The sequence below is a fragment of the Nomascus leucogenys genome, chromosome 9 (genome assembly GCF_006542625.1).
Source record: "Nomascus leucogenys isolate Asia chromosome 9, Asia_NLE_v1, whole genome shotgun sequence".
NCBI lineage: Eukaryota > Metazoa > Chordata > Mammalia > Primates > Hylobatidae > Nomascus > Nomascus leucogenys.
This window is the reverse complement of record NC_044389.1, coordinates 51,165,728-51,309,906: the sequence shown is the minus strand read 5'-3', so window position 1 is coordinate 51,309,906 and position 144,179 is coordinate 51,165,728. Positions and strand designations below refer to the sequence as shown.

At 39.1% G+C, this 144,179-nt stretch overlaps 1 protein-coding gene and 1 pseudogene across 1 annotated transcript; one reads left to right on the top strand and one right to left on the bottom strand.

Moving 5' to 3' along the window:
• The first annotated feature begins 63,531 nt into the window (after window positions 1-63,531).
• DCUN1D4 (defective in cullin neddylation 1 domain containing 4) lies at window positions 63,532-136,826 on the top strand. The gene is given in 13 exon segments (XM_030818947.1): window positions 63,532-63,575; window positions 63,577-63,610; window positions 63,612-63,690; window positions 83,367-83,437; window positions 83,600-83,639; window positions 94,215-94,329; window positions 97,727-97,818; window positions 106,681-106,751; window positions 111,840-111,931; window positions 119,268-119,376; window positions 131,092-131,196; window positions 133,295-133,397; window positions 133,536-136,826. Coding segments are annotated over 13 exon segments (1,011 nt in total). The 3' UTR covers window positions 133,592-136,826.
• On the bottom strand, window positions 85,022-85,521 carry LOC105738268 (annotated as a pseudogene).
• Window positions 136,827-144,179: the final 7,353 nt, after the last annotated feature.

Here is a 144,179-nt window from a genome sequence, read left to right as displayed (position 1 = left end):
GGTGGGGGGAGGGGGGAGGGACAGCATTAGGAGATATACCTAATGCTAAAGGACGAGTTAATGGGTGCAGTAAACCAACACAGCACATGGATACATATGTAATAAACCTGCACATTGTGCACTTGTACCCTATAACCTAAAGTATAATAATAATAAAAAAAACTTGACATAATCTATCTGTGAATATGCTTTGTTATGTGTGGATTCATCTCACAAAATTGAAGAGTTAATTTTTTCTTTTGATTTGGCAGTTGGAAACACTCTATTTGTGGAATCTGCACAGGGACATTTTCGAGCCCATTGAGGCCTATAGTGATAAACCAAATATTCCATGATAAAAACTAAAAAGAATCTATTTGTGAAAATGCTTTTTGCTTTGTAAATTCATCACACAGAGTTAAATTTTTTATTTTTGATTCAGCAGGTTAAAAACACACATTTTCTAGAATCTGTGCAGGGACATTTCAGAGCCCTTTGAGGACTGTAGTGAAAAACTGATATACCATGATAAAAATGAGAAAGAAGTTGTTTGTGAAACTGCTTTGTGATGTGTGGATTCATCTCACAGAGTTACACTCTTTTTTTGATATAGCAGGTTGAGAACACTCTTTTTGTAGTATCTGCACAGGGACATTTGGGAGTCCTTTAAGGCATATAGTGAAAAACAAAACCCACGATAAAATCTAAAAAGAAAGTATTTGTGAAAAAGCTTTGTGATAGATGGATTCATTTACAAAGTTAAACCTTTCTTCTGATTCAGCATGATCGAAATGCTTTTCTTGTAGAATCTGTGAAGGGACATTTGGGAGCCCATTGAGGGCTAGAGTTCAATACAAATTATCACACAATAAAAAGTAGAAAGAAGCTATCTGTGAAAATGCTTTGAGATGTGTGGATTCATCTCACAGATTTAAACCTTTCTTTTGATTCTGCATGTTGGAAACCCCTTTGGGTAGAATCTGCCAAGGGACATTTTTGTGCCCATTGAAGACTATACTGACAAATCAATTATCCCACAATTAGAAATGGAAAGAAGCTATCTGGAAAATGCTTTTCAATGTGTGGATTCATCACACAGAGTTACACTTTTCTTTTGATTCAGCATGTTGAGAACACTCTTTTTGTATAATCTGCAGAGGAATATTTGGGAGCCAATTAAGACACATACTGAAAAACTAAATACCCACAATAAAAGCTGAAAAGAAGCTGTCTGTGAAAATGGTTTGCAATAGGTGGATTCACCTCACAGACTTAAAACTTTCTTCTGATTCTGCACGTTGGAAACACTTTTCTTGTAGAATTTGTGAAGGGACATATGGGAGTTCATTGAGGGCTACAGTTTAAAACTGATTATCATACAATTAAAAAAACTAGAAAGAAGCTACCTGTGAAAATGCTTTTTGATGTGTGGATTCATCTCACAGAGTTCAAGCTTTCTTTTATTCATCAGGTTGGAAACACTGTTTTTGAAGAATCTGCATAGGAATATTTGGGAGCCCATTGAAGCCTATAGTGATAAACAGAATATCCTGTGATAAATAAAGTGAAGCTATCTGTGAAAATGCTTTGTGATGGGTGGATTCAGCTCACAGAGTTAAATTTTTCTGTTTATTCAGCAGGTTGGAAACACTCTTTTTGTCCAATCTGTGAAGGGCTGTTTGGGGGCTCACTGATGCCTGTAGTGAAAAACCAATATCCCACCATAAAAATAGAAAGAATGCATCTGTAAAAACACTTTGAAATGTGTGGATCCATCTCACAGAGTTAAAACTTTCTCTTGATTCAGCAGGTTTAAACACTCTTTTTGTAGAAGTGGCACAGGGACATTTGTAAGCTGTTTGAGACTTACAGTGAAAAACAGATATTCCATGATAAAAACAAGAAAGAAGCTTTCTGTGAAAATGTTTTGCAATGTGTGAATTCATCTCACAGAGTTAAAGCTTTCTTTTGTTTCAGTGAAGTTGGGAACAATCCTTTTGTAGAAACAAGGCAGGGACATTTGTGTACCCATTAATGAATATAGTAAAAAACATAATATCCCTGATAGAAACTAGATAGAAGCTCTCTGTGAAAACACTTCATGATATGTAGATTCATCTCACAGAGTTAAACCTTTCTTTTGTTTCTGCAGGTTGGAAACACCTTTTTTTAGAATCTGTTAAGGGACATTTGGGAACCCATAGAGGCCTGTAGTGAAAAACTGAATATCCCATGATAAAAACTACAAAGAATCTATCTGTGAAAATGCTTTGCAATGTCTGGATTCTTCTCAGAGTTAAACCTTTCTTTTCATTCAGAAGGTTGGAAACACTCTTTTTACAGAATCTGTGCGGGGACATTTGGGAGCTGATTGATGCCTGCAATGTAAACTGATATCTCACATTAAAAACTAGAAAGAAGATATTTGTTAGAATGCTTTGTGATTTGTGAGTTTATCTCATCGAGTTAAATTTTTCTTTTTTGATTCAGCAGATTGGAAGCTATCTTTGTGTAGAATCTGCATAGAAACATTTGGGAGCCTGTAGTGAAAAAGTGATATCCTATGATTAAAAACTAGGAAGAAGATATCTGTGAAAATGCTTTGTGACGTGTGCATTCAACTCACAGAGTTAAACATTTCCTTTGATTCAGCAGGTTGGAAACACTCTGTTTGAAACAGCTGCACAGTGACATTTGAGAGCCTATTGAGCCATAGTGAAAAACCAACATCACATGATAAAAAAGCAGAAATAAGCTATCTGTGAAACTCATTGCAATGTGTAGATTCATCTAACAGATTTAAATATTTCTTTTGATTCTGAAGTTTGGAAACACTCTTTTTGTAGAATCTGCACAGAAACATTTCAGAGCAAATTGAAGCCTTTGTAAAAATATGAATGTCTTGTGATTAATAACTAGAAAGAAGTTATCTGTGAAAATGATTTGTGATGTGTGTATTCATCTCACTGATTTAAACCTTTCTTTTGATTCAGCAGGTTGGATAATTTTTTTTAGAATATGCAACATTTGAGAGCTCATTGAAGCCTATTGTGAAAATCAGAATATTGCATGATAAAAACTAGAAAGAATGTATCTGTGAAAATGCTTTATGATGTGTGGATTTATCTCACAGAGTTAAACCTTTCTTTTGATTCTGCAGGTTGGAAACACTCTTTTTGTAGAATATGCACAGGGAGAATTGGGAGCCCAGTGAAGCCTATAGTGAAAAAATGGAATATCCTGTGAAAAAAAACTTAAAAGAAGCATCTGTAAAAACACTTTGCAATGTGCGGATTCATCTCACAATGTTAAACTTTTCTTTAGTTCAACAGGTTGGAAACACTTTTTCTGTAGAATCTGAGAAGGAACATTTGGGAGCCTAATGAGGCCTTTAGTGAAAAATCGAATATCCTGTGATAAAAGTCAGAAAGAATCAATTTGTGAAAACACTTGAAGATGTATGAATTCAACTCACAGAGTTAAATCTTTCTTTAAATTCAGCAGTTTGAAAACACTCATTTTGTAGAGACTGCACAGAGACATTTCAGAGCCCATTGATGCGTGTTGTATAACTTCTATATCTCAAAATAAAAACTACAAAGAATCTATCTGAGCACACACTTTGTCTTGTGGGGATTCATCTCACACGGTTAAACCTTTCTTTTGTTTTAGCAGGTTGGAAACACTTTTTTGTAGAATCTGTGCAGGGACATTTGGGAGCCCTTTGATGCCTATAATGAAAAACCAATATTCTGCGATAAAAACTGGAAATAAGTTGTCTATGAAAACGCATTGCAATGTGTGGATTCATCTCAGAGAGTTAAACCTTTCTTTTCATTCAGCAGGTTGGAAACACTCTTTCTGTTGAATCTGAGTAGCAACATTTTTTAGCCCATTGAGGTCTACAGTGAAAAGCCAAATATTCTGCGATAGAAACTAGAAAAGAGAAGCTACCCATGAAAATGCCTTGCCATGTGTTGATTCATCTCACAGAGTTAAAATTTTATTTTGATTCAGCAGGTTGGAAACACTCTTTTCATATAATCTGTGCAGGGAAACTTGGGAGCCCATTGAGGCCAATAGTGAAAAACTAAATATCCCATCATTAAAACTAAAAGGAAGCTACCTGTGAAAACACTTTTCAAACTGTGGATTCATCTCACAGAGTTAAACCTTTCTTTTGATTCAGCAGGTTGGAAATATGTTTTTTGTAGAATCTGCAAAGGATAATTTGTAAGACAATTGTTGCCTATAAAAAAAATTAGTATCTCATGAAAAAAAATGAAAGAAACTATTGGTGAAAATGCTGTGCAATGTGTGAATTCTTCTTCCAGTGCTAAACATTTCTTTCCATTCAGCAGGTTGGAACATCTTTTTTATAGAATCTGCACAGGGACATTTTGAAGCCCATTGAGGCCCACAGTAAAATATTGATTATTCTGTGGTAAAGATTGAAAAGCGGCTCTCTATGAAAATGCTTTGAGATGTGTGGATTCAGCTCACAGAGTTAAACCTTTCTTTTGATTCAGCAGGCTGGAAACACTTTATTGGTAGAATCTGTGAAGGGACATTTGGAAGCCGATTCTGACTTATAGCAAGCAACCGAATATCACGTAATAAAAATTAGAAAGAAGCTATCTGTGAAAACCCTTTGTGGCATATGGATTCCTGTCACAGAGTTAAACTTTTCTTTTGTTTCAACAGGTTGGAAGCACTGTTTGTTTAAAATCTGCACAGTGATGTTTGGGAGTCTATAGAGGCCTATAGTGAAAAAAACAAATATCCCATGATAAAAACAAACAAACAAAAAAAGCTATCTGTGAAAAGGCTTTGAGATGTGGGGATTCAACTCACACAGTTAACATTTCTTTTGATTCCACAAGTTGCAAACACTTCCTTTCTAGAATCTGCGAAGGGACATGTCAGATCCCATTGAGGCCTATAATGCAAACTGATATCTTGCAATTAAAACTAGAAAGAAGCTATCTTTGAAAATGCTTTGCAATGTGTACATTCAACTCACAGAGTTAAAAGTTTTCTTTGATTCAGCAGGTCAGAAACACTCTTTGTAGAAACTGCACAAGGACATTTGGGAGCCCATTGATATCTCTAGAGCAAAACTGATATCCCACGATTAAAAGCAGCAATAATATGTCTATGAAAATCCTATGTAATGTGTGCATTCATCACACAGAATTAAACCTTCCTTTTGACTGAGCAGGTTGAAACACTCTTTTTGTAAAATCATCACAGGGAATTATCAAGCCCAATAATGCATATAGGGAAAAATTGAAATCCTGTCATAAAAACTACAAAGAAGCTATCCGTGAAAACAATATGCAATGTGTGGATTCATCTTACATAGTTAAACCATTCTTCCAATTCACCAGGTTGAAACACTCTTACCGTAGAATCTGTGCAGGGACATTAGGGAGTCCATTGAAGCCTATTGTGCAAAATCAAATATCCTGCAATAAAAACTAAAAAGAAGATATTTGTGAAAAGACTTTGAGATGTGTGGATTCATCTCACAGAGTTAAACTTTTCTTTTGATTCACCAGGATGTAAACACTCTTCTTTCAAAATCTGCACAAGAATATTTGGGAGCCCATTGAGGCCTCTAGGAAAAAAATTAATATCCTGAGAAAACAACTAGAAAGAAGCAATAAGTGAAAATGCTTTGAGATGTGCAGATTCATCTGGCAGAGTTAATTTTTTTTATTCAGCTGATTGGAGACACTTTTTTGGTAGAGTCTGTGAAGAGACATTTGGAAGCCCATTGAGGCCTATAGTGAAAAACCAAATATCCCATGATAAAAATTAGAAAGAATGTATCTCTGAAAACAAGGGCAAAGAGTGGATTCATTTCACAGAGTTCAACCTTTCTTTTGATTCAGCAGGTTTGACTCTATACTCTTCATGTAGAATCTGAACAGGGACATTTTGGAGCCTATTGAGGCCTATAGTGAAAAACCAAATAGCCCATGCTAAAAACTAGAAAGAAGTTATCTGTGAAAGTGCTTTGTAATGTGTGGATTCATCTCACAGAGTTAAACCTTTCTTTTAATTCAGCAGATTCCAAACACTTTTTGTAGAATCTGTGACATCTGGGAGCCCATTGGACCATACATTGAAAAACCAAAAAATCCGTGATGTAAACTAAAAAGAAACTATCTATGAAAACACTTTGTGATGTGCAGATTCTCTTCACTGAGGTAAACTTTCTTGATTCGTCAGTTTGGAAACACTCTTTTTGTAGTATCTGCTCAAGGACATTTGAAAGCACATTTAGGCCTATAGTGAAAAGCAGAACAACCCCAGATGAAAACTAGAAAGAAGCTATTTGTGAAAACACTTTGCAATGTGTGGATTCATCTCACAAAGTTAAACGTTTCTTTTAATTCAGCCAGTTGGAAACTCTTTTTTTTTTTTTTTGCAGAATCTGCAAAGAGATATTTAGATCATATTAGTCCTAGAGTGAAGAATTGAATATCCAAAGATAAAAACTACAGAGAAATTATGTGTGAAAACACTTTGTGATGTGTGGATTCATCTGACAGAGTAAAACGTTTCTTTTGATTTATCAGGTTGGAAACACTCTTTTTGTAGAACACAGGCAGGGACATTTGTGAGCCCTTTGAGGACTATAGTGAAAAACTGATATCTAGCAATGAAAATTGTAAGGAATCTATCTGGGAAAATGCTTTGTGATGTGTGGATTAAACTCACAGAGTGAATCTTTATTCTGATTTAGCAGGTTGGAAAAACTTTTTTTGTAGTATCTGCAGAGATATATTGGGAGCCTATTAAGCCAGTAGTGAAAAACTGAATATTCCGCCATAAAAACTTGAAAGAAGCTGTCTGTGAAAACATTTTGAGATGTGTGGATTCATCTCACAGAGTAAAACATTTCTTTTGATTCATTGGGGGGGAACACTTTTTTTAATAGAATCTACAAAGGGACATTTGGGAGCCCATACAGACCTATATTGGAAAACTGAATATCCCATGATTAAAACGAAAAAAGAAGCTATCTGTGAAAATGCTTTGTGATTTGTGGATTCATCCCACAGAGTTAAACCATTCTTTTTTTTCAGCAGCATGGAAACAATTTTTTTTTTGGAGAATCTGTGAAGGGACATTTTGGAGCTCATTAAGGCCAATAGTGAAATACTGAATATCCCTTAAAAAAAAACCAGCAACAAGCTATCAATCAGTTAAAATGCTTTGTGATGTGTGCATCCATCTCACAGAAGTAAAAGTTTCTTTTGATTCAGCAGGTTTGAAGCACTCTCTTTGGAGAATCTATGAAGGACATTTTGTAGCCCATTGAAACCTGTATTGAAAAACCAAACATCTCAGGATAAAAACTGGAAAGAAGCTATCTGTGAAAATGCTTTGCAATGTGTGGATTCACCTCACAAAGGTAAACCTTTTTTGATTCAGTTGTTTGGAAACACTCCTTTTGTATGATCTGCACAGGGACATTTGTGAGCCTGTTGAAACCTGTAGTGAAAAACTGACATCCCACAACAAAAACTAGATAGAAGCTATCTGTGAAAATGCTTGTGATGTGTGGATTCATCTTACAGAGTTAACCCTTTCTTTTGACACATCAGGTTGTAAGCACTATTTTGTAGTATCTGTGCAGGGACATTTGGGAGCCCATTGAGGCTTATAGTGGAAAAAAAACGAATATCCTGTAATAAAAATTAGAAAGAAGCTATCTATGAATACGCTTTGCACTTTGTGTTTTCATCTTACAGAGTTAAATCTATGTTTTGATTCAAGAGGTTGGAATCACTTTTTTAAAATCAACAAGTGGATATTTTGGGGCCAATTGACCTCTACAGCGAAAAACTCAATGTTCAACAATAAAAACTTCAAATAATCTATCTGTGAAAATGTTTTGAGATGTGTGTATTCACCTCACAGAATTAAATCTTTTTTATTAGGCAAGTTGGAAACATTCTTTTTGTAGAATCTATGACGGAATATTTGGGGGCCCATGAGGCCTATAGCGAAAAACTGAATATTCCTTGAAAAACTACTAGAGAGAAGCTATCTGTGAAAACACTTTTTGATATGTGGATTCATCTCACAAAGTTAAAACTTTTCATTTGATTCAGCAGGTTGGAAACACTCTCTTTGTAGAATCTACAAAGCACATTTGGTAGCTCATTGAGGCCTATACTAAAAAACAGAATTTCCCACAATAGAAATTAGAAAGAAGCTATCTGTGAAAACATTTTATGATGTGTGCATTCATCTCACAGAGTTAAAACTTTCTTTTGACTCAGCATGTTGGAAACACACTTTTTGTAGAATCTGCTAAGGAATATTTAAGATTTTATGATGGCCTGCTGTGAAAAAAAAATATTACCCAGAAAACTAAAATGAAGCTATCTGTGGAAATGATTTTTGATGTGTGAATTATCCTCACAGAGTTATACCTTTCTATTGAGGCTTACTGTTTGAGACATTCTTTTCATAGAATTTGTGCAAGGACATTTGGAAGCCCATTTAGTCCTATAATAACAAACCCAATATCCCATGATATAAACAACAAAGAAGATAACTGTGAAAAAGTATTACAATGTGAACACTTATCTCACAGAGTTAAACCTTTCTTTTGACATGGCAGGTAAGAAACACTCTTTTTGTAGAATATGTGAAGGTATATATGGGAGCCTACTGAGGCATATAGTGAAAAAAATATACTGCCTGATAAAAACTAGAAAGGAGCTACCTGGGAAATCACTTTATGATGTGTGGATTCATCTCACAGAGTTAAACCTTTATTTTTATTCAGTAGTTTGGAAACACTCACTTTGTGGAATCTATGAAGGACATTCGAGATCCCATTGAGGACTATAGTGAAAAACCTAATATCTCATCATAAAAAGTAGAAAGAATCTATCTGTGAAAAAACTTTGTGATGTGTGGGTTCATCTCATAGTGATAAACTTTTCCTTTGATTTAGCAAGTGGGAAACACTCTTTTTGTAGAATCTGCAAAGGGACTTTGAAAACCCATTGAGGCCTATAGTAAAAACTGAAAAATTTTTGAAAAAAATTTAAAAAACTATCTGTAGAAACGTTTTGCAATGGGTGGATTCATCTCACAGGGTTAAACTTTTGTTTTTATTCAGCTATTCAGCAAGTTAGAGACACTTATTTTGTAGAATCTGCAAAGAGACATTTGGAAGCCTATTGAGGCCTACAGTGAAAAACTGAATATTCTCTGAAAAAATAAACAGAAGCTATTTTTGTAAATGCTTTGTGATGTGGGGATTCATCTCACAGAATTAAACCTTTCTTTTCATTCAGTAGGTTGGAAACCCTCTTTTTGTAGAATCAGCGCAGTGACATTTGGGAGCAGATTGAGGCCTATAGTGAAGAACTGAATATTGCACCATAAAAACTAGAAAGAAGCTATCTGTGAAAATGCTTTGTGATGTGTGGATTCATCTCACAGAGTTAAACCTTTCTTTTGATACCTCAGGTTGGAAACACTCTCTTTGGAGTATCTACCAAGGACGTTTTAGAGCCTATATTGGCCTATAGTGAAAAAACGAATATTCCACAATTAAAAACTAGATGGAAGCTCTCTTTGAAAATGCTATGTGATGTGTCAATTCATCTCACAGAGTTAAACCTTTCTTTTGATTCACCAGGTTGGAAACACTTTCTTTGAAGAATCAACCTAGGATATCTTGTGATATAACCAAATATCTTGTGATAAAAACTAGAAAGAATCTATCTGTGACAACACTTTGCAATGTATGAATGCATCTCAAAATGGTAAACCTTTTTTGTGATTCAGGAAGTTGGAAACCCTCTTTTTGTAGAATGTGCATGGGGACATTTTTTATTTTGGGGGGGTCTATGGTAAAAAATAGAATATTCCCTGATAAATATTAAAAAGAAGCTATCTGTGAAAATGCTTCCTATGTGTGGATTCATCTCTTGGAAGTAAACCATTCTTTTGATTCAGAGGGTTGAAAACACTGTCTTTGTAGAATCAGTGAAGGGACATTTGGGAGCCCATTGAGGCCTGTAGTGAAAAACCAAACATTCCCCCCAACAAACTAGAAAGAAGCCATCTGTGGAAATGCCTTGTGTTTAAGTCACACAGACTTAAACTTTTCTTTTGATTCAGCAGGTTGGAAACACTCTTTTTTTATAATCTGTGAAGGGACATTGGGAGCACATTGAAGCCTATGGTTAAAACTGAATATCTCTCAACAAAAACAATGAAGAAGCTATCTGTGGAAACACTTTGCAATGTGTGGATTCATCTCAAAACGTTTAACCTATGTTTTGATTCAGCAGGTTGGAAATACTCTTTTTGTAGAATCTACAAAGGGACATTTGGGAGCCCATTGAAGCCTACAGTGAAAATCTGAATATTTTGTGATAAAACCTAAAAGAATCTATCTGTGAAAACAATTTGTGATGTGTGGCTTAATCTTTCTTACAGAGTTAAACCATTCTTTTGATTCAACAGGTCGGAAACACTCTCTTTGGAGTATCTATGAAGGACAATTTGGAGCCCATTGAGGCTTGTAGGCTGAATATCCTGCAATAAAAACTAGAAAGAAGCTATTTGTGAAAATTCTTTGTGATGTATGAATTTATCTCACTGAGTTAAGGCTTTCTTTTGATTCAGCCTGTTTGAAACAATTTTTTGTAGAATCTGTGCAGGGACATTTGGAAACTCATTTACACCTATAGTGAAAAATCAAATATCCCATGATAAAAGCAAGAAGGAAGCAAACTGTGAAAAATCTTTTCAATGTGTGCATTCATATCAGAGAGTTAAAACTTTCTTTTGATTCAGCATGTTGGAAACACTCTTTTTGTAGAATCTATGAAGGAATATTTGGAAGCCCATTGAGGCCTATAGTAAAAAACCAAATATCCCATGATAAAGCCTAGAAGGAAGCTATCTGTGAAAATGCCTTGTGATGTGTGGATTCATCTCACAGAGGTAAACTATTCTTGTGATTCAGTAGTGTGGAAACACTCTTTTTGTAGAATCTGCAAAGGGACATTTAGAAGCCTATTGTGACCATTCATGAAAAACAAAATATCCAGTGATAAAACCTGAAAAGAATCTACCTGTAGAAATGCCTTGTCATGTGTGGATTCACCACACAGATTTAAACCTTTCTATTGATTCAGCAGGTAAAAACATTCTTTTTGTAGAACCTGTGCAGAGACATTTAAGAAGCCATGGATTCCTACAGTGAAAAACCTAAGATTCCATGATAAAAGCTAGAAAGAAGCTATCTGTGAAAACACTTTTCAATGTTTGGATTCATCTCACAGAGATAAACCTTTCTTTTGATTCAGAGGCAGGAAACAATCTTTGTAGAATCTGCGAAGGACATTTTAGAGCCCCTTTACACCTGCCATGAAAAACTGAATATCCCATGATAAAAGCTAGAAAGAAGCTATTTGTGAAAATGCTTTGCAATCTGTGGATCCATCTTGCAATGGCAAATCTTTATTTTGATTAAATAGCTTGGAAACACTCTCTTTGGAGAATCTATGAAAAACATTTGGGGGCACACTTAGGCCTATAGTGAGAAACTGAATACCCCAAGATAAAAACTAGAAAGCAGCTATCCATGAAACTGCTTTGTAATGGGTGGATTCAGCTCACAGAGTTAAGCCTTTTTTTTTTGTTTCCACAGGTTGGAAATACTCTTTTTGTAGAAACTGTGAAGGGACATTTGAATGCCAATTGAGGACTATGTTGGAAAAGTGAATATCCTGTGATAGAAAATATAAAGAAGCTATCTGTGAAAATGCTTTGTGATGTGTGGATTCATCCCGCAAAGTTAAACCTTTCTTTTTATTCAGCATGTCTTTATCACTTTTTTGGAGAATCTATGAAAGACATTTGAGAGTCCATTGAGGCCTATATTGAAAAACTGAATATCCCAAGATAAAAACTAGAAAAAAGCTATCTGTAAAATGCTTTATGATGTGTATATTCATATTACAATGGTAAATCTTTCTTTTGATTCAATAGTTTTGAATCACTCTATTTGTAGAATCTGTGTAGAAACCTTTTGAAGACTCTTCAGGCCTATAGTGAATAAATGAATATCCCACAAGAAAAATTAGAAAGAAGTTATTTGTGAAAACTATTTGCAATGTGTGGATTCATCTCATGGAGGTAAACTTTTTTTTTGATTCAGTAAGTTGGAAACACTCTCTTTGTAGAATCTGCAAAGGGATATTTTGGAGCCTAATGAGGCCTATGGTGAAAAACTGAATATTCCATAATATATGCTAAGGTGAAGCTATCTGTGAAGGTGCTTAGTGATGTGTGGATTCATCTCACAGAGATAAATCTTTCTTTTGATTCAGCAGGTTGGATACACTCTTTTTATAGAACTGGCAAAGGGACTTTTGGGAGCTGATTAAGGCCTATAGTGAACAAAATATTCCTTCCAAAAAACTGAAAAGAATCTATTGCAGAAATGCTTTGCAATATGTGGATTCACCTCATAGAGTTAAAACTTTCTATTGATTTAGCATATTGGTAACACTCTCTTTGGAGACTCTGCTGAGGACATTTTGGGGCCCATTTAGGGCTGTAGTGAAAAACCGAAATGCTGTGATAAAAACTAGCAAGAAGCTTTCTGTGAAAACCCATGATGATGTGTAGATTCATGTTTCAGAACTAAACTTTCTTTTGATTTGGAAGGTTGTTTACACTCTTTTTGTAGTGTCTATATAGGGACATTTTGGAGCCCATTGAGGCGTATAGTAAAAAGCTGTATATCCGGCAACAATAACTAGAAAGATGATAGCTGTGAAAACACTTTGTGATGTCTAGATTCATCTCACAGAGTTAAACTTCTTTTTGCTTCAGCAGGTTGGAAACAATGTCTTTGGAGGATCTACAAAAGACATTTGGGAGTCCACTGAGGCCTATAGCAAAAAACCAAATATCTCTCAACAAAAATTTGAAAGAAGCTGTTTGTGAAAATGCTTTGCAATGTGTGGATTCATCTCACAATGGTAAATTTTTCTTTTGATTTAGTATTTTGGAAAAACTCTTTTTGTAGAATCTGCAAAGGAACGTTTGGGAGCTTCCTGAAGACTATATTAAAAAAAACAAAAATTCCAAGATACAAGCTAGAAAGAAGCTATCAGTACAAATGCTTTGTAGTGTGTGGATTCATCTCACGGAGTTAAACCTTTGTTTTGATTCAGCAGTTTGAAAATACTCTTTCTGGAGAATGTATGAAGGACATTTGGGAGCCTATTGAGGCCTATAGTGAAAAACAGAATATCCTGTGAAATAAACTAGAAAGAATCTGCCTGTGAAAATGCTTTGTGATGTATGGATTCATCCCACAGAGTTAAACCTTTCTTTTGATTCAGCAGGTTAGACACATGGTTTTTGGAGAATCTGCAAAGCGACATTTGGCAGCCCTTTGAGACCTATAGTGAAAAACTGAATATTCCCTATAAAAAAAAGAAAACTAAAAAGAAGTTGTCTTGGAAACACTTTGTGAGGTGTGGATTTATCTCATAGTGTTAAACCTTTTTTTTGATTCAGCAGGTTGGACACACTCTTTTTATAGAATTGGCAGAGAGACATTTGAGAGCCGATTGAGGCCTATAGTGAAAAACTAAATATTTCTGCCGAAAAACTAAAAAGAATCTATTGTGAAAACATTTTGCAATATGTGGATTCATCTCATACAGCTAAACATTTCTATTAATTCAGCATGTTGGTAACACTCTTTTTGGAGCTTCTGCAAAGGACATTTTGAAGCCTATTTCAGGCTGTAGTGAACAACAAAATATGCCATGATAAAAACTAGAAAGAAGCTTCCTATGAAAATGCATGGCGATATGTGGATTCATATTTCAGAGTTAAATTTTCTTTTGATTCAGGAGGTTGGATATACTCTTTCTGTAGCATCTGTAAAGGGACATTTTTGAACCTATTGAAGCCTATGGTAAAAAACCGAATATCTCATGATAATATCTAGATAATAACTAGAAATGAAAATTATTTTTAGTCAACACTTTTTGTAGAGTCTTCACAGAGATATTTGGAAGCTCACTTAGGATTATAGTGAAAAGCTGAATATCTCACTATTAAAACTAGAAAGAAGCTATCTGTGAAACAATGTGTGATGTGTGGATTCATCTCACTGAGTTAATCCTTTCTTTGACTCAGCAGGTGGAAACATGATTTTTGTAGAATCTACGAAGGACATTTGGGAGCTCATTGAGACCTATAGTGAAAAACCAACTATACCGCACTAAAAACTAGAAAGAAGCTATCTGTTAAAAATACTTTGTGATGTGTGGATTCATCTCACAGTGTTAAACCTTTCTTTTGATTAGCTGGTTACAAACACTCTTTTTAGAGAATCTACGAAGGATATTTTGGATTCCATAGAGGCCATTAGTGAAAAACCAAATATCCAATGGTAAAAACTAGAATGAAGCTCAGTGAAAATGCTTTGTGATATATGGATTCATGTCACAATGGTAAACCTCTCTTTCAAAAGAAACTGCAAAGGGACATTTGGAAGTCCCTTGAGGCCTATAGTGAGAAATCAAATATCTCATGATAAAAACCAGAAAGAACATATTTGTGAAAATGCTTCACTACGTGTGATTCATCTCATGATCATAAATTTTTCTTTGTATTCAGCAGGTTGGAAACATTCTTTTTGTAGAATCTGCAAAGGAATATTTGGAAGCCCCTTAAGGCCTATAGTGAAAAATCAAATATCCCATGATAAAAATTAGAAAGAAGCTGTCTGTGAAAATGCTTTGTGATGTGTGGATTCATCTCATGGAGGCAAACCATTCTTTTTATTCTGCATGTTGGAAACACTTATTTAATAGAATCTGCAAAGGGACATTTGGAAGCCTCTTCAGGCCTATAGTGAAAAACCAAATATCCCTTGATGAAAACTAGAAAAAATATATCTGTTAAAAGACTTTGTGATGTACGGATTCATCTCACAGAAGTAAACCATTCTTCTGATTAAATAGGTTGGAAATACTCTTTTTGTAGAATCTGTGATGGGACATTTTGGAGCCCATTGAGGCAGATAGTGAAAAACTGAATATTACATGATATAAACTATGAAGAAGTTATCCATGAAAATGCTTTGTGAGTGTGGATTCATCTCACAGAGTTAAATCTTTCCTTTGATTCAGTAGATTGGAAACACTCTTTTTGTGGAATATGTGATGGGACATTTTGGAGCCCATTGAGGCCTATAGTGACAAACAGAATATTCCTTCTGGCCATCAGAGAAATGCAAATCAAAACCACAATGAGATACCATCTCACACCAGTTAGAATGGCCATCATTAAAAAGTCAGGAAACAACAAGTGCTGGAGAGGATGTGGAGAAATAGGAACACTTTTACACTGTTGGTGGGACTGTAAACTTGTTCAACCATTGTGGAAGTCAGTGTGGCGATTCCTCAGGGATCTAGAACTAGAAATACCATTTGACCCAGCCATCCCATTACTGGGTATATACCCAAAGGACTATAAATCATGCTTCTATAAAGACACATGCACATGTATGTTTATTGTGGCACTATTCACAATAGCAAAGACTTGGAACCAACTCAAATGTCCATCAACAATAGACTGGATTAAGAAAATGTGGCACATATACACCATGGAATACTATGCAGCCATAAAAAATGATGAGTTCATGTCCTTTGTAGGGACATGGATGAAACTGGAAAACATCATTCTCAGTAAACTATCACAAGGACAAAAAACCAAACACCACATGTTCTCACTCATAGGTGGGAATTGAACAATGAGAACTCATGGACACAAGAAGGGGAACATCACACTCTGGGGACTGTTGTGGGGTGGGGGGAAGGGGGAGGGACAGCATTTGGAGATATACCTAATGTTAAATGACCAGTTAATGGGTGCAGCAAAACAACATGGCACATGGATACATATGTAACAAACCTGCACATTGTGCACATGTACCCTAAAACCTAAAGTATAATAATAATTTTAAAAAAAGAAAAGAAAAAAACTAAAAAGAAGCTATCTGTGGAAACACTTCACATTGTGTGGATTCATCCCACATAGTTAAACCTTGGTATTGATTCAGCAGGTTGGAAACATTCTTTTTGTAAAATCTGCAAAGGGATATTTAGGAGCCCATTGAGGCTTATAGTGAAAAACTTAATATACTGTGATAAAAACTAGAAAGAAACTATCTGTGAAAACTATTTGTAATGTGTGGATTCATCTCACAGAGTTAAACCTTTGTTTTTATTCAGTAGTTTGGAAACACTCTCTTTCAAGAACCTACAAGCATATTTGGGAGCCTATTGAGGCCTATATTGAAAAACTGTATATTCTGTGATAAATACAAAAAAGAAGTTATCTGTAAAACTGCTTTGCAATGTGTGGATTCTTCTAACAGAGTTAAACTTTCTTTCAATTTGATAGGTTGGAAACACTCTTTTCATGGAATCTTTGAAGGGATATTTGGGAGCCCTTTGACGTCTATAGTGAAAACTCAAATATCCCGTGATGAAAACCAAAAAGAAGATTTCCGTGAAAATGCTTTTTGATGTGTGGATTCATCTCACAGAGTTAAAACTTTCTTTTGATTTGGCAAGTTAGAAACACTCTTTTTTAAGAATCTGTTAAGGGATATTTGGGAGCCCATTGAGGCCCATAGTGAAAAACAGAATAATCCCCCCGAAAAAACTAAAGAGAAGCTATCTGTGGAAACACTTGAAGTTGCGTGAATGCATCTCATAGAGTTAAATTTTTCTTTTGATTCAGCAGGTTGGAACCACTCTTTTTGTAGCATCTACACAGAAACATTTGAAAGCTCCTTGAGGGCTATAGTGAAATACTGAATATCCTGTGATAAAAAAATAGAAAGATGCTATCTGTGAAAATGATTTGTGATAGTTGAATTCATCTCACTGAATTAAACCTCTTTTTTCTTTCAGCAGTTTGGAAACACTATTATTGTAGAAGGATATTTGGGAGATGATTTAAGTCTATAGTTAAAAATCCAATATCTTGTGATAAAAACTAAAAAGAAGCTATCTGTGAAAATGCTTTGTGATGTGTGGATTTATCTCATGGAGGGAAACCTTTCTTTTGATTCATTAGGTTGGAAAACTCTTTTTGTAATATTTGTGTAGAGACACTTGGGAGCCTATTGTGAGGACCATAGTAAAAATCTCAATATTCTGTGATAAAAACTAGCAGCTATCTGTGAAAATAATTTGTGATGTGTGGATTCATCTACTAAGTTAAACCCTTCTGTTGATTCAGTAGGTTGGGAACACTATTTTTGTAGAATCTGTGAAGGGACATTTGGGAGTCCATTGAAGCATATAGTTAAAAACTGAACATTCTGTGATAAAAACTAAAAAGAAGCTATTTGGAAAAATGCTTTGAAATGTGTGGATTCATCTTACAGAGGTAAACTTTTCTTTTGACTCAGCAGGTAGGAAACACTCTCTTTGGAGAATCTACGAAGAACATTTATTAGCCTATAGTGAAAAACGGAATATCTAGCAATAAAAACTAGAAGGAAGCTATCTGAAAATGCTTTGTGATGTGTGGTTTCATCTCAGAGATGTAAATCTTTCTTTTAATTCAGTAGGTTGAAAACATTCTTTGTGTAGATTCTGTGAAGGGATATTTGGAAGCCCATTGAGGCCTGTACTGAAAAAAAATTCCCAGACATAAAAACTTAAAGAAAACAATCTGTGAAAATACTTTGCAATGTGTGGATCCATCTCATAAAGGTAATCCTTTCTTTTGATTCAGCAGGTTGGCAACACTCTACCTGTAGCATCTGTGCAGGGACATTTGGGACTCCACTGAGGTCTATAGTTAAAAACTGAGTATCCCACAATAAAAACTAGAATGAAGCTATCTGTGAAAAAGCATTGTGAGATGTGAATTTACTTCACAGAGTTAAAACTTTCTGTTGCTTTAGCAGGATGGAAACACTCTCTTTGGAGAATCCATTGAGGCTTATAATGAGAAAAAGAATATCCCATGATAAAAACTACAAGAAAGCAAGCTATCTGTGAAAAAAACTTTGCAATGTGTCAATTCATCACACAATGATCAACTTTTTTTTGATTTGGTAGATTGGAAACAGCTTTTGTAGAATCTGTGAAGGGATATTTTGGTGCTCCTTGAGGCCTATAGTGAAAAATTGAATATCTTGAAATAAAAACTAGGAAGAGGATATCTGAGAAAATGCTTTGCAAGGTGTGGATTCATCTCACAGAGTTAAAACTTTCTTTTGATTCAGCAAGTTTTTAATACTCTTTTTGTAGAATCTGTGATGGGACATTTGGGAGCCTGTTGAGGCCTATAGTGAAAAACATGAATTTTTTTAAAAAAAGCTAAAACAAACAGCCTTTGGAAATACATTGTGATGTATCGATTCATCTCACAGAGTTAACTCTTTCTTTTGATTCACCAGGATGGCAACACTCTTTTCATAGAATCTTTGAAGGGACATTTGAGAACCCCTTGATGCCAAGAGTAAAAAACCTAATATCTTGCAATAAAAACTCGAAAGAAGCTAGCTTTGAAAATCCTTTGCAATGTGTGAATAAACCAAACAGGGTTAAATCTTCTTTTTATTCTGCAAGTTGAAAACAGCCTTTTTGTACAGTCTGTGAAAAACATTTGGGAGCCCATTGAGGCCTGCAGAGAAAAAGGAATATCCTGCAATAAAAACTATAAAGAAGCTACATGTGAAATTGCTGTTCGATATGTGGATTTATCTCAGAGAGTTAAACAATTCTTTTGATTCAGCAGGTTGGAAACGCTCTTTTTGTAGAATCTGTGCAAGGACATCTGGGAGCCCATTGAGGGCTATAGTGGAGAAATGAATATCCCGCAACAAAAACTAAAAAGAAGCAATCTGTGAAATTGCCTTGTGATATGTGGATCCATTTCACAGAATTAAACTTTTCTTTTGATTCAACAGATTGGAAACACTCTGTGTGGAATCGTCAAAGGGAAATTTGGGAGCCCATTGAATCCTGTAGTGAAAAACCAAATATCCCCCATAAAAACTATAAAGAAGCTGTGTGTGAAAATGCTTTGAGATGTGTGAATTCATCTCAGAGTTAAACCTTTCTTTTGATTCAGCACGTTGGAAATGTTCTTTTTGTAGAATCGGCGAGGGGACATTTGGGGAGCTTATTGAAGCCTATAGTAAAAAACCAAATATCCGGCAATAAAACTAGAAAGAAGCTATCCATGAAAACTGTTTGTGATGAGTAGATTTATCTCACAGAGTTAAATTTTCTGTTGACTCAACAGGTTGGAAACACTCTTTTTGTCACATATGTGAATGGACATTTTGGAGCCCATAGAGGCCTATAGCCAAAACCAGAATATCCTGTGATAAAAACTAGAAAGAAGCTATCTGTAAAAATGCTTTGATATGTGTGGATAAATCAAAGAGTTAAACCTGTCATTTGATTTAGCAGGTTGAAATCACACTTTTTATAGAATCTGTGAAGAAACTTTTGAGATCCCATTTAGGTCTAGAGTGAAAAACCTAATATCCCACAATAAATAATAGAAAGAAGCTATCTGTGAAAATGCTTTTCACTGTGTAGATCCTTCTCAGAGTGTTAAACCCTTTTTTTGGATTCAGCAGGTTTGAAACACTGTTTTTTAGAATCTATGAATGGACATTTAGGAGTCCATTGAGGCCTACAGTGAAAAACTGAATATGCCATGATAGAGACTAGAAAGAAGGTATCTGTGAAAACACCTTATGATGTGTGGATTCATCTCAGAAACTGAGACTTCTTTTCTGATTTAACACGTTTGAAACACTCTTTTTGTAGAATCTGTGATGGGACCTTTTGGAGACTATTGAGGCCTAAAGAGAAAAACCAACTATCCTGTGATAAAAACTAGATGTGTGAAAATGTTTTGCAATGTTTGGATTCAACTCACAGAGTAAAACATTTCCATTGATTCAGCTGGTTGAAAACACTCCTTTTCTTGAATACTCAAAGGGACATTTGGGAGCCTATTGATGTTTAGAGTGAAAAATCAACATCCAGCGATAAAACATAGAAAGAAACTATTTATGAAAACGTTTTGCAATGTGTGTATTTATTTCACAGAATTAAGGCTTTCTTTTGATTCAGCATGTTGCAAACACTTTCTTTGGAGAATCTATGAAGGACATTTTTGAGCCCATTGAGGCCTATAGTGAAAAACTGAATATCCCATGACAAAATCTAGAAAGAAGCTGCCTGTGAAAATGATTTGCAATATGTGGATTCATCTGACAGAGTTTAATTTTTATTTTGATTCAGCAGGTTGGAAACACTTTTTGTAGAATCTGCAAAGAAAAACTTGGGAGTCCATTGAGGCCTATAGTTAAAAACTGAATATCCTGAGATAAAAACTAGAAATAAGCTGTCCGTGAAAATGGTGTGTGATGTGTAGATTCATCTCACAGAGGTAAAATATTATTTTGATTCAGCAGGTTGGAAACTCTCTTTTTGTAGAATCTGTGAAGAGGTATTTGAGAGCCCGTTGAGGCCTATAGTGAAAAATAACACGCAATTAAAAATACAAAGAATATACCTGTGAAAATGCTTTGCAAACTGTGTATTCATCTCACAGAGTAAACCTTTCTTGTGTTTCAGCAGTTTGGAAACACTCTTTTTGTAGAATCTACAAAGAAACATTTGGAAGCCCATTGATGTCTATAGTGAAAAATTGAATATCCCATGATAAAAATTAGAAAGATGATATCTGTGAAAATGCATTGCAATGTGTGGATTCATCTCACAGATATAAAAGTTTCTTTTCATTCAGCATGTTGGATAGACTATTTTCATAGAGCCAGTGCACAGATATTTAGGAGCACATAGAGGCCAATAGAGAAAAACTGAATATGCCACAATAAAAACTTAAAGAAGCTGTCGGTGAAAATGCTTTGTGATGTGTGGATTCATCTCACAGAGTTAAAACTATCTCTTGATTCATCTGGTTACAAACACTCTTTTTTTAGAATCTGTGAAGGGACTTTCGAGAGACCACTGAAGCCTGTAGAGAAAAACTGACTATCCCACAATAAAAACTAGAAAGAAGCTATATGAGAAAATGCTTTGCAATGTGTAGATTCATCTCACAGAGTTAAACCATTCTTTTGATTCAGCAGGTTTGAAACACTCTCATCCAAGGATCTATGAAGGACATTGTGTACCCACTGGGGCCTATAGTGAAAAACCATTTATTTTGCGATAAAAACTTTAAAGAAGCTTTATTTGAAATCCCTTTGTGATGTATGGATTCACCTCACAGTGTTAAACTTTTCTTTTGATTTGGCAGCTTAGAAACACTGTTTTTGTAGAATCTATGAAGGGACTTTTGGGAGCCCATTGCAGCCTATAGAGGAAAAACTGAATCTACTGAGATAAAAACTAGAAAGAAGCCGTCTGTGAAAATGCTTAGTGACATGTGGATTCATCTCACAGAGTTAAACTATTCTTTTGATTCAGAATGTTGGAAACTTTCTTTGGAGAATCTATGAAGGACATTTGGGAGCCCATTTAGGCCTATAGTGAAAAACTAAATGTCCCCTGATAAAAACTAGAAAGAAGCTGTCTGTGAAATTGTTTTGCAATGTGTGGATTCATCTCACAGAGTTAAATCTTTTGATTCAGCAGGTTGGAAACACTGTTTTTGTAGAATCTGTGCAGGGACGTTTGGGAGCCCTTTGAGGCCTGTAGTTAAAAAGAGAATATCCCATGATAAAAACTTCAAAGAAGCTATCTGTGAAAATGCTTTGCAATGTATGGATTCATGTCACAGAGTTAAAACATTCCTTTGATTCAGCAGGTTGTAAACACTCTTTTCATAGAATCTATGAAGGGACATTTGGGAACACATTGAGGCCTATAGTGAAAATCTGAATATCCGGCAATAAAAACTAGAAAGAAGATATTTGTGAAAAAGCTTTGTGCTTGTAGATTCATCACACAGAGTTGAATGTTTTCTTGGTTTAGCAGGTTGGAAACATTCTTTTTCAGAATCTACAAGAAACATTTGGGAGCCCATTGAAGCCTATAGTGAAAAACCAAATATCCCATGATAAAAAATACAATGAAGCTATCTGTGAAAACACTTTGGGATATGTGGATTCATCTCACAGAGTTAAACCTTTCTTTTGATTCAGCAGGTTGGAAACACTCTTTTTGTAACATCTATGCAGGACATTTGAGAGCCCATTGAGGCCTATGGTGAAAAACCGAATATTTTGTGATAAAAACTAGAAAGAAGCATCTGTGAAACTGCTTTGTGATTGTGCATTCATCTCACAAAGGCAAAACTTTCTTTTGATTCAACAGGTTGGAAATTCTTTTTGTAGGATCTGTGAAGGAACAGTTGGGAGACCATTGAGGCCTATACTGAGAAACGAATTATCCCACCATAGAAACTAGAAAGAAGATATCTGTGAAACTGCTTTGTGATGTGTGCATTCATCTCACAGAATTAAACTTTATTTTGACTCATCAGGTTGGAATTTCTCTTCTTGTAGAATCTGTGAAGGAACATTTGGGAGTCCATTGAGGCCTACAGTGAAAAACTGATTATCTCCAGATAAAAACTGGAAAGAAGCTATCTGTGAAACTGCTTTGCAATGTGTGCATTCATCTTACAGAGTTAACCCTTTCTTTTGATTCAGCAGGTTGGAAGCATTCTTTTGTTAGAATCTGTGAAATGACATTTGGGAGCCCATTGAGGCCTCTGGTGAAAAATTGAATATTCCTTGCAAAATACTAAAAAGAAGCTGTCTGTAGAAATGCTTTGTGATGTGTCAATTCATCTCGCAGTGTTAAACCTTTGTTTTGAATCAGCAGGTTTAAAGCACTGTTTTTGTAGACTCTGTGAAGAGATATTTTGGAGCATTTTAACACCTATAGTGAAAAACTAAACAATATGTGATAAAAACTAGAAATATGCTATCTGTGAAAATGCTTTATGATGTGTGGATTCATCTCACACATGTAAATCTTTGTTTTGATTAAGTAGGTTGGAAACACTCTTTTTGTAACATCTATGAAGGACAATTGAGAGCCCACCAAGACCTATAGTGAAAAACCAAATATTTTGTGATTGAAAACTAGAAAGAAGCTATCTGTGAAAACACCTTAAGATGTGTGGATTCATCTCATAGGGTTAAACCCATCTTTTGATTCCACAGGTTGGAAACACTCTTTTTGTAGAATCTTCACAGAGACATTTGGGAGCCTACTGGGTGCTATAGTAAAAATCCGAATATCTTGTGATAAAAACTTAAAGAAGCTATCTGTGAAAATGCATTGTGATCTTTAGATTCATCTCATAGTGTAAAACCATTCCTTTTATTATGGAGGTTGGAAACACTCTCTTTGTAAATCTATGAAGGATATTTTGGAGCCTACTGAGGCCTACAGTGAACAACAGAATATTTTGTAATAAAACCTACAATAAAGCTATCTGTGAAAACACTCTGTGATGCCTGGATTCATCTCACAAAGTTAAAATTTTCTTATTATTCAGCATGTTGGAAACACTCTTTTGTTAGAGTCTGCAAAGGGGCATTTGGGAGCCCATTGAGGCCTCTGGTGAAAAACAGAATATTTTCCCCAAAATATTAAACAGAAGATATCTGTGGAAATGCTTTGCAATGTATGGATTCATGTCACAGAGTTAAAACATTCCTTTGATTCAGCAGGTTGTAAACACTCTTTTCATAGAATCTATGAAGGGACATTTGGGAACACATTGAGGCCTATAGTGAAAAAATGAAGAATGTGCAATAAAAACTAGAAAGAAGCAATCTGTGAAAATGTTTTGTGATGTGTGGATTCACCTCACATAAATAAACGTCTCCTTTAATTCTGTAGTTGGAAACACTCTTTTCACAGAATCTGTGAAGGGACATTTCAGAGCCCATAGAGGCCTATAATGAAAAACAGAATAGCCTGTGATAAAAACTAGAATGAAGCTATATGTGAAAATGCTGTGTAATGCATGGATTCATCTCACAGAGTTAAACCTTTATTTTAATTCAGCAGTTTTGAAGCACTGATTTGTAGAATCTGTGACGGGATATATGGGAGCCCACCGAGCCCTATAGTGAAAAACCAAATATTCCCAGAAAAAAAACTAAGAAGAAGCAATCTGTAAAAATGCTTTGCTATGTGCAGATCTAAGTCAGAGAATTAAAGCTTTTCTGTGATTCAGCAGGTTGGAAACACTCTTTTTGTAGAATCTGTGAAGGGACTTTTGGGAGCTCATTGAGGCCTATAGTGTAAAACAAAATGTTCCACAATACAAAGTAGAAAGAAGCTATGTGTGAAAACACTTTGCAATCTGTGGATCCACCTCACAATGGTGAACCATTCTTTTTATTCAGTTGCTTTGAAACACTCTTTTTGTATAATATGTGAAGAAACATTTGGGAGCCCCTTGAGGTCTATAGCATAAAACCAAATATCCTGTAATAAAAACTAGAAAGAAGCTATCTGTGAAAATGCTTTATGAGGTGTGTATTCATTTTACAGAGTTAAACTTTTCTGTTCATTCAACATATTGAAAAAACTCTTTGTATAGAATCCATGAAAGGACATTTAGGAGTTCATTAGGGCCTATAATGAAAAATGGAATATCCCGAGATAAAAACTAGAAAGAAGCCATCTAGGTAATGCTTTGTGATGTGTGGATTCATCTCACTGAGTTAAAACTTCTTTTGACTCAGCAAGTTTTGAACACTCTATTTGTAGAATATGCAAAGGGACATTTGGGACATAGTTAAAAACCGAATATTCAGCAGATTGGAAACACTCTTTTTGTAGCATCTGTGAATAGACATTTGGGAGCTCTTTGAGAGCTATAGTGAAAAAAAAAATTCCATGAAACAAACTAAAATGAATCTACAGTGGAAATATTTTGCCATTTGTGGATTTATCTTACAGAGTTAAACCTTTCTTTTGTTTCAGCAGTTTGGAAACACTTGTATTGTAGGATCTGTGAAGGAATATTTGGGAGCCCATTGCAGCGTACAGTGAAAAATGAATGTCCTGTGATAAAAACCAGAAAGAATCACTCTGTGAAAACAGTTTTCAAAGTGTGAATTCATCTCAGAGTTAAACCTTTCTTTTGTTTCAGCAGGTTGGAAACACTCTTTTTGTAAAATCTACAAAGGGCATTTGGGAGACTATTAAGGCCAATACTGAAAAACTGAATATCCTGTGATGAAAACTAGAAAAAACCTACCTGTGAAAATGCTTTGCAATGTGTAGATTCATCTCACAGAAGTAACTCTTTCTTTTGATTGAGGAGGCTGGAACCACTCTTTTTGTTGAATGTTCAAAGAGACATTTTGAAGCCCATTGAGGCATGTAATGAAAAGCAAAATATCCCATGATAACAACTAGAAAGAAGCAATCTGGGAAAACGCTTTGTGATGTGTGGATTCATCTCACAAAGTTAAAACTTTCTTTTGATTCAGCAGGTTGAAAACATTTTTCTGTAGAATCAGTGAAGGGACATTTGAGATTTCATTGAGGCCTATCATGAGAAACTAATATACTGCCATAAAAACTAGAAAGAAGCTATGTGTTAAAACGTTCTGCAATGTGTAGATTCATCTCCCAATGGTAAACCTTTCTATTGATTCAGTAGGTTGGAAACACTATTTCTGTAGGATCTGCCAAGGGACATTTGGCAGCCCCTTGAAGCTTATAGTGAAAAATCGAATATCTGGTGATAAAAACTAAAAGAAGTTATCTGTGAAAATGCTTTGTGATGTGTGGATTCATCTCACAGAGTTAAACCTTTATTTTTATTCAATAGGTTGCAAACACTGTTTTTGTACAATCTGCAAAGGGACATCTTGGAGCCCCTTGAGGCCTATTGTGAAAAACTGAATATCCTGCGATAAAAACTAGAAAAAGCTATGGGTGAAAATGCTTTGCAATATGTGGATTCAACTCACAGATTTAAAGCTTTCTTTTAGTTCAGCAGTTTCAAAAGCCTCTCTTTGTAGAATCTGCAAAGAGACATTTGGGTGCCCATGAAAGCCTATAGTGAAAAACAAAATATCCTGAGATAAAAACTAGAAAAAAACTATCTGTGAAAACGCATTACCATGTGTGGATTCATCTCACAAATTTAAATATTTCTTTGATTCAGCAGGTTGGAAACACTTTTTTTTTTTTTTTTTTAGAATCTGTGGAAGGTCATTTGGGAGCCCATTGAGGTTTGTAGTGAAAAACTGAATATCCTGTAATAAAAACTAGAAAGAAGCTATCTGTGGAAATGCTTTGTGATGTGTGGATTCATCTTACAGAGTTAAACCTTTGTTTTGATTCAGCAGGTTGAAAAGACTTGTTTTGTAAAATCTGTGAAGGGACATTTAGAAGCCCATTGAGGCCTACTGTGAAAAAAATGAATATCCCTAGATGAAAACTAGACAGAAGCTATCTGTGAAAATGCTTTGTGTTTGTGAAAATGTGTAAGTTCACCTCACAGAGTTAAACCTTTCTTTTGATTCAGCAGGTTAGAAAACTCTTTTTGTAGAATCTACAAAGGGACATTTTGGATCCTATTGAAGACAACAGAGAAAAATGGAATATCCCAAGATAAAAACTAGAAAGAAGTTATCTGCCAAATGCTTTGTGAAGTTTGGATTCATCTCAGAGTTAAACCATTCTTTTGATTCAGCAGGTTGGAAACACTCCTTTTGGTGAATCTACAAAGGACATTTGGGAGCTCATTAAGGCCTATAGTGAAAAAGTGAATATACCAAGATAAAAACTAGAAAGAAGCTGTCTGTGAAATCACTTTATGATGTGTGGATATATCTCACGGAGTTAAATCTTTCTTTTGATTTAGCAGATTGGAAACACTCTTTCTGTAGAATCTATGAAGGGAGATTTGGGAGCCCATTGAGCTCTATAGAGAAAAATGAAATATCTCGTGATAAAAACCAAAAAGAAAATATCTGTGGAAGGTTTGCAATGTGTGGATTAATCTCACAGTGTGAAACCCATATTTTGATTCAGCAGTTGGAAATAGTTTTCTTGTAGAAACTGAAAAGTTATATTTGGGAGCACATTGTGGCCTACAGTGAAAAACTAAATATCTCGTGATAAACACTAAGAAGAAACTATCTTTGAAAATCATTTGTCATGTGTGGATTCATCACACAGAGTTAAACCTTTTCTTTGATACAGCAGATTGAAAATACCCTTTTTGTGGAAACTGCAAAGGGACATTTTGGAGGCCATTGAGGCCTATAGTGAACAATGAAATATCCCATGATAAAAATTATAAAGAAGATATCTGTGAAAATACTTTGGAATATGGGGATTCATCTCATAGAGTTAAACTTTTCTATTGATTCAGCAGGCTGAAAACACTCTGTAGAATCTGTGAAGGGAAATTTAGAAGCCCATTTTGTCCTATAGTGAAAAACTGAATATTCTGCAATGAAAACTAGAAAGAAGTTATCTCTGAAAATGCTTTGTGATGTGTGGATAAATCAGTTAAACCTTTCTTTATGTGAAGCAGGTTGGAAACAGCCGTGTTATAGAATCTGTGAAGGGACATTTGGGAGCACATTGAGGCCAATAGTGAAAAACCAAATGTCCCACAATAGAAAATAGAAAGAAGCTATCTGTGAAAATGCATAGCAACTTGTGTATTCACCTCACAGAGTGAAACATTTATTTTGACTCAGCAGGTTGGAAACACTCTCTTTGTAACATCTACTAAGGACATTGGGGACCCTATTGACACCTACAGTGAAAACTTGATATCCCATGATTAAAACTAGAAAGAAGCTATCTGAGAAAACACTTTGCAATGTCTAAATTTATCTCACAAAGTTAAACCTTTCTTTTCCTTCAGCAGTTTGGAAACACTCTTTTTGTAGAATCTGTGAAGGGACATTTTGTAGCCCATTCAGGCCTATAATGAAAAACTAAATATCCTGCAATAAAAACTAGAAAGAAGCTATCTGAGAAAACACTTTCTGATATGTGGATTCATCTGAAACTTAAAAATTTCTTTTGATTCAGTAAACAGTCTTTTTGTAGAAACTGTGAAGGGACATTTGGGAGGACATTGAGGCCTATAGTGAAAAACTGATTATCCCATGAGAAAAACTAAGAAGCTATCTGTGAAAACCCTTTGTCAGGTGTGGATTCATCTCACAGAGTTAAACCATTCTTTTGATTTGGCACGTTGAAAACACTCTTTTTGTAGAATTTGTGAAGGGATATTTGGGAGCCCTTTGAGGCCTATAGTGAAAAAGCAAATATGCTGTGATAAAAACTAGAAAGAAGCTATCTGTGAAAATGTTTTGCAACGTGTGAATTCACCTCACAGAGCCAAGCCTTTCTTTTAATTCATCAGGATAGAAACACTCTTTTTCTAGAATCTACAAAGGGATATTCAAGAGCCCATTGAAGCCTATGGGGAAAAACAAAATATCCCGTGATAAAAACTAGAAAGAAGCTATCTGTGAAAACGCTTTGCCATGTGTGGATTCATCCCACAGAGTTAAACTATTCTTTTGTTCAGGAGGTTAAAAACACTTTCCTTGGAGAATCTACAAAGGACATTTGGAAGCCCATTGAGGCCTATAATGAAAAACTGAATATCCTGCAATGAAAACTAGAAAGAATCAATGTGTGAAAATACTTTCTGATGTGTGAATTCGTCTGAAAGAGCTACACTTTTTTTGATTCAGCAGGTTGGATACAGTTTTCTTGTAGAACTGCAAAGTGACATTTGGGAGCACATTGAGGCCTATAGTAAAAACAACCTATTCTGTGAAAAAACTAGAAAGAAGCTATCTTTGAAAACCCTTTGTCATGTGTGGATTCATCTCACAGAATTAAACCTTTCTTTTGTTTCAGCAGTTTGGAATGACTCTTTTTGTAGAATCTGCGAAGGGACATTTGGGACCACATTGAGGCCTATAGTTAAAAACTGAATATCCCACAATATTCAGAAGACATCTGTGAAAATGCTTTGAAATGTGTGGATTCATCACACAGAGATAAACCTTTTTTTGATTCAGCAGGTTGGAAACACTTTTTTTGCAGAATCTGCAAGAAACATTTAGTAGCCCTTTGAAGCCTATAGTGAAAAACCCAATATCCCATGATAAAAGCTAGAAAGAAGTTATCTGTGAAAATGCTTTGTGATGTGTGGCTTCAGCTCACAGAGTTAAACCATTCTTTTGTCTCAGGAGGTTGAAAATACTTTCTTTGGAGAATCTACAAAGGGCATTTAGAAACCCATTGAGGCTTATACTGAAAAACAAAATATCCCATGATAAAATCTTGAAAGAACTTTCTATGAAAGCAATTTGCAATGTGTGGTTTCAACTCACAGAGTTAAACCTTTCTTTTGATTCAGCAGGTTAGAAACACTCTTTTTGTAGAGTCTACAAATGGATATTCGAGAGCCTATTGAAGCCTATAGAGAAAAACTGAATATCCCACAACAAAAGCTAGAATGAAGCTATCTGTGAAAATGCTTTGTGATGTGTGTATTCATATCACAGAATTAAACCATTCTTTTGATTCAGCAGGTTGGAAACACTCTCTTCGGAGAATCTATGAAGGACATTTTGGAGAACATTTGGGAGCCCATTGAGGCCTATAGTAAAAAAACAAATATCTCGTGATAAAAACTAGAAAGAAGCTTTCTCTAAAATTTCTTTGTGATGTGTGGATTCTTCTCACAGAATTAAACATTACTTTTGTTTCTGCAGTTTGGAAACACTCTTTTTGTACAACCTGTGAAGGGACATTTGGGATCACATTGAGGCCTATAGTTAAAAACTGAATATCCCGTAATGAAACTAGAAAGAAGATATCTGTGAAAACGCTTTGCAATGTGTGGATTCATCACACAGAGTTAAACTATTTTTTGCTTCAGCAGGTTGAAAACACTCTTTTTGCAGAATCTACAAGAAACATTAAGTGCCCTTTGAAGCTTATAGTGAAAAACCCAATATCCCATGATAAAAACTAGAAAGAAGCTGTCTGTGAAAATGCTTTGTGATGTGTGGACTTATCTCACAGAGTTAAACCTTTCTTTTGATTCAGCAGGTCAGAAACATTGTTTTTGCAGAATCTGCATAGGTATATTTGGGAGCCCATTGATGCCTATGGTGAAAAACCGAGTATCTCCAGATAAAAACTAGAAAGAATCTATCTATGAAACCGCTTTGTGATGTGTGAATGTGACACAACAAAAATGCTTTGTGATTTGTGGATTCATCTCACAGAGTTAAACCATTCTTTTGATTCAGCAGGTCAGAAAAACTCTTTTTGGAGAATCTATGAAGGAAATTTGGGAGCCCATTGAGTCATATAGGGAAAAACCATTTTTCCCATGTTAAAAATGTGAAGGAAGCTCTCTTTGAAATTGCTTTGCAATGTGTGGATTCACCTCACAAAATTAAACCTTTGTTTTGATTCAACAGATTAGAAACACTCTTTTTGTAGCATTCACGAGGGCACATTGGGGAAAACTGAATATCCCATGATAAAAACAAGAAAGAAGCTATCTGTGAAAATGCTTTGTGATGTGTGGATTCTTTTCACAGATTTAAATCATTCTTTTGATTCAGCAGTTTGGAAACTCTTTTGGTGAATCTACAATGCACATTTGGGAATCCATTGAGGTCTTTAGTGAAAATCTGAATATAATGTGATAAAAACTAGAAAGAAGCTATATGTGAAAACGGTTTGTGATGTGTGGATTCACCAAACATAGTTAAACCTGTTTTTGCTTCAGCATGTTGGAAACATGCTTTTTGCAGAATCTACAGAAACATTTCAGAGCCCATTGAAATGTATAGTGAGAAATCGAATATCCCACCATAAAAACTAGAAAGAAGCTCACTGTGAAAATGCTTTGTTGTATGTGGATTCCTCCCACAGAGTTTAACCTTTCTTTACACTCTTTTTTTTAGCATCTACAAAGGACGTTTCAGAGCCCACTGTGGCTTATACTAAGAAAGCTAATATTATGCAATAAAAACTAGAAAGAAGCTATCTGTGAAAACTTGTTGTGATGTGTGGATTTATCTCAAAGAGTTAAATCTTTATTTTGATTCAGCATGTTGGAAACACTATTTATGTAGGATCTCAGAGTGATATTTGGGAGCCTACCAAGGTCTGTAGTGAAAAAAACAAATATTCACCAAAAAAAAAACCACCTAGAAAGAAGCTATCTATGAAAATGCTTTGTGATGTGTGGATTCATCTCACAGAGGTAAATCTTTCTTTTGATTCTGCAGGTTGGAAACACCCTTTTTGTAGAATGTGTGCAGGGAAATTTCAGAGCCCACTGTGGCCTAGAGTGAAAAACTGATATCCTGTGATAAAAACTAGAAATAATTTATCTGTGAAAATGCTTTGTGATGTGTGGATTCATCTCTTAGAGTTAAACCTTCCTTTTGATTCAGCATGTTGGAAACATTCTTTTTCTAGAATCTGTGCAGGGACATTTCAGAGCCCTTTGAGGGCTATAGTGAAAAAGTGATATCCCATGATAAAAACTATATCTGTGAGAACACTTTGCAATGTGTGGATTCATCTCACAGAGTTAAACCTTTCTTTTGTTTCAGCAGGTTGGACACACTTTTTTGTAGAATCTGCGAAGGGACTTTTGGGAACTCTTTGATGCCTATAGTGAAAAACCAAATATCTCATGATAAAACCTACATAAAAGCTATCTGTAGAAACACTGCAAGGTTTAGATGCATCTCACAGAGCCAAACCTTTCTTGTGATTCATCAGGTTGGAAACATTCATTTTTTAGAATCTGAGAAGGGAGATTTGGGAGCCTTTTGAGACCTATAGTGAAAAACTGAATATCCTCTGACAAAAACTAGAAAGAAGTTATCTGTGAATACACTTTCTAACGTGTGGATTCATCTCACGGAGGTAAACCAGTTTTTTTTTTATTCAGACAGTTTGAAACACTGTTTGTAGAATCTGCAAAGGGAGGTTTGAGAGCCAGAATATTCCACAATGAAAACGAGAAAGTAGCTACCTGTGAAAACCCTTTGCTATGTGTCAATTTATTTTGTTGGGAATAACGTTCAAAATCCTAAGGAGATTGAAAACTCAAAATATTCTTAGCAAAGCAATTTTACTTTTGTGCAGAGGGGTGCTTTTCCTTGGTCATTTGCCACGGATCACACCTGAACATTAAAGAATAAAGGATTGATCAGGCTATTTGAAGAGAGACCTCATCATATCCCACAAATTTCCCCTTCTTTTTTTTTGTATAACTGTTTCTCTTCAAATCTTCAAATCTTTTTAGCATAATTTGGTTCCGTTGTTCTACTTGATCTTCTAGAAGGAAAAGGTCATTTGAATGAGGGGTAGGAGGATCATAAGAGGTTTTAGTGATAACTGTTTTAATAAATTTTTGTATTAATCCTCAAACACAAGGTATAATACAGCATCCTACAAGAATAAGCAACCCTATTCCGATGGCCAGAAAGATGAGGATTGAGGACATAAGTCCCTTCCATATACTGAATCAACTTCCCATTAAATTTCGGAAGGGATAGTTTAGTCCAGAATTTTTGGCTAGCTCATTTGATAAGGAAGTAAGACCTTGTAATGCTTTAGTTATGGTCCCACCAGGAGCAGTATTATTAGGGATGTAAGTACAGCATTGGGTCCCAATCATCACAAACTCCACTCTTCTTTGCTAGTATCATGTCTAATGCTATCTTATTTTCCCAGGCCATTTGACTGGTGGGTCCTAACTGTTTAGCTATCCCTTTAATAGCATCTCCAGTATAATTAATAAATCATTGCTGACTGTAGTAAATGTAATATATCCAATTCACATTTTTATTTACAGTTAACCACCAGAAGAACATAGATTCAAATCTGGCTGTTATTTGATTTGGGGCTCTAAATTCATTTGGCCCTCCTCTTGGGACCCCAATGGCATCTATACAAACATGAGAATCAAAGGACCCATGGGGGGCTTCTTTTGTTTGACGATGTTCGGTTCCTATCTTTTCTGGTTGATGAAATGTCAGAGTGAAAGAAATGGCCAATTGAATTAGAGGACAAATTTTGCTCCAGTTACTTGGCAGAGTGCCCAGTATTGGTCCACCACAATACCACCACACATTCACTTGAGGATGGCTAAGGGCAGACTGATATGTAAGCTCTTGGAAGAGCTTAAGCTCACTACATCCCATTAAGGTTCCTAGGAATGCCAAGTTTTCTCCATGTCATGAGAGACACGAAGTAAAATTGGCATTGGGAGATGGACACTGAATGGCCTTTGGGGGCTGACCCACAGAGTTTCAAACCTCAGGGAAGAGCAGAGAAAGAGCTTGGCATGATTTGTTGCCCCAGGCTGAGGGGTTTTGGAAGAGAGCTACCATACAGCTCATGCCTGGTCAGCTGGAAGACCATCCAAGTGGAAAGGGGACAATCTGGGCCTCTCATCTATCTTGCATACAAGTGTAATATTCACTTTTGTTTAAAGTGCAGACGGGATATTTAATCCATTCCAGCCAAGTATTTGCATTTTGATATGCTGTCTCTAGAGCTATAGTTTGCCTTAAGTTTTCTACCTCCACAACTGTTGCCTTGGTTGGGTCATTTTGGAGATGGCAGGAAGACGTTGGGCTCACTATACTTGGTGAGAGAGTTGGGTTTCACGTGTCTCCTGGACTCCGGGTCTGAATTCCCTTATTATTATTAACCAGTGGTTTAACTAACCCTAGAGAGAAGATTCCTATAGGGTCCTGTCCTTCAATGTCTGCTCCTAACCCATACCGCTTGAATACAGAGGGTTCTTGGGCCATTGTCTGGGGATTATTTATAATCAGCAACAAGGAGTTACAGTGTAATGGCTTACAATTTGGTGGGGTGGCACCATGGACTAGCTGGAGTTTGTTTTTGTCCCCATAACCTGTTTGAAACAGGAGGCTTGGCTGTCCACCCTTTTACTTAGTGGTCCATCAAACATCTGCCCAGTCACTACAGGGACCTTTTGAAGTTCCATACTTCTACTTGATTGACTCTTTGCAGTATGGACATAGATACTTATCAACATGGGATAGCTTCCTTTGAGCTTTTGAGCTTGCTTGTCTCCACATGGGATGACTGAACAGGCATCAAACTGAAACATTAAAGGATGACTAGCCTGAGTTACATTGATGACAAGATGACCTTCTGTTGAAAAGGAAAAAGAAAATAAACAAGTGATTATGAAGCTCCTTTTGGAGTTAGTTTGGTGGGGGTAAGCCCTGGAGTGACAGTCCATGATTCTGGAGGTTGTGGCACCTTTTTGACTCAGGTGTGATGAGTACATCCTCTTTCCGCTGTCTGGACTGCAGTCTCGGTAGTTAGAGGCACTAGGTGGGGACCTTCCCAGGCTGGTTCAAGTTTCCCTTCCTTCCACACTTTGATGACGACATAGTCTCCAGGCTGATGCTGATGTGCTGGAAACTCCCGGGGTGGCACCTGGGCTAGGAGACCTTTAGTCTTAAGGGAAGAGAAAGTAGAGGATAGACCAAGTGTACAATTTTTGAGGAACTGATCTTTTGTTTCAAATGCAGGGATGTCAGCAGTGGAGGGTACGTAGGGCAATCCATAAAGCATTTAATAAGGGGAAAGGCCAATATCTCTCTGAGGGGCAGTCCAGATTCTTAATAAAGCAATAGGAAGACATTTAATCCATGGCAATCAAGTTTCTAAAACTAAGTTAGGAGGATTTTAGAGTCTGATTCATCTGCTCTACTCTTCCTGAGGAGGATGGATGTCCGGGCTAACTTCTTAACGACATGTGCATTGAAATGGGTTTCATTATCTGAATTAATATTTTCTACTAGTCCAAATCTGGGTACGATGTTTTCAATTAATGCTTTAACTATATTACTGGCGGTTGCACTTGAGAATGGGATAGCCTCCACCCAGTGGGTAAAGTAGTCTATTATTACTAATAATTATTTTAATTGACCAATTGGGGACATTTCTGTATAATCAATCTGGACACTTTGAAACAGTCTCAGCCCTGGATTCCTTCTTCCAAGGGGTGATTTCCTGAGAATCTGCTTATTAGTCCTTTTACATATTAAGCAACTGTCTATAATTTGTTTAGCCAGGGTGTAAATTCCTATACATCCATAAACCCAGAGAACTGCATCGCACATTACTTGGGGTCCCCAGTCAGTGGGTCCCCTGATGTAATTGAGACAAGACCTCCCTCATGAGACATCTCCCTTTGATCTGGTAATGTCCATTTCCCTTCTGCGTTCTCTTGAGCTCCTATTCTTATTAACTTCTCTTTTCCAGTGGAAGAGAAAATGGGGGTTGCAGTAGGAGAAGGAAGGCATGGAGTTCAATGAAAAACAGGAATTTGGAAAGAAACGGCAACTTGCTTTGGTATCTGATCTGCGAGATTATTTTCCCAACTTGTGAAAGACAAGTCCCTTTGATGCCCTGAGACATGCACAATAGCTATCTCTTCCCACAATTGGAGATTGTTAAGGACATGACCAATTAGTTCTCCATGAACTAAATCTCCGCCTCTACTATTGATAAGACCTCTCTCCATCCAAATTTTTCCAAATGTGTGTGCCACCCAAAAGGCATACTTAAGAGTCAGTATAGATAGTTTCTTCTTGGTTTTGTAAATTTTCTAAAGCTTGACTGAGTGCAAACAGTTCACACATCTGGGCAGGCCAATTATTAGGCAGTCTTCCTGATTCTACTTCTTCAAGCGTTGCTCCATCAATCACTGAATACCCATTATGTCTTTTCCCTTCAGTTACCCAGGAGGACCCATCTATGAATAAGTGCCACCCTGGTTTGAATGGAGTTTCTCCTATGTCTGGTCAAACTTTTGTATGGTAATCAATAAGATCTAAACAGGTGTGCTCTCTTTTTAAGTTTGGATCCCCCATTAAAAAGCCTGCTGGATTAAGTGAATTATCAGTAGTTAATATTAAATCATCCTTTTCAAGTAGGATAGCCTCATATTTTAAAATCCTTGAGTCACTGGTCCACCTTCCTGCTTTCTGATTTAAAACATTTCTAACTTGGTGGGGCATGCTTACTATTAATTTTCCTCCAAAGGTTAATGTCCTACTTTCTTCAACTAACATTGCTGTAGCTGTGATGGATTGGATACATTGGGGAAACCCACGAGTGACTAGGTCTAAGACCTTTGACAAGAAGACCACGGGCTGTCAACGGCCTCCATGCTCTTGGGTAAGCACTCCTAGAGCTACACTCTTTTTTATGTTTAAAAAAAAGGTGAAATGGCTTTTCTAGGGAGGGTAGAGCTAGAACAGGGGCATTAATGAGCATTCCTTTTAATTATTCCATTTGCTGGATATCCTCAGAAGTCCACAAGAGATGATCAGGCTTCTATTGGGCAAGTTTCTCATATAGAAGTTTATCTTTTTGTTTGTTTGAGATGGACTCTCACTCTGTTGCCCAAGCTGGAGTGCAGTGGTACAATCTCAGCTCACTGCAAGCTCCCCCTCCCAGGTACATGCCATTCTCCTGCCTCAGCCCCCTGAGTAGCTGGGACTACAGGTGCCCACCACCACCTCTGGCAAATTATTTTTATTTTTACTAGAGATTGGGTTTTACCATGTTAGCCAGGATGGTCTCAATCTCCTGACCTCGTGATCTGCCCGCTTCAGCCTCCCAAAGTTCTGGGATTACAGATGTGAGCCACTGAACGCAGCCAGAAATTTACTTTTTAATGTATATGAGTCAATCCATGAATGGCAATATTCAATTAGTCCTAAAAATTTCTTGAGTTATTGTTCAGTTTGAGGCAGGGGTAGAGAAACAATTATCTCCATTCTTTCAGATCTTATTCTTCATTTACCTGCACTGATTAGGTGACCTAAGTATTTAACTTTAGGTTCTGCATAGTGAAGTTTCTATTTTGAGACCCGCAATCCCTCACATTGCAAGTGATTGAGAATATGTGTAGAGAAGTCACCTACTTCCTTTATATCTTTACCAGATATAAGAAGATTACCTACATACTGAAGCAGGCATATCTGCTTAGGGACTGTGACTCTCTCTAGTACTTTTTCTAGGATCTGACCAAAGAGATTGGGAGAGTCTTTGAACCCATGGGGCAAGACAGTCCATCAACATTGCTGTCTCCGTCCTGAGTGGGGATCTTCCCACTCAAAGGCAAATATATCTCAGCTATCCTCAGCCAAGGGGCATGCCCAGAAGACATCCTATGAAGCTATCACTCTAAACCACTGATGATTGTATGAAATTTTGCTAAGAATGGTGTAAGGGTTAGGAACAACAGGGTGAGTGGTCTGGACTGTTTGATTAGTAGCTCTAAGGTCTTGCACTAATTGATACAACCCATCTGGTTTCTTGACAGGCAGGATTGGAGTATTATAAGGAGACATACAGGATTCAAGAAGCCCATTTTCAATGAGACCCTCAATTATAGGCTTTAGCCCTACTCTTCCCTCTAAAGGTATGGGGTATTACTTTTTCCTTACTATTTGCCCAGGAGTTTTTAGTTTGATATGTGTTGGAGGGATTTGGAGTTTCCCTCTATTTTCTTCCTTTGACCAGACATCAGGATGAATACATTTCTACTCCACAGCAGTGAGTAAATGTAGTGAAGTGAAGAATCCTTTAGGGCCCACTTGAAGGTCTATGCCTAGCCTTAACATTAAGTCCCTTCCTAATAGATTAGTTTACACATGGGAATTAATAAAAATTGAATATGGGTAAATCCATCTTGATATCTGACTTCTCTGCTTTCTAAAATTTTTGTCTTAAATCCTTTTTCTTTTACCCCAGAGACTAAAAGTTCTTCCGAAGAGCAGGTAAGACCAGGTGCGGGGAAACAAACAGAGGTGTGTGAAGCCCCTGAATCAACTAAAAAGGTGATAAATTCACATTTAGGTCCCACTTCCAAATTTATTAAGGGCTCCTGGTAGGACTCAAAATAAAAAAGGTGGAGCCCCTGACTCCCCTATTGCTCTTCAAAAGTCATGAGTGTGAAAGTTTCTCTTTCTTTAGTTCAGGACATTCCCTCTTGAAGTGACCTGTTCTTCCACATCTGTAACACATCCATAACATCTATCTTGTCCTTCTTCCTTCTCAGTCTTAGCATTCTCTCCCCTTGCTCCCTTATACTCCTTAGGGGGCTTATGAAATGAGGGCCCTCTGGATGGAGGCTTGGGTCCTCTCAAGGAGGGTTTAGGCCCCTTATAATCTCTGGTCCCTTGAAAGCCCTGCTTAGAGATATATGGATTTGGAGCTATCTGTTGGAAGGTGGATAACTAAGTTTTGTCTTTTGTTTTTGTTTTCCCTTGTCTCTTATTACATATACTTCGTGAGCCTCCCTGAGCAGTTCACTTAGGGACGGTCCTCTCAATTTTCTATCTTTTGTAATTTTCTTGGAATGTCTGGCCAACTTTTAGTAATAAAGTGAAGTTGTAATATTCCTTGTCCAAGGAGGTTTTCCAAATCAAGGCCTGCATATTGTCTCATTTGCTCCCTCAATCTATTTAAGAATCTAGTGGGTCCCTCATCTTTTTCCTGTTGAATATCAAATGCTCTAGAAATATTTTGAGTTTGGGGTACTGATTTTTGTATTATTTTTATTATCATCTCCCTTGGGTCTGACATGTTTTCCCAGTGATTTGCATTGTTATTGTCCAACTAGGGATCTCGAGCGGGAAATTTATAGTCCACAGGAGGAACACTTTGACTGGGAGGGTGCTCACATTCCCAAACCACCATAGCAGCCCTCCAAATCATACTTTGTTCTTCCCCAGAAAAAAGGATGCCCAAGATGGACACCAATTCAGCCCAAGTGTATATTTGAAGCCCTAGAAATTTATCAATTTGATCTGCTACTTCATTGGGGTCATCCAGTCGTGGCTTAAGCTCCTTTTTAAAATTCTGGATTTCTGAACTAGTCAATGGGACATTTACAAAGCCAATAGCCCTCCCCTCCCCACCCCCATGGTACCTCTCTTAGTGGAAAGAAAGTCAGATCTGGCCCTCTAGGTGTGGAGGGAAATGGAAAGTTTGGAATTTCCTTTTTACATTGCTCTATGTCATGTTGAAGCCCCTTTAATGAGGGATACTTAATAGGTTGGGGGGGAAGGCTCACAAGACGGTAATTCTGCAAAGTCGGGATTATAGGGAGGGGAAGCAATATGAGTAGAGACACCACAAGCAGAGGAGGGATCCGCAGCAGCAGTTGGGGGAATAGAACACGGACAAGTAACACAGGCAAGGGAGTGCCATGAAATGGCTGAGGAGTAACCCGAAACCACAGCTGGAGGGACAGGACGGCACAAGCTGGGGAGTGGCCTGGATTGGAAACGGGGGGAGTGGGATGGGGACAACTGGAAGAGTAACGCAAGCTGGGGAAGGACCTGAAACAGAAATGGGAACCAGAGGTGGGGGGATCAGGGAAAGCAGGAAGAGAGATGCAAGCAGGGGAAAGACCTGAAATAGAAACAGGAACTGGAGGGGTGGGATGGGGGGCAGCCAGAAGAGAGATGGAAGCAGGGGAGGGACCTGAAATGGAAACACGAACTGGAGGAGTGGGATTGGGGGCAGCCAGAAGAGGGACGCAAGCAGGGGACAGACCTGAAATGGAAACTGGAGGAGTGGGGTCGGGGGCACTGAATGAAGGAAGACCATGTGTTAGTGGTTGTGGATTTTCTAGACATGGGGACACTTTCCCTTCCAGAGAGGTTGGTTTCTGGTTTTCTCCCTCCAGATTCTAAAGGGTTAAGGAGGACAGGCCTCTGCCACCAACGGAAGGTGTAATCAATTTCTTCCCAGGAGACAGGGCTGTTATCATTAACATGCTTGATTAAGAGCTGACAAATCTGCTCCTCATTAGACCCAAATTTTGGCCGGAAAAATTAGGGCTTAAGGATGGGTTCTTGAACCCAAATAAAACAGTATTTTATCATCTGCTGTTTTCATTTATACTTGGTTCTCTCATTATCTTTCCAATACTTCAGCATAGGCCCCAAGGGGCTATCAGAAGGAATTTCATCACTATCTAGACTCCTTAGTTTTCCTGTCTTATTTGAAACATTCCCTACCTTAGAGGCTATGGAGTGGGGGGGGCTCCAAACTCTCCTATTAGAGGTGTCTAACCCCCTCTTTCTGTAGGCTCACTAAGGCTTTTAAGAGGGAGTCAAACCTCTCATATTAGAGGTTTCTCACCTCCCGATTGCTGGAGGCTTACTAACATTTTTAAGAGGAGGTCCAATATCCCAAGATAAAAACTAGAAAGAATCTATCTATGAAACTGCGTTGTGATGTGTGGATTCACCTCACAGAGTTAAACCTTTCTTTGATTCAGCAGGTTGGAAACACTCTTTCTGTAGAATCAGTAAAGGGACATTTGGGAGCCCATTGAGGCTTATAGTTAAAAAGAAAATATCCAGCAATAAAAACTAGAAAAAAAGTTCTCTGTGAAAATGCTTTGCAATGTGTGGATTCACCTCACAGAGTTAAACCATTCTTTTGATTCAGCAGGCCTATAGTGAAAAACCAAATATCCTGCAATGAAAACTTGAAAGAAGCTAGCTATGAAAACACTTTGCAATGCTTGAATAAATCAAACAGAGTAAAAACTTATTTTTGATTCAGCAGGTTGGAAAACCATTTTTGTACAATCTGCGAAGGAACATTTGGGAGCCCAGTGAGGCCTGTAGTGAAAAACCAATATCCCACGATAAAAACTATAAAGAAGCTATCTGTGAAAGAGCTGTTCAATGTGTGGATTCATCTCACAGAGTTAAAACTTTCTTTTGATTCAGCAGGTGGGAAACAATCTTTTTGTAGAATCTGTGCAGGGCCATTTGGGAGCCCATTGAGGCCTATAGTGAAAAAACGAATATCTTGCAATAACTAAAGAGAAGCAATCTGTGAAAGTGCTTTGTGATGTGTGCATTCATCTCACAGAGTTAAACATTTATTTTGATTCAGCAGGTGAAAACTCTCTTTTTGTAGAATCTGTGAAGAAATATTTGGGAGCTATTTGTGGCCTATGGTGAAAAACTGAATATCCCGTGATAAAAACTTGAAAGAAGCTAGCTGTGAAAATGCTTTGCAATGTGCAAATAAAACAGAGTAAAAACTTCTTTTTGATTCAGCAGGTTGGAAACACTCTTTTTATACAATCTGCGAAGGAACATTTGGGAGCCCATTGAAACCTGCAGTGAAAAACCAATATCCCATGATAAAAACCATAAAGAAGGAATCTGTGAAAGTGCTGTACAATGTGTGGATTCATCTCACAGAGTTAAAACTTTCTTTTGATTCAGCAGGTTGGAAACACTCTTTTTGTAGAATCTGTGCAGGTATATTTGGGAGCCCATTGAGGCCTATAATGAAAAAATGAATATCCTGTGATAAAAACTAAAAAGAAGAAACCTGTGAAAATGCTTTGTGATGGGTGGATTTATCTCACAGAGTTAAACCTATCTTTTGATTCAGCATGTTGGAAACACTCTTTTTGTAGAATCTATGAAGAGAAATTTGGGGACCCATTGAAACCTGTAGTAAAAAATCAAATATCTGCAATAAAAACTAGAAAGAAACTATCCATGAAAACGTTTTGCAATGTAGGGATTCATCTCACAGATTTAAACCTTTCTTTTGATACAGCAGGTTGGAAACACTCTTTTTATAGAAACCGTGAAGGGACATTTGGGAGCTTATTGAGGCCTATAGTGAAAACCAAATATCCAGTGATAAAAACTAGAAAGAAGCTATCTGTGAAAATGCTTTGCAATGAATAAATTCATCTCACATAGTTAAACTTTCTGTTGATTCAATAGGTTGGAATCTTTTTGTAGAATCTGCAAAGGGATATTTGGGAGCCTATAGAGGCCTATAGTGAAAAATGGAATATTTTGCGATAAAAACTAGAAAGAAGCTATCTATGAAAATGCTTTGCAATGTGTGGATAAATCAAACAGAGTTAAACCTTTCAGTTGATTCAGCAGGTTGGAAACATTCTTTTTGTAGAATCTGTGAAGAGACATCTGGGAGCCTATTGAGTCCTACAGTGAAAAATCGAATATCCTGCAATAAAAACTAGAAAGAAGCTACCTGTGAAAATGCTTTGCTGTGTGTGGATTCAATTCACAGAGTTAAACCTTTCTTTTGATTCAGCTGATTGGAAACACTCTTTTTCTAGAATCTGCAAAGGGACATTCAAGAGCCTATTGAAGCCTACAGTGAAAAACTGAATATCCCATGATAAAAACTAGAAGGAAGCTATCTGTGGAAACACTTTGTGATGTGTGGATTCACTTCACAGAGTTAAACATTTCTTTTGATTCAGTAGGTTGAAAACACTCTTCTTGTAGAAACTGTGAAGGGACATTTGGGAGCCCATTGAGGCCTGTAGTGAAAAACTGAATATCCTGTGATAAAACTAGAAAGAAGCTATCTGTGAAAATGCTTTGTGATGTATGCACTCATCTCACTGAGTCAAAACTTTCTTTTGATTCAGCAGGATGGAAACACTCTATTTGTAGAGTCTGCGAAGTGAATTTTTGGAGCCCAATGAGGCCTAGAATGAAAAACCAGTATCCCACAATAAAAACTAGAATGAAGCTATCTGTGAATATGCTTTGTAATGTGTTGATTCATCTCACAGAGTTAAACCTTTCTTTTTATTCAGAAGGTTGAAAACACTCTTGCTATAGAATCTAACAGGAGCATAGAGTCATGATGATAAATAAAATGGGCTTGAGATGTTAAAGACATAGGAGAAAGAACTTACAGATATCTTTGAGAATGGATGAAATAGGATTGAAAATTCAACTAAGACAATTGAGAGTGATATCTCCTTCAAAAATAAGCCATTTGACAGAAGAGGAAGCAGAATGAATTGTATATCTAAAAATCACACACTTACATAACAATCCATTCACTGGTATGTGAAACACAGTGGTGGGCATTTAGTTGAGAATTAAACAAAAGAGAAATAGTAGTAATATTTTCATGGGAGGGCACTTTATAATGTCTTGACACAGTTAGATATATATTAGTAGGTTATTTATATCATAAATGCCTGTGTTTTTATGCTTTATTATGCTTTTATTGAGGTGAAATTCACATAACATCAAATTAACCATTTTAAAGTGAACAATTCAGTGCCATTTAGTACATTCACAATGTTGTACAATCACCTCCTCTATCTAGTTCCAAAATATTTTCATCACCCTACAATAAAACCCTGTGTCTGTTAAGCAGTTACAACCCACCCCTCCTGACAACTACTAATCCATTCTTTGTCTCTATGGATTTACCCGTTCTGAATATATTATATAAATGGAATTGTACAATATGTGACCATTTGTGTCTTACTCCTTTCACTTAGCAAAATGTTTCCAAGGTTCAGCCACATTGTAGTATGACTTCATTCCTTTTTATAGCTGATAATATTCCATTGCATGTATATATTACAGTTTGTTTATTCATTCATCCACCATGGGCATTTGGCTTGTTTCTACCTTTTGGCAATTGTGAAAATGCTGCTATTCACGTAAAAGTAATTGCTTGAGTGCCTGTTTTAAATTCTTTGGGGTATGTACCTAGGAGTAAAGTTGCTGAGTCAAATAGTAATTCTATGTTTAAATTTTTAAAGAAATCCCAAATTATTTCCCACAGTGGCTGAACCATTTTACATTCTCACCAGGAAGAGATGAGGCTTTTAATTTCTTTACAAACACTTGTTATTTTCTGTCTTTTTCTTTAATTATAACCATCAAAGTGGGTATAAAGTGGTATCTCCTTGTGGTTTTGATTTGCCTTTTCCTAATAACCAATAATTTTGGGCATCTTTTCACTTGCTTGTTGGTTGTTTGTATATCTTTCTTAGATAAATGTCTATTCAATTCCTTTGTCCATTATAAAATCTGGTTGTCTTTCTGTTGATGAATTGTAAGAATTCTTTATGTATTCTGGATGCCGGGTCTTTATTGGATATGATTTGTAAATATTTTCTCTCATGTGAATTCTATTTTTTCTAAATAAATTCGATAGATTTAAAATTATCTTTATATTAACATCAATATCACTTCCTTGTATTCTCATATTCTTGAGTGGAGACTTGGTAAGGGCCCTGTATACATAAAAACCTATGCTATATATATTGCAACACTCCTGATCTTAATAAGTCTTTGGGAACAAGTTGCTCATGGGAACATATTTTTTTACGTGTATTATGACAGAAAAATCATTGAGAATGACTTTTTTAGACTAAGTGTCTAGATTCAAGAATAGGATTATGTCTTTCTTATTCCTGGGTACCAAAAACTGGTACAGAGGTATGAAATAATGGCAATGAAGGATACCAACTAACCTAACATGAATAGGAAGTTTCCTGTAATTAAAAAGATAGTATTTGAATAGCCTTCAACACATCCTGCTGACATTTCTATCAGAAGTTAAAAGTATTAAGGGAAACTACTTCTGTAAACTTAATGGCTTAAACTGCATTGTTTAGTACTGTTTTTTATTGCGTTGACTCTTAAATCCCAACCTAATGTACTAAGTTCTCAATTATTTCAATTGGATGCAGTTTCATTCTGTCTCTTGGCTCTGCCCTCTGCTGGATTGACTCTCTTCTTAGACAGGTTTTCCTTCCTAAGTGCAAGACGGCTCAGGTAGCTCTTCCAGGTTTAATACAGAAGGAGAGATGAAGACTCCAGTACCTCAAATACATGCTGGCTCTGACTGACTTGACTTCAGTCATGTGCCTGTCACTGAACCAATTACAATGGCCAAATAAATTCAATGAGCTCATTGACTTAGGCCCAGGTCTAAGAGGAATTACAGGGACATATGATAACTCTATGTTTAAACTTTTGAAAGACTGTTTTTAAAAATTTAACTCCTATTTTAAGTTCAGAGGCACATGTGCAGGTTTGTTATATAGGTAGGTAAACTGGTGTCATGGGGGTTTGTTGTGCAGATTATTTCATCACCCTGGTATTAAGCCTAGTACCCACTAGCCATTTTTCCCAGTCCTCTCCCACCTCCTACCCTCTACCCTTTGATAGATCCCAGTATATATTTTTCCCCTCTACGTGTCCATGTGTTCTCATCATTTAGCTCCCGCTTCTAAGTGGGAAGATGTGGAATTTGGTTTTCTGTTCCTGCGTTAGTTCGCTAAGGATAATGGCCTCCAGTTCCATCCATGTCCCTGCAAAAGACATGATCTCATTCATTTTTTATGGCTGCACAGTATTCCATGTGTATATGTACCACATTTTTGTTATCCAGTCTACCATCGATGAGCATTTATGGTTGATTCCATGTCTTTGCTATTGTGAATAGTGCTGCAACGAATGTACACACACAGGTGTCTTTATGATAGAACGATTTAAATTCCTGTGGGTATATACCCAGTAATGGGATTGCTGGGTTGAATGATATTTCGGTTTCTAGGTATTTGAGGAATTGCCACACTCTCTTCCACAATGGTTGAAGTAACTCACACTCCCACGAACAGTGTATAAGCATTCCTTTTTCTCCACAACCTTGCCAGCATCTGTTATTTTTTGACTTTTATTTGTTTCTTTGTTTGTTTGTTTGTTTTGAGATGCAGGTTCTCTCTGTCACTCAGGCTGGAGTGCAGTGGCGCCATCTCTGCTCATTGCAAGCTCCGCCTCCCGGGTTCATGCATTCTCCTGCCTCAGCCTCCTGAGTAGCTGGGACTACAGGTGCCCGCCACCATGCCAGGCTAAGTTTTTTTGTATTTTTAGTAGAATCGGGGTTTCACCGTGTTGGCCAGGATGGTCTCAATCTCCAGACCTCGTGATCCACCCGCCGCAGCCTCCAAAGTGCTGTGATTACAGGTGTGAGCCACCGCACCCGGCTAATTTTTTTTTTTGACTTTTAATAATAACTATTATGACTGGGGTGAGATGGTATCTCATCGTGGTTTTGATTTGACTTTCTCTAATGATCAGTAATGTTGAGCTTTTTTTCATATTATTGTTGGCCACGTGTATGTCTTCTTTCAAAGTGTCTATTTATGTCCTTTGCCCACTTTTTAATGGGTTTGTTTGTTTTTCTTTTCCTTGTAAATTTAAGGTTCTTTTAGATGCTGCATATTAGACCTTTGTCAGATGCACAGTTTGCAAATGTTTTCTCCCATTCTGTAGGTTGTCTGTTCACTCTGTTGATCATTGCTTTTGCTGTACAGAAGCTATTTAGTTTAATTAGAACCCACTTGTCAATTTTTGCTTTTGTTGCATTGCTTTTGGTGTCTTTGTCAAGAAATCTTTTCCCATTCCTAGATTCAGAATAGTATTGCCTAGGTTATGTTCCAGAGTTTTTATAGTTTGGGTTTTACATTTAAGTCTTTAATCCATTTTGTGTTAATTTTTGTATATGGTGTAAGGAAGGGGTCAAATTTCAATCTTCTGCGTATGGCTAGCTAGTTACCCCAGCATCGTGTATTGAATAGAGAATCCTCCCCTCATTGCTTATTTTTGTTGAAAATCAGATAGTTGTAGGTATGCAACCTTATTTCTGTGTTCTCTATTCTGTTCCCTTGGTCTATGTGCCTGTTTTTGTACCACTACCATAATATTTTGGTTACTGTAGGCCTGTCACATAGTTTGAAGTCAGGTAGTGTGATACTTCCAGCCTTGTTCTTTTTGCATAGAATTTCCTTGGCTACTCAGGCTCTTTTTTAGTTCCATATGAATTTTAAAATATTATAGTTTTTTTCTAGTTCTGTGAAGAATGTCAATGGTAATTTAATAGGAATAGAATTGAATCTATAAATTGCTTTGGGTAGTATGGCCATTTTAGTGATATTGATTCTTCCCATTCATGAGCTTGGAATGCTTTTCCATTTGTTTATGTCATCTCTGATTTCTTTGAGCAGTATTTTGTAATTCTCATTGTAGAGATCTTTCACCTCTCTAATTAGCTGTATTCCTAGGTATTTGACTTTTGTGTGGCAGTTGTGAATGGGATTGCATTTCAGATTTGGCTCTCAGCTTGACTGTTGTTGATGTGTAGGAATGCTTGAGGTTTTTGCACAATGATTTTGTATGCTGGGACTTTGCCGAATTTCTTTATCTGCTGAAGGAGCCTTTGGGCTGAGACCATGGGGTTTTCTAGATATAGAGTTATGTCATCTGCAAATAAGGATAGTCTGACTTCCTCTGTTTCTATTTGGATGCCATTTCTTTCTTTCCCTTGCCTGATTTCCTTGGCCAGGACTTCTAATACTGTGTTGAATAGGAATGGAGAGAGAGGGCATCCCCATCTTATGCTGGGCTTCAAGAGGAATGTTTCCAGCTTTTGTCCATTCAATAGGATGTTGGCTGTGGGTTTGTCATAGATGGCTCTTATTATTTTGAGGTATGTTCCTTTAATACCTAGTTAATTGAGAGTTTTTACCCTGAAAGGTGTTGACTTTTATTGAAAGCCTTTTCTGCATCTATTGAGATAATCATATGGTTTTTGTCTTTAGTTCTGTTTATGTGATGAATCACATTTACTGATTAATGTATGTTGAAACAATCTTGCATCCTGGAGATGAAGCCTACTTGATCGTGGTGGATAAGCTTTATGATGCACTGCTGGATCCAGCCTGCCAGTATTTTGTTGAGGATTTTTGCATGGATCTTCATCAAGAATGTTGGTCAGAAGTTTTCCTTTTTGTTGTGTTTCAACCAGGTTTTGGTATCAGGATGATGCTGGCCTCATAAAATGGGTTAGGGAGGAGTTTTTCCTCCTCAATTTTTTGGAATAGGTTTAGAAAGAATGATACCAGCTCTCCTTTGTAAATATGGTAGAATTCAGCTGTGAATCTGTCTGGTTCTGGGCTTTTATTGGTTGGTAGGCTATTTATTACTGACTCAATTTCAGAGCTCATTACTGGTCTGCCCAGGGATTCAATTTCTTCCTGGTTCAGTCTTGGGAAGGTCTATGTGCCCAGAAATTTATCAATTTCTTCCAGATTTTTCTAGTTTATGTGCATAGATATCTTCATAATATTCTCTAATGGTTGTTCATATTTCTGTGGGGTCAGTGGTAATATCCCCCTTGTTGTTTCTGATTGTGTTTATTTGAACCTTCTCTTTTTTCTTCTTTATTAGTCTAGCTAGTGGTCTAGTTTATTAATTTCTTTCAAAAAAGCAGCCACTGGATTCATTGATCTTTTGAATGGTTTTCCGTTCCTCACTCTCCTTCAGTTCAGCTGTGATTTTGGTTCATCCTTTTCGTCTGCTAGCTTTGATATTTGCTTGCTCTTGGTTCTCTAGCTCTTTCAGTTGTGATGTTAGGTTTTTAATTTGAGATCTTTTAAGCTTTTTATGTGGGCATTTTGTGCTGTACATTTTCCTTGTAACGCTGCCTTACCTGTGTCCCAGAGATTCTGGTATGTTGTAGCTTTGTTCTCATAGTTTCAAATAACTTCTTGATTTCTGTCTTGATTCCATTATTTACCCAGAAGTTATTCAGGAGCAGGTTATTCAATTACCATGTAATTATATGGTTTTGAGTGAATTTCTTAGTCTTGATTTCTAATTTGATTGCACTGTGGTCTCAAAGAGCAGTTGTTATGATTTCAATTCTTTTGCATTTGCTGAGAAATGTTTTCTGCCCAATTATGTGATTAATTTTAGAGTATGTGCCATGTGACTGAGAGAAGAATGCGTATTCTATTGCTTTTGGGTGGAGAGTTCTGTCGATGTCCATCAGGTCCATTTGATCCAGTGCTGAGTTCAGGTCCTGAATATCTTTGTTAATTTTCTGTCCTGATGAGCTGTCTAATATTGTCTGTGGGGTATTGAAGTCTTCTACTACTGTTGTGTGGGAGTCTAAGTCTCTTTGTAGGTTTCTAGGAACTTGCTTTATGAATCTCGGTACTCCTGAGTTGGGTGAATATATATTTTGTATAGTTATATCTTCTTGTTGAATTGAACTCTTTGTCATCATGTAATGGCCTTGTCTTTTTTGATCTTTTGAAAAACTGTTTTCCAAAGCTGCTTTATCATTTTACATTTTCACTAGCAGTGTATAAGGGTTCCAATTTCTCCAAGATGTGTTGGTCTGTAACACTTTTGCCAAAACTTGTTATCATTTGTCTTTTGATTAGAGCCATCCTAGTAAGTATGAAAGGGTGTCCCACTGAGTTTTGAATTGCACTTTCTTAGTAAGTAAGATACTGGGAAACTTTTCATGTGCTTATTGGACATTTGTGTATATTTTTTGGAGAAGTGTTTATTCAGGTCCTTTGCCCATTTTGAAACTGAGTTAGTTGTCTTTTTAAAGTTGAGGTGTGAGCGTTCTTTATATATTTATAATACAAATACCTTGCAAGATATATGATTTGCAAATATTTTCTCTCATTCTGTGCATGGCCTTTTTACTTTCCTCATGGTGTCCTTAGAAGCACAAAAGTTTTTAATTTTGATGAAGTTCAGTTTATCTGTATATTTTGTATCACTTGTGCTTTTGGTATTATATCTAAGAAACCATTGCCTATTACCAGTTCACAAAAAAAGTATGCCTATGTTTTCTTATAAGCCTTTATTTACAGTTTTAGCTCTTACACTGAAGTCAATGATCCATTTTGAGTTATTTTTTGTATATGGTGTGAGGTAGCAGGGCAAATTTATCCTTTTGCCTGTGGATATCCAGTTGTCCCAGCACTATTTATTGAAAAGACTATTCTTTCTCCATTGAATTGTTTTGGCAGTCTTGTCAAAAATCAATCAACCATAAATGCTTACATTTTTATTTCTGTGCTCTGAATCTTATCTTATTGATCTACATGTCTATCGTTATGCTAGTAACACATCATCTTGATTACTGTAGATTTGTAGTAAGTTTTAAAATCTGAAAGTGTGAGCTTCCAAATTTGTTGTTATTTTTCAATATTGTTTTGGCTTTTCAGGGTTCCTTGAATTTCTATACATGAATTTTTATCTGTTTTGCTAATTGCTATATTCCTAGAGTCTAGCAGAGTGCTTGGTACACAGCAAGTGCTCAACAAGTATTGTTAGAACAAATGAATGCATTGTCATAAAATAACAATAATAATTACAAAGTAGACATCTTAAAAAAATTTCCTGCTTAGCATTTCTTTCCTCTATTCTTCTGGAAATAGCCTCATGCCTTCTTTGGAGTACTGCCCCTTCTTTACTAACTTTATGTTGTTCCTTTGGGGCTCCCAATCATAGTACCCAATGGCCCCAGAAGAATTTATATGATTCAGTCCTGGCCAATTCTATTCCATCCCCTGCTGTGCCATAGGCTTAGATATAAGCACATGACTTAAGCCCTGCCAATCAAGATCCTGAGATCACACATTTTAAAGAGTGATCCTAAACTGCAAGATAATATATCCTCACCAAAATGAGAAGTGTGTGAAACAACACACACAAAAAAACTCAAAACCACCATCACAACCAAAACAAGTCAAAACATACATAGAAGTGGAAACAAGACAGTGAGAGGAATCCCTTTGAGTTCTAGTTCCTGGATCAAGTTGGCCCTGAGACTAGATTATGTCTGCTGAACTTGGCAAGATTCTTGGTTGCACACAACAAAAGTGACTCTGGTTAACTTATACAGATGATTCATTTAGTGGATGAGCACTGGGGAGCTCATAGAATGCATGGAAAGTTTGAAAACCCTAGCTTATGCAAGAACCAAGCAGTTTAGAGCATAATTTAAGTCCTGCCACAGAGATGGGCCACTTAGGACGCTGCCACTGGCACCAGGCCAGTGCTCCAGACACTTCCTGCACAACGCTGGACTCTGCTGCTTCTGAATTCTCTGTGTTGCTGTTAGACTCTCAACTTTGCTGGAGTCAAATGACTATCTCTGATACATTCTTGTACCTTTGCACCACGTTGTAAAAGTGCAAAGTCTTGGGCAAGAGTATCTGCTTTTTTTTTTACATGGTCCCAGCAAGCCACTGGGGCCCCTCTCTCAGTGTCAGGGCCAGTGCTCTATAAATAAACTATTAGCATACCTGTTTTGCCTTGTTTTGATTACTCCTTTTTTACCTAAGCTATACAGATTGAACTTTTATCATTTATAACAAAAGTGATCTGCCTAAAGGAAACAAAAATAATAGTGAAAGCCACAACAACTTATGAAATTTTATCAGGTACCTGAATAAGTGTTATACATGCCGTATTAATTTCTTATGACTGATATACTAAATTACCACAAATTTTAGTGGCTCAAAACAGCACATATTTATTGTCTTACAGTTCTTGAATCAGAACTCCAAAATGGCTCTCATGGGATTAAATCCAGGTGTTGTCAGGGCTGTGTTCCTTCTGGAGGCTCTAGGGAAAATCTGTTTCCTTGCCCTGTTCAGTTTCTAGAGGTCACCACATTCCTTGGCTCTTGGCTCCTGGCTCCTTCCAGCAATCGCCTTACTCTGACTTTATCATATCTTCTTCTCTGATTCCCTCCTTCACTTCTAAGGACACTTGTGATTACATGAGGCCCACAGTGAGAATCCAGGATAATCTCCCCATCTCAGGGTCCTTAATCATATCTACAAAGTCTCTTTTGCCATTGTTCTGTCTTTCGCATTATGCATTGTCTGAGTCCCCACAACAGGCCTGTGAGGCAGGTGGCGCTATTGGGCCATTTTAGAGACAGAAAATCTTGCCTGGAAAGGCCTTATAACAATGTCCTCTGTTGGGTGGAAGAGCCAAGATCAAACCTTGGCTATTTCATTGCAAAATGTAGGTGTAGCATCTTTTTGCAACCCCCACCACCTGGTTTCAACAGATTTGCTGGTTCTATAGTCTTGGAGGAGAAAGTGTGAATAGAATCTGATGGATGCATTCTCTTCATGTTTATCCTCTTATGAAATGAATTGTGAAAAGAACGACAGATACTCTCGAAACCCTTGGGTCCCAAGATTCTGGGAAGAATAGCAACCTAATTCTGTGATTCTTATGCCCAAATATCGGTTTATTCAGCAGCCTCTGTGGGCCACCCTGGGTCTCAGTCAGTAGAGTCTGGCTTATTAAAAAGGGACATGAGTCTCAAATACCAGCTCAAATACCAGCCTCAAATACCAGCCTTTTTAACAAAAAGCCTCAAACACCAGCTTCTTTAACAAAACTAATAGCAATGGTGGTGGCAGCAGCAGCAACAGGATGAGATGCGGTAAGAAGCTGAAATTCTTCAGGCCCTGGAGTTGCAGGGGAAAGATACGCTGCAAAGAGTGATTGCCTTTAATCTGAGAATAATACAGAGACCAAAGGGAAAGCAAACTGTTGTTGGATGACAAAACCACAGAGAATTTCAAGTTACCTGACACCTCTAGACAGGGCCCTAGTGGATATTAAGCATAGAGTGAAAGTCATCTTCAACATTCAGCAATAGACTTTCAGATCTGAAAAACACCTTAACCTACTGAGACAGAATAAAAGCTGCAGTCTTTTCCTCATGAAATCAACCCCTCTAGCTATCCATAGACAAATTCTAAAGTCATCAGACTCAAATCAGAGTCATCTACTAACATAAGTATAAGCCTGAGACTGCGTATAGAAATATTACCAGTAGAAACCTGTGGATGAACTTGGAGGGTGATGAGAGAAGTACAGAAAAGCCAACCCATCCCTCAATACTTCACCACATCGTCCAGCCATGGTGGACGAAATGACTACTAGCAAAGAATTTGTCAAATCTTGATTTGTGAAATGTTTATTGAGTTTCTATTATCTGCTAGAGACAGGGCTAAATCATCAACGATAGAGTTCTTGCCCTAAAGGACAGCAAGTTTCTATCATGGAAGGATGGGGTCTGGTAGAGGTAATGGAGGCTCCCTGGACTTGGGAGGAAGGAGAGTTGGACAAGCTTTGTTCTATGAGCTGTGACTTTCCTGGTTTCAAGGGACAGAAACCTAACTTGAACTACAGAGGGGGATGGACTGTCATGAGACCAATGCCCTGGAAGGGCAGAGAATTGGCCAGGCCTTGGGAGTGATTGAAACCAGGGGCTAGAAAGTCATCATCAAGACAAGGCCATTGCATAGGCTGTTCCCTGTGTCTGGAAAGCTCTTTCCTCCAACTTAGTTCATCTTTTGCTCATTGTTCATGTGATTCCAGTCACCTCCTCAGTGAAGCCTCCCCCTCCTACTACTTAACTCCCTGACCAGATCACACCCTAATTCCTGGCTGTTCCACTCAAGTGTTTGGGGCAAATTAGAAAAAGGTGATCCCTTTGGCTAGACAGTGCCAGTATGTGAAAAACAGAGTGCCCCTTTTTCTGAGCAAACACAGCTTCTTACCAGGGCTCTTGGCTTAATGAGCAGAGTATAAGTGACATTTCAGCCCACTTGGCTCCTTGGCTCATGCTGTTTCGTGCAGTGCACAAATTGCACAACTGTATACAGCAATTGAGCCAGGTTCCATAGCTCTCAAAAAAAACTGTGCACTTTTTCGTCTCACTACTTGTTAAAATGGTAGTTTTACTTTGCTTACATGATTATTTAAGGCAAGCTCCATGAAGGCAGCAACTGGGTTCATTCTTGCTCAATGTATAATGCCTAGAGCCCAGGACAGCGTCTGACACATTGAAGGCCCTGGATAAAAAAATGGTTGTTTCATGAATGAAATGAATATGTAAGGAAATGAGTGTTCCTGCCTATTTCTCTTAGACTAGCTTTTTCTATGAGGTGGGAGCCATGGTTGTTGGTAGCTATGAGCTCACAGCCAGAGAAGGCTGCTTCTCTTTAATTCTAATTTTTAGAATTCCAGGGAAGGATGTTCATTGGTCCAGCTGAGACCACATGCTCTCTGGGAGTGGGAGTCTCCCTGACTGGCAACCCCTATTAAAACTTTGTTGCATAAATGGTGGAATAAACAGTTTCCCAATAGATGAAGGAGTCCTTCTCAGCCAAAGACAGGAGGGCTAAACAGAAACAATTACAGATGTCCCCCAAACAGCCCACTGATGTCCACAGGCTGGCCACTTCTGTGTCTTCCTTTCCTCTCCTGTGAAAGGAGAGAATGTGCAGAGCTCACCTCTGAGATTATCTAGCCCCAAGATTCCATTCCCTTTTGTTCTGGTTCTGGTTCTGATTCTCCTGCAAAATTCTGTTCTAGTGCTGGAGGCAGTAAGTGGAAAAAGACACGACTGTGGGGAGCCTCAGTCAAGGAAGGCTTAATGGAGGACAGCTTTAAGCTGTGGCATCAAGGTGGATGAGGATTTGTATACCAACAGCGGAAGGGGGGAGATTTTGCAGAGTGGGCGCCTGGCTTGGGGAAGTATTTTAGGTTTTTGTGTTCAGCCATTTGTTTATTAGGAGTCTTTCTCTCTCTCTCTCTTTTTTTTTTTTTCTGTAAATCTGTTTGTAAGGGGTAATATCTTAACTCATCTTTATTTTTCCCCTAACTGATAACAGCAAGCCAATCATCCACAAGGATCTGAGGGAATGAGACACTGGAAAAGCAAGTTTTGATAAGGGCAAGTTAATCAAAATATGTCCTAAATACAAACATGTCTAGGATGTCTGAATTAGGCTGATTCCCTTGGGGTCTATCCTTCGTATGTATGCTGGGGGTTTTGGGGGGTGGTAGTTTGTGCTCCAGTAGCACAAACTGAGAGCACTTCAGGGAGGCAGGGAAGAAAAAAGCATCTCCGTTTCATGATGCTAAAAGGACATGAGGCTTTTACACACCCAACTGGCCCTATACCCTTCCCTAGATCATTAAAATAGAATAATCTTGGCACTCGTCTATTCTCCTTCTGAGTCTTCAGGCTCCTTCTCCGTGGCTTTCCTCAAGAATATGGTTCAAGCTTTTTTTAATCTTCTTCAGCCTATTCACAAGTTTAGGGAACAAAGAGTGAGGTTTGCCTTTACTCGCTGAGAATGGGCCTTGTCCCGAAAATGGGAGCAGTCTGTCCAGGAGAGCCACCCACCAAGAGCCATGGTCAGGAAGCTGGAAAGGAGACCAGAGGCTCCCAAAGAGGATGTAGGAGAATGGGAGCAACTGACGCACTTCTGATCCATGCACAATGGCAATCCTTTAAAGTCGTGTTGCTTGTAACTACACTCTGCTACTTAGGGACCTACTCTTACATATGCCAACTTGTGGTCCTGTTTCCAGATGCTCTAATCTGCTTATCAAGGAAGAGAATAAAGGCCCATACCCTGATATTGGGGAAACTGTGTATCATGTTGCCCATAATGGTGGGCAGAGAGAACACTGGAGATTTGCCTTGGACTCCAAAGACTATGCTAGGTGTCTACTGATGCTTGAAAAACAAGCACAGCTTTCACATTAAAGAATTTGGAGTCTGTGTTGGGGTTGCAGGTAGCGGGTGGGCAAGCAGCCCTCTGTAAAATGTTATCAAAGAGGCAACGTTGCACAGTGAGTAAAAATACCGATCTGAAGCTCGTCTGCTAGGATTTCATTCTCTGACTTCCACCACTTACTAGCTGTGTGTCTTTGAGAAAGTTACTTTACCTCTCTGTGCTTCATTGTTTTCACCCATAAAGTGGGTTTCACAAAAATATCTACCTCTTGGGATTGTTGGGAAGATTAATGACTTAACATGAGTACTTGAGACAGTACCTGGTACAAAGTGAGTGGTACTTAAAATGTTTGCCAATATTTCTACTCCCCAATCTGTTATCTGTGGATTTGAAATGTTTCTCAAAGCTAAAGTTATAAAATGTGAATGGAGGTTTAGGAACAACTGAGGTTGTGGTGATGGTGCTTTGAAGCCAGAAAAAGTGCTTGTGAGATGGAAGAGTAAAGAATAAGAGAGAAGCTATTGTGGGGGCCCAAGGCTGGACTTGTAGGCTGGACTGTGGGGTGGGGACAGGGCAGCTGGGAGGTCTGGGGCATTTCTGGGGCTTGCGGAGCTGCTTGGGGCCTCGGGTTGAGGGTGAGGGGATGCCATGATGAGATGAGAGAGATGGCAAAGGAAGACTGTGGGTGGGGGTACCTGAGTCTGGGTGTGGGTGGCCGCACAAGAAGCAGTTCTGACTAGACCCCTGTTTGGAATTGGAAGTGGGTAAAATTTGGAAAGAGATGAAATCTTTTTTTGGCATTTCGTCTCCAAGAGCTCTTCTCCTCTCTTGCTTCATGTAAAGTACTTTCCCACTGCCTTAAAATTCTGGCCCCCCAAGCCAAGCCTTCCTCCTCCCGCTGCTCCACAGCCTGAAACTGTTTACTTCACCCATCAGCCCCCTAACAGAATTCCCAACATTTGAGTGCAGGCTCAGATGTCAACCAGACTCCGGAGGCAAGCTAACAGGGTGGAACTAATCTCTCACTAACAAAATTACTGATAGCCATGGATTGTTCCCTAAAGCCCCTAGCTTTTAAAAATAAAATATTTGTTAACTTGAATGTTTAATCTAGGAATTCTTAACTCAGGAGCTGGTGGGGTAGCATGAGTGTGTTGCAGGCCTTTGATAATCATCTTTGGGAATGATTAGTAAAAGGGGTCTGTGACCCCTAAAATGTTAAGGGCCATTTGCTTTAACCTGTCTTGGCTGAGGCAGTGTAACAAAGTAAAATGTAAGCATTTGGGTTAGTTGGAAATAAATATTTTTCAATGGGGCAAGCTAGTGGTTTGCATGTGTTTGTGTGCGTGCCTGCGAATGAACATATGTGTGTGTCTCCAAATTTATTTCTTTTTCAATTTTGGAACCATAGATTTTTCTTCAATGCTTTTATTCATTGCATTCCTCCCACCAACATAGCCCCTGTGGTAGATTCAACTGGGGGTTCAGATCTGAGTGTTGGGCAGAATGGGGTGGCTGAGGCGGCTGTAACCCGGTTGTAGGGTATGGAATCTGCTTACTTATGGGTTTTTGACATACTGCATGCTCTTCCCCCCTAGGACAGGAAGTTCTTACTTCCATAGCACATTATCATCACCAAGGAAGTGAGCACATATTTTCCACAGCTCCCATCCTCCTCTTCCCTCCCCCATTTCCTATTCCTGTCTGCCTTCCCCCTCCACTCTCCCAGAATGCTTCGCTTTGCCATAATGAGATGCTCAGCTGCCATGCAGCCACCAACGACCGGAGATGGATGGGGTCTCCTGTACTGCCCTGAGAGGGATGTTAGAAAGACACTGTATTCATGGTAGCAGGCTAGAGAAGTCAAGGAGAAATTAAGAGCCTGACAATACACAGAAGCCATTATCCAAATAAAATGATTATTCTTTCTGTCCAGCCCCTGCTAGCTGGAGTAATTGAAGCAATGCTATATTTATGAAAAACACCATAAAGGTCATGCATTGTTTAGACTCAGTTGAAAAATTGCACCTTCTGAGATCAAATTTAATGCAGCAGCATTAGGACTTGATTAGCTCAATGCAGAATAAGGTGAAAGTACTCAATTCAGAGAAGAACATGTGGTAATGAATGGATACATTTTTATTCAAATACTTTGTTAATTCCCTAGGCAGGTGTGATTTCCATAAAATAAAAGGTCCTGAGTAAAAAGGAAAAGAGTCAGTTTAAGAATTCTATGGCTGTACTGGAATAAAATGTTAGCAAAAAGACTTACTAATGCTACCCTGATAGTGATGTGTTAAGAAATCTTAGAAGTTGGAAATAATTTTACAAATAAATGATATTTTTCTCTATATCCAAGAAAGGCAAAAATATTATTGCTAAACCAAGTTAAAATTGAAACACAGACGTCAAATCTAAGTATAATTGGAAAATTCTTAGCTTTTCTGAGAGATTTTTAAGATGGCTGCTTCATAAAGAAAGAAATCAGGATTTTCTAGAAAATTTAAAAGTAGAAGGCCAGGTGCTATTGCTCATACCTGCAATCCCAGCACTTTGAGAGGCTTGAGGCAGGCAGATCACTTGAAGTCAGGAGTTAGAGACCAGCCTGACCAACATGGTGAAAACCTGTCTCTACTAAAAATACAAAATTAGCCGGGCATGGTGGCGCCCTCATGTAGTCCCAGCTACACGATGAGCTACGAGAATCACTTCAACTCAGGAGATGGAGATTGCAGTGAGCCGAGATCATGCCCCTGCACTCCAGCCTGGGTTCTCAGTGACATATCGAAGTCAAGAATTTATAACATTCAACAGAGCTTCATTAGACACTCTGAATAAATCTCATTTGCTGCGGGGATAAGGTCAAAAGGATAAAATAGATAAGAATTTAGTAACCTGGAAGTAATCCTTCTGACCCATACTTTTCATTATATAGGTTTATAAAAGGAGCCCGAGTGGCTAGATGTTCATCCCTAGAAAGAGGCCTGGTTTCACTTTATTTATTTATTTGAGGCAGGGTCTCATTTTGTCACCCAGGCTGGAGTGCAGTGGCGTGATCTCAGCTCACTGCAGCCTCCACCAGTAGGGCTCAAGGGATCCTCCCACCTCAGCCGCCTGAGTAGCTAGGATTACAGGAGACTGCCACCACACTCAGATAATTTTGCATTTTTTTGTAGAGATGGGGTCTCCCTGTGTTGGCCCAGGCTGGTATCAAACTCTTGGGCTCAAGTGATCCGCCCACCTCGGCCCCCCAGAGTGCCGGGATTTCAGGCATGAGCCACCATGCCCAGCCTGGTTTCACTATCTTTTGAGAGCACGTTAACATCCATATTATTGTATCCTTATAAATAATCTCTGAGATATAAAGGGGCATATATTAACCTGATTAAAAAGAGAAGGAACTGGCCAGGTGCGGTGGCTCATGCCTGTAATCTCAGCACTTTGGGAGCTGAGGCGGGCAGATCACCTGAGGTCAGGAGTTTGAGACCATCCTGGCCAACATGGCAAAACCCCGTCTCTACTAAAAACACAAAAATTAGTCAGGTGTGGTGGCGTGTGCCTGTAATCCCAGCTACTTGGGAGGCTGAGGCAGGAGAATCAATTGAACCCAGGAGGCAGAGGTTGCAGTGAATGGAGATCCCACCACTGCACTCCAGCCTGGGTGACAGAGTGAGACTCCATCTCAAAAGAGACAGAGAGAGAGAGAGAAAAGGAAGGAAGAAGGAAGGAGGGAAGGAGGGAAGGAGGGAAGGAAGGAAGGAAGGAAGGAAGGAAGGAAGGAAGGAAGGAAGGAAAAGAAAGAAAAGAAGGAAAGGAAGAAAGAAAGAAAGAAACTAAAGCCCAACACAGGAATATTAAAAACACGGAGTCTGGCTACTCAGGGGCACGTTTACTTATTAGCTGGGTGGCAAGTTACCAAAGTTCTTGAAGCTTCAGTTAACTTACCTGTAGATTGCGGATACTATTAGTTATTAGTACTCCCTTGGGTTGTTGTGAAGTTAAGTAGATTGGTTTATCAGTACAGTACTATTAGAGTAGTGCCTGTCACATAGGAAGCATTAAGAAAGAAGTTGCTATCACTTGGGACAGCAAATTCAGTTGGTCACATTTGGAGAAAGAAAACTATCCTGCCCTCTATGGATAAATTATCCTTTTGGTGGGGGTTTATTTTCATTTCCAAATCCTAGAAACCCACCTAGCCTGACTTTTTATTACTGAAGGAGTTCCGCCAACTCTCTCACTGTAATCTAAGGCCAAATTAATTCCTCCCTGTCCTGTGTTCTTTCTTATTCTCTTTAAATCTTACCAGGGACACATTTATCTGTCTGTGCAGGCCCAACTTATTTTCAGTCTCGAGGACTATGCTATTCTTCCCCCTACTCCCAATCCCAACACATGCAGGAAAAGCATGCTACAGTGGGCTTAGCAGAATTTAGGGGAAAGCTTAACATTTGATTGAAGAGCTCTGCTGTTTTTTTTCTCTTAGTAGACTTCTCCATATCACATTCTAATCTAGGCTTAGGGCATTTCAAAATATATCTGATTAAAATTAATATTGTACGACTAATAAAATAGAAAAATTCCAATTAAATTAGGTATCATTAACAGGAAGTAACTTGCTTCAATATTACCTTAAAGCAGTAACTGGGTGAAATGAAATGGCATAAAGACTGCATCTCCAAATATCTCTACCCATCACAGTCCCAAGATATTCAATTATTAATTTTTTTCTCCAGGGATTCAAATATAAATGTACAGAAGTATAACATTATTATCTCAGTAAACCTCTCCATGGGGATCATGCTCTTTGGGAATACTACAAATGAGAAAAAAAAAGTGAAGTATTGAATTACATATTAAAAAAATCCTGAATGAAATACATAAAAAAGAAGGCAACATTTCCACCAACGGAATACAAGCAGACTTGTATTAGATTGGCATAGTAACTTTCAGATGGCAAGGGAGAGTAGTTTACCTATCTTTGGAATTTGAAGCTTTGATAGTGGACAGTGTGGTACAGGAGATAGAGTTGAGAAACCTGAATTTAAGCCCTGTTTTGTTATCAACCAGCTGAGTGATTCAGATTAAACATTTAACTCCTTTGGACCTCAAGTCTCATATTTTTAAAATGAGGATGTTGGATTTGATAATCACCAAGGTTCCTTTCCAGATCTAAAATTTCATGTACAGTAAATATTCATTTTAAGGGGTATGGTTAACCAGTGCCTACCACAATATTTGAAAGCATTGTACTAGGTGCTAGGCAAGTAAAAAGATAACTGTAACAAGTTTCCTGATCGCAAAGGTTTATATGGTATGGATTATTTAAATGACTAGGTAATAGTTGCAGAGCATTATGTAGTCATTTTATTATACTTAATAAAACGTGGGGGCAGTGAGGGTTAGCCGACTTGGAATGAGCTTTGCCTCTCAATCCTTAGGCTATGGCTGACTATTATAAAGATCTGGGTAAATTACCTCTAAGTCTTCTTTTTGCTTGAAAATAATCATACTGACTCAACTGAAAGCAATGTTGAGAAATAACAGAGTTTGTACATTCTATAAATTTTTATGGACACCATGCATATGCCAGGCCAGTGTTGGGAGCTGGGGCAAAGCAGCCGACCCATCCTTCATCTAGCTTAACTCTTATACACATTATTATAAAGTATGCTGCAAATAAATTAATAGAGCAAATGGCTAGCTATAATTAATTGTGGGCTCATTGGAATTTAGAGGTGTCACGAAGGAAGCCCTTTTCTGTGCAAAATAACATGTGTCTCAGCCTTTGAATTACCATAGTAAACGGTAAAAAAAAATCATAAATATTACACACACAAAAGATTTGAAACGTATTAAATGACATATAATTTATTACTTCCTAGATGTAGATTAAGCTGAAACATAAATAGAATAAAGAATGCAGGAGCAGCTTCCCTGCTCAGAGTAAGGGCGGATATTCTTACTGCTAGATCTGCCCAACAAGCAATCCCCTATCTCAGAGTCCAGAGGTACCTACCCATCACTGTGGGGCCCCGCTGAGGTACTGTCATGATAAAGGTGATCAATAAGGATGTTCTGCGAGAGATTCTTGTCTTGAGAAGGAACCTGAAGTAAATAATAAATAACTTCAGGTACAGTTCTGAGATTCCATAAAGTGATTCATTAATGTTTGAATGATAAAAATATTATATAAATAGTATTATAAGGATGTAATTTATTAAAGAGAAATTAGCGATTAAGATGGAGGGAGCATTTTACCATGGGAGTGCTGTGGAACGCAGAAACTGGTTTTTCTGAGCCCCTTCCAAATAGCATAACATTTGTGTCCTGATTTAAAATCTAAATTTCAGAGCCTCGAAACCCAAAAGCCTTGGCTGTAGAAATCTAAAACCAAAAAGACCATGCGTTCTGTTACCTGTGATTTGTGGTGTCACCTACTCTTTGAGGCTCCCAGGTAGCACAGGGCCTTAGGATATGGGGATGCCTTGTAGGTGTGTTGTTGTTGGAGTTGGTGGCGGGGATGGGGGTGGAGGCAGGGTAGGGTGGAGGTGGGTTGAGGTGGGGGGAATCCTCCGTTAATATCTAGAAATATTGTTCTGTTACCATAATGTGGTGTGATAAGTTAGTTTCAAGTATTGAAAAATCAGGGCAGAACTCATGGAAATGGTGCGAATTCTTGACTTAGGGTCAGAAGAATTCACCAAAATTAACGTCTCCCTCTGCCAAGTAACAGCCAGTTTCAATTTCTGTACGGCCTCTCCGCGGGAGTGACAGGTTTTCTTAGATGCCGCCGGGGGTCTTTCGCGGGCTGGTGGTCTGCCTCCCGGACTCGTCCATGTGTCAGGCTCAGTCCGCAGCTCACAGCGCAGCCCTGTATTTCTGTCTGATGTCTAGGGCATACAGATATGTGTGACGGACAATGCTCGTGGCATTCGAAGCCTCAACAGACATTTGTGACTAGAGGAAAGAAGTGTGAGAACTCTGCGAAACAAGTGTGCGGACTCTGGAAATGAAGTGCATTTCGAAAGTGGGGAGAGGATGGATCTTCGTAGGAGAAATGGAAATTTGCTCCCCACCAGAAGGTTTGCTGGAACTGAAGACGCGGCAATTCTTAATCCAGTTTCTTGCGGTAGGAAACAGCTGGCAAGAGAAGTCCCAGTCCGAGTTCGGCGCGAACTGGACAAGTGTCGTGGGACAAGTGGCGGGAGACCCGGCCGCGTGTCGCCGGGCGCTAGGGACGGACGCACTTCCCTACTTCCAGCAGCGGGTACGAGCCGCCCCCAACTGCGCTGCCCTGCACGATTCTTTGGGAAACACTTCGCGTGCTTTGTTTCAGACGCCGACCCATCTTTCTTGGTGGGTCTCCAGCTCCACCAATCCCGCCCGCCAGTGGGCGGGGTTTCAGGGTCAAGGCGGACCAATTTCCCAGCTTCGCCCCTACACGCGCTCTCGGACCCCTGGGGGTGACTGACAGCAGCCGGGCCCAACCCGCTGCTCCGGAGCGTGGCCTCCGCCAGGGGCGTTACGGAGACAAGGCCCCAGGACCAATCGTATTGGCCCATGGGGGCGGGGCCTCGTTGTCAGCTCCAGACCGGCGCTATGGGCACTCCTTTTGTCAAATGAGAGACGCAGTGGGGCGGCCCCTCAGCCGCAGTTTAGCCAATGGAGAAGGCGAGATGGGCGGGCTGGGAGTGCCCGGCGGCGGATCCTCAGCTCTGAGCCGAGGTTCAGTGAGCTGGTGGGGGGACCGCGAGGCGAGCGCGGGAGCCTGGGCGGCGAGCCGGGTGTGAGCTGCCTAAAAATGCACTCGGATGCCGCCACTGTCAGTGAGTAGTGGAGAGCCAGCCAGCGGGCCGGGGCCGGGGCCGGGCGGCTGCCAGCACTAGCCACTCGGCTCCCACAGTCCCCGCCCCACGCCTCGGGTCCCGAAACGCGCCGGGAGCCCCTGCCCGGGAACCACCCCTTCCCCTCCCGGGCCGGGGCGGGCGGCGACGCTGCCGGCGGCGTGGGGCGGGGGCGGGCGTGGGGGGAAGGGACCGGCCTGCGGGGAAGGGACCGGCCTGCGGGGAGGGCGGAGGTGAGGGGGGTGGGGACTGGCTCTCTTTCAGTGTTGGGGGAAGGGAGGGCTGGACGTGCGATGAAGGGCCGAGACCGGAGTGTCTGGGGTGCATGGAGGTGGAGGCAGCGTTGGGCTGTAGCGGGCAGGGCCGGGGATGGGGGGGTGGCACCGGCGGGGAGAGGGAGGGAGCGAGCGAGCGAGCGAGCGGGGCACAGGGGTGAGGATTTCCAAAGGACTCAGCGGTGCGGGCGGCTCCGTGAGAAAGGCGGGTGAGTGCGAGGGGGGCGCGGGGGCGGGGACAATGGGAAGAAGGGCTGGTTGGCGGGGGGGGCGGCGAACAATGGGGTGGGGGAATGGGGGCAGCGGCCCAGCGGGGCAGGAGGGCGGGCGACGGGACGAGGGCTGATGTAACGGGAGAGCGATGTGGTGGGAGGGACTGGGGTGTAATGGTAGTTGGGGAGTCCGGCGGGGCGGGAGGGGCGTTGGAAGGGCGGTGGGTAACGGAGAGTGGTGGGAGGGAAAGATGTTGGGGTAATGGGATGTGGCAGGTGTGGAAGGGTAGGGCGATTGGGGGGAAAAGGAGAAAAAGGTGGGGAGGATTTGGGGTGGCAGAGTGGGGGCAGGGGTAGAGAATATGAAATGGGGGTGATGAGCCAGTCGGGGAGGAAGAGGAGGTGGGGCGGAGTTGGGCAGGAGGACTGTCACGTCCAGATTCGGTCCGGAGCCGGGCTAAGGGGGTGTCAGACTGTGCTTAGGGGAGGTGCTTCCTCTCCTCGTCGAGGCAGGGTCCTTTGAGGGGGGGAGTCCAAGCTTCGGGGTGCGGAGAGAGGAGGGGGCGGGGCTGAGGTGGAGGAGACGGGGTAAGTGCCCTAAGGTTGGAACTGGCCGTGGCTCCCCCCGGACGGCGGGAAGCGAGGTCAGCGCTGGCGCGGGCTCAGGCAGCAGGACTAGGAGGCGGGGCAGGGGTGCGGGCTGCCGGCTTTCGGCCGCGGGAGCCAGAGGGGTAGGGCCCTGAAGGCCGGGTCGGGGGCTTGGTGCCGGGGAGGTGTCGGGGTCCCTGGCAGTCCGTGGGTTTGGTAGTCTGTGACGCAGTTGTGTAATTTCTGACTATCAGGTGTGGGGATTGGTGCCATGGAACCCGCTTCCCTAGAGGGATGGCCGGGCCCTAGGCCGCGCGCCACGCCCGGGGGGGCGCGACTTCTCCCAGGCGTGCTGGGAGGGCGCTTGAGGGGTTTCCTTTAGGGTTTGTCTCCAGTCAACGGGTGTGATGGGGAAAGGCGGTCCCGCGGAATTCTGGGACTTGTAGTCGCGGCCGCGCCGGGCCGCGGTTGGGTTGGGTGCACGTGGGTAACTGGGGAAACGAGTCCCGGCATGCAGCGCGTCCTTGGAGCCTGCCTGCTCGGCGAACTCGTGCTTTATTTCCCGGCCAGCCCCTGCGCGCTCTCGGGAGGCGGTTGAGTCCCCAGGGACGAAGCGGCTCCCCAGCCCTTCTCCCTTGCGAGAGGGAGAGCCCACGCCAGGCGCAGCCCTCTCACACTTAGGTTCTTGGTCCCCAAGTGAATTTCCCCCTGCGTTTTGTGCCCTTACTTGTGGAATAAATGCTTGGTCTTGAACCATCCTGCGCACAGGTTGTGGGAAAACATTCAAGATGCAACACAATGTAAAGCAGCCGTTAGAATGGTGTATTTAATTATGGCATCCAGTGTGTATAAGCACTGGGTTCAAACATTGCGTTACATAAATATGAGAACACAGTGGAGGTACATGTAACCCTTGTAAAGATAATATAAACTGTGTGTTGGTATTTCTTGGGGTGTTTGCAAAAATAACTGTCTTGAAATGAGTGATGGAGGTGGCTTAATGGAATTTGGGGTGGCAATGTGAAGGTGAGCAAAGGTAATATGTGACGTCTTCAATTTTCGAAGAAGCTTGGAAAGCAAATGAGAAGGGAAGAAAACTGTAAAAAGTGGAGAACCTTAAGACTTTTTGTTTGCTTGTTTTGTTTTTAGCTGCAGGCTGCAATTCCTTCTCTCCTTAATATTAGAAACCTTCCTCTCCATAGGTAGACTCCCTAAACATCACATCCTTCACCAGTTCCCTTTACTGTTTACAAGGAAGGGACTCCAGAATCTGTAATGTAGAAGGCTAAGATTAATGCAGAGATGATAGATTTTTGTATGTAATATATAAGGTATTATGAAACTGCTGGCAACATAGTCATTAGAAGAATATTGTAATTTTTCTGATGATAAAAATATTACCAAGAAGTCCTAAGATTTGTAAACCTTTTGGTGTGGTTACAAATATACTGAACTTGGATACTTGATTGTTTGATGGTTCTTTTCATAATGAGTGAAAAATTGGGCAATGTGTGTGGTGTTCTTGTGGAGATCATCTATATCTATCTGTCATATTTGACTTAATCGTGTGGTGAAATATCCAGGAAACTCTTGGTAATATATAAATATGTACAAAAATGTGCATTTAACTCTGGAATTTTTTCTTGCAGAGGGTAAAGTGATGAGGTTGAAAAACATGCAAGAGCTATAATTGTCTTCAAAATGGTGTTTTTAAAGAAAATATGAAGCTAGTCATAGCTTTCCCTTTTTCTTTCGTTCTATTATATCCCAAAGGGCAGGTGCTTTTTATACACATACAGCCCACCTCCCTCCATTGCCCAAAGCCCCAGGCTCCTACACACTTTCTGCTCTGGTTTTTAGGTTCCTTTTTGATTTTTGGCGCTTAGGGAGGTCCTTTATTTTCTTGTGAACCTAGCTGTGCATTTAAACAGATGTTTCTTACACGTTATCCAGAATTTTTGACTGTTTTATATTAAGAAGGATTTTTAGGTAATCTTGTCTGTAACACTGCATTTTCTCTTAGTGGCCTTCACTCTCTTCTTCCTCTGTTCTTAACTCTATGTACCCCTACTGGCACTTAATCATATTTTTTCAAACTTTATCATTATCATCTTTTCTGTTTTTATGTTAAGTTGCTCCCAGCAGCTCTTCTTGTCTTACTACCTTCTTCCTGGCCACATGTTTACATTATTATCTCAATCATCATCTGCTAATTATAACTAATAATTAATAGCTAATAATCCTGCTAACTTAGCAGCATAAAAATCAGCCTGTGAGAAACTGACCTCATGATGATCTCTGTTGTATCAGTTAGGATGCCTTTGCCAATACAATGCTCAAATTAATGGCTTAAATGATAGGGCTTATTATTGTTCGGTAGCAAGAACCTAGAAGTAGTTGGTTCTAAAGCTGGTGCAGTGGCTTAATGATGTCATTAAGGATCTAGGTTCTGCATCTTTTTCTTCTTCTATTAGTGTTTTAGCTTTTATTCCTCAGGCTCATTTGCCTCATGTTTGCAGTATGGTTGCTGTAGCACCAGACATCATGCTTGGATTGGAAAGCAGGGAAGGAAGGTGCATATTTCCTTATAACTCCCTGTTAACAGAGAAGTCTTTTGCAGAAACTCACTTTAGAGAGTTCCATTTCAGTGTCATTGGATTGAACTGATCTCGTGCCACTGCTAGCTGTGAGGGAGGCTGAGACAGTGAATGTCTGGCATTTACCAGCATCTCTTGTAAGATATGGCCTTTCATAGGGTGGAAGAAGGGTGAGAAGAATGTGCTGGGTTGGCAGCTTGCAGGTTATATCCCTGAACCAGCTACTTTGGCCAGCTGTCTCTGGCTTGGTCTCAACCTTTATGTTGATTTATTTTCTGCCTTATTCTAAAAGAATTAGGGGTGACTTGCTAAATATAGATAAAATCCTGTCAAGGGAAGGAAAATTTATGTATAGACTTGTAAGGTACACAGAAACACTTGCCATATGTTAGAAATATTTGGCACTGAGCTTCTTAATAGTCAAAACAAAGAAGAGAACAAAACTAATAAATTTTATTCATTTGGTAAATGAAGCTGCAGTAATTTTAATAACCCATCCTGAAATCCTGGACATTTGTTATCCTCTTCTTCCCTGGTCAGTGGCAAGGAGAGATTGCATCTCTTCCTATGCCCAGCCTCTCTTTTCCATACCTATTGTCATGGCCGTATGTCTGAGACAGCCTTTCTCACAGTGTTATAATAACCAGCAATACATTTTTCTTTCTTTTTTGTTTTTGTTTTTAGAGGTTGAGTCTTGTTATGTTGCCTAGGCTGGACTCGAACTCTGGGCTTCAGGGGTCCTTCCACCTCAGTCTCTTAGTAACTGAGGCTATAGGTGCACACCACTGCACCTGGCTCCAGCTGCCCTCAGTGCTACTGTTTTAGAATTTTTCTTTACTGTGCTTCCTCTCTAGCAGACTCTCCTTCCATGGAATCTCTGAAGCAGTGCTTCCTTCTGTTACTCAGTTTTATGTTACATAACAATAGCTGCATGTTTACTTTTATTTCCCCTCCCCAATTAGATTATTATCTTTTTGAGATCTGGGACCATGTCTTACCTAGTATCCACTGTAGCATCTAGCATGATGCCTTGCATAGCTACCCAAATATGTATTGAATTGAACTTAAATGGTCAACTATTGAATAACTTGTGCATTAACTAGAAAAATTAATTCTTCCTGTTGCTGTTGTCTTTCGGTATCTTTAGATTTTTCTTCAAGGAACACAAGCTTTCACCTATTCATTCTTTGCATTTTTTAGACAAAGTCAGTTGTATGCAAACTAATTTAATATTTCTTTTTCAAACATGCAGATATCAGTTTTAGAGAATGTGGCATGGAGAAATTCTCAAGGAGAGAGTAAAATGCTGGTGATGTGCTGAGGGAACAGAAGGAGTGTTTGTGAATGTGCACACGTCCATTTCTGGTCTCTCGTGTCAGCGTTCTACCTGCGGAAGGTTAAGGCAGCATTAACAGGTCTGATGTTAAGGGGCCTAGAGTGTTTGTCCTTTTCCCTTCTTTTTGTTTTATATCTATATTCTGGTCCTAAGGATTTATTTCTTAAGTTAACAATATAGTGAGATCGCTGAAAGTCTTTCGTCAAATATACAGAGCAAAATTTTCTTTGATGAATCTGACATAAATGCTGGTAAATTTTTATAGTTGGTCAACTTGAATTGATGTTAATTCTTCTCATAGCTTGCTTTTTTTCTTTTGAAATTTACATTAGGAAAAGTACCTCTTGAGAAGTATTCTAAGCAGAACATGTATTTTAAAATGTGTTTTAAAAAGAAAAGCATTGAAATGCATTTTAAATAGAATTAGGTATTTTAACAATCATTGTATGACAGTTTTAGATGTAGCAAAGTATCTGCTACTTCAGGTTTGAATTGCTTTTAATCAGAAAATGCTGTTAATGAGTTATGTTCAATCTAGGAAGATAGGCTTGTCATTTGTAACTAATGTACTGAATAAAACACTAGATATAAAAAAGACCCCTGCCCTCCTCAAATAGCATTACCTGTGGTATGATTTATTTTAGTTCTGCCTTTGAGGATTTTTTTTTTTCCTTGTGAAAGTTTTTGCTGGCCTGTATCAGTAGATTTGCAGAGACGGGGAGTAATCCATTTGTGCTTTTCCCCCGCCCCACCACCACAATTGTTGGCTTTTAACATATGTCATCTTAGGCCTCCTCCATATTAGTTTATGATTAGTGTCTGTAATGGACACTGTCAGTCTTATGAGGCCCTGACTCTTGGTCTGATTGGAGAATTCTTACCCTAGCGGGCAGATCTTCTCAGACACACTCACCTGAGACTGTGAACCTGAGGCTGGAGGCAACGAAAGAAGAGTAGCCCATGTGGCCATTTTCTGGGGGGATGCACAGTGGTGGCTGCTGTGCTTCTAGAGGCAAGGTCTAGTTGTTGCTGCAGTGATGATGCAGTCTGCTGTGTGCCCTTAGGCATTGTTATGGCCAGGGGGAGATTCTGTGAACTAATAGCCACCCCCCTCTTTTTTAAAATCACTTTTCTGTTTAAATTAACTAGAATTAGTTTTTGATGCTCTCAACTAAGAATTCTGATACTTCGGCATCCAGACTTGTCACTGTCGCTGGTCAGATACGTGGTAGAAGCCCTTGTGAAGAGCAGTGATGTATCTTTTTCATCCTGGCTGCTTGTACATTCTGGTCAGAGGTGACCCAGAGGACTGGAGGAGGACACAGTCGATATCAGCTGTGGGTCTTGGGAGCTGTGTTTGCTGGTGGTCAGGCAGGACTCCGAACCACACACTAGCCCAGCCCACTGGGTCTCATCATGTGCCACTCTTTACTGCTGCTTTTTCCTAATTCTTTGTCCCCCAAAAGTTGGGATGCCTGGGAGCCAATACATAACTCCTTGTGCATTTTTCTTTTTTTTGGCTCTGATACGGGAATATTAGCCACAGAAATATGTGTGTGTGCGCGTGTGTGTGCATGTGTGTGTGTGTTTTAGTGGAATATTTATTTTGTTTAGCCAAAAATTACATCTGATGTACCAAATAACTTTTTAGTCAACATTATTTAGGTATAATTTTATGTATTATAAAATTATAGTCATTTTAAGTGTTGTTTGGTGAATTTACTAAAGATATAGAACATTTCATTACCCCAAAAGTTCCCTTGTGTCCCCTTGTAGTCAGTGCTTCTCCGAACCCTGCCCCACTACCACAATTGTTGGCTTTTAACATATGTTACCTTAGGCCTTCTCCATATTAGTTGATGATTTGTCACTTTGCTGTTCCTGACGATATTACAGTATAATAAAGGCATGATAAATCTCTCGTTTTTACTGAACTATGAAATCCAAAGAAAAACTATCAGTGCTGTATAAATTATCAATCTGATAAATAATACTTTGCCACACGGAAGTGTCTTGAGTTAGATGACTTGTTCTGGTGAGCGGCTTTCCAGTGGATGGCTTTTCTGGCTTCTCTGTGGCCTGTAGACATGCAGGGCTCGGGTTTTCTCCCTGGATGTGATGATGTCTTTTAATTGTTATCTGGGTCAGGTTGGGAGGCAGGAAAGCCAAAATGGCTGGATTCAAATCCTTGCTCTGTCATCTCCTAGCCAAGGGACTTGAGTAGAGTTACCCAGCTGCTCTGTGTGCGCTTCAGAACCCTCGTGCCTAAAAATTGCCTATTGAAGGCTGTTCAGTCGCCAAGTGTTTATTGGGTATCTACTATGTACCAGGCCCTGCTCTTCATATTTCATGAAGTTTTCCTTTTAGCGTAGGGGAGGGGGCAGATAATAACAAGTAAATTGTGTAATATGTCAGATAGTGATAGGTTCTGTAGAGAAAAACAGAGCAGGGAAGGGGTGCATGCAGGCACCCCTGTGTGCAGGCGTCGGGTGGGGTGGAAGGTGTTGTAATTTTAAATAGCGGAGCCAGGAAAGGCTTCACTAAGGAGATTTTAAGCTAAGCCCTGATGGAGGTGAGGGGTCATTCCAGGCAGAGAGAACACAAATGCAGAAGCTCAGAGTGGGGAGCAGGCCTATATTTGAGGAACAGCAGAGGCTGGGGTGCTTAGAGTAGAGTTGTGAGGGCGGGCAGAGGGAAGAAAGTAGGAGGCAAAATAATAAGTGGTCCGAAGGATTAAATGAGATGAAACACATAACATGTTTTTGATGCTTACAATTACTGTGTGATGACAGTCTCCTAGATAGGCTTTAAAAAATAACTCTTGAGAAGAAAAGGTTATAAGAAAGAACAGAACCAAATGAGGCATTCCCTCACTCATCCATTCAGCAAACATTCAAAGGGATTTTTGCTGCCAGGTGCTGCTGTCACAGGCAGGACTGCGTGGGGGAGACCGAGGCTTCAGGAGCTTCCTTCAGTGAGTTCAGTGTGGAGACAGAAGGAATGGATGCATGGGATGATGATGCCTGCTAGGTTAGATGGATGCCCAGCGGGGCTTTGAGAACATGTGGGGAATGGTTAGCAGTTGTCATGTGAGTTTTAGCTTTTGAAGTTGGGTTATGTGAAGAACAGGATCTGTGTGCATGTGCAGGTGGCGCGTGGGGTCAGGTGGGAGCTTTCCAAACCCAGCGACAACATGGTATGGTGGGGACAGAGAACTGTGGCAGGAGAGTGGGTGTTTGGTAGGCTAGAGTGGAGGGGAAGGTGAGGTGCAGGGCTAGGCCGGAGCTGGTGGCAGGGGTGGGGTGGGGGGCGGTGGGAAGAACTCAGAAGAGGCACCGGGGAGAGTGTATGAGTGGAAGGGAACTGAGAGAAGGAAAGAGAAGTCCGAGCTGGGACACAGGGAGGGAGGAGGAGCAAAGGGGAATGGGGAGGGACTAACACGAATTCAGTGATGATCTTGGATTTGCTTCAACTGCTTTGCCTGTATTAGCTGTTTTAATCCTCACAGCAACCCTCAATAAGTTAGGGACTATTATTATCTCCATTTTACAGATGAGGAAGCTGAGGTGTAGAAAGGTTAACTCACCTTCTCAAGGTCACACAGCTTATAAGTGGTGAATTGAGATTCTAACTCAAGCATTCTGACTCCATGATCTTGGTAACCCTCTACTGCCACTGAAATCATTCTTAACATTTTGTTTGTGCTTTTCATTGAACCCTGATTGGAACACTGCATGTATATTGGAATTCTTTTTTTTTTTTTCTTTTGTCACTGGCCTATGAATGATGATGACAGAGCCAGTTGATGTGATTATCTCTTGGTTCTTTTCTTCTTGGAATGAGTCCCAGCAGGATCAGGATCTGGGATTTCTGAGTCTTTTCTTTCCCATTCTTCTTCATCCCCTCTCATTTTTGCCGGTTTGCTTACAATGAGAGTAGGCATTTAAAAACTGATTTTAAGTGGGAAACTGAAGAATTGTGGCAAAATATTTGCATACTCTTAACTAATGAAATAGTCATTTTTCGTCTTCTTAGATTTTATTTAAATAGACTTGTTATTTTTAAATATAGGAGATCTCAACGACATTGCAGCAAAACTAGAAAACAACTACTAACTTCATTTTTACATAACATTTTTGAAATTATTTTTCTTTTTTTTTCCTGTAGGTAAGGGTAAGTTTAATGTCTTGTCCTACATATGCAATTCCCAAAATTAAACCACAGATCACTTCTTAATTATTAATTAAACAGGAAAGGGGATAGTTGTACATTTAAGTCCAATAGCTAGTGAATTAGTAGTTTTAAACACCATCACTTTGTGATCTCTTCTGCCCTGTCTTTTTGTAGTTCTAGGTTCAGTCTGTCTCAGTGTCTTCTACGTTCTAATAATAATAGGGATGAAAACAATTAACGTTGATTGGCACATAATATGGACCAGCACTGTGCTAAGTGCTTGACATGCACCATCGCATTTAATAATCCCCACAGTAGCCTCGCAGAGAGGGTTCTGTTATTTCGGCTTTATGGCTGAGGACACGGGCACAGTGAAGTTTGGAAGCATTTGCAGGGTCACTCAGTTAGGACTCAGTTGGAGTTCTGACTCCAACCCAGGGCTTTATGTTATCAGAGCTGATTGACATTCTTTAACCAAAATCTGGGCTCATTTAACATTAGTGAGATGAAAGGATTTTTACACTGAACCACCCAGTGATTCTGTGTTCTTCAGTGGGTAGCACAGATTATTTGTGCTCGCCTTCAGTGGGTAGGTGGGGTGAGGAGAATGAAGCTAGGGCCCTTTGTACCATGTCACATTGGGAGTGCAGCCAGACCGGGTGTCCTGAAGTGACTGAGTCCCTTGGGATAGCACCAGCAGGCACAGGCAGTGTGGTGGGCGATGGATGGATGCTGCCTCCCTTGGGCGGGTGGTTTCTTCTCCCAGCCCCTTTTTTGAGTCCTGCAAGAGGAAGAAAAAGCCAGCAGCAATATGCTTGGATAGCTTTAACTTTAGATCTGTGTTCAGTGAAAATGCTGAATCACTTTGAATGACCTGTTCCCTTATCAATTTTCTCCCTTGGCTTTTGGCTTTTGTGCCTTGTAAATAGCAAATATTTATTGATGAGAAGAATGAAGTTAGTTAACACCTTCCTCACCTGCTACTTTCAATTCTTTTGGTTTTTACCCTGCTTTTCAGCTCTGCAATCTTTTTCCTGGACCTTGGCCTTTTCATTGTGTGCTGATAGGGTATGGTGAATGAGTTAGATTCCTGTCTAGCGGTGCTGAGGTTGTTCCAGGAGTGGATTGGCTACTAGCAGGCCAGGGATTGAGTTGAGAGTCCAGGATAGAATCTACTTCTCTGGTTGCATGTTAGAATCACCTGGGCTGCTTGAGAAACACATGGCGCCCCACACCCATTTTCATTTAATTGATCTGGATTGGGGCCCTGGTATTTGCTGTTTTTCAGTCTTCTTAGGTGATTCCACTGAGTAGCCAGTGGTTTCATTTAAATATTAATAGCTTAATTAGGAAGCTGGGTTTATTTTGGGCTGTGGAGATGGGGCTCAAAAGATACAGCAGCTCCCCCATAGGCACTGCACTGGGCAGATCATGCAGACCCTTCCTGCTTGCCTATGACATAATAGTCAACTCTTGGTAGTGCTTCCCCTGTGCCACGCACTGTTTGAAGCACAGTGCAGCATTAACTCATTTAATGCTCACGATATCCTTATGAGACAGGCACTGTGATTATCCATTTTGTAGAAAAAGAAATTCCCACTTGTAGCCATGAAGGACATGTAGCCCATAAACCTAGGTTTTGGTTTTTCCTAGATTTACAGTATAGAAAACATTTCAGATCTTTGTGTTTTAATAATTTAGCCACAAATGTGAATATATTTGATTTTACAAATGAAACTGAGACCTGTGCCATGTCATATAGCTAGTGACTATCAGTTAGTATACAGAGTTGTAAATTGGTATTGTAAATCATTTAAAACACTACTTTTTTATGGTTTTGACATAGATTTTACTTTATGGTACATTTTATATTTCAGGTTATTTGAGATGTACCTCATTTTTAAAGGGATCTTTTTTACTTAAAATTGCATTTTGTACTTTTTAAAAACATATGTACTGTGATCTTTGAGTGCATATTAGATCTTCACTGACCTGTGATCTGACCTGCCTCTTCACATTCTGGCTACTGTAACCCTCTAAGATACTAAGCAAAACTAATAGCAGCATTTTAAGCATGCTCAAGTCCTGCCATTGTAAAACCCAAACTTAGCACTCCTTCAAACCCACAGGCATTTCTAGTCTCCCCTTTATAGCCAACTTACTGAACAAGTTGTCTTTGCTTGACATAGTCTGTATTTCTTCATCACTCATACGATCCTCAGCCCACTTTGTTCTGGTCTCAGTTCTGTCATTGCAGTCTTTGAGGTCATGGAGTAACCTCCATGTTGCTAAATTTAGTAACTATTTTTAAAGCATTTATTCTCCTATTTATTGGTACCTGCCTTGTGCTAGGTTTGTGCTGTTGTAGGTACAGGTCGAATGTCCTTTATCTGAAAATCTGAAACCCAAAATGCTCCAAAATCTGAAACTTTTTGAGTGCTGACATGACACTTAGAGGAAATGTTCATTGTAGCATTTCAGATTTTTGGATTAGGAATGCTCAACTGGTGAGTATAATACAAACAACAAATCCTGAAGAAATCTGAAATCTGAAATGCTCTGGTCCCAAGCATTTCTGATAAGGGATACTCCAAAAGATATTGGGATAGAGTAGTGAATAAAGCAAAAGGAAGTCCCTATCCTCATGGAACTTGGGCTCTAGGAAGAGTGACAAAGACATAAATAAATATTTAATATAATGTCAGGATCGTGAAAGACCTCCTGTTGTATGACTCCACTGATATAAAATGTCTAGAATAGGCAAATCTATAGAGACAGAAAGTAGATTAGTGGTTGCCTAGGGCTGAAGAGGGGTGAAGGGAGAAATGGGGAATGACTGCTAATAAAAAATATTTTATTATTGGATTGTGGTGATGTTTGCACAACTCTGAATATACTGAAACCATTGAATTTTACACTATAATGAGTGAATTGCATGCTATGTGAATTATATTTCAACAAAGCTGTTAATATCAGGAAGTGGTAAGCGCTATGAACAAAATCTAAATCCACTGGGAGATGGAGGTACTGTTTTGCATAAAGACGTTAGATGAGACATCTCTGATGAGGTGACATTTAAATAGATATTTCAGGAAAGATAGCTGTTGGGCCTGTAAACGTCAAGGATCATGGAGGCTGAGGGGCACAGTAAATGCAAAGGCCTTGAGGTAAGAATTCACTTGAATATTCACGATTTGTGTGGCTAGAATGGAGTAGGCAAGGATAATGGAATGGGATGACTTAGGTCAGATCCTGTAGAGCCTTGTGAGGACTAGAATTTTTTTTCTTTTATGCTGCAGTAGCAAATACAACATCTCAGTGATTCAAGTAAAAGGTTGTTATGCATCCTTTGTGGGTTGGAATGGGTCTCTGCTCCACATCGTTGACATTCTCATCCCTAGTCTATCTGAAACCCATGGGAAAGAGGGCATGTGTTTCTAGAAGGAAGGAAACAAGGCAAATCTAAACAGTGGCTCCCAACCACAGTGCAGCCTTGGCTTTAACAATTTTTGTTTTCTTTTCCAATATCACGTAGTAAAATTGACTTTTCAGGAGGCTGAGCCATGTGACCCATGGCTTGAAACACCCTTAAGCATTCCCTGGTGAATCCCAGTTAGAGAGGCAGATCCCTGTACCTCAATTGTGTTCTTGTTCTGTTCCAGAGACATTTAGATGAGTGCCAAGGTTAGATGGTAACCTTTAATTTTGTCTAATTTTGTTTTGCTTTTTTGGCAGTAACATGGTCACTATTTTACCCTTTCCTTCTGCTGCCTTTATAGGTTTATTTCATCATTTTCATCGTCATCGAAAAGCATTTATTAAGAGCATAATACTGTTTAAAACTTTTATACCTGAGAGAATTGTTCAGCTGTAGTTTAATAATAAAAAACTTTGATGATGCTTTAGTGACCAGAAGAGTGAATTGTGCTTAAAAATAGAAAGTTAACACTGGTGTTAAATCTTTTCTGTACCATTATTTCCCTGGGGGAAAAATGGTGAATTGTTTCAGATTCAGCCAGTTTTAAAATTTTTTTCTTTAATATTAAATTACTTTAAGTGTGTGCTTGCTTATTGACAGCTTTGGTTAGGAAATGCTGGCTGCTGCTTTTTTCCTATTACAGAGTATAAAGATAGATTGATATTTTTGCTTTTATTGGAAATAATTGAGAATGGAAGAAGTAGCCTTGGATTGGGAGTTAGAAGATAAGAGTTTTGCCCAGCTTGGCCATAGCTAGCTCTCTGACTCCGCTCAAGCTAATGAAATGAGAATTGGACAAAAGAACGTGAACCATTGAGTGCCTCACTCGCTCTCATCTCTCACGTGCAATCCTGTTTTTCCTTACACTGCAATCACATTTTATATAGAGGTTGGTTCTAAAGTCCCTATGTAAGGTGAAGATCATTGGTGTTAAAAATACCATTGGAAACACTTGCAGAAGATTCCCCTTTGGAAGCTGTCTCAGAAGAATCCAGCACAGCCCATTCCTTCCTCCAGCATTGGAATAGATCTCTGGCTGTTTATTTGAGCACCAGTTGAAGCATCTGGCCTCGGCTTCAACTTCAGTTTAGGGACCATGTTTTATGAAAATACATCACTTTAAATACTCGACTCATACCATATTGTGAGACGCACAAAATCTGATTGGTATGTGGAAACTGAGACCAATGGAGTGACTATTCATGTGTCATGTCCCGTGCTCATTAAGTAGAAGGGGGGGTGGGCAGTTAGTGAGACAACTGAAATTTCTTTTCATCTTGCTTCTTTTTATTTTTTTGACCAGATGAGAAGAGTTGAATTTGTGTGAGCTAAATGTCTATTTTCTGCAACTCCAGTGTACTCAGAATCTCTCCTCTCCACTTTTACAGCCAGTGTCTAACTTCCCTAATGCTTTCCCACCTCAGTCACTTCTAGTCATCTCCATAAATGGCCACTCTAAATTCAGATCACCCATCATCTTTGCTGCACACTTGTCCTAGAGTGATCTTTTTAAATAACTCTCCTGATCAGAACACCTCCATGGCACCAAGACTCTCACAGGTGTGCTTCTCAGACTTCCCGCCAATGTTTTCCTGTACAGAGTTTGGTGAAATAAGTTGTTTCAGGGTCCTGGGAGCACAGCTTGATGTGAGGATTATGTTTGTTTTCATGTAAGACTGTCATATTATTGCTGATTAGAATTGATGCTGCTGGAATGTGCCATTCCTGTCATTACGTTTGCATGGTCTCTGGTGCCCCTGTTTGAAGTACAGATCCTTAGGAGATTAAATCTAAACACTCAAGCAGGATTCACAAGTTCTTCATTTTCTGATCTTTGCTTTCCTGTTCAGTCTCCTCTTACCATGACACTTCTCACATTTGAAGATCACTTGAAGTGCCCTGAATGTATTGAATTTAAGCCTTTGGTGCCTTTGTATCTGCATTTATTCATTTGTTGAATATTTATTGAGCACCTAATATGTGTCAGGTACTGTTCTAGGTATTAATATTACGGGATACAGCAATGGGCAAGTTTTAAGTCTTGGCCCTTGTGGAGCTTACATTCTAATGGGAGAGTATGATGACAAATATATAATGTTGGATGGTATTAATGCTGTAAAGAAAAGCAATGCATGCTAAGATGATAGAGTGAAGACGGGGCTCTGTTGGTCTGGCAAGGTTATGTAAGGAGGTGATTTTTCAGAATTTTATCCTCAATTGACAAATAATTGTATATATTTATGGAGTGCAATGTGATGTTTCGATACATGCATAATTGTGGAGTGATCAAATCAGGCTAATTAACATATCCATCAAAGGTGATATTAAAATGGAAACCTGATGAAGTATGGGAGCAACCATGTTATTATTAGAGGGAAGAGGGCTCAAGGTAAGGAGAACAGCACATGCAAAGGCCCTGAGGTGGGAGTGTTCTTGGAGTGTTAATGGAACAGTAGGAAGCTCAGTGTGGCTGAGTAGAATGAACAAGGGGAAGACGGGTAGAAGATGAGATTGGAGAGATTAGTAGATGCAGAGTGTACAAGGCCCTGAGCCCATAATAAGTTTTCTTTTGCTTTGAACAGCTTCCCCTTCCATCTGTAACTGTTGGGTGAGGTGGAATTAATTTTAATTTGTTCTGCATGCTAATCAGTTGCCCCTCTGTTCACTGAATTATTATGTCTTCTCCATGGAGTTTGAAATGCCATTTGATTATAGTTATGTATTTGTATTTATACATATATGTTTATCAGCTCTCTGTCACTGATTTTTCTTCTTGCACACATAGCATAACATTTTAATTACTGTACCTTTATACCAGCTCTTGGCAAACAATGGCTCATGGGCCAAATCCAGCCCTACCACCTGGTTTTTATAAATAAAGCTTTATTGGAAAGCAGCCATACTTATGTATTGTTAATGGCTGCTTTTGAGCTACTATGGCAGTAAAGTTGCAACAGAGACTGTATGGGCCAGAAATCCAGAAATATTTACAATCTGGCCCTTCACACAGAGTTTACCAGGCTCTGCTTTATACTGTGTATTGATACCTGATAGGGCAAGTTCATCCTCATTCTTTTTCAACAATTTCTTGGCAGGCCTAACATGTTTATTTCACCAGATGAACTTTAGAATCAATCTGCCAGGCTTGCCTGACTTCCTTCTTTTCCCCACCGCTTTTTAGGTGGAGAACTGGGGAGCCAGCAGAATAGGAATTTTGATTGCATCAATTTGTGGTTTAGTGAAGGGAGAAGTGATTGCTTTACAACGTTGGGTCTTTCTATTCCAGAAATATCTCTCTACGTGTATATCTTTCAGTAAACTTTAATTGTTCATTCTGAACAATAAAATCGTACATATTGGAGTTTATTCCTATATGTATTCTTGCTTTTTGTTGCCATTATAATTGCGATCTTGTCCCAGTTATATTTTGCAAGTGACTATTTATGGTATAAAGGGAAGTTTTTCCTTTTTATGTATTTAAATTCTGTTTCTAACCCTCTTATGAGAGTAAACTATTAGGACTGTTAATTTGTGTTTCTTTTGATTGACAGTCATTGTCTGAACTTACCAATAATTGTTTTATTAATGTTTATGTCTCTGCCTATATTGTGGAGTTCTCTTACCTATAGTAGTTTGGGGGAATGGACTTTGACACCCTCAGTGGCATTCGTTTTTTTTTTTCTTTTGTGTAGGTCACAGCAAATGGTAGTTAAAACAAGCAAAAAAAAAAAAAAAAAAAAAAACAAACAAACCAGACAAGTTTATGCTCTATCAGCAGTTGCTGGTAGTTTTAAGAAAATCCAGAAGATAATGTAGGCAAGCTATTTATCAAGCAGGCTGTGCCTTTGTAGAGCTGATTGCTGGTTTTAATACATATAGAGTTGCCATGTCACACAGGAGAGTCAGACTCAGCACTGCTTTACTTTGGAGAGCCGTTTGATCATGGAATGCAGTCAAAACCTAGCATTTATCCTTTGGAATTGAAATATGAGCAGAAGGAGATTTTTATCAATCAGTTAGTGCTTTCCAGAATACGTTCTCAGTAAAGCATTTGATCTTTACCCTTAACATCTATGCCTTAAGGAGGTGAAATCTACTGTAGATTTCAAGGGCTATTACTTGCCATGAGCATTGAACAGATGAACTGTAAATCCAGTGTGTGTTAACCTTTGTGAATCTATCTTTTAATGACATTTTTGTCTTTTTTTCTCCTGAATTTGTCTTCTCCTTATGTTGATGAGACGAAAGAAAAATTATCCATGTTACTGATTTCACTTCTTCCTTTTGCTTTTTTCTTTTTTTGGTTGAAGTGATGATGATGTGATAGCAATAGAGATTGGATATAGAAATGGATAATTGCTGACATATATTGTGTATTTGTGAAATGAACCTGTTTACTCTTGTTGCCTTTAGTAAAGTAAAACTCCATACGTGGAACCTGATTTTAAACATAATATCTGCATTTTTGTTCCTGTGTGTTGTGATTATCTGCAGTCAACATTATGAACATCAGTTGCTGGTATATGAGTAGCAGTGCCATTCTTCCATTACTATAAAGAAATACCTGAGACTGGGTAATTTATAAAAGAAAAGAGGTTTAATTGACTCCGGGTTCTGCAGGCTTTACAGGAAGTATGGTGCTGGCATCTGCTTCGCTTCTAGAGAGGCTTACAATCGTGGAGGAAGCAGGAGAGAGAGAGAGAAAGGGTGAGAGGAGGTGCCACATACTTTTAAATGACTGAACCCCATAAGAACTCACTCACTGTCTCAAAGACAGCACTAAGCCATGAGGGATCCGCCCCCATGATCCAAGCACCTCTCACCAGGCCCCACCTCCGGCATTGAGAATTACAATTCAACATAAGACTTAGGTGGGGACATATCCAAACTATTTCACCATCATAGGCTAAAAGATGTACCAGGCCACCTGCCTCAATTACAGAGGAAGCTCTGACCTTGGGATCATTGATGTAAGGCGAGAATTGGACCTAGGAAAAGTTAGAGACTATTTTAGACAGCTGCGTGGTATGGAGAATGGTATAAGTAAATATAGTCGGAATTGATGTCTTTTATTGAGCACTTACTATGTTCCAGGTATTGTAATGGGTACCTGACATACCTAGGCATTGTAATAAGTGTCTGATAAATATTTTCAACCATACAACAACATTATGAAGGAGAATTTTTTATCCTCACTTTACAGATGAGAAAATTGGGAGTTAGGTTAAATAAACTGGTAGACCTGAGATTTGAACCAGCTGTTAGACTCCAGAGTCAGGTTGTGAAGCAAAGTGGATTTTTGACAGGAATAGAATGGTTGTGTGTGTGTGTGCGAGTGTGTGCACACATTTGAATTCTGTTGGGTATAGGAAGGGCAGTGGGCAGAATGTGGGGTTGGAAGGAAGGGTTTTGTGGAGTGAGGTGGTGAAAGATGTTTGGAGTATGAGTTGGGCCCAGCTCACGAAAGTCCTGGAATTCCAGATTGAGGATAACTTGTGTTTCTTGTCTTTTCTACTTCTTCCATATTTATATAAAGGAGGGAGAAAGATATAACAGTTTTGGTTTATGTAGATTCTCTTATGGGAATTTTGGGAGTTTAATTAACAGCAGGGTGGTGAAATGACAAAGGCATAGCCTGGAGAGTTAGAAGAGACCTCATTACTGGAATGGCTTTTGGCAAGCCCTTTTTTCTCTCCCCTCCCTTACCCTCAGTGAAAAGAGAATCTAGAGCCTAAAGTTTTCTCAGTTTTTGCTTTTTGTTTTTTGGGGGGCCCAAGAGTTTAACTTCATATTTTAAGGTGATAATGGAATGTATCATTTGTCTTCCTATATTTAAGCTGAGAGAGTACAAAAAGGGGGCTATGGCTTGGTAGTAGATGGGGTGGAGGTGCAAGAGTTGGATGTTCAAGCTCCTCAGCACCTCTTGCTGGTCCTGAGAGGCCTCTTGGTGGCGAGAGGGCTGTTGGTTCTAGCTTCTACCACTGTTCACATTTAATAAATATAAATGTAAATAAATAAGTATATAATACACATACTTTTCTAAACCTCTGTGCAGTCGTATTTAGATGAAGAATCCAGATTCTGAGCCACATTATGTCATCATTTACCTTAAGCATGGCTAGGCTATTTGGATGCTAAGCAATTCAAGCATGTCTATATTGGAGGGCCATTTAGAGCTTGAGGCCCTGCTCTGGCTGTCTCTCAGCACAAAACGCTGGTTTTTGGGACCATTCTAGATGGCTATGACTGTGAACAGTGCACATGCACATGTATGTATACAGGTATGGCCTGCTGTTCCTGACACTGCATGTGAATGTTAGGGGCTGTGCTTCTGCCAGCCCCTCTGCCCTGCAGACCTACTCAGAACTGGATGCCCAACAAGCTTTAGAAGAGAAAGTAAAGCTCTCTAACTGTGAACAGGGAGGCCAGCTTGCTTTCAGGGTTCAGAGTAGCAGCCCAGAGGATCCAGCCCAAGCACAGACACCTGATATTGTAGCACCTGCTCTTTGGATCTGTTCTTTGGATCTGAAACGTGTCCTAAATAAAATGTTTCAGTAAAGGGAGCTTTTTTTCTTTCTTTCTTTTTGTCAGAATGGTATAACTTGGAGAGTTACAATATCATTTCATGGTCATTTTCATACTAACCTTTAATAAGAAAGAAGGAACTAATGTAAATCCTGATATTTTATGAAAATACTTCCAGTGGTGCTTATATATGAAATTATTAATAAACTTTCAGCTTACATTTTTATTGCCTAATATATATGCAAACATACTTTACTTGAAGTTGAGGCTGTGCGTGGTGGCCCACACCTTTAATCCCAACATTTTGGGAGGCTGAGGCGGGAGGATCACTTGAACCCAGGAGTTCAAGACCAGCCTGGGAAACATAGAAAGACCCTGTCTCTACAAGAAAAAAGAAAAATTAGCTGCGCATGATGGTGCACACTAGTAGTCCCAGCTACCATGCAGGCTCAGGCAGATCACTTGAGCCTGGGAGGCTGAGGCTGCAGTGAACCATGATTGCACCACTGCACTTCAGCCTGGGCAACATAGTGAGATCCTGTCTCAAAAAAAAGGAAAAGAAGAAATAAATACTAATGTTGAGATGCTTTTCTATCATTTTCTTGCCATGAGCTTACTTTATTGTACCAGTAATTCTAGGGAAGAGAGGGGAAAGTGAACATTTCATTTGAGACTTATCTTTCTATTAAGTTCAAGTTCACTGCTGGCAGGATTTTACAACTACTGAAGTACTTTTTGTTTTACCTTAGAATTCACATGAAAATTTCATGAACTTTAACATTTGGTTGGGAATTTAACTTTATTGTCAGACTATTTCTAGGAGGTAGGTCACTAATTGCATGTTTTTAAAAAACTTTAGTGTCAAATTAATTGAGATAGTATTTAATTATATCAAAACATTTGTTTATTTTCTGAGTTTGTTTTTTTACGGTGTTGGAAATAAATGACGCTGACATTTTCCGTTTTTCTTTTCAAGATTTTCAGCTGAACTCTCATCTCTCAACACTGGCAAATATTCATAAGATCTACCACACCCTTAATAAGCTGGTAAGTCATTCTTTTAAAGACAAAATTACCAACCGTTTGAAGTAGTCATTTTGTGTAAGTGTATTTGATAAAAATTTAGATTCTAGATATTAGGATATCAGTTGTTTATGAAAATGCTAACAGTATGTGATTTCTTGGTAATAACGAACATCTTTCTTTCAGAACCTAACAGAAGACATTGGCCAAGACGATCACCAAACAGGTATCTGTAAATGCTGGCACTACTTAATTTTAAATAACTTCTTAATATAAAATTAGGAAAGAGAAATACTAGCTATGAATGCGCTGTGTTGTCATAATGTACACCATTAACAAATTGTTCCTTGGCTGAGGTTGTTTTTCAGGGAGTAATGAAGGCAGCCATGTTATAGCTTCTTCCCAGTAGGAAATCTCTTCTGGGAGCACTTTTTAATGCCTCTAAAAAGGCTCGGGATTCTCTTATAGTTTCAAGATACCATTTTTTTCTCTACTGCAGTATTTTCATTTATACTAAAAAGGTGCTACAGTAATGCAGTTTGAAAGGTAGTCCACAAATATTTGAGAAATTGAGCTGAAAAATGATTTAATATGGTGTGTATGTGTGTGTGTGCATGCACATTTGTGTGTATGTATGTGTTCATAGTTACTAAAGATTTAGGAATCAGAAAATTGAAGCTTGATTAGTATAAGTTATCCTCTAACCCTGTGGTTCTCAGAGTTTAGCTGGCATTATAATCACCTGTGGGAAGGCCTTGTTTAAAGTACAGATGTTAGGTTCTACCCCAGAGTTTCTGGTTCTGTAGACTTGGGGTGGGGCCCTAGAGCTTGCTCCTATGTGATGCTATGGAGCTGGTCTGGAGACCATACTTTGAGAACCACTTCTCTCAACTGTTAGTAATCATAAAGTCCAGAAACTTGCATTTGATCTATAGTTACTAAATTCCCAGCAAAAATTATTAAAACACATTTTAAAGTTTTTGAAAATGGCCATAGTAATAGATGAATTGAAATTTGTCTTAGTCTGGGCTGCTATAACAAAAATACCTTAAACTGGGTAGTCTATAAACAATAGAATGTGATTGTTCATGGTTCTGGAGACTGGGAAGTTTAAGGTGAAGGCACCAGCAGATCCTGTGTCTGGTGAGGGTCTGTTCCTCACTGAAGGTGCCTCTTGCTCACTGCATCTTAACATGGCAGAAGGGGCAGGCAGCTCCCTCAGGCCTCTTTCATAAGGGCACTAATTCCATTAATGAGGGCTCTACCTTCCTGACCTAATTGCCTCCCAACTCTACCTCTTAATACCAGCAGACTGGGGATTAGGTTTCAGCATGTAAATTATGGAGGGACACAAACATTCAGGCCATAGCAGTGCTTGTTGGGGAATTTTGAATAGCACAAAAGAAAATAGAGTGAAAAGTGACAGTCGTCTTTTAGACGGCTATTTAGACATCTATTTAGATGACTAAATAGAGTGAAAAGTGACAGCTGTCACTTTCTGCCAGCACACAGTTTAACATTGGTTCTTTCAGACTTTTTTTCAAAGCAAAAACTCTTTATTTTTAAGAAAAAGGTATGATTTCTCATTTTCTATTCTTAGCAGAAGTTTTAATTCTTTCCAGTGGATCCCAAACCTCCTGAACCTCTTTCAGTGTCATCCAAAGCTTCGAACTTCTATTTCTGGATAAAGAATTTGTTCACAAATGAACTGCAGTTCAATCACCTTTTTTGACTTCAGACTTTTCTTTGCCAAAATTAAACAGTACAGCACCAGCATTTCCTCTGTAATCTTCCTTTATGATACCACCTCCTACATCTATAAAGTGTTTTGCAGCCAAGCCAGTGTGGAGCTACTCTTCTACAACACCTGGAAAGAGGAGCTATCTAAATGTCTGTTCACAAGAGCTTTCTCCATAGGTGGTATTGTATCATCTTAGGCACTGTACAGGTCATAGCCTGCAGCCTGTGCAGACCCTCAGGTCAGGCCGTGGTATGCTTGGAAAGCTGGGCAAGGCAGAGCTGCATGCTGACCTCCTCCACAGACCAGAGAGCTTGCTGGGGGAAATGGCAGGTATCTCTTTAGAGAAGGGCATGGCAGAACGAGAAGGTGAGCGAAGGAGGGAATGAGAGGGTGCAGGATCCGTTCTCACATTTGTATGCATACATGTATGTTTATAGTCATGGTTTTTAATTTAGCATTGGTGATATCATACTGTACATGTTATAGTGTGTTTTTCTTTTACATTTAATGGTGCATTTTGGGGACTGTTGAGATTTAGGACTGTCCCTACCTTCTCCTCTAAATTGGTTCAGAATCAATTGAAAATTAGGTGTAAGATGGAGACTGAAGTAACAGTGTTTTTGGAAAACACAACTTAGATGTGCAGCAAGAATGCACAGGACTTTAAGCATTTCACCTGAATCACTGTCACAACTAGATAAGCACAAGCAAGCATACCTGCTGACCCTTCACACCCTGCACTATGACAGTGGAAGTGTTCATACTCTTTCAGCTTGCTCCACTGGCAGGCACATCTGAAAGGGAGTTCAGAGGGGTTGGGCTCTCTGCTCATTTCGGGCTCTCTGCTCAGTTCAGTCTCTCAGTGCTTAGATCAGGCACTCCTTCTTCTAGGGAAAGGAGTGAGACAGGGAGGCAGAGAATGCGCTAGGAGTGTCTAGGAGTTCAGGGGTACTAAGGGCCCCTTCACCTGATCCTTCCATATCAGTAAATATAGATCAACTCAAGGACAGTCAAAAACAATTTATTTAATAATTTTAAAAGCAGTATATTTGCATGGTTTTGAAAGAATTATTGAAAAAATATAAAATAAAAAGTAAAGATTTCTGTCCCAGTTTATCACCCCTAGCTTCCATCCTCCACTAGTAGTCCACGTTTGACTTTCCAGAGGTAACTTAAGTTTCTTCTGTTTGTTAACCAAATGATGATGATGATGATGATGTATTTTTTCCTTAAATACAAGTGTACATTTATATTTGCCGCTTTTTCACTCAGTATATCCTCGAGATCTTTTCATATTAACACATTTATAAAGCATCTGCTTTCTTTTTTAATGGCCGTGTAATTTTCTAATCCATGGATATTTTATAATATGTTTCTTCAGCCTCCTGTTGATTTATGTACACTTACGCTAATGTGTTTAACTTTTAGCCACCACCAATAATGCAGGAATATAACTTTTGGACCAGTTTTAATAGTCCTGAACTTTTGAATTAGATAAGTATTGTTACTATAGTAATTTTGCATGTAAATATTTAACCCAAAGTGTGGCAGCTGAAATTCAGTTAAACAAAAGTATACTTGGACTCATGCCTCCACTTTTGCCTTGGTTACAGTGGATATGTCCAATACTGGGAGTACTTTTCATGGGATTCTTGGGGTGTTGCTTCGCCAACCGGAAACTTCTGTGGCTGGTGGCACCTTCTGCCTGAGTATTGCCTGTGTCTGCTGGGCTCCTTCCACCCACTTGGCCAGGCAGGCTGCACTCCGCTCGCGCTACCGGCCTGGATCCCACACCTGCCAAGTGCGAGTTAGGCACGGAGCAGCGAGCGATGTGTGGGTGAGCGAGCACCCGCTCCAATCACTGCACACAGCGAGGCACGCTGGCTGCTGCAGTGGGGCAGGTAGCTCCAGGTGCCAGCACAGGCGCCAGTACAGGCACCAGCTCTGTGCGAGGCTGCAGCTGAACCAGATGTACTGCATGTGGCTTCCACTGCGGGCACCTGCACCTGGATGAGGAGAACAAGGTGGCACCCGGAAGCTTGGAGACACCAGGAACCATAGAACCCCAAAGAGGGTGTCACAGCGCTGGCTCAAGGAGCGCATAGGTCTGGGCTCCTCAGAGGGCTGCAGCTCTTCTCTCTTCACCGCCCACAATGTGGCAAATGGCAAGGGATGTGTTTCAGCCCTGTTTGTGTTACAGCTCTTTTAGTCCTGCCATTTGGCGGATCCTGAGTTTTTGTCCCGCATCCAGGAAGAATGAGATATGCAGACAACTGGAGGGTGAGCAAGGTGTAGAGGAGCCTCATTGAGTGGCAGAACAGTTCTCAGCTGACCCAAAGTGGGTAGCTCTTTTCTGCAGGCAGGTGCTCCCGACATCCTATGCAGCCCTCAGTGGAGAGGAGACCTGGAGTGAGTAGCTCCTATCTGCAGGCAGGTTGTCCTGTCCTCTGCCTGAGTCTGGCAGACTGAGGTTTTTAATGGGCTTCAGAGGGGAGAAAGCACGTGCTGATTGGTCCATGGGCGGCCATGAGCTGGCCTGGAAAAAGCACCATAAGTTCTCACTCTAGTCCCTGGAACTGGCAGCCCAGCCTCCAGGCCTCAGGCCATTCCAGGCTTGAAGTTGGGCATTTACCGGGGACCCACCCCTTTCTGCCCAGAAGCCTGCTTCCTGATGCCATTAACCTGCCATCCATGGTGCTCACGGTGCTCAGGTTGTTCGTGCCAAGGGGCACCTGCAGGTCTGTGCCAAGCTGCTTTCAGCCCCCCCTCGGCCTCCCCCTCATGCTTGTTGGTGCCCAAAGTTTGAAGGGGGCTGAGGTGGCAGGGGGCTTGTGTGTCAGCGTTGCCCCAAGCATGTGCACACCTGGTCAGGTCACGACAGTGCTTGGGCTCAGCCTCAACTTTACTCTGATTGGACAAGGCACCAGGAGTGGGGAGATGCCAGGAAGTGGGAGTAGTCACTTTTGAGGCTGTGGGGGCAGGGGGCCTTCCCAGTCCTTGAGAGTGCAGGGATGCCTGGGTCCGCAGCCGTGGCTGGGCGAATGCAGCTGTGCCTGGGAGGGCGAAACTCCTGCCCCCACAGCTTAGAATGGGGTGGAGCTCCTGCCTGTTCCCAGCTCCGTGGAGTGTGCAGCCCCTGCTGCTCCTCCCCTACTGCAGCCCACCTCATGGCAGTGATTGCTCCAGATGGGCTGCTGCTGCCATCAGTATGACATGCTGGTTTATTGCCTGGTACCTTGTAAGTGCCCAGTCAGTGTCAGTTAGTGTTAGTAATTTCTTGGAGTAGTCAACTTCATTAACATTTCCCAACTGGTTACAGCATCCCTTGTGATTCCTGTACCCAACAGAGTATACTTTAAAAACTGAGCAACATAAAATCTGTGATGTTCAGAAATCTGAGATAGTTGAGTCATTGTAGTACTTCTTTGAGTCTCTCAGCCTAACAATAGTCTGGGCAATGCTACTGTGTGTGGAAGAGCCAAACCTAAGTCACAGAGGTCAGATATCTTCCTGCTCTGCCTCCTCTCACACCTTTCTTTTGTGTGTCCCAGTCTTCCTCCCACCAAAAGGAAAAAGAGAGAATGAATTAGTGGCTACTCTTGGAGAAATAGCACAAAATAGGAGTGAATTTTAAAAAGCCAATCAGACTGGGTGTGGTGGCTCACGCCTGTAATCCCAGGACTTTGAGAGGCTGAGGCTGGTGGATCACAAGGTCAGGAGTTCAAGACCAGCCTGGCCAACATGGTGAAACCCTGTATCTACTAAAAATACAAAAATTAGCTGGGCATGGTGGTGCATGCCTATAATCTCAGCTACTCAGGAGGCTGAGGCAGGAGAATTGCTTGAACCTGGACCCAGGGGGCCGAGGTTGCCGTGGGCTGAGCTCACGCCACTGCACTCCAGCCTAGGCTACAGAGGGAGACTCCATCTCAGAAAAAAAAAAAAAAAAAAAAAAACCAATCAGAGAGGACAAAAAATAAAAAAAAAATAAAAAAATAAATGAGTAAGGATGATGATGATAGATGTCGGAAGTATTTAGAGAGAGGAAAAAATTCTTTTGTCTTTCACAGTTCAATGATCTGTTCAAGAAAATGAAATAAAAATATTAGCTACTGGTAAGATATCTTAAGAGGCAATCTATTTATCAACTTAAATTACTGTATCTTTGTGACATTGTTCAATGAAAAGTGAAGTGAAATAGCTATATAAAAAGTACTGAAGTGGCAGAATGAGCTCTGTAAAATGTTAATAAGTGAAACAAGGCTATGATACAGTCAGCTCACTAAAATGAAACATGAGACAGTGAGATTTTTGTATTGGCACATCTATTTGTATTAAGTTTGGAGAAGTAAAAAATATTCTGTAATTTTGTAAACCTCTTGTACTCTTTTTTACTTGAGGACCACAAAGCAGAAAAATTAAAAAAACAAAGGAAGTGAAGCACAGACTTAGGCACTATTTGTTAAGAATAATGTGCTACGTAATTAAATTATTATGAAAATAGCAAGCTGGATAGACGATAAAGGGCCTTTAGTCTGAACCAGGTGAACTCAAGTTGCCCTTTAAAATGGACTTTCTGTCATAAATACCAGGATAGACCTGTTGAAAAAATGTTGGCAGTATTTCTGATTAATGTGGGAAGAAAAGCTGTATTCATTGACTGATTTATTTGAAATCAGATGGGGTCAGTTAAAAAATATTTAATTTGTTCTCTTGAAACACTGAACCTAAAAGAAATGGACCTGAACTTAAATAATAATCTTTGGGCAAAAATTGCCCACAATTTTGATTGCTTTCGTAAGTGTCATGTAAACACCAGAACATTAAGAAAGAGCTTCTAATGATAGGAGGATTGATTTCAGATTCACTAAAACATCAGCCTTAATATCTTGCTTCTACCTCTAATGCCAGATGTTCGTACCTAAGTAAGTACTTTAAAATGGTTAAAATAGCTCATTTTCTGAAGCAGATAAATATTCCATAACATTCTTGTTTATATTATTTGTATGTTTTTTGTAGTTTAAAGATAAACTTGTAAAGTCAAGTAATACAACTCATACAAGTTCTAAGTCGGTGAAGTCTAAATTTAATGATACAAATAAAGACAAATTTGTAGAAATTATTTATATTTAAGTATTTTTATCATAAAAAAATCAGAGTTATTTTAAGAAGCAAACATTCCTTGAATATGTCTTTTAAAAAAATCCTATCTGCCAAGAAACTTAAAGTTAACTGTTTGTTTTAGTGACAAATGGGGAAAAAATCTGAAATGATGGTGTTTTATTTACTCATAGGTGTTTTAAGTCTCTGGAAATGTACTTTTTTTTTTTTAGAAGAATCTGATTTATACATGTTTTAGGAGCATTTATTCAACGAATATTTACTGAGAGTCTACCGTATGACTCAGTAATAGATGTATCTTATTATTACTGTAATGAGATACTGTATTAGCTGCTGAGTGTGCACAAGTGAAAGAAACAGGACCCCGCAAAGCAGTATGTGCCTTTGTACGTGCACTTGAGAAATCCTAGTTGTTGCTCTTGCTTAGTTGGGATCCCTGCAACCATTGGGGGAGCAGGTTTGGGGCAAACAGACTTGAATTGGGTGTTCTCTGTGCGTTTTGTTGATTTAGTTCATGTTGTCAAATTACTATTTTAAGTAAAGTTGTTTTCCTAAGCATTAAAAAGTTGCTTTTTTGGTAGCCTGAATGGGTTCCAGGGTGGCTCTGCCTTGACCAAATGTGCTGTGTGGTCCTAAGTCAATTCCCTTCCCTTTCCTGGATCTGAGTTTGCCTCATCCTCCTTGTGAGCCAGCTGTGTGACAGTCAGTGAGTCAGTGCCTGAACTAGGATGGCTGTTGGGGCAGGTGGATAGACACACTTTCTTTGTGAAAAATGACCCCTTAACTGTCACTTGCTTATACTGATGATTAGAGTGGAGAGATTAAAAAAAAAAAATCATGCCTCTTAGTTAGGAGATAAAAATTTTAATAAATGACAGAATCACTTGCCAATCTGGGATGATTTGGGTCTCAGAAATGAGTAAGTTTTCCACAGACACAAGAAAAAGTATTTGTGAAACTTTTAATAGAAAGCATTTATCAATAAGAAAGAAACATAAGAGAAAGCTGAAAATGTTAGTTAACATATGATGTTTGTGTATTTACCAAAAACATGCTAATCTTGACAGGTAGGATTCAGTGGAAACCAAATGTTGTACAGTGTGTGTCTAGGAAGAAGCAGGTGGTAGAGGAGCTAATGAATGAACTTTTGTTGGTGAATATTGGTGTAGACGTTATTTTAAACAGTGTTCCTCTTCTTATGGATTGAGGAGATAAGTGCATTTTCTTCTGTGTTTTGCACATGTGGAAGGGGAGGGGTTACTGCTAGATCGGAAGCTAAGAACCAAACCGTGACTGCTATTGGAAGAAAATGTCTTTTCTTCCTGAATATACATCTAAGGAGGGAGAAGCCGGCCTTGAGGATCAGGACAGACTCTTCATTTCTGGGCAGTATAACAGGCTTTACAGCTGAGCAGGGCATACTTTTTCATTCTGCAAGCCCTGCCCTAGGGCATTAATAGATATGAATAAACCTTTGTTTTTGTATGTTGGCAGTCTGCAGAAGCTTGGGTCACTGCAATTCTTTGGACATTTTAGTATACTTTAGTGGTGTTTGTGAACCAGGGCAGCATTTTACAGGGAAGATGAATGGGGTGTGTGGGGTGGTGGGCAGCACTCCCCCTGACTCTTTCTTTTCCATTTCACATTGCTGGTATGGGAAGAGCGATATGGGGGTGCCTAGTGTCTCTGAAGAGCCCTCTACTCCAATCCTTGGAACGAAAGAGCCTGGTTGGTTCCCCAGGAATGGTGGCTGAGGGTCATCTGTTTAGGCCTGAACTGGTTTTATGCTGAAGGAGCAGGCAGGATCCTTGAGCCTGGGCACTGTCCAAGACTGGGGTCTGGGAAGGACCCTCATCTGGGCCAGAGTCCCGATTTATAATGGAAAAGGTGCTTTAAACTGGTATGTTGCTGAAGCATGTCACCCTAGGAACTTACCACAGTGATAGAAGCCTAGATATGAACTGGGATTTAGGTTTCAGCTCTGATCATGGCTCTTAGCAGGGTTGTGACTGTTGGCTAATGACAGCTCTCTCTGCCTTCAGAGCAGGTATCTGGAAAGAGCTATTCACATTCACTGTGTCCACTTCCTCACCTCATGTCTGTCGTCTCTCCACAGCCCGCTGCAATCTGGCCTGCACTCCCACCAATCCATGGACACTGTACTTGATTGCTAAATCTCATGTGTACCTTCACTCCTTACCTGAGTTGATCTCCGTGCTGCAATTGAACACTCCCTTCTCAAAGCATGCTCTCCTCCTTTGGCTTCCAGGACATGACACTCTCCGGGATTTCCTCCCTGCCTAGGTTTTACCTTCTTTTCCCAGGGCTCTGTCCTTAGTTCTCTGCTTCTATGGCCTCATAGAGGTGGCAGCAAATGGTAGCTGAGAGCTTGGGCTTTGCCGCTGGGCTGCTTGGGTTCATACCTTGGCTTTACGTGCTGCTTTCCAGCTATCACTTAATCTCTCTCTGCTTTGGTTTCCCTGTTTGTTAAAATATGATACATGCTGGTGAATCGTGTCCTGAGAGTTCAGTGAATGCTGAAGGCCGCCATGAGCTCAGTGCGCATGTCTCCTTCCGTGGTGCTGCTGGGAAGCGATTTCTTTATTTCAGCAACACCCGAACACAGCACTTGGCGCCTAAGCTCTTAATGAATGGATATTTTTTCCTTCATAAAACTCCTGAGAGGTAGCTATCTAACAATTCTCATTCTTCAAATGGTGAATGAGAGACCCTAAGTAGGTTAGTGACTGATAGAACCACATAGCTGAAGAACTGGAACTCACTCATTGACTGCAGATCATTCAGTCCCCAGCACCCTTCACGCTCTCCTGTCCTCATCACTCCCTGAGAGCCCTGGGCCTTCAACCAAGGGCTTGTGCAAGGAGGAAAGGCATGGGGTTCAGAATTCACCACTTCTCACTCCTGAGACCTCAGGAGGTCAGTGGAATGCCTAAGCCTTAGGTTTCCCTGTCTGTTAAGTAGAAATAATTTTCTTTGCCCTGCCTGTCATTCATGATTATTGTGGGAACAAAATGACATAATATATTTGAGGGCACTTGTACCAAGATGGGGTATTTTAATCATCTTATAGTTGTCTTGTAATTTATAATTTAAGACGGCCTGAAGCAAGACTGCCCGGATTCGAATCCTGGCTTTGCCGTTTGCCTAAACCCCCTCCGCTTCCGTTTTCTTATCTGCATAAGGCAATAATAGTTCTTTCCTCATGGAAACTGTGAACCTAATGCAAGTGTTAAGAACAGGGCGTGGTTCAAAGTAAGACCTCAATAAGTGTTCAGTGGCTATTCTTATCTGTTATTACATTTTAGTATCAGACAATTACCAAATGAAAGTTATGTTTCCTAACTGAAAACCCTGACTGAACGTGGCAAAATCTTCCAGTGGCAGAAACAAACAAAATTGTGGACATTTTGCTCAAGGTCATGTCAGACTTCTGCTTAAAAAACCCCAAATCCTGTTTTTTTTTTAATCAGATATCTCTTGAAGCTTAAGACTGCTGGGACTGATGTGCCTACGTGTATTTTAAAGTCAGGGTTACTTGTTGAGCTGACCTTGTTTCATGAAGTGTGTACATGAGATAGCACTGCAGTGCGTTTTGAGAGAACATTGACGTATAAGAGAAACAGAAAGGTTAGATGACTTAGATTAGTATTTTGGGAGAGTAAACTGAAATTATAATAACTTCTATTTCTGGTGTGATTTGGGTTGATGGAAGTATTAACTTATTTGTGTCATCGCTAGGTTTATTTCTTGACCATAACATTTTTTCAAAAAGGAACTAAAAGCCCATCTTTTCTTTACCATGTAAATTATTTACAATACAAGCTGTGGAAGTGTTTAAATTAGCAGTACTGTTCTTTGGAAGTACAGAGTTAGGATGTAGCATACCTTAATTTTGTGCTCTTTGAATTTGTTTTGTAGGAAGTCTGCGGTCTTGCAGTTCTTCAGACTGCTTTAATAAAGTGATGCCACCAAGGAAAAAGAGAAGACCTGCCTCTGGAGATGATTTATCTGCCAAGAAAAGTAGACATGATAGGTATGATGTAGAGACAGTAGATCAGAATCAGTGATACATATGTCGAAGATGCACATTTCTACCTAATTTAGTGTGGGTCTTCTAAGTGTGCAAATGCCAAGTGGAATGGGCTTTGCCAGTGGATTTTTCAAAGTGTAATTATTTAATTGTGTTTATTTTGTGTTTTAGTTTAAAAACATAAAAACAAATTAGGTAATTTGAATTCTTAGAAGTTAAAGTTTTATCTTAATCCATTGATCGCCGAAAACTTGTGCAGAGTTGATTTCTTTCCTTTTAAAGCCTTGCTGTCTGTGCCTGCTGAGGACCACAGAATTGGTCTCTTGTTCTTTAAGCGGGTCTCACTCATTCACTTCAACCACAGAGCTGGAGAGATCTGCCTGTACTTAATGGTCTGTGCCTACCAAGAATATCAGCCAAGCTGAGGTTTATTCTCACATGGGTGAGAATTCGATAGAACTGTGAAAGCAAGACTCTTTAAATTGCTTCTCTTTTAGATAAGTGAACTTATTAATTTTGGTAACTCCAAGCGCCTGTTAGATTCGTTTATTTCAGACATCTTTATTGTTTCACCCACAGTTTAGTAAGTAGTTTTTTCTTCCTTGTTTTAGAAACGATGAACGAATATCGTTGTCTAGTCTTTTCTACCTTTCTCCATCTTTCCCCATTCTGGCTTTGTGGGTCACATCACTAATGGGCCAGAATTTCCACATCTATTAATCCAGGGAATTTAAGTGAGATTTTTCTGTTTCTTTCTTGCTGTGATTCTTTGTATACTACAACTCAGAGGAGTAAGAAAGACTCTGAAAATGTAAAAATAATATCATTGTTTATATCTCAAATGAATAGAAAATATTATCTAAAAGAAGATAGTAGTGATTTAGAAAATAATCACCAGCAATCTTTAGGCCAGTGATTTTTCAACTTTACAAAGGCAGGCTACTTTGATACTTTTTTGGTGGTGTGGGTGTTATTATCAGAATTGTTAAATTCTAACAATCATATAACACTTTGTGACTTTATAGCACTTAGTATTTTCTCACCATAGTCTAATAAAATATAGTATGATAAAGCCAGATTTGAAACTGGCAGTGTAGTTGCAGTTTCTGAGTTTCATTCTTGGCCTTTCTTTTTTAAACAACTTTATTTACATACCATAAAGTTCATCCATTTTAAGTGTACAGTTTAGTGATTTTTATTAAGTTAACTGAGTTGTACACATCATCACTACAAAGCAGTTATAGAACATTTCCATTATCCCAATAAGATCCCTAATGCCCATTCAGTCACTCCCAGCCCCAGACAACCACTAATCTACTTTGTCTCGACAGATTTCCCTTTTATGGATATGGTCTTTGTGTCTCGCTTCTTTCATTAAGCATGATGTTTTTGAGATTCTTGCATGAAATAGCATATATCAGTATATCATTCTTTTTATTTGCTGAATGGTATTCCATTGTATGCTCTTGGTTCTTTTTTATGTATTTTTGAATAATTCATATATTATAGTGTCTCCAAGTTATTGACCATTTACAGGCTTCGAGCTGAGATAGGAATGCCTGGGCCCAGAATTAGAACATATCTATTTGAACACTTGGCTGGTATCCGCTTTTGTTTCTAGATGGTATGGCTACCTTTTATAGAAGAAATACAAAACTGCTGGTTTGCAGTTTCAGTAACCTGACACCTTATTATAACCATGTTCTTTTTTTGGTGTTAAAACCCAGACTAATCAGAGGTATATACTGATAGTCAGGTGAGTGTCTAGGTCATGAATCAATGTTCAATAAAAAAGAATTATACCAAATGTCCAACAATGATAGACTGGATCAAGAAAATGTGACACATATACACCATGGAATACTATGCAGCCATAAAAAATGATGAGTTCATGTCCTTTGTAGGGACATGGAGGAAGCTGGAGACCATCATTCTCAGCAAACTATCGCAAGGACAAAAAACCAAACACCGCATGTTCTCACTCGTAGGTGGGAATTGAACAATGAGAACACATGGACACAGGAAGGGGAACATCACTCACTGGGGCCTGTTGTCTGGTCCCCCAGGAGGGGGGAGGGATAGCATTAGGAGATATACCTAATGTTAAATGATGAGTTAATGAGTGCAGCAGACCAACATGGCACATGTATACATATGTAACAAACCTGCACGTTGTGCACATGTACCCTAAAACTTAGTATAATACAAAAAAAAAAAAAAAAGGATTATAGAGTTGACTGTTGAGCAATACAAGTTTAAACTGCACAAGTCTACTTCTGTGGTTTTTTTTCAGCCAAACAGAGATGGAGAATATACTATTGAGGGATGTGAAACCCCACCTGTATGGAGCACTGACTTTTGGTATACACGGGTCTTCCAGGGCTGACTGGGGGACTTGAGTATGTGCAGATTTCGGTATAGGTGGGGGTCCTGGAACCAGTCCCCTGCATATACTGGGGAATTACCAAATATTATTTTCATATTCTTACATACTATGAAAATAAAAACTGTATTTATAAATGCTTATATACACCACTAGGTAATTTATATATAAGGGATACAAAAACGTATATACTTGTAATTTTTATATCCAGATCATCATTTTAAAGCTATTGCCTCCTCTTCCCTCTCCATGTAGCGAGTATCACCTTCCTCCCCCTGGTTATTATGAAGTATGTCATTTTTGTGGAAGGTCACAGTTGCAACAGGAGGCTGCTGTGCTTCCTGATTCAGTTCTCCAGTTTATGCTGGGCTGTCCACAAGGCTAGAATTAGAAGAAAAAGGCAGAAGCTGGATTCTCTATACTTCTGTCTCCTGAGGTTTCTAAGGTTATACTAATTAAGAAACCACCCAAGGGATATTGTCTTTGTCAACCTTACATCAAAGTTTATTTTTTTCCCGGAAGCTTGGACATGATTTGATGTTTCTTTTTATTTGCTTAGTGTTCTCTTGAGTTGTCTAATATTGAGAGATTCTTCCTTAGACTGTGTTCTGTGCCCAGCCTAACTTGTAAGACAGAAGTCAGACATGAGTTGTAGGCTACATTAATAAATGTAGGCAAGACATTTCTTGCCATATCTCACCATTATTTTGTAGTTAGTTCTGGCTAGTGAGGTAGAAGGGAGTATATCAAATACCTTTTCTCTTCAGTTCTTACTGATTATTTGTTAATCAGAGAAAAACTTGTATTAAGTGCTTACCACTTCTATATTAGGAGTGACTGTGTTTAAACACTGTAGTTAAAAGCTGAAGCCTGCAAATGCAGGAAATAAAATGTTTAAAATATACTTAAAATTCCGATTGAATAGATGTCTGGTTTGGGTAAAAGAATATAAATTATCTGCTACTTAAAAGAACTCAGTATCTTTAAATAACTTAAAACTGTTTTTTCAATTTCCAGCATGTATAGAAAATATGATTCAACTAGAATAAAGACTGAAGAAGAAGCCTTTTCAAGTAAAAGGTGTTTGGAATGGTTCTATGAATATGCAGGTAGGTAATCATTTTTATCATCTAAGACTGATCCTTATCACATTAAGGAGTACCTTAGAGATGATTAAAAAATTTAAAAATGCATACATTTCAAATTTGGGTGTGTGTGTGTGTGTGTGTCCCTGTTAGAGAGAGGGAGAGGGACATAGCTGTAACAAATCACCAAATGGCCTATTTTATAGCCAGCAGCTAAGCCAAATAATTCAGAACACTAGAAAGGAACTGAAAAGATGAAATGACTTGGGAGAAATACTTTGGATTGCTAGGAAACCTATTTGGAATGCTGATAATGGGTGATTATTTGGTCAAAGCACCTGTGTTAAAATAAGCTTTGCTGCTTTGAACCCTTACTTAGTGCAGTGAAATTTCTTTATATTAAGTGTTTCTATTCGGAAAGATCATTTGGCATAAAATGTTTGTTTTGTCACTGAAAATGTCTTAAATTTAGTCTTTCTTTTTGCAACTTACTATAATTGGTTGGATAATATAATTTTGCAACCTGGGGCTTATTTGTTATTGTGGCTTTGTGTGGTGTAAAAGAGAAAAAGAAAAAATTTTCAAACAAGCTCAAGCTGAAGGCTCTTTTACCTTTCTTCTTTCTCACCATATTTCAGGCTCTTTTATAACTTATCAACTGGCTATTCTATCAACCTTCAAACCAATTTTCCTGTCATCTCTTCTCCAGACAACCTGCCATGTACCACTGTTGTCTTATTTTTTTAAAACTAAGCTGAGCAGATCACACATACATTCCTTAACAACCCCAGCCACTCCCCTCCAATCCCAACCCTATCTCCTGGCCAGAAAAATCCCTGCTATCTGCAGGGTAAAAGACAGTGAACTCCCTGTGCTTTTGCCTGAAATGATTTTCTCCGCTTTTCCATCTGACATGCTCTTACAACTTTTAAACCCTTAATTACCTTAGTAGCCTTTTCTGAACTTCCACAGGATAGTGTTTATAACTTGTTATAACTTGTTTTGGTTCCCTTTTATTGGTATCAAAATGAGGAATTCCCCCTGTAGCCTGATCTGGCTATTTTTCTCCTATTCCCACCCAACCCTTTTTGTGATAAGAGCCTTGCCCCTGTTGGCCACAGAGATTGGTCTAGGTGTCTGGCACATAACCCAGGCCAGGCCAGTCAGAAAAATCTTCACAGGGCTTTTCAGATTGAAGCTGGGAGGATCATGTCTTTCTCTTCTGGTGGAGGACTTGAGAGGTTATAGTTCAGATTCCTGTAGTTCTTCTTTGGACTTTTGTGAGCTACCCCAACATCTTTCTAATGGATTCTCTGTCATTCCTTTAATGAGTTTGATCTGGATTTTGTTTGCGGGGCATGGACACTAGTGCAGACACATGGATGCTGTTAGCATTTGTCTGTTTTCATGTTTACAGACAAATTAAACATGAATTTGTTTGATTCATTGAACCCGAATCTCTTGGAAACCTTTAGAATTTCTAGTAAAAGTGATTGACAGCTGGGCATGGTGGCTCACGTCTGAAATCCCAGCACTTTGGGAGGCCAAGGCAGGAGGATTGCCTGAGTTCAGGAGTTCGAGACCAGCCTGGGCAACACGGTGAAACCCCGTCTCTACTAAAATACAAAAAACTAGCTGGGCGTGGTGACATGCACCTGTAATCCCTGCTACTCAGGAGGCTGAGGCAGGAGAATCACTTGAACCTGGGAGGCAGAGGTTGCAGTGAGCCTAGATTGTGCCAGCCTGGGCAACAGAGCAAGACTCCGTCTCCAGAAAACAAAAGTAATTGACACTGTACCAGATATTCTGTAAATAGGTTCTGAATGAATGAAGAGCATTCTCATATTCTTATCACGTTGATTATGAAGATCTCTTGCTTTCCTATATTGATTCACATTTATTGTTATGAAAATGTTTTATAAGAAGGGAATTTTAAAGAAAAAGTACACTTAATCCCATCACCATAGCATAGTTATTCTGATTTCTTGATGTACCTTCCTTTATAAGCAAATACAGATTTTTTCATAATATAAGCCAAGAAAATAGCAAGGTATGACTTTTCTTCTTCTTTGCCTTTCTCTGACTTTAGAAAGGTGACATTTTGGACATAAAGATTAAGCTACATTATTTGAGTTCCTTGAAATCCCTGCTAAGTCGTTCGTTTTAACTCATCCCTTCAAGAAATTTGTGTAGAGGTGACTATTCCTATTTTTAGCCATCCCCTTCTTTTTCCCCCTTTTGCTATAGCTTGTCCATAGGGAAAATAACTGGCATTGGGAATAACTGAAAGCCCCATTGGCATGTGTTTTCATTTTGTGTATCTCAACCACATTAACTGAAACCGTAGGTCAGTATTAGTCAAGAAAAATGAATCGTGAGAAGAACCAGTGTGACTAACAGGTTGTGCTGTAGGATGAGTCTGTGGGAGCAGGCTGTGATGCCACAGGCCCCCTAGATACCAGCACGAAGAGGGCTTGTAAATGAAATTGAGCCATGTTCATTTTCCATAGAAGAGAGCAGGCTGGTTTGGGCTGAGGATAAATGCTGACTCCCTGCCTTTTAATCTGGAGTAGAGTGGAGTGGAGGGGCAGCGGGGGCCTGGTGTGTGATTATTTCACGTGGATGGACCTTCAGCTCTTTCCAGAATTCTCAGTTCCACTTTGTACCTTGCCCTCTGCTTTCCGTGGCTCCTGAGGCCTGAGCCCACCTCCTCCAAGTTTCTGTCTGGCCAGTTAACCCCAGTCATCCTCTGCACATTCTAGGATGCAGCTTCTCACTTTCTAAAATCTCCACCAGCTCAATTTCTGATCTCCAGAAATGTAATGAATAAACCCTTCTTCGCTGGGAGCTTTTCCTCCTGTTCTCCGGTTGTAGGTTTACTCCCTTTTGCGCTTTGGTACTTTAGCTCTCTGTGACTTTAGAAAGGATCAGCTGGGAGGTTCAGGGGAAGTGTTTATTTAGACCTTGATCTGAACCTGGAATCCCATTTTGTTTCATTAGAATGAAGACAACCAGGCTGGGCGTGGTAGCTCATGCCTGTAATCCTAACACTGGGAGGTCAAGGCGGGTGGATCATGAGATCAGGAGATTGAGACTATCCTGGCTAACACGGCAAAATCCCATCTCTACTAAAAATACAAAAAATTAGCCAGGCGTGGTGGCATGTGCCTGAGGTGCCAGCTACTCGGGAAGCTGAGGCAGGAAAATCACTTGAACCCGGGAGGCAGAGGTTGCAGTGAGCCAAGATTGCGCCACTGCACTCCAGCCTGGGCAACAGAGCGAGACTCTGTCTCAAAAAAAAAAAAAAGAATGAAGACAACCAGTTTACATAATTTATCTAATAACTTCCACTTTTTGAAATACATCTAAGAATAAGGAATTAAACCAAATACACAGGTGCCAACATTGGTTTTACAGTTATACCAAAGCTCACATACATAGGTCATAATAGTTCTACAAGTCCTGACTGTAGGCCCTTAGTCTATTTTGGGTTAAGTTCTATAGCAGAATTGTTTGGTTTACCAAAAATAAAGTCAGTCATGGAAAGTTGCAACAAATAATCAACTGGTCTCATAGCAAAGGAAGAAATGTTAAAAACTACCTAAGAGACCATGTGAGCCCCATTGGTCTCCATGATGTGGCATGGTGTAATTATGGGGCCATCATGAAAAGGTCAAATATCTTTAGTTAGGGGCCCCTGCTTAAGATGGCAGGGAAAGTGGAAGGACCACTTCTTTCTGGATTATTGTCAATATATCAGCCTTACCAGATGTACCTCCAGTATCTTGTCACCTAGGGCATTTTGTAGCTTATTATTTTAGATACAAGTAAAAAAAAAAAAAAAAGAAAAGAAAAACTTCTCTCAAACTTCACTTCTAACTTACTTTGTGTTAGCCAGTGGTGTATTTGTTAGCTTGCTTGACAGAGGTAATTACCTTAATTCTACAGGTAAATTTAGTGTAAAATACAACTAGAATCCCAACAAATCATGCGATTACAACTAGATTTAAATGTGTGCATGGGAGAGATGAGAAGAAAAGTGTTAGGGCTGGGTGCAGTTGGTCACACCTATAATTCCAACACTTTGGGAGGCTGAGGTAGGAGGATCGTTTGAGCTAAGGAGTTTGTGACCAGCCTGGGCAATATAGTAATACCCCATCTCTTAAAAGAAACTGTTAGATGGCAGGGTTATTGGTAGCATTTCAATAACGGTGATTGGCAAACTATATTTTAACCTATTCTGGATAAGATATTACTTTGACAGTCATGCCGTTGCAAATTATACTCTAAAATCTTGCTCTTCTAAAACACACAGACACATGTATTTATAAGTAGTACAGCAACACTATATAAAATTGGGAAAAAAGAAAAAGCATTAATAACTTACATAACCACTGCAAAGGATACCTCAGCAGACCTTTGTTGAGGTCTGGGGTGCAGTCAGCAGAAGCACCGTGCTCAAAGTTCATTTTCCCGTGTGGCAAACAGGCAAATAAGTAGAGAAACATTATCTTTATCGTGAACATTGACAGAAAGAGAAGGCAGTAGCCAGGTTGGAGGATGCACGAGGGGGAGAGGAAGCCGGGGAACACCCAAGCCATGTGCAGGGGCATGGCAAATGCAGGCAGCTTGCTAGGCTTAAGAATAAGTTGCACAGGGGCCGGGCGCGGTGGCTCACGCTTGTAATCCCAGCACTTTGGGAGGCCGAGGCGGGCGGATCCCGAGGTCAGGCCGAGATCATGCCACTGCACTCCAGCCTGGGTGACAGAGCGAGACTCCGTCTCAAAAAAAAAAAAAAAAAAAAAAAGAATAAGTTGCACAGGCCGGGCGCAGTGGCTCATGCCTGTAATCTCAGCACTTTGGGAGGCCGAGGCGGGCGGATCACGAGGTCAGGAGATCGAGACCATCCTGGCTAACAGGTGAAACCCTGTCTCTACTAAAAAATACAAAAAATTAGTCAGGCGTGGTGGCGGGCACCTGTAGTCCCAGCTACTCAGGAGGCTGAGGCAGGAGAATGGCATGAACCCGGCAGGCGGAGCTTGCAGTGAGCCGAGATTGCACCACTGCCCTTCAGCCTGGGCGACAGTGCCAGACCCCATTTCAAAAAATAAATAAATAAATAAAAGAATAAGTTGCACAGAAAGAGCTTTTTTAAATCAGGAAGAATAGAAACCAAAGAGAGAGGAATTTTAAAAGAATTACAAAGTAACTTTTCCCCCAGCTCTATGCAACTGCTTCTCAATAAGCCATATCAGTAGATACCAAAAAGTATCTGTTGCTAAAAAAAAACACCTCTTAACAAAATAGGAATAGATGAATATTTCCTTATCAGAATAATTATTCTTTAATCTCACAGCCTAAATGCTTTAGTAGAATGATGAAAAGAACTTTGATTCATATAAATAAACACATATGTACACTTACAATGGGATAACATAAAATGTATTAATATTAGCTGAGAAGAATGAAGTAAATGTATGGGTACTGTCACAGGAAGATTACCAGACACAGTCAGTGAAAAAGGCAATGTGTAGAATTACAAGTACCTCACAAACCCATGTGTGTAGATGAACAAATTTGAAAACTGCATTTTAGTATATATTTGCCCATATATAGCAAAAAGGTCCAGGAGCATACATGTCTATCTGATAAAGAAAGGGAGAAGGCAACTTTCTTTTTTTACTGTTTATTTTACTCTGTATCTTCTCTATTTGAATTTTTTATCATCTGAATGAATTGATGTATAGTGTGTCTAATACACACATGAATGTGCACATGTGGATATATGCACTCTCAAACCAAAGAAAGCAGGCAATATATGTATGAGAAAATGCTAAATGTCCTATTTGAGTCAAGAATGAGATAAGAATGTCCACTCTCACTACTCTTACTTGCCATTGCTTTGGAAGCTACTAGCCACTGCTGTTAGACAAGAGAAAGAAACAAGGAATGTAAATATTGGGAAGGAGGAGAGAGAAATGATCATTGCAGATGAAATGATTAAATTATTTTATACTTGGAAGGCCAAAGAGAATTGCCTGGGCAAACTTAGAAACACTAAATAAACATGTTTATATATTCCATGTATATACAGTTCTATAGATGGCTTATTTTGGGAAGTGTTGTTAAAGAAGCTCTTTAATAAATAGTTGTCTCTGCAGAGTAGGGAGGAGTTAGAGGGGACAACTTCACTTTTGGAACATCTTTATTTTTTATTTTCAAATGAAACTTTGTATCATGTTTATGTATTAATGTACAAAACTAAAATATTATTTAGTTTTCTTCTGATAATCAAGATAAGAAAACTAGGAATATATAAATATATATATATTTATATATAAATTTATATTTTTAAATTTATGTTTATACATTTATATAAAAAGGGGATAAAAGGGGACAAAATCCCAGAAAAAAGTAATAGATTTGAATATATGAAGCAAAATATTGTGTAACAAAGTAGAACATTTGTGATTAAAAGGAAAATAATGGCAACAAGAAAAAGGTATTTGCTTTGGCCAGATTATGAGGAAGGGCCTGAGTTTGAACTTTAGGGGGAGCCAAGGATTTGAAGCAGAAAAATGACATAAGACTTTCCAGCAGGAGCTCCGGGTGACTTTAATGTTCCTCCTTTGTTAAGAACAGCCACCTTATACTTTGTGTTAAGTGAAAGTCTTCTTGTTACTTTGTATTGAAGTTACTACTGTACTTTGTCGCCCTTCATGGAGGTCAGGGACCATTTGCACCCTAGGCAACTACTGCAGTGCATAGCTCCAGGATGTGTCTAGCAAATGTTATGGGAATGAAATGGATACATACTAAGAAGGTGAATTCTGCTGGACTTGTGACTTGCTAGATCTAGAGGATATGGGAGGATTGTAGAGCGTTTCCTATATTCTGGTATTCAGTCATTCATTTATTCCTTCATTCAATTTTTATTGGGCCACCTACTCTATGCCAGATGGTATGCTGAGCTTGTAAGAAGAATAAAAGAACTCTTGCTCTTGAGTTTAGAGGGAAAGACAGATGAGCTGGGACTTTGAATGCAGTGTGCTGAATGTGTGAGAACCATTCCTAGAATTGTGAGGGGTCACAGGACTGCCTGACCCAGCCTCTGCAGGTGGGTAGATTGAGAGGACTACCCCTTTGCTCTTAGTCTTAAAGGTTGAATAAGTTAGCCAGGGGAGTTGGGGGAACGGAGAGGAGGGGACAGGAAAGGGACTAGAGGAAGATAGGCAGAGACACAAAGACTAATACCGTGCTGGGTGTATGTTCGGTGGTGGTGCAGAGTGAAGCCACAGGTAAGTAGGTGTTTCTGGACCTTAATTTTTATTCATCCAGCAGTCTTTATTGATTCATTTATTTCTGAGAAACTTGTTTTGCAGTTAGAAAGATATAAGACTGAAGAGGGAAGAAAGGCACTAGAACAGAGAGAACCTTATGTGATAAGCCAAACGCTTTGGATTTTATCTTTTGGCTCTAGGGAGCCATTGAAGGATTTTAAGCCAGCATGGGATTGCGTTTGAAGTGGATCCCTTCAGTGGCTGCTTGCAGGGTGGGTCAGGGGGAGAAGACTCTGGAGATCATGAGGAGACTGCTGTAGTTGTCAAGAATAAAGCCTTGAAAGAGCATGGTGCAGGAGAGGTGCAATTAAGAAATAATTAGAAGGTGAAATTGGTAGTACACTTGATAATTGATTGGGTGTGAGAGAAAGGAGGAATACAGGATGACTCCCGGGTTTCTATTTCTGGGTGTGCCACCAGCTAGGACAGCATACAGGAGGATAAGCAGGTCTGATATGGAGAGACACTGGGCTCCGTTTTAGTGAGGCAGTGTTTGAAAATGTGAAATGCAGGAGGAGTAGGTTTGAAGCAGAAGATGAGTGTAGTTATGGCAGTTAAACAGGAGGTGGAGCAGCTAGTGATAAAGAGGCAAGTAGTTCAAAAGTAAGGAGAAAGTGTAATCTAGAAAGACATTTGGGTAGGACCCGACACCTTGAATATGGTTGAAATTTCCTAGGAATAAAGTATATAGCAGTCACTAGAAGAGGTTTAAGGATGAATCTTTGCACATCAAATTTAACCATCTGGGAGAAGCAGAAGAACCCATAAAGAAGCCAAAAGAGGAGAGGAAGGAGGAAAGCCAGATGAGAGAGGGTGCTTCAAGAAGCCATGGGAAGAGACAGTTTTGTGAAGAAAGAACTGCTTCAGATTTTCAGACCTCATACAATGGTCAGATAAAACAAAGACTGAATTTGTCTGTTAGATTTGACATTTAGGAGACCTTGGCAAAAAGAATTTCAGTGGAGAGCTAGGAGAAGAAGAAACCAAATTCCAATGGTTACAAAGTGAAGGGGAGATAAATTTGAGATGGAATGTGTGGACGCTTCAGGAACAATCAGAGCTAATGCTAGAACGGAAAAGGGGGCCTTACTGACTTTATCAAGAACAGAGTGATAACTTGATTTTTTTCTATGTAAAAGAAACATTTATGTTTTTTCATATTTAATTTTATAGAGACTATTATGTGGTTCTTTGCTATGTTTCCAAAAGTTATTTTATGTATTGAAATTATTACCCAAGTAAGAGTAGAACATTAAGCTGTTTTAAAGAGCAGGAATTGAATTCAGCCTTAACTTTAGACAAATGCTATATACCATATTCCAACGATTGAAGGACATGGTGATAAGTTGATTTAAATGATTGTACAAAGTAGAGTCCTTTAAAGATACTGAAATTCCAGAATACTTTTCAACTTAGACTTGATTTTTTTTTTCCAAAAGGAGTTAATGGCCTTTAAGTCTTACTTGTTGACAGTATACTACTACTACAGTGGTAATAGTATAGTGTGCATGGTCAGATTTAATTTACATGAGACTGTATTTCACAGGAACTGATGATGTTGTAGGCCCTGAAGGCATGGAGAAATTTTGTGAAGACATTGGTGTTGAACCAGAAAACGTGAGTCTAACTTACTGAGTTGGGTGAATCAGTTGGTTATTTTTCATACTTAAATCTTTGTTCTTTAGTAAATAAATAATTAAAAAGTAGTGGTATGTTAGTTTTTATGAAGCAATCTAAGAAATAAGTTCTAATTCTAGTTTGACTTATAAGCAGATTTTCCATTCTTGTAAGTGATATGGTGTAACTACAGTTATTTTTTCTCTCATTTAATTTCTTGTATGTAAAAGGTACAGTAAGCCAGATGCTTACAAAATGGTGTGGGCACATGTGCCTACAATGACAGATCAACTGGAGGCCACATTGTACGCTGTGTACCTTTGTGCCCCTCAGTAGTTGTTTCAGCCTAATGTAGAGTCAGTCTAGGACTTATAATTATTCATCATGATTTTGAGTAGATTGTAATCATCAAAAATTTTTCACAGATCTTTTACTTCCAATTGAATTCAGCTTAGAAAGTGATTGCTTTTGTTTTTTTTTTTTTGAGACGGAGTCTCTCACTGTCGCCAGGCTGGAGTGCAGTGGTATGATGTCGGCTCATTGCAACCTCCGCCTCCCGGGTTGAAGCGATTTCCCCTGCCTCAGCCTCCTGAGTAGCTGGGACTACAGGTGTGCACCACCATGCTTGGCTAATGTTTTTTGTATTTTAGTAGAGACGAGATTTCACCATGTTGGCCAGGATGTCTCTGTCTTCTGACCTTGTGATCCGCCCAGCTCAGCCTCCCTAAGTGCTGGGATTACAGGTGTGAGCCACAGCACCCGGCCATGATTGCTTTTTATAATGTAAAAGCCCTAGGTATTTATTTTTAATTAGAGTGATTTTTATAGGCTTAATTATTTTTGCCTAATTCTTAGCATGTTGTTGAATATTTTTTCTGTTCCCACATCACCTCTCTTATACTAAAATGAAAAACTATGCTTATACACATGCCCTGCCTCATTAACTATGCAGTTTGATATTACATTAGCTCCAGTTTAACAAATATATCCAAGATCCTAAATGAATTTATGATCTGGAAGAAATCTCAAGAGATCATTCCCTTCATTCAGGCTGTTTGCAAGACATCTGGTGCCCAGGAATGTATGTCATGCTTTTACAGAAGCTAGCAAAATTCACATTTTTTTCTTTAAACTTTTTATTTTACCCTTACCATTTCTGTGCTTCTCTCATCTATCTCAGCCCCCAGCAATGATTTAAATTTTCTAAAGAGCCTTTGGAATGTCTTTCACTTATTACATAGATTTATATCTTGTTTTTTTATTTTTTTAAATGTATTCCAGTTCAGGTATTTCAATAAATTACCCAACTTGGCATGAAGGTTTGGGGACACCTGGGTCAAAAGTATTTTGCCATAGACTGGGCCATAGGCACAAGAAAAGACCATTACATTGAATTTAAGAAGGAAGTTTTCTATGAGAGCTGGGCCAAGCTTGGCAGAGTGTTTTCTAAACAGTGTAGTCAGAGGGCTGAGAGTGAGTTGGGCTTGAGAGGGGCTCTGGAGGTTCCACATGGGGTACCGTAGTTAAGTGTATGACAAAGGAGTGGCAGCAGGGCCTGGGCTTGAAGTTAGAGGCTGAGAAGATTAGGAGACAAAGGGCTTGCTGATACGTGAGGGATGAGCTGAGCATTTAGTCTCAGAGGCAGAAAAGCCTGTCCAGGATGGGAGAGCACTGACATTGATTCTAACTGAAGAAGAAAGGGAGGCACAGCTCTTCAAGTTTCCTCACCCCCAAATACCAGTACTCAATAAAAGATAATTATTGTCATTCTTTTTTGGCAGTTATGAGTCCTTTAGAACTCTATTTCTGGCCTGGCATGGTGGCTCACGCCTGTGATCCAAGCACTTTGGGAGGCCGAGGCAGGCGGATCACCTGAGGTCAGGAGTTCAAGACCAGCCTGGCCAATAAGGCGAAACCCCGTCTCTACTAAAAATACAAATGTTAGCCGGGTGTGGCTACTTAGGAGGTTGAGGCAGGAGAATCGCTTGAACCCAGGAGGTGGAGGTTGCAGTGAGCAGAGCTGAGATCATGCCACTGCACTCCAGCCTGGGCGACAGCAGGACTCCGTCTCCAAAAAAAAAAAACTCCATTTCTGTAGGAATAGAAATAGCCTTAAAATTTAGAATCCTATTAAAGACTAAAAGACCATATTATCCAAGTATGTAGGCCGGGCGTGGTGGCTCATGCCTGTAATCCCAGTAGTTTGAGAGGCCGAGGTGGGTGGGTGGATCATATGAGGTCAGGAGTTCAGACCAGCCTGGACAACATGGTGAAACCTCATCTTTAATAAAATACCAAAATTAACCAGGCGTGGTGATGTGCGCCAGTAATCCCAGCTACTCAGGAGGCTGAGGCACAAGAATCGCTTGAGCCCAGGAGGTGGAGGTTGTAGTGAGCCGAGATCGCACCACTGTACTTCATCCTGGGCAACAGAGTGAGACTCTGTCTCAAAAAAGAAAAAAAAAAAAAGAGAATATTATCCAAATATTTATACTGTATGTACTTCAATTCCAAGCTGTCACCAATAGAAGTTGTATCATTTTATATCACTAAGAAAGAAAAAATGTTGCTAAATGAACTCTGACATGCTATATCAATTGTGGATGCATTCCCGTTTCAGAGACATTAACATTTGTAAAACAAGTGGTGAAATATGGTGTTTTCAAGCCTTGTCTGCATTGATGGGCAAGCACATTTAAAGTATTTAAAACCCTCACCTTGCCTGATATTTATAGCTTATGAAATTAAGCAGGCTTGTAAAATTCAAGTCTATGTTCATTTACCAGGATAACAGCAAAATTCTTTATTTAAGTACTTAGCTTTCTTGTTAGTTAACTTATGAAAGTCTCTTTTTTATGAACTTTCCCATTATGAGTTTCTGTTTTGGCTGTTTAGCCATGTTTCATTCATACTTGTGTGTGTGTGTTCTTGTACCCTCACTATTTTTTTTTAACTTAACAAGTGTTTATGTAGAATTTTTAAATCTTTTTGGTAGAGAGTAGAATAGAGATGGTTTGAGAATACCTAGTTTGCATTAGAAAATGTGAATTGGTTAGTTGTCCTAGGTAAATTGATATACAAGAGTCAGAATTCCTAGAAACCTGAGGGATGAGGAGAAAATCCACTAATGTGTGAATAATTTGAAGAACTGTAACCCCATCTTTTTGGGAAATTCTTAGTAGCCCCTTGGTCTTTTAAGTCACCACTTTCTAACCTATTTAACAATCATTGCCCTTTAAGCAGTCATTACTAATCAGTCCTAGTAATTTACCTAGTAATCTAAATTTTTTAATCTAAAAAATACCTAATGACTTTCAAAAAATTGTTATGTACTAATTTATTTGATGAAAGATCCTAAAAATTTCGTAGGTTCTCACTGATACTAATTTCCAGTGAGGAAAACCATAAAGTCAGCATCAAGAGAAAGCTTCTCTTTACTCCGCTGGATGTAAATTAGACAAAGCTAGAGATTTTTTAGCCTACAAACTAGCTTATTGGCAGACAGATTAAAAAGAAGAGCTTCTGAATCTCCTAACTACTCTTGTTCTAGAGTTTTTGGTGAACATGTTGGCTCTCGGAAGCTCAGAAATCATTAAAAATGATTTCTTGCCTCATGTTTCATGTTTTTATGTCATCCTAGTTCCTTTCACCATAGCCATCATCTGACCCAGATGGGCACAGGGATGGTGTTTTGATGGTTTTGAATGGTTCTTTCAGTAGCTGAAATGTAGTTTCTATGTAAAGAGGTCAAATTAACTGCCAATGTGGGATATCCTAGCCCTTGGAGAAACGTGTCTCTCTACCTATTGCCTCTGTTTCAACACAGAGAGAGAGCCCATTAACAGTATACCTGATCCCCAATTTAGGACTTGGGTGTTCTTTATATATGAGTGACTGTCCAGAGATAACCAGCTCTACAGAGTGGCTGGCAGAATGGTCCTAAGAAGGCCTTGTCCCTCTTCTTTACCTTTTTAGGACTGACATTCTTTTTTAGTTACTTCTCACCTCTTCTAGGATCTTTGAGGTAGATGAGAAGGAAGGCTTCCTCCTCTTGTCCTAATCACCCATGGCCTCAACCCTGTCCCTGTGTAGCATTCCAGATAGCTTAAAGCTGGGTGCACCTTTGAAATGTCATTTTGTCTTTACACCTTTAGGGATTTATTAAAACTCACCATCAGTTCTCTGTGCTATCTTTTCTCTAAAATAGCTAAGTGAAAAAGTAGTAAGCAGTGGCATAAACCAGAGTTGTCACCGTTTCTGAAACCTGTATGGTTTCAGAAGAGTCACAAAAGCACAGGTGGCACCTGGGGGCCTGCCCCTCCTTTACAAGTGATGGGACCATGCCACGGACCCTGGGCCCATTCCAGGCATAGTGCTGTCTTAAGTGGAATGTGGGGCTACTTTAAAATAATTTCCCACCAGTGTATACAGTGAATTCACAAACATTAAAGTATGTGTGCTCCAACTTCACTGCGTGACTCCTCCTGTCCACCTTGTTATGTTTTAATACACTGTTCTACACCTTGCTGTTTCACTTAATACATCTCGGAGATTATTCCATATTGGTCCAGCTAGTTCTACTTCATTCATCTTAGTGGTGTCATAGTATTCCTTTATATGGAATGTATTCAGCAAAGAAGTATTTAACCAGTCCCTTATTAATGGCCATTTGGTTGTTTTCAGTCTTTAACTGCTACAAATTGTACTGCAGTAAATACTGTTGACTATTCATCTTTGTGTCAGTTTACAGGTAGACCTATAAGATAACTTTCCATGGGTGGAATTGTCAATAACTGGTTTTACATTTGATATTGCCCTCTGGAGAGGGTGATCACCTTACACCTCCACTATCGTGCATCAGGAGAATACATGGTTCTCCAAACTCTTGTCAGCAGACTATATTGTCAACTTTTTAAGATGTTTGCCAAGCTAGAACTCATTTTTGAAGTTAACTCTGCTCATATTTCAGTGACTAAACTACTATGAACAGAAGCATTTAGCAAAACGTTAATGTATTAATGACAGATCTATTTGTTTATTCTTTTTTAATTTGTCTAATTTTTTTTAATTGTGTATTTTTTTTAACAGGTAGTTATGCTTGTCCTAGCTTGGAAATTGGATGCACAAAGCATGGGTTATTTTACTCTACAGGAGTGGTTAAAAGGAATGACTTCTCTCCAGTAAGTCCTAGGCTGCACTAGTGGGGTCCCTGCCCTTCCCAGGTGGTTGCCTCCTCCCTAGGACTTCAGGAGGTGATTGAGTGAGTGGAAGGAAGTCAGGTGGTCTGGCCAAGCTTCCCCAGTGGCCAAAGATGTAAAGACTAAGACCCATTTTGAGGACTATTCTGGGCAAATTTACAAAGTGTCTATATGTGTATGTGGAGCGAGAGAGTGTGTTGGTATTCCTGTAGAGCAGCTCTCTCCAGGAGAAATAGACCAACATTTTCTCATATGAGAAAGCCACCTATGTAACTTAAGATTTTTTAATAGCCACATGTAAAAGTAGAAACAGGTAAAATCAGCTTTAATCTATTTTATTAACCCCAAACAATCCAACATATTTTCATTCCAACATGTAATTAATGTTCTTAAGAAATCAATGAGATATTTTTATATTCTTTTTTCTCATGGTTAGTCTTCAAAATCTGGGGTGTATTTTATGGTCCATCTCCATTTGTATTAGCCACATTTCAAGTGCGCAGTAGTCACATGTGCCCAGTGGCTATTGAGTTGAACGGTGCAGTTTTAGAGGTTAAAAGTCAAAGACTTATTGGCATCTGGTTTATACTTAGTGAGAAAAAGTTGAGTAACATATAACTTGTGAGTTAAAATATCTGATATCTCTATATATTCTGATTTTAGCTTTGGGCAAAATTAAAACTTCATTACTCCAGTGATTTAAAAAATTAATAAAGATTTGGTTTGTGTAACCTGACCCAGGATAAGAAAAATCAGTGGTTTTATGTATTTGCCTTGTGTATGCAATATGTGCGTGTGTGCATGTGCCTGCGTGTTGTGTGTTTGCTCAGTTTCATTCAAGAAAACAAATTGTCATTCTGTATTAGGCCTTGAAAGATGCAGTTGAAGTGGATGACTAAATGTTTCAAATAGCATTGAAGATGAAGTGCTAATTCTTAACATAGTAATTTTAATCTAAAGTAATTGGGATGACTTTCTTTTCACTTTAGGAATAATCTTGATTTTTACTGGATTAAAATTGGAGTTGAAATGGTTTTATTTAAATAATTTTGGAATTTGTCCACTTTTAATATCACTGTCCATTTGTTATTGTTAAGAATGCTTTTGCATTGTGCTTTAATAGTTTATGAAGACTTCACTGTTCTCCCATTTGAATGCCTCATAGCTACTTTGTGAAGAAGACAGATCAGATTTTATCCTGAACATGTTACAAATGAGGAAACTGAGGCATAGGGGGATCGGTGATGTGTGAATGTGGCAGAGATGGGAAGAACACTTAAGACTTCTGATTCTTAAATCACATTCTTCTTTCTAACAATATTATCTGATGACAAATGAGTTTTAGGTAAAAGCCAAACCACCCTTTTATAAATATACTTTCCTATCAGAGTGTGTTCTAGAATTTTAGAGTTAAATTCTCTGAAATCTTTTAAAACTTGTTTGTCCTTTTGGGGGAACATCTCCTTATGATTTTAATCCTATTCACTCGTTTTTTCATTATTTTTCTCACTTTTCTTCATTGCTTCCTTTTTCTTTTCTTTCTTTTTTTTTGAAATGGAATGTCCCTGTTGCCCAGGCTGGAGTGCAGTGGCGTGCTCTCGGCTCACAGCAACCTCCGCCTCCCAGGTTCAAGTGATTCTTGTGCCCCAGCTTCCCGAGTTGCTGGGATTACAAGCAGGCACCACCACGCCCGGCTGATTTTTGTATTCTTAGTAGAGAGGGGGTTTTGCCATGTTGGCTAGGCTCGAACTCCTGACCTTAAGTGATCTGCCCGCCTCAGCCTCCCAAGGTGTTGGGATTACAGGCGTAAGCCACCGTGCCTGGCCATCATTGCTGAGTAGAGCAGCCGATGGCTGCTTTTTAAAGTGTCCTTGTGATGATGAATGCATGGGCATATCAGGATTCTATTTCAAGCCTTCAGACGAGGCACCATCAACATTTTCAGGTCCATTTTTATTTGTCTTAAGAAGGTGTGATACCCAGTTTGTATAGTACTAAGTTCTTTACAAAAGAATGTCCTTCTACAAAAGAATATTACCTGATACCAGACCTTGCCCATGTGTTTTGAGGGCCATATCTCCTGGGAAGTGAGAAGCAATTTCCTGGAAGAGGTCTGCGTCCGCGTTCTGAGTCCAGGGTACTCCTTCAGGCTGTTTGTTGGGAACCTTGCTTGCCACTTTGTATGACGCAGGTGGTGGCAGGTGGGTTCTCAGGGTGATTGCCACTTGATCTTTGCAATTCAGGGTTTAGCGACAAGCCTGATCCACTGTAAAGGCATGGAGGAACTGCTTGCTTTTTGTGGTATGAAACCCTGAAGTTGGTGTCCTCATCAATGAGGTGGAGATAATTATTCAGAATAACTTTTAAGGTTGTTTGTAGTTCAAAAATAGTCCAACTTCAAGTTTAAGAACCTCTGCCTACCCTCCCACCCCCACCTTCCAACCTTTCTAGATTAGTCATTTGTTCAGCAAATGTTTGAATGACAGTGATGTGCCAAGTGTAGTATTCCAGGCCCTAGAGAATCAAAAACCATGAGCAAGATAAAGTCCATTAAGAGGAGGGGCTTATAAACAATATTCAGACAAAAGATCCAGAAGTAATAAGGTCACTTCTCTTTATGCCAGTAAAGTAACTAAATAAGCATTGTATTTGTGAAGTATGTGCACCTAGTACACAAGAAAGCCCAGAGAGTAATCATTTATATGCTCTAAAGGCAGAAAGTAGCCTATCTTTAAACTATTTTGTCTTCTGTTTTGGATTTCTTTTCTATTTTTGCTCATTTTAATTTTATTAAACCTATCTAATGAAATATTTTGATCTCAAACTAGAATTAACAAGTATAGAACAAAATATTTTTATGTATTCATATATGTCTTAGGCCATTTAGGCAGCTATAACAGAATGTTTTAGACTGGGTGGCTTATAAACAACAGAATTTTATTTCTCTGGAGGCCCAGAAGTTCAAGACCAAGATGCCATAGATTTTGGTGTCTGGTGACAGCCTGCTTTTTGATTCATAGATGGTGCCTTCTAACTGGGTCCCTCCCATGTTGGAAGGGGCAAACAAGCACCCTTGGGTCTCTTAACTAATCTCATTCATGAAGATTATGCCCCCAGGACCTAATAATCTCACAAAGGCACCACTTTTTGATACCATCATCTTGGGGGTGAGGATTTCAACCTAAAAATTTCGGGGGGATACATTCAGGTCATTCATTATATTTGGTTAAAATGCTGTTAAAAAACAAAACAAAACAAAAAAAAGGTTACTGTATGATGGGAGTGTGGTAGAAACAGAAAGCCCATGGGCTGTGAAACCAGAGTTTTTAATCATTTCTGTCATTTCCTGGGTGTCTCTGGTAGCATCCTTAAACCAGGGTGGTGAAGTATGGCTTATGGCTTATGCCTGGGCTCTCAGAGGAATTGTGTGCTTGGCTTCCCTAGGGCCTGTGAGCCTGGAACAGGACGTGGGTGGTATGAGAGTTTGGACTTAAGCCAGCAGCTGGTAGGGAACATCTATCCTTGAACTCCAGAGATCATTCCCCTGCCAGAGAAGACACAGCTCCTGTTCTGGTCTGATGAATTAAGCTAATTGTGGTGCTTAAACTTTAAAAAAAAAAAAAAAAAGTGAGAATTGTAACTAACTGCAATAAACTGATGGTGGGCTGGAAAAATACCTTTGGGATGACTAAGTGAAGGGGCAGAGGCCTTTTCCTGGGTAATAGGGGAAAGCTACCTCTGATTTTATAACCTTCGGTGATTACTGTATTGATTTCTGTCCTTACAAATCTGTTACAGCAGCAAACTCAAAAAGAAATGATCTTACATTGTGTGCATTTTTTGTGTTGGGAAACGGTGTTCCTTAGAAGCGTGGCACTGTCACTGTGACTTCTACTCGTTTTTTTATACATGGTACACAGAAACATGTGGGAAGACTTGAGTTGAAGATGTGACTGCTTTCTGAGGTCACATTGGTGGCTTACATGTCCCAAGCCAGGCTCTAGAGTCCTCTGAAGATGTGCATGTTGAGTGGCCACTAGATGGCAACCTGTGGTTCTGGACAGGGTGACTCAGCAGCCTGTTTCACTATTAGGGGCCAGTCCAGGGGCTTTGTGTGTTCAAGACACCCTTTAAAGCAGATTAAACTCTGTATTGGCAACATGAGCTCCCAACCCCAGGTTTTTAATGGGTACCAGAGTTAGTAATATTACTTGTGTATTTTATGTTTAAAGCACAACAACTGTTCATTTCCTGCATTTCAGACAGGATCTCTGAGCATCTTTCAAACATAGGGACATCTTTTTGCCAGGATGTTGGGCTTGCTCCCAGGCATGCTGCAGAACTTCACATTTCTTCTCATAGCTCTGCCTGGAGTTTACAGCTAACTTTATTTTCTTTTAACTATGGGGTAGTTATCTAAATGAGTGCTTCCTGCTCTTGAATCTGTTAAAACAAACAACTGCTCTTCTTCTGCTTAGACAGGACTAAACTAAACTACCAGTCAAATGTATGGCTTTGGTCCTTGACCCTCTTTCCGGTGAAGAACAGGGACCTCGCCCTTATGTTTTTGTGTTACCCAGTTTCCCTCCTCTTTGACCCTCCCCGATTATTGTTAATATTATATTATTATATACACACCATTAAAAAAATCTAACCCTATAGTAGAAAATCTAACCCTATAGTGTGAATTCAGCCCTGCCTCCCAGACTTACTCCTGTTTACTGCTTTCTTGTGTATCTTTCTAGTCCCTGTGACCCCCTCATTGGGATTCTGGCACTAGATCTCTAACTGGCTCTCAATATCTCTTTTCCTTCCCACCAGTCCTTCTCCATGGAGATCAAGAGTGAGCTTGTCAAGATGCAGCCCTGATCATGGTCTTTCTCATAGTGGCAGGTGGCCTCCATTGTTCCTAGGATGTAATTTTAAAAACCCTCACTGTGGACCACAAAAGCCTTTTATGAGCCCAACCCCATGTTCCTCTCAGCATCATCGTATACCTCTTTCCCACTTCCTCTATCCACTCCAGCGACAGTGGCTGTCTTTTAAGTCTGTTGGACTTACCATACTCCCATCTGCTTCTGGGCCTTTGCATATGCTGTTCCTAATAGTCAGACAGCCTTTCCCACCTCTCCAAAATATCTAGTTCCTGCTTATCTCTCAACTCTTAGCTTATGTGCCATTCTCTTGAAGAAGTCTTTTCCGACTCTAAAATAGTCTAATTTTAATCTTTTTTATTTTCCACATTAGGAAGAAATAAAGGGCTTTCTAAATTGTTCTGTTTCATAGAAATTAAACATTTAGTCTAATTGCAGGCTTTTAGATAGTTTATCGTATCAACAAAGAGATCATAAGGACTTATTTGTAGTTAGGTGCAAAGAAGGAGTTTTCACAGGTTTGTTTTTAAAATTAGATTAGTGTGCTCCATTATGAACCATTTTAGTTCATATAGTACACAAAATATATTGATAATACTTGGTGTATGTATTATCTGTACTTAGTAGGTTAAAGATCTGTAGAGAAACAGTACATATTCGGTGTTGAAAATCTTTAATATTGCTGGTGAAAATGGTGACTCTTGATTCTCATTTTTAAGGGCTAGATATTGCAAACAGAAAATTGGTTTGTAAAAATAACCAATAAGTCTGCTTGCTTATGAAAAGTAAACTGTATCACTTACTGGTGAAAACAGGTTATTATCACCAAGGCTCCCTGGAGAAATGGCTGATTTCAAGTCTGGAATAGGGTAAGAACAGGGTGAGCTGTTCCACCTTGTGCCAGAAAGCAAGGAAATGCTCAGAGACTTGTGGGGGGACATGTCAGAAGGAAATTAGAGCCAGCTTTAGGGGGTTACTGCCCAAATGGGGAAAGTCTGTACGATCAGAAAGAGTAATGACAGTAACAGATTATAACACACTGAATTAAATGCAAAAAATCCTAAGTCCAGAAAATAAGAAGGTCATGTGTGGAGCTCTTCTTTATAGAAGAATTATAGCCAATAAATGTAGAAGGAATGATAGGATTAGAAAATCACCATCTTGGATCTTCAGATGTTACTGATTCAGGCAGGTATCACCAATGGATGCTATAACCATTGTGTCTTGTCAGGAGTATGTCCTCCTTGTGAGGTCTTTAAAAATCATTCCAACGTGGCCATAGAACTTCCACTGGAAGAGGCATAGGAGATTAAAGGATTTATTTTACTCTCAGGTCCTAGAGAGGGAAGCATGGCATTCCACAAAGGGAGCTATATGGGAGAAGCTCCCAGGGAGTGGGCCCCGCTAAGCTGGTGGGGAACTGAGAGAGAGTGAGGACCCATGGGCAAGTGCCTTCCCTGGACGTCAGATTGGTGTGTGTGGATGTCACTCAGTCATAGTCAGGGGAGGGCAAGAAGGGGACCTTGTGGCAGGGGGCAGACTTATCGCTAGTGGACCTGGTCTCCTGGGTAGGATGTTCACTGCTTATTTGTGGGGATATTGAGGCAGGAGGAAAATAGGAAGTTTAAGTGGTGTACAATACACATTGAGTGAAAGGTTGTTGGGGACTGGACATTTATAGTCTCAAGGTATCATCCTGTAGGTAGTTACTATTTCAAAGAGGAAGAATTGCCTTTAAATGGAAAATGGTGGACACCACTATAACCATAGGAATCCACCAATAATGGGACAGGGACAGACAGACATGATGAAGGACACACATCTTGTCAGAAGTGTTGGATCTAAATATAATCATAGGGAAATTATCTGACAGATGGACATTCTGCAAAAACAAGTGGTCTGGTCTCCAAAAATGACATTGTCAAGAAAGAAAGGCAGGGCACTCTTCTAGAGACTAAGGAAATATGACAGCTAAAAGCAGCGCATGATCCTTGATTGGATCCTGATTGAAAACAGCGGCTATAAAAGAAATTGGGGAATAATTGGGAAATTTGCATGTGGTTGTATATCAGCTAAGAAAGTTAACATTGATACAGTAGTAAGACTGATGATGGTGTTGAAGTGTTTAGGGATGAAGTTTCATTATATTTGCAACTTTTAAATGGTATAGAAAAATGTGTATGTATATGAGAGAGTGTGCATAAATATAAGAAAAGTTAATTGCTGGATCAAGAGGATGGTATATGAGTGGTTATTTGCTATTCTTTCAACTTTTCTGTACATTTAAAAAATTTTTTAAGTGTAGAAAAAATAGGTTATGGATGTGTTTCAACTTCAGGATTTTGTTCTTTCCTTTGGTATTGATTGTGTTTATATTACTGCCTCAATTAAAAAAATCAATAAATGAACTCAGGTCATAATTTGCCTTTATTCTGTTTTTCTAGATGTGATACAACAGAAAAACTCAGAAATACTTTGGATTACTTAAGATCATTCTTAAATGATTCTACAAACTTTAAACTTATTTACAGATATGCGTTTGACTTTGCACGGGTGAGTTCTCTGGAGCCTATCCAGATGTTTCCCTCTCTTCCCTCCCCTTTTTAAATTGCCTTTTGAGGTTAGTTTTTACATGCCACAGCAAAAAAACTTGAATAAGTTACTCCCAGGATGCTAGTTAGTATTTCTTTCTACATGTATGCTTTTGAAAACTAAGTTTGATTCTGGGCACACATTTTGTAGGTCAGCAAAAAGCTCTAGTGGCAGACATTTACTGGCTCTTGGAATTGGCTTAGAAGTGACATGGGCCTGCAGTACACACTGTCTTAAATGTCTCTTAGATAAGGTTGGAAAAGCTTTCCTTCCCACAGAACAACAAACCTTCTCCTGTTGAGTTTACTAGAATAAGCTAATAATATCTAATTCAGATTCACCCTGGGTGCTATTATTGTATTTGGAAATCATGTGAATTTTAGACCTAAGCTGATTTCTTACATTACTTAATGTAATACATTACTTAAATGTATTTTTCTAATCATCGTTTTGAAAAGCAATTACCCTATTTGTCACATAGTGAGTCAGGTCGAGGTATGTGAAAGTGGTTCCCTTGGAGTGAAATAAAAGTCTTACTTTTCAGCCTAGTCACCATACACAGTGAATTTTGAAGCACCAGTTGGCATCATACTCAATTCAAACAAAATCTATATCCTATACAATTACAGTTTATTCTGAAATGATGTTTTCTGTTAGGTCTGTTAGTTTAGTGGATTCAGGTGACTAGGCTTTCTTGTTTGATTGCACTTTTTTAAATGATATTTTTTTTAAGGCAGAGAACTTGGTGACAAATTATTCTTTTTTCCTTACCACCGTATTGATTTTTTTCACTTTTTACTCTCTTTGGCTCTGCCAGTTCAGCACCAAAGGTTTATTTGATGGTGAATTTTGATGCATCTTGCAATAACGTTCTCTGTGGTGCCCTCATTCATGCATTTTCCCATTATTACAACCTTCTAGTTAAATCACACCATGCATAGAAATTTATTGATGTTAAAAATGATGAGGTGAAATTCAGATACAGTGTTTGATAAAATGACATTTGCGTAATAATATATAAAAGTTACATGCCAGGCCAGACGCAGCGGCTCATACCTGTAACCCCAGCACTTTAGGAGGCCGAGGCAGTAAGATCACTTAAAGCCAGAAGTTTGAGACCAGCCTCGGTAACATACCCTGTCTCTATAAAAAATAAATTAAAAAATTTAAAAATTAGCCAGATATGGTGCCTATAGTTCTAGCTACTCAGGAGGCTGAGGTAAGAGGATTGCTTAAGAACAGGAGTTTGAGGTTAAAAAAAGAAAAAGGAAATTATTTGCCAGATGCTTTTTTTGCTAGATGCTTTTAGAATAGTTGACTGGTTTCTAGGATTCAATAGTTTATTTCATGAGTTTTTTTTTTTTCCTCCCGAAGTCAGCTTTTTCTTATAGTATGGGTAGAAATTCATTTAGAAACATCATACCTTCTCTACCCAAATCAGCTCTATTTTCTAACTTCCTTGATTGGGGGATCACAGTTCTTCCAGATATCCAGTGTGCTTTAGATCCAGGTTCTGCTTTACTCCTCCCTGGCTTCCGTCCCGTTCTGGGGCAGTCACCCTGGCCCATCTCATGAGTGCTCCTTTGGCCACCTTTTTCTTGGTGCCTCCACTGCAGCCTCACCGGTGAAGGCCTTGCTTCTCCTTACCAGCACTCTTCTGGTAGCCTCATGTCCACATTCTTTCACTTCTTACCCAGCACTCACATCACTAGGTGTCATTTGTCTTCTTTCAGTCCCTGGATCACTCAGCCACCTTCCTGCTCCCCACAGCCTCTAGTACCTCCCCACTGTCTTTATATCAACCCAGCACTTCCCTGTGTATACGACACAGTTGTTCCCACAGCAGCTTTGAGGGACAGCCAGGGGTGGTTTCAGTCCACTTCACAGAGTAACAAAGTGCACTTCAGCAAAGGGGAGAAATGGCCACGTTGTTCATGGTAGATCCATGACTCAAACCTAGGCCTTCTGTCTCCAAGTCTAGTGTGTGGGTTACTCCAGACCCTCACAACTAAGTCCCAAGCTTCCCCACTCAATGCCTGCATTATGATGAAATTGCACTAATGGTTGCTCACTGGCCCTGCTTCCTGGCCTCTCTGCCTTCTGCCTTTGGGAGTGCTGGGCCCTTGCCTAGAGCCCCGTTTGCACTAGCACAGTTTTATCCATCCAGGCCCTGGGTCCGAGCCACGTGCTTCTGCTTCCACACAGCCTCCTGGTCAGCCTGTCAGGGATCAGCCTGTCGGGGTGGGATTGTGCTGGTTTCAGTTACATACCCCTGGTGTCTCCTCTACTTGGCTTTGGAGTTTGAGTACAGGCCTTAATTTTTCCTGGTGGATTGAGGGACTCTGTAATTTCTTTCTTTGTACATCCTTTGTTTTAAAGGAGAGAGTCTCAATTAATATTGGTGAATTAAGCCCTTTCACATAACAATAAATAAAAACCATACTTAATCATTGCTTAATTACCAGATAGATTCAGTTTAGTTAAAAATCTGCTCTAAGATAAATTTTTTTAATGAATCCTGTTCTTTTTTGCTTTGTTTTGTTGAGCTGTATCTTCACAAATTTCGAGATGTTATATTTTCATTTTCATTCAGTTAAAAATATTTTCTAGTTCCCCTTGTGAATTCTTTTTTGGCCTATTGATTATTTAGAAGTATGTTATTTTCCAGGTATTTAGGATTTTCCAGATAATCTTTCTGTTATTGATACTCAGTTTAATTCTGTTGTGGTCAGGGAACATGCCCTGTATAATTTTAATCTATTTGATTTATGGTCCAGAATATGGTCTGCTGCAGTGAATATTTTATGCCTACTTTAGAAGAATGAATATTTTACTGTTGTCAGTGGAGTGTTCTATAAATGTCATTTAGGTCAAGTTAGCTGATAGTGTCTTTCAGGTCTTCTGTATTCTTCCTGATTTCTGTCTACTTGTTCTATCAATTACTGAGAGAGGAATGTTGAACTCTCCACCTGTTTGTCTTCTGTCACCTCTATCACTTTTTTGCTCCACATGTTTTGAAGCACTGATATTAGGTTTAGTATTGTTATATCCTCTTGATGAATTTAACGCTTGATGAATGAACCTAACTCTTGATGAATGAACGCTTTACCATTATGTAATGTCTCTCTTTATCTCTAGTAATATTCCTTATACTGCAGTCTACTTTGTCCAATACAAATGCATTCACTCCAACTTTCTTTTTATTAAAGTCTGCATGCTATATCTTTTTTAAATCTTTTACTTTTAACCTGTTTGTTTCTTTATGTTTAAAGTGGGTTTCTTATGGATAGCATGTGGTTGGATCTGACAATATGTGTTTTAACTGGGATGCTGAAACTATTACATTTAATGTAATTATTGGTATGGTCAAAATTTATATCTCCTATCTTGCTATTTTTTCTTTATGTATCCCACCTATTTTTTGTTCCTTTTTTCCTCTTTTCATGCCTTCTTTTTGGATATTTTCACTATTGCCTTATTAACTTTTTTTTCCTAGTAGTTGCCCTGGGCGTTCCAGTATACATCTTTAAATTTCACAGCCTACTTTCATATAATGTTATGCCACTTCATGTATAATGCAAGAATCTTTACAACTATGTACTTTCATTTTGCCCTCTCATACTTTATGCTGTTTTTGTCATATATTTTATTTAGGCTATAAATCTCGCAATATGCTGCTATAATTTTTGCTTTAAATTGGCAAAAATGTCTTTTATTGTTACTCAGAAATACCAAATATATCATATATATCTATGCTCTTTATTTCTTTTGTGTAGATCCAGATTTCTATCTGGTATCATTTTCCTTCTGCCTAAAAAACTTTCTTTAACATTTCTCATAGGATAGATCTGCTGGTGATGAATTCTGTAAGCTTTTATTTTGCCTTCAACTTAGAAGAGACTTCTCTGGGTAAAAAAATTCTAGGTTGACACTTTATTCTTTCAGTACTGCAGTAATGTGTCTGCATTGTCTTTCATCATGTGTAATTATAAATCTGGTGTCATCTTTATTCCTCTAAACATGTCTTTTGTTTTCTGACTTTTTTTTCTCTTTCCGTTGCTTTTTAGCAAGTTTATTATAATATTCCCTGGAATAATTTTCTTTATGTTTATTTTGGTTGGGGATTGTTGAGCTTTTTGGATCTGTGGGTTTGTAGTTTTTATTCAGTTGGGAAATCTTTCTACTGTTATTTCTCCAAATATTTTTTCTGTTCTGTCTCTGCTCTTCTGGGACTACAGTTATAACTATGTTAGGTTGCTTGAATGTGTCCCACAAACCACTGATGCTGTGTTCCTTTTTATTTTTTCAGTTTTTTCTGTGTCTCATTTTTAATAATTTGTATTACTATGTCTTCCAATATTAATCTTTTCTTTTGCAGTGTTTAATCTGTTAATCTCAACCAGTATATTTTTCATTTCAGATACTATATTTTTCATCTTTAAAATTTCCATTTGGGTCTTGTTTATGTCTCCAGTTTCTCTCCCTATCATGATAATATTTTTTTCTGCTTCTTTGAATTTCTAGAACATGTTTATAGTAGGTATTTTTATAACCTTGTCTTCTGGTTCCATCATCTGTTATTTCTGCGTCTCTTTCTGTTGGTTTATTTTTCTCTTGGTAATGTGAGTCACTTGCCCAGCTTCTTTGCATTGCTTGTATTTTTTTTTTTTAATTGGAGCTGGATATTATGAATTTTAGGTATTTGGTTGCTGTGGGTTTTGTTGTATTCCTTTAGATAGCGTTGAGTTTGTTTGTTTTTTAAGTGCATAAATTACTTGGAATCAGCTTGATCCTTGGGAAGGGCTGTCCAAAGCAGTCTTGATAGGGATGATTTGGCCCCACTACTAAGGCAATATTTTTTTTGAGGATTCTACCCAATGCCTTGTGTGCTATGAGATCTTTCCATGCTGACTGGTGGGACTACAAATTGTCCCCAGCCCTGAATAAACCCTGGGGACTTCTGCTCACTCATTTGCAATGTTTCTTTTCAGACTCAAGTTGTTTCCTCACATGTTTATATGGCCAAAGACTGAAGGAGACCACTCTGGAGACCTTCACATCTCTTTGTGTAGTTCCCACCTCACTAGTATGTGGCTGCATAAATTATAGTTATCTTTGCCACCTTCAACTCCAAGCTCTGTCTTTTCCAACTCAGCAAGATTGCTGGGCCCAGTTTTGGGTTCCCCCTCCTTTGCTATGGCCTAGAAACCACCCCCACAGAGTAAGCTGGTATCAACCTAGGGCTTACCTTATTTATTTTCTTTTTCTTGGGGATCACAGTCCTGTGTTGCCTGTTTTTTATCGTCTGAAGCCATCATTTCATCTTTTTGTCCAATTTCCTGGTTGTTTTTAAGTGGAAAGGGAAATCTTGCCTGTTAACCTATCTTGGTTGGAAGAAGAACTCAAACCTCATTTTTTTCCCCCCTCAAATCTTTTTTTTCTACTAGAAAAGTGGACTCCTGGAGGTGAAAACTCAATTAACCAGCAGTGGACCTTTTAAAAATCACACTTTAATGAAAATTGAGCTTTATGATATAATTTTAATATCCTAAATATTATATTGCAACTAATATTGGTGGCATATATTAAATATTCTGAATTCTGCTTTAATATGCTGGGAAAGAAACTACAGTACAACACCAGAAAATGATAAAACAGCTCTCTACCAAAATTGCAGCCCCAAGGGGCTGATCATTTCTTGAACCTTATAGCCAATTTAAAATAGTACTTGGCTATAAAGTTGTGTTATTTTTCTCCTAATTTGTCTTTGACTTGAACTTATTTATAGTTCTATATGACACTTGAGAGGTGAAAAGATCCTCAGAAGTCATCTGGTCCAGGCCTATCAATGTAGTATGATGAGATGGAGAGCCAGCGAGGAGGGGCAGCAGCAGGGCCCACATCTGCCCTTGACGTCCAGGCCAGTGTCCTTCACAGAGCCACATTGCCTTTCCCTCCACAAAGCTCTCCTCCCACTGTGGAATCTTGCTAGAAGAAGATGGTGGGATATACACAAGGGCCAACATGATCGGTTCTCTTCTACAGTTGGAATTTTGCCTTAGTATTTTTATGCATAGGGTTTTTTGCCCTCAATATAAATTTTATTATATAAACAATTATTGTTATATGGATTCTTTTAAATAAAGCAGCCATTTTTCCTTGCTTCCTTTTTAAAAAAGGACCTAGTGAGAACAAGATTAGATGAAGAGAATAGACTAAAATACTATATAATTTTTCATTAATCTGAGACTAGTTATAAATATCAGTCCATTGGATGTTTTACCTTCTCTGTGGTGGAGACAAGCTTGCTGGTTCAAGGGTTGTGCAGAGGCTGGCGCATGGCATTTGGAGGAGGGTGTGTGTGGGGTTGAGTGGGGCGCTGATCAGCAGCATTGAGGGCCAGGTGAGAGCAGAGACCACGGATTTGCAGTGCTGTTGTTCTCCACAGAGTAGGATGTGTTTCTAGCATTGCAGTCCTGCCTTGATGCAGGAGGGGACAGATTTAGAGTGAGAAGTTTGAGAGGAGCCCTGGTGGAGTGATCGAGGTGAACCAGACAGAATCAGGAAGGAAACAAAGTTAGGAGAAGCTGCTAGAGAGGGAGAGAAAGGGAGGCCTTTCAGGAGAAGGGGAACGAGTGAAAGGGAAGATGGGAGGAGGGCACTGGAGAAGTCGCCTTTTCACTTCTTGAAATAAAACCTTAAAGAAGTTGAATGAAGAGTCTTGTGGAGGCGGAACACTCCAGTGGGAATGGCTTTTACTGAGAGGTAATCTTGTGGCAGGTTAGAGAGCAAGTCTGTCAGCCCCGCCATGTACTCTCCTTCCCAGCAGAACGTGCCGGCTGCTCTTCTCCAGTGTTTCTGAGGCTATGTTTCAGGAAGCTGTAAGCAGCCACGCCGGTTCAAGCTGGTACACTGTCCTCCTCTCTCTACCACAATGGCCAAACCAGAAATGATTAGGGATGTTACTCATAGAATTCACCAAGGAAATTTTGCTAGGTCTTGTGTTCAACAACCCCTGTTATCAGAGAAATCCTCTTGAAGCTTAACCTAAATCTCCTGCAATCATTTGGATTCACTTCCTCTTCTGATTTGAGTCAGCCTTTCATTTGTTAGTTGATGTGTTCGTCCAGTTTCCTTCTCCACACAACCCACCCCCGACCTCAAACACACGTGTGTCCACGTGCACACTCATACACTCTCCTCACGCTTTCTCTCATACTTCATTGTCAATTACAAAGAAAACAGAAGGTAGGCCTGGGTGATAGTAAGAGTAAGAATATGATGGAGTCATCTAAGCCCAGGTCTATTACACTGAAAATCTTAGTTTTATCCTTAAGATTCCTCTTTAGTTGTTGCAGGGCCAGGCAAATTTGCTCAGCAGTTATTGGTAGAGCCCACTGGCCTGTATGTTTCTTCATATCGAAATCTCTCTTCCCTCCTTACTTCTGAGGGAAGCAGCCTGGTAGGCAGTGAAGAGCTCCAGCTTGGAATCAACTTCCTAGCTCAAGTTCCAGCTCTACCATTTATTGACTTTATTTAACTTCTTGTGCCTCAGTTTCCTTATTTATAGATTGGGGATTATAGTAGTCCCTATTTACTAATAGAGGTGAAATGAGTTTAAGTGTAAGGCACTTAGAACAGTTTCTAGCTTGAAGTGAGTTCTCAGGAAAAGTTAACCATAGTATTAGAAATAATTGTTGAATTCTTCACTGATATTACCTAGGTGTCTGTAGACGTCGTTTCAAATAATGACATTTTTTTAGAGTAGTGCTTACAGTAGTAGAATCAGATCGTACCAAATAAAATAATAAAGAAAGCCTGTGCCAGCTGGCAGATGTTTTCCTTTTGTTTTAAAGGAAGTATCAAGAATTGAGCTTAATTGATTGCCTTGCAAACATTGTTATCTCTAAACTAATGTTAGCCAAGTTCTAAAAGCACAATTAAACTCCTGTTCAAAAAATTATTTTGCTATATTTTTGGTTTCATAAACTGAGCCATAATATTTAAGATATGAGCTTTTTACAGCCCTCTATTTTTATCTTTTGGTTACTTAGGTTAGCTGGGTTAAGAAGGACTGCATTTTCTCTATTTCTGTTTTTCCTGTGGCCTCAATTGGAACACCATGACACATGTAATAGGTCTTCACTTAAGACCTTTTGATTTCATGTACCAATTTCTGACTTCACCATTTATGTTTGGAATTGTGATTGCCTGTATATTATTTCTTGATTCCGGCTAGTCTCTCTCGAAAATCTTCTGGGTTTTTATTTTTCCTGTTGAATTTTTTTCTTTGTAATTTTAATAATTCAGGGTTCCTCTTTTCATATATAAGTCTTAAGCTGTAAAGTTTGGTATAAATTGGAAATACATCTTTTGAAATAGTTAGGGGCCTTTGATTTAGCAGATCTGGATACTCAGATGTTTAAAGGTTCATTTTTGTAATATATTTATATTTACATGTTTACAGTTAACTATTTTGTTTCAGTTGTTAAGTCATTTGTGTCATCTAAGAAAAAAATGCTTGATTGTCAGCTCTTACAGGAGGACCGATACTGAAACAATAATATGTAAACAAAGGCACCGGTTTTTTATTTCAAACTAGAACTCTGAATCAGATTTTAATAAAATTTCACTGTTCTCTACATTAGCTCTTAGTCTTTAGCTTACGGAGTATATTTATTCCATTCATAAAATATAACAGAATATTTAGAGTAGGATCCTTTGGTTTTGCAGCTGTACTATATCATTCTATAACTTCTATTTTTAATCTACATTAAGGAAGACCACAAAGTAGAATCTAGTTGTATATTGTGGGGGATTGGTATATCTTTCATGTATAGAGCCTGTTCAGTTTGTATTATTATTTGAAAAATGACACAAAATTCCTTTGCTTTTTATCTCAGTAAATTAAAGTTTATGAAATACCTACATACACATTTTGGGTCAAGAGGTGGGTAGGGAGAGATGTTTTCATTTCCTTCTCCTTTAACCTTGATGGGCCTTCTGGGGATGCTGGTTGGCTCTTGGCAGGCTCTCAAGGTACCTTCTGTCTAATTCTGACCTTGGGATGCAGGAATCTATTGGTCTGCCCCTTGCTCCTTGGTGCTCCATGAGCAGAGGATCACAGGATTGGTGTTGACAGCGTATAATTTTAATTTCTTACAAAGAGCTTTTGGATGTCTTTACTGTACTCCTTGAATCCGTTACGGTGATTTTTTTTTTGAATGCCTATAAAGTTGATGGCTGCCTGATAGCATCCTGGGAGATTCATTTCACTTTCAATTGGGAACCCCTTTGCAGAGAATGTCATTAGGATCATTGTTGTCAGAGAACCCCCTGCGAGTGTCTCCAATTTTGATGTTTAGTAGATGTTTGCTGTGGGAGCTCTCCACTGTTGTTCCCGGGAATTTTGAGTGTTTCCAGTCATGGTCATTTGCACATAGCCACAAGTCCACTCACAGGAAATGTTGGTTATCAGTGAGATGCCACTATTCAGATTGTGAGTGCATCCATAATATCTTTCTCTTATTTGCTAGGCCGAAGATGGTGTTAGTGATTGCGAGCTGCTGGCTGGCACCCTTGCAGAGCAGGAGTAAGTGAGTGCTGTTCAGCTTTCCAGTCCTGTGAGTCTGATGCCTTTCCTCCATGTTTTGGCATCACTGCCAAACATATGCATTGAAATCCTTCATGATCATCAGTTTGTCAGATGATTATATTGTTGCAAAGAGTCTGTCCAGGTCTTTTGTATCTTTTTTTTCTTTTTTGTCACCTTAGTGTATGTCCATTGTGACGGGGACATAGGTATTGATGATGATGGAAGAAGGCACAATATATATCACAGCAAGACTAGAGATTTAGGGTTTAGTGCATGCTTACAAACTCTGCAAAGGGAAAACTCTTCCAGAGCGCCAGTGTTGTCAGCCCAGTGCTGCATAAGCTGTTGTTCAACAAATGGACTTTGGCCGAGTCCTGTGGTGCCGCGTGTGTTTCTCAACAGTTCACTCGTTTATCTTGTGGATTGCTTCATAGTATGGTGTGCTGTTGCCATCTGCCACACCTATGATACAGGGTAAGAGGAAGTTTTCCATTTGCTTGCACAGTGCATCACAGAAGTGTAAGCCCTTGAAACACAACAACCAATGCAGTTTGGCTGGCAAAAGGCAGGCAGTCTCTAGATCACCTCTTCTCCTGTCCTCTTCTCCACTGGGAGTGCGTACTGCAGCCCTGAGCAGGACAATACATATGGCCAAGGGACAGGCAGAGAACCCTGTGGAAAGGAGGTCCCACCTGTTTGCATAGAACTGTGGAACTGGGATACACCTACCCTCATCAGACTTAAGTTATGTGACCTCTGAAAGAAGGGTGATGTGGAGCCATCTGACCTGGTCTATTCATGGACAGTCGTTACACTTCACAACTGAGACCAAAAGGCCAGATCTATTGCACATCTTCCTTAGGCAACAAGTTTCCTTGTCTTCATCTACCTTGATTGTTGTTGTTAAGTGAGGCCCTTACATTTGCTGTATTAAGTCCCAATTCAGGGTCATGGCTAGAAATGGTTTGTGTACTAATGAGTACCTCACTGTTAAGAGTCCTTGCAGTGATGATTTATTTTATCAGGAAGTATATATGGCTGCATATGTGGCATCATCCCTTAATTTGAACATTTAGATTCCACTGCACTGGGCTAGCCAGGCACTTTCTCCCTTTGTAAAAAAATACTTTTACAAATTTCCACTGTAGTTAAGATATCACATGGAGGCTAGCTTTGGATATGTAAGGTATGCTTATGGTCCCAGGCCCTCTATTCCTTTCCATGGAAACTGACCGCTTGTAGTTCTGGAATGGAAGCATGTAAGAAAAACGGGAATGAGAACTTAGGATCCTTAATTGCAAATGTAAGTGGAATGAGCTTACCCTGCCCATATTTAGGTTTATGTTCTTATCTTTTTTCTGGTGTCCTTATGAAATGTTGTCTTTCACTTGGTTACTAATTAGGAGTATTTTACTAGGAAATTTACATCTAAGAAATCTATCTATCTGTCTATTGAAGGACTGTATTGATAGACTTCCTGCCTTCCACCAGAGTGGGTAGATGAATATATCCTCTGATGTAGAGAGACACTTCAGAGCCCCAGCATTTGGTATGAGCTGAAGTTAATTCCAGCATGTTTAGGTTCAAGAAAAATATTTTATCAGTGAAATCAAATTGATTTCATTTAACAAAAAATCGTTTTTATTAAGGAAACCTGAGTCCTAATTATAGGCATCAAAACCTTTAAGCTCCGTTGAGTTATAGGCTTTATGGTCAACAATTAGGATTTTGATAATTATCATAAATGTCAAACAAGCAAGTGATTGAGTTACAAGTTTTTATTAATCCCATGAAAAGCCTGTAGAAACTGCTACGACATAACTAATTGATTTTGCGTTAGGGTGATCATTCAGTTGACATAAATCTTTCTCACAGTAAATTTATATAATATCGCAATGCCCAAGCCTTCCATTGTGTTTGACTACCTCCCCTCCCTAACCTTAGTCTGGATGCAGGGTCTTTAAGGTGTATGATAAATGAGCTGTTTACTAATTTCCTGTTGAAGTGAATACACATTTACAATTATTGGAATTTATTATTTGGGGGCATCTGGCTCATCCTTGTTTTTGTTTGTTAAACAGGAAAAGGACCAGCGCAGCCTAGACATAAACACTGCCAAGTGCATGTTGGGACTGTTATTAGGAAAAATCTGGCCCCTTTTTCCAGTTTTTCACCAATTCTTAGAGGTACCAAATTGTTGTTTTATGAAATGTATGTTTGCTTGCTTAGAACTACCAAATAACTTTATTCACCCGTTGTATGTAATTTTTTGTTTGTTGTACTTTTCTGACTATGTAGGAATTACGGTGACATAACTGCTGTCAGTCAGCAACTACCTATCTTCTTGGAGTGCATCTGTGTATGCGTTTAATGTTGTGTTGCTTCATTCCTCATTAAAAATGCATCCGAAACAGCCACAGCTCTGTCCTTTTCTCTCTTTTCTCATCCCCATTTTAAAGCTTCACTTTTGTTTAGATTTTCTGTTCTTTATAACAATAGAAAAAGAAGATTTACTTTCTTTTGACTTTAGATGAACTTCCACTTTTATTAAGCAGAGGTTTAAAAGACAGTCATCTGCCTTCTTACCAAAGTTAGTTTGTAGTATGTTCTTATCTACTCTTATCACCAAGTAACTTGAGGACCTTAGATCAATCTAAGTATTAGGCAAACTGACAATATCTCCTTCAGTTTAAATTGTCTTCAGATCAGTATCAAAACAATCCAGCACTTTATTCCATCATAGTTTGTGTGCTTTAAGTATTGATGATCAGAAATTCTGAGCTACTGGTTTTGTTGAAGTGTCTTTCTGTGGGACCTGGAAGTATATGGGATACAAGTTTGAGTTACTTGGGTTGTCATATATGGCATCCTCCTTTCCCTGCTGCCCCAAGCCCTTCTAAAAAGTGTCCTTTGCTTGCAAGGATGAGGGTGTTGGGTCTTTGAGAAAATGCTGGGCCATATGATGACTCTGGCTTCACTCTTGAATAATCTTTCTCACAACTTACTTTATGTAATGGTCCAGAAAATTTTTAATAGGATTCTTTGAGAACTGTTATTAAAAATTTCTTTTAACATTACTAACTGGTACTCCTCAAAAATTTAAAAACTAGTTTTACGTAAGTATCTGTTTACCCAAAATAGTCCATGTTGACATATGATCTATTCTAATTTCTCTGACAATCCCTTGAGATGAGTTAGCATTATTTGGAAAAATAAATAGAAATAGTTCCCTGTTCTCAGAGAGTTTAGCTGGATTTGCACCTGTGTGTAAAGAGTCTTAAGCTGGAAGACCTGACCTGGAGGAAATCTGACTTTGCGTAATTCCAGGTGCATCATCAACTGTTTCAGGACTGGTTTTTCTTTTACTTGCGTAGAAAGTTAAACTTGTAGTGTGTACTTTGTTCTCTCTCTTACATTAGTTTGCATTTTTCTTTAAAAAAGACAGTATTCCTCTCATTTCAGCTTTTCTTGTGTTTGCATCCTCAAAACCATTGGCTCAACTCTCTTTGCTTTTTATGTACTTGTATTGTTTTACTATGTTTCTGATTTTAGTGGGGAAGATTTAAAAATCATTGGTTCTGGATTTTATTTATGAATCTTCATACAGGGATACTGTATTTTTAAATAGATACATGGCAAATTGCTTGTCTAAGAGGAATAGAAAAATGATTTCACAGCTATTCTAGTTTCTTTTATGATCAGATTCGAGTTTTGAATTATTAGAACAGTAGTTTTTTTCTGTGACAAGAACACCTAGTTTTGAGACCACTTGCAGCACTTACCGGATCTCATCAAGTAACCTGCTGCTGCATGTGCTTTAAGCCAAAGGCTTGGCCATGGGCAGTGCTGGTTATGTCAGGGGTTATATTAATGGGAGCTACTCTTTATTTAGCACTTACTTTGTGCCAAACACTGAATGAAGTGCTTCACATAAATTAGTAAATGATCTCTTTTAATTCTTACAATATCTTTATGAAGTAGATACTATCCCCGTTTTATATAAAACGGCTTTTGCAGTTTAGAATTTTCACTTCTGGGGATATATAACCATGTTGTTTTGATGTGCTTTCCATTTTGTATTGAGACCCTGTAATATTTTTGTAATGACAATTGTCATCTAGTCTTGCTCTCCCTCACCACCCTCCTAGATTGGTGCTTAACAAACCTCAAACGGAAAGAGTTAACCTTACATGAACTTAATTAAGTTGATTCATAAAGCAGTTGAAACCGTCCCATTTGTTCATTTTAAGTGTCAGTAATTCGTATTACTTTTCCCTCCATCAGCAATCAAAATACAAAGTTATTAATAAAGACCAGTGGTGCAACGTCCTAGAGTTTAGCAGAACAATTAATCTTGACCTCAGCAACTATGATGAAGATGGAGCATGTAAGTACTGCCGCTACCATTCTGCCATTCATGTACATTTCTATATCATCCTCATTGGGAAAAGCCTCAGCTACATTATATTATTGTTATTATTATTATTGTTGTTATTATTACTACTGTTTCTCTCTTTCTCTCCAGGGCCAGTTTTGTTGGACGAGTTTGTGGAGTGGTATAAAGACAAACAGATGTCCTAGGACTTTATGCATAGCAGCGAGAGAGTCACTGTTACCACAGTTTTGTCACCCATTAGCCATAAATTGCTGTTTGTATCAAAGCGCATGCTGCTTTTCTTGCACTGTTTCCCTTTCGCAGGGACATGTTGGTGTTTGCTATTGAATTGGCCAGCTCTGCTTGCTGTGTGGCATTGTTCTCTTGAAAGGCTGCTTTGCAGTTTGTACTTACACTACAGATTGGTGAATTTGCAAACGTCCTCACTGTGATTATGTGTATATTGCTGTTTAAATTTTGTATATGTGTATAAAAGGAAAAAACTTCACCTAAAGATTATTTCTGAAAAATGTATTGTAAAAATAATTTTGTGGCATTTCTAGTCCCTTTTTTTGAATGAACCAATTATACTTTATTTGGTCTCCTATGTAGCATTTCAGAAAACAAGACAAAACTGTTACCATGAACAAACATTGCCAGAATTAACCTTACTGTTTAAGAGGCCAACTTCTGGAAGGAGGTAGGAGTCGTAACTTTTCAGAGGCATATGCCAAATATCATTTGGTATACTTAACATATTAGTGTTTTAAAATGATGAGTTATAATTATTTGAACATATAGATATGTAACATGCCACAAATCATTTCCACCACGCAAGGTATATAAGTTGTTTATTTTTTAGTGTTAAAACTATAGTAGCTTGAATATAGGTACCAATGAACAAATTCAAATTGCACCTCTTTTCTTAAAAGAATGGGATTTAAACTCTTGTAAACATTCTTTAACTTTTTTATTTGTTTTCTTTTTTTCCTTTTGCATTCTTCTAGCCAGTGATTGATCTGCTAATGCTTTCTTTGCCACTCTTAAGTAAAATTTATTTTGCCTCCTCAGTGAAAACCTCATGGTTTTGCTGGCTATCTGGCTATTTATAACTGCATTGCACTTCTAGTTATGGCTTGAATTTTCGGTTAAGCTTTCATGGTATGTAATTTTCCAGCCTTTTGAGAAAACAAGCATACTATAAGTGAGAGCTGTTTTGTTTTCCTTGTTTGTTTGTTTCATGCTAGGCTTTTCCTGTCAGCATGTCCATTGCAGGCAGTGGACAAGAAGCCACCAGCATTGAGCTAACCCAGTACATGCTAGGACCTGTCCTAGAGGGGCCACTTTTCATTCCCTGAGTTATTTGTACAGAAGGGCAATAGCCATTATTTTTGTGGGTGAGGAAACAAGAATAAACAGAATGGTATTTTTAGGTTTGTATTTTATGTCTTTTTTTTTTTTTGCCATTCTTGAGGAAATATAGAGATGACATGTTTTCACCCCAACTATCTGGTGCTATTGAATGACTAATTCAGTCCCTAAAGTTCTGTGAAAACACAAAAGTCTAATGATTTGAGTGAGTAAAAGGTAATGGTGCATTTGAACAATGCTGTCGTGGTCAGCAAGATCCGTGATTTGAGTATGTGATGATTGGAAAAAGGTTTGGGTTATTTGGAAGTCTGGCTAAAACTTCTTTTGGGTGACATGTGATCCTTTAAATGGCATTAAGTGAATAAAGCACACAGACAGTGCTACTCTTGACCACTATTTTACCATTTCTTTGCAAACAGTGTTCACATTTTCATATTTTTTCCCTAATGAAACCACCAAAGAAAGAAATTTTGTATGTATATACAGTGTGTGTGTGTATACAAAATCATGATATAGTAGAATGCAACTACTTTCTTTTTCTACCAAACGAGAGGTTTTATTTGCTGTGAAATAAACCAGAAGTTTAAAAAACCCTGTAGTGATTAAGCATACTTAACCACTTCTTGTTTGTAGATTCACTTTCAACCTTAAAAATTCATACCAGTTTGCATAAACCAATATCTGAAAAGAGTAGAAAATGTTGATGGCAAGCAACAGCTATTAAAACTGATGTGACGGATACATTTGTTTTGCAGTGGTGGCTGGCCTAAGCAGGTTTGTATCTGTGAAGAATTGATTCATTTTCAAAATTATTCCATAAAGTTAAAAAGTTACATTTTAAAGGCAACAGGTCATACAGTTCTTTAAATTTGATCAACTGTAGCTTTATTTAAAGCAAATATAAATCATAGATGAAGTTATTTTAAGAATATAGAGATTTTTTAAAAATGCTAATAAGCACAGTTAATTCTAAAATGAGAGGATTGTTACAGGAGGGAGATGTTACAGTTAATCCACAATCAACATTTTGATGGTAGGGAAAAAACTGCGTAAAAACTATTGCATTATGTATGATAAGAAAGTAAGTATTCCAAAGGGATAATCTTGCATATTAAGAAAACTCCAGATAATCTTTAAATTGCCTTGAAAAATAAACCTCTATGACTGCTGAGCGGCAGAGTGCTTACCCTTGGTTGTCTTGATTTTATATAGTTATTTCTAAGGGGAGAAAAGGGTCAGACAGAGTAATATGATACATTTTCTTAAAAACTTCTCTAAGTTGCACAAAATTGAACAATCATCAAGCACTTATTTACTGGCTAATGTTGAATAAATTAGGGTGCCTTCATCTGGGTTTTCTTTAGTACCTAAGTCTACAACCCTTTCTCTTTTTCTATTGTGTTTCGAACTCCACATTGCAATACTCTGTTGTCATGGAATACAACCTTTAGATGTTTACTGCTGAAGTAGGTCAGAAATTGTATTATTTGATTTGCCTCAAACATCCACTGTAATGTTACATGCACCTTTTTTGAAGCATGAACTCTGAATTACGTTTTTATAAATCTGACTAGGCAAACCTAGATTCTGGTTTCACAATGAATTTATTTTGTCTCTCAGTCTCCATTTTAACAGTGCTTTTGAAGTTTATACAGAAAGCTTTAAAAGTTAGTTTGTGCCCTTGGTTTTTATTCTTAAAACTGCTAAAATACCTCTGTAAGCCTTATCCTTTATTCTTTCATATGTTGTATAATAAATGTATAGATTTCATTGACCAACTAAAATGTTGGGTGTCTGTAAATGAGACCAAAACGTGGGTTGCTTTTTTCATAAAATAATTTCTATTGGGGGTTACTGTTCAATGACAGCAGGTAACCTATAACTGTGAATGCTTCGTGTCGTCAGTATTTGCATTACATTCATAAAAGTGTGCAAGTCCTGTGACTCCCAGCTTAACTGAAATACTGTTATGCCACCTAACTTGAATACAGCAAACTGGTTTTAGGTTTCAATGAAATTGATGTAAAATGATATCCCATAAATAAAAAGTGTTTGTGTTTGGTTTCAGAACAGATGTGTAAATTTTTTCTTCTCTCTTCTGGCTTTCTCTTCAAAAACCATTTAAGGTAGTCTTTAAAGCATTTTTTATCCTTTTTTGTTTGTTGTTTTTTTCCAGCTTTTTCTGTTGAAAATTTCCAAAGCTACAATAATATAATGAACACCTGTGTACCTGTCACTTAGATTTTCCGGTTGTTAACATTTTACTGTATTTCCTGCCTTACTCTTGGGCTATACATGTGTGTGTACTTCTCACTTTCTGTAAGTAGATTCTGAGAGTAAATTACATTATGACACATCACACCTGTTATTTTGGAATAAGGGCATTCACCTATAACCATGATACAATGATCACACTCAAGAAGTTTAATGGTGGTACTATACTATAATAAACAGTGCAGATTTAAATATCCCCATTTGTACCAGTCATGTTCTTGATAGCTATTATCTTTTTAATCCAGGGATAAGCATTGTATTTAGTTGTTACGCCTCTTTAGTCTCTTTTAATCTAGAACACTTTCAGATACAGTATTTTAAATGTTTTGATTAAAGATAGTGCAGTCACTCCTCAGCCAAATAGTGATTTAAAAAAAAAAAAACAAAAAAAAAAAACCAGCATGTTTTGTGTATTTCTACACATTGAGCTAAAGAATTAAGTACATAATGTGGTCCACAAGCTAGGCAGGAATGACCACTTTTACTACCCTCAAGGCTGCCATCCAATTAGTCTATAAGTGTGTATTAGCCCTGGCTACCCCTTTCTGGTATAATAATGGGTAGCCCTGGCTACCCCATTATTTCTAGAATGTAAGCTTTTTGAGGGCAGGACCTCTGGCACGTAGTGGATGGCCAGAAAATGGAAGGAAGCAGGTAACAGAATTTCCTCTCTGGGCAAAGAATTGTCACGACCTAAGAAACATGTAAAGATTAGAAAATCCAAATAAATCGAGGAAGACTTTGATTTTTATAAGCTTGAAAGCAAGAGAGAGGAAGTAGAAAATAAGAGTCCTTAGAATCCAGGTGCACACTGTTAAAATTGTCAATGTAGATGATTCTTTAAACCATAATTTGGGCCAAAAGCTGAGCATCACACCAAGAAAATATCTCTGCTTCTAGACATCAAGAAAGAGAAGTGGAGATAAAGGAAAAAACTTAATCCGAAATTGATAGGAGTGAGAGGCAACAAACCTTAGGACAGGGAATTCTTAACTTGTGGCAGAGCAAACAGTAGAAACTCAGGAGACATGTTATCCAATAATAGAAAACAGGAACATGAGATTTATTCCACTAGACAGTACTAGAACTCTACATACATGTAAATTCATGGGAATTGAAATAAAGTTCTCCAGTGTAACTGGAACAAGATAGACTGAGGAGAGAGTAAACCACGAATGCTGGCTCAAGACAAAAAACCCAGCAGAGGTGCATTGCAGACATACCCATGAAGGAAAAACTTAACACAAGTTCACTCTAAAGGAAGGACATTGTTAAGCCCTTTGAAATAATGGGGTGGAGAGAGGAAAGTGAACTGAAAAAATAAAAAACACCCACAGGAAGAAATCGAAGACGATTGGGTCAACCCCAAGGCTACAGAAGTGAGGAATAAAGTTGGCTATTTCCAGACACTGACTTTCCTGATCTGTTGAACATACGTGAAGGCAGGACATGCTTTTTCCATGGTCACTGGTTGCATCAATTAGAAATGACTCATTGGAATGTTAACCTCCAAATCCTTACATGAAGAGTAAGCAAAAAATGAAAGCTTTTATGATTCCTTTAGAAAAGAATTGCTTTTTGGACTTTATTATAGCTAGAAAAAAAAATAAAAACTATCACGCAAGGAAATAACATGAAGCTTTCTGGCCCGATAAGGCAGAAGGTAATTCAAAATCGGGCATGTTCACCACTTTTGGCACATTCAGCAGAAAAATGTTTAGTTTTTTCTCTGCCAGAATTTGTTCCTAGCATTTATTTCCAATTGCCTTAACGAAAATAAAATCATCCCCTGTATAGAAGTACTTGCTTAGAAATCATGGTGAATTAGTATGTAGGCTATGCTGAGAATAATAATTGGAAACTGAAAAACAAAGATTGATTATAGTCATTAAATGGAAACTTTTAAAACCGTCATTTAAAATGTAAATCTCTTCTCCAATAAATGTATTCGGTCCTTTGAAAGAAATTCCTTTGCAATCACTCTCTGAAGAATATAGATTGTAAAGAATCCTGGCTGTGAGAAAGGAAGCTGAAAAGGGTTTGTTTTTCCCTCTGACACTTTCCAGCAGAGACATCTCAGAATTGCCTAAGTGTGAATATCTAAAATTACAAACTAGTGTTCTCTAGAAATCTTAGGATACATGCATGATGATATAGAGAGCTACAGCTGTACTCATTACCAGTGAAATAACTCATGAAAAAGTTTTGGGCCAACTTTCGATAGCATGTTGAAAGCCACTGCGTTTTCTTTGTCTCTACTTGCTTATTGTTCATTTTTGCTTCTATGTTCATTTGGTTTCTATGTATCCCATTGTGAGAGTAGGGCCTGGACAAGGTTTGTAATCCTATCACACTTCCAAAATTATTGAATAAAATAATAGATGCCTTCTGGCAACCTGTTCTGTGTGTCTGTGTTCTGTGTGTCTCAAAGTGCTCATAAATCCTTCAAGTCCTTATTTTGCCTACATCAGGGTTGATTTTCAGATTCTCAATATAATCATTGTATCAACAAACTTAATAATTGTGTGTTAGGCTGAATTCCTATGTGAAATTGGTAACACAGGCATTAAAGTTTGCAAGAGTGCATAGAGGAAACTGGAATAATGGAAAATCAACAGACTGAAGAATTAGGAAAAGACCTGTGAATGGGAGGCCTATGCCCACTGAGTGTCAGTGCCTTCAGACACTTAGAAATGTTAGACCAGAAACACAGCAACTGGGTTAGAGCTGAGAGTTCCTTTTGGAGAGTATGGTACAATAGGGAGAGATCAGGAATCGGTGTAGGGCTCTCCTTAGATGCCACATTGCACACTCATGGATCTGGTTTTGATAGTTGATGCTCCAGCACCTGAATGGGTCAGCAAGCTCTAATGGATTTTAGAGATGTAGTCAAGAAGGCCAGTTGGTTGCTTATTGATATCATTTAGCTCCTTTGAGACAAATGTCCAGACAATGTGCTTTACACTGATCTCCTTGAACACCTTTCAACACTTATGTGAAGTATGTAGAGGAACCTGAAGTTGAGAGAATTTAAGTAACTCGTCTGAAGTCACATAGCTGGAAAGTTGGGAAGCTGAGGTTGAAGCTAAAGTCTGTCTCCACCCCAGCACCTTGGGGAGCCCCAAGAGATAAACCAAAGTCTGACAAGAGCTAAGAAGATTGAGGTCTGTAAGTCTGTATGCTGTCTAGCTCATTCAAGGTCTCCTAGTGCCCTTTACAGGAAATCCCCTCTCTCCAACCCAAGGCCCTGGCATCCACTGAGTTCTAATTTTTTCTCGTTTGCTGGGATGTCGTATAAATGGAATCCTATGTTACGCAGCATTTTGTTTTTGCTTCTTTCACTTATGCTTTTCAGATTTAGCCATGCACTACTGATTCATTGCTTTTTATTGCTGAGCAGTGTTCCATTGAATGGATGTGCTATGAAATGTTGGTGGACATTTGGATTATTTCCAGTTCAGGGCAATTATTAATATTTTTGTGGACATAGGCTTTTATTTCTCTCAACCATTTTGGGATCAAATAGGATTGCTGGGTCATAGGGTAAGTGTATGTTTAATTTTGTAAGAAATTGCCAAGCCATTTTCCAAAGTCATAACTATTTGGCATTTCTATCAACAATGTATGAGAGGTCTAGTGGCTCCCTATATCCTCATCAGCATTTAGTATTTTCAGTTTTTAAAATTTTAGCCATTCTCATAGGTATGTACTGGATGCTTTCTGACTTGCAAAATATATCAAATACATAATGGTGAGCTAATTAACCCAGGGTTGGTAAATTCATTTATGGTTTGAGCAAATTCAGTTTTCTGTAACATGTTTTACAAGGTCTGTAGTAACATGTTTCCCAGCTAATGGTTACAGACAGTCTATTACTTCAGAGGATAGTAGTTGAGTATTATTTTGGAATGTTTCTTGCTCCTTTTCAGCCCTTGTGAAGAAGAGCTCTGATTTGATAACTAGAGATTGTCTATATAGATTTCAATGTAAATAAGATTTTATATTCACTTATCTGGCCCACTTTGTTCACTGTGTCCCTCTAGCCTTCTCTTCCTCATTGGCCCACTCGTACGTATTTGGAATTGAAAGGCTGTCACTAAAATTCTTTCTTTAGTTTTGGAGAACTTCTAAGGATAGATCCATTTTGAGAGGCTTATAATTACATTTCACAGTTGACAAAGTGCTTTTTACATAGTCTTTCATTTTAGTCCCACAACCACCCCATGAGGTAGATTTTATTATTTTCATTTAGCAAATGAAAACAAAAACCAAGGGGTCACAGAGTTCCAGTGGCTTATTCAAATTCACACTTAGTAATTGAAAGAAGTATGCCTGGAGCCTGCATCTTCTAGTTCTGAATCCTATGTACTTTCTTCCATGCCACCCAAACCCCATGCCCTGTGCTTTAGCAGCTTTCCTCTGCGATTAGTGCTAAAAGCCATAGACCAAGTCAAATGTTGAAGGCCAATTGAGGATGGCCAGGTCTAGCCCTGACATCCTGGAAGCTGCTTTTGGCTCCACTAGGCCCTACCTTCAAAGAGCCTGGAGGATCTCATTGCTGCTCTGAGGAGACGAAGGGGAACATCACTCAAAGGAGCAGAGGAAATGCACAAGGCAGCCCCCAGCATAGGCTGGCCGAAGCCTTCTGGGAGCCAGCACAGAAATCTTGACAGCCAAGTACTCAGCAGGCAGGAAAGCGGAAGATGGGCCCTGGAGGGACTGACTGTGTGTCAGGCACAGGGTTAGGGGCTAGGGATAAGACCTGGTCCCCATTCTTAAGTTTAGACCCATGGAGGAGCTCTGAATGGTTGTACCCTGTTAAGTCAAGCTTAGGCAGAGGATTCAAAGGGTGCTGTGAGGCAAGGTGGGAGGTTGGGTAGGTTATATTAGTATTCTGGAGAGTAATAGAACCAATAGGGTGTGTGTGTGTGTGTGTGTACCATATGTAAGTAGAGGGTGGGGTTATTAAGGAATTAGCTTATGCAGTCATGGAGGCTGAGAAATCCCAAAATCTGCAACCATCCGTAAGTTCCAGTTTGAGTCTGAATGCCTGAGAACCAGAACTGGATGTAGTTCCAGTCCAAACGCCAGCAGACTCAAGACCCAAGAAGAGTTTCATACCCAAGAAATGTTTCATACCAAGTTTGATTGCTGAAAAAGATTCATGTTCCAGCTCAAGCAGTCAGGCAGAAAGGGTTGCCTCTTACTCTACACTTCTTTTCTGTTCAAATCTTCAATTGAATGGATGAGACCCATCCATATTATTGAGTGCTATCCACTCAAGTCCGCAGATTAAAATGTTAATGTCATTCAGAAACATCCTCACAGACAAACCCAGAAAAATGTTTGGGCAAATGTCTGGGCACTCCATGGCCCAGTCAAGTTGAAACACAAAATTAACTATCACAAGTCCACCCCTTGTCAATTTGGAACCTATACACATCTCCTTAAACCATAAACTCCAAATAAAGACAATAACAATATCATAATTTCACCTAACGATAATAACTAACTTGCATACAACTGAAAACACACCAACTCCTTTCCCAGAAGAGAAGATGAGGTATTTGAGTGATATTTACTCTTCTCCATAATATCCCATTATTTGAATAATATGATATAAAATTAATACTTAAATACTATTATATCAATACACCTATTACAAGATAAGAGAATAAGAGAAGGAAGAAAACAAACATATAGAGCATCTTAGGGACTGAATGTTTATGACTCCCCAAAATTCATATGTTGAAATCCTAATCCCCAATGTGATGGTATAAGGCCGTTTGGAAGGCACTATGTCCTGAGGGTGGGCTATGCAGGAATGTGTTTAGTGCCCTTACAGAAAGAGACCCCAGAGAGCTCCTCAACCTCTTTGTGCTATGTGAGGATATAAAGACGTCAGCAGTCTGCAACCTGGAAGAGGGCCCTCACCAGAATCCAACCAAACTGGTATGATCTCAAACTTTCAGCCTCCAGATCTGTGAGAAATGAATTTCTGTTGTTTATGAGGCACCCAGTCTGTGGTACCCTGTTACAGCAGCCTGAACTAAGACTAAAACTGACAAAAAGATCCATGACAAGATAGGGAGGAAATACTCAGAGAATGAAGAGGAGAATTACAGTCTTCATTCCTGTTACTAGTCATGTGGTCGCAGGTGGTATTTGTGACTGACTACTTTTTTCCACTACCCATGCGTTATTCCCTTTGCCTTAAGCAAGCACCTTAGCTGGTCATGGTTCTTTACATGGCAGGGTGACCCAGTCTATTTCTGAAGGGTCTTGGCCACTACTTGGCCAAGTCATCTTGCTTGGATTGGGTTGTTGTACTTTTCCATTGATCTTAATCACAGGACTTGGTAATACTAAGAGATGCTTTAGGGGATCTCCCGTATTTCAGACATACTCTTCCTTGCCTCCACTGTGTAACAGAAGTATAATGTCCCCCTCGGTAGGCGGGATCAGTCACCCTAGTTGGCATTGTGACTCTCTTCTTTGCCTGTCGATTCAGAGACATGGGGAATCCAAAGTGGCTCAGTGGCAGTCTTAACTTTCAGTTCAATGGAATCATTGTTCTGTCTCCTGATGGAAGCATTCCTCCCTTTGGCACAAAGATCTCTAGTCCAGCAGAGCAAAGGGCACAGGAACAGGAAGCAAACATTTTGCTAGTGGATCACTAGTGTGGTAGTGATTTGTGCCACTCCCATTTCCACCCCTAGATTCCTAGGCCAGTGAATCCTTGTTATGGAAGAAACAGCACCATATATAGGATGCTGATTCAGAACATATAACCCTTCTGAAGAAGCTTGCCCCAGCTCTGCAAGGTACTGTGCCCACTTTGTGTATTCAAAAGGCCACTCCATGATTCTGTCAAGACAGCTGCTTCAGAGAGAGAATTCCTTGAGCATGAGTCCATTGCTGCACATCGTTTCCCATGAAATGAGTTCCTTGATCAGAAGCAATGCTGTGTGGAATACCATAACAGCGGATGAGGCAATCTCTAAGTCCATGGATGGTAGTTTTGGTAGAAGCATGCAGGGAAGGCCAATCCATATCTAGAGTGTCTATTTCAGTACGAACAAAATGATGTCCTTTTCTTGATGGAAGTCATCCAACGTAAGCAACTCATGGGCAGGTAGCTGGCTGATC